Here is a 144,179-nt window from a genome sequence, read left to right as displayed (position 1 = left end):
GGTTGAGGGGTAATCCCGACTGCATGTCTGAATATCAACATAACCTAATGAATGGGCCACTAGCAAATGTAGAAAAATTGGTAAATCAAAGCCCATGAATGGAACCATACATCAGGATTAACACAGACATGTGAAAGCTGGATACTATGCAAACTCATGAACAACTCCGTATTCGGTAAAACAATGGAGAATTTACGAAAACGTGTCAGCGTGAAGCTAGTCGGGTCGAATGATGAAAACAAGCTCAGGAAACTGATAGCCAGTCCGCCGTACAATAGAAGTACTACATTCAATGATGACCTGGTGGTGATACATATGAAAAAGAGCCACATTAAACTTAATTGACCGGTCTATGTAAGCATGAGTATTCTAGACCTGTCTAAGCACCTGATGTATGACTTCTGCTACAATGAGCTCAAAAAACAATATGGCGACAAGTGTGATGTGTTGTACACGAATACTGACTCACCGCTGATAAAGATTCAAACCGAGGACGTGTACGAGGATATGAAAACCAATATACACCTGTATGACACCAGTGACTACCTGAGAGACCACCCCATGCACAGCCAAGCCAACAAAAAGACACTAGGAAAGATGAAAGACGAATGTGCAGGCACACCAATTGCTGAATACGTGGGGTTGAGACCTAAGATTTATTCTATCAAGAAAGCAGAGACCCGTGAAGGTCTTGGGGTAGAATAGGCCTTCAGGAACCCATGCTTGCCATAAAAGGTGACCATGCTTGTCGTAAGAGGCAACTAACGGGATCGGGTGGTCAGACTAGCTGACTTGGTTGACACATGTCATCGGTTCCCCATTGCGCAGTTCGATGCTCATATTGTTGATCACTGGATTGTCTGGTCCAGACTCGATTATTTACAGACCGTCGCCATATAGCTGGAATATTGCTAAGTGCGACGTAAAACTAAACTCACTCACTCACTCAAGAAAGCAGACAACTCTGAAATAAGAAAGGCTAAGGGTGTGAAAAAGAATGTGGTGAAAGCATATCCTAAACAAACAGGCCCTATTCGAGAAGAAAACATTCAAACACCAGATGAACATATTCCATAGTGATGGGCATAAGACATTCGGGTTGACATTAAACAAGAACACAAAATGCTGGATAAGCCGAAACCATTTTTTCATCCGCACTTGGTCTTTACATAAACGATAATGACTTTTAACCCCTATACCACACACCTGACACGTGAAGTTGATACTATCTTTACGGTGAGAAGAACAATAACCCTGGCTGTGGCTCATTTTACCACAAATGTTCGTTTTCCCAATAAGTACCCAGTTGCAAACGTGTCTCATTTTGTGATATATTAATTTGTAAAATTAGTCTAATTGTTTCGCAATTAGTGAGTGAGTGAGTTAATATTTAACGTCACATCGGCAATATCTCAGCCATATCGTGACGAGAACATTCAATACTAAAATGAAATATATGTCTATTATAAAATCTGTCAGCGAAGGACAGTAAAACAACTAGGATATCACAGATTATAATATAAAACTAGTAACTATGCCTAAAACAATTTATCTATACAGGACAATACAATGTAAAAGTGGGCTATAGATTGCTAACAACTGAAGGTAGATCACCATACTAGGGACCATGGGGACTTACAGTACCTTTGCTACCTGCATGGACCCTAGCTGGATTTACATCATTCCCTCAGCCGTCAGCAATTTGTGAAATCTAGCCATACAATAAAAAGACATTTATTCTACAATTAAAAACATGGAAATTTAGAATTTACTTTCACTGTTTGTGGACTTACGTACCCTCTCAGGAGGACAATAATTTTACAATACTTCAACCCCCTTTGAGGGTACAGCCACTAACAATTCTAGTTACAAGTCCAAACAACCAAGAATTAAAATACATCTATTTACAGAACATGTTGTTCAAAATTCAATCAAAAAATCAATTTCTTTTAAAAAACCTATAATTAAATGAGAATTAATGTTTGTAAAAAGATCCTTTACAGTTTTGACATTGAAATATTTATCCCTTGTGATGGAGAATTCAACACAGTCAAGCAGAATATGCTTGACCGTGACTCTCTCATCACAAGGGATACAAAAAGGAGGATCCTCACCTTTTAAAAGATATGACTGAGTATATCTAGTATGGCCAATACGACATCGTCGTAAAATAACCTCTTCAAATCTGGACTGACAGTCCAAGTGGGTATAACCAATGTAAGGTTTTATCTCATGTAATTTATTTATACCCACTTGGGTGTCCCACTTCTTCTGCATCAGATCACGGATATAAGATCTAATGCTCGCTTTGTAATCACTGTAAGGAATAAGCAATGCTGTCACAGATTTGTTGAGTGCTGACTTAGCAGCAAGGTCAGCCAATGTGTTACCAGAGATCCCTACATGGCTGGGTAACCAACAGAAGACGATGTCGTATTGGCCAGTAGCAAGATCATTATGCAATTCAATAATTTCTATTAAAAGTGGATGTTTGCAAGAAATATTTTTAATAGCCTGAAGGCAAGAAAGAGAGTCTGAATAGATTATATATTGTTTACGTTTAGGGTGTCTTTGAATATATTTAAGAGCCGTTAGTATGGCGTTTGCTTCAGCTGTGAAAATAGAACTGTTGTCTGGCAATCTAGAAGATATTGTTCGGGATCCAATGACAGTGGCACAAGCTACTGCGCCACCATCCTTGGACCCATCTGTAAATAAGGGTTTGTAATTGCTATATTTAGTTTTTAATTGGTTATATTCTTGTTTATACTGTAACTCATTAGTTTCTGATTTTTTAAATGTAGTTAATGTTAGGTCGACTTGAGGCCTAACCAACTGCCAGGGAGGAGAAGAAAGAAGACGAGAGGGAGCTATGTTTTTCAGCTCAATGCCGGCCGAAGAAAGAAAGGGTTTAATTCTGTGCCCTAGAGGTGGAACCAGAGAAGACTTCTTGTCATACAAATCCCCATAAAGTGGATTGAACACACAGTTATATGCAGGGTTAGATTCATTAGAGTATAATTTAGTAATGTATTGTAAGGATAATTTTATACGACGTTGTGTAAGAGATGGTTCATCAGCCTCAACGTAGAGACTGTCAATAGGTGAAGTGTTGAAGGACCCAAGACAAAGTCTTAGACCTAGGTGATGAACAGAATCTAATAGTTTCAGGTTGCTTTTGCAGGCTCCACCATATACAATGGAACCATAATCAAGTTTGGATCGCACCAATGATCTGTATAAATGAAGGAGGGTAGTTTGATCCCCTCCCCACTTAGAATTGGAAACAACCTTCAGCAAATCTAGTGCCTTCAGGCATTTAACTTTAAGAGATTTAATGTGTGGTAAGAAGGTTAAATGAGAATCGAAAATTACACCCAAGACTTTAGCCTCCTTTACAACTTTGATTGGAGTGCCATTTAAAGATAGTTCTGGGTCTTTATGCGGTTTATATTTTCTACAAAAGTGTATACAATTAGTTTTTGTTTGAGAAAATTTAAAGCCGTTTTCAAGGCACCATTTATTTATTTTATTTAAACACAACTGTAATTGCCGTTCAATGGTGCGCATATTTTTACCACGACAAGAAATATTAAAATCATCCACAAAAAGTGATCCATCGATTGAATCAGTTAAAACCTTTGAGAGACTGTTGATCTTAATACTAAACAGAGTGACAGACAAAATACTGCCTTGCGGGACACCCTGATCCTGAGTATAATGGTCAGACAGGGTTGAACCCACTCTGACTTGAAATTGCCTGTCATTTAAAAAGTTGGATATAAATTGAGGGAGGCGGCCTCGTAATCCAAAGTCATGTAAATCTTTTAAAATCCCATGTTTCCATGTCGTGTCGTATGCTTTTTCTAGATCGAAAAAGATTGACACAGCGTGTTGTTTATTAATTATGGCATTCTTAACAAAAGATTCTAAACGCACTAAATGATCGATGGTACTTCTATTTTTACGGAAACCACATTGTATATCTGTTATAAGGTTATTAGTCTCCAAGTACCAAACAAGTCGATTATTTATCATACGTTCCATGGTTTTGCAAACGCAGCTCGTTAGTGAAATTGGTCTATAATTCGATGGATCAGTATGATCACGTCCAGGTTTAGGGATGGGCACAATTATGGCATCTCGCCACGAGGGAGGAAATTTTGCGGTTGTCCAAATGTCATCAAATATATGTAAAAGTGTCTCTAAACAGGATTCTGGCAAGTGCTTCAGAAGTTGATAATGAATACCATCAGCTCCGGAAGCAGTATCGTGAGCTTGGTCAAGGGCAGTATGAAGTTCATGTATTGAAAAGGTTTCATTGTAGTCTTCCCCATTCTCTGAAGTAAAATTAATATATTGCTTTTCCTGCTGTTTTTGATATTTTTGGAATTCAGGTACATAATTTGATGAGGAAGAATGTTTCGCCAAAGTCTCACCAAGTTTATTCGCAATATCTGATTTATTAGTCAATAACTGATTCCCATCTTTAAGATGGTGAATACTAGGTTTAGAGCCCTTACCTTTTATTTTCTGGACCATGTTCCATACCTTTGAAATTGGCGTACGTGAATTTATTTTTGAAACGTAATTTTGCCATGACTGGCGTTTATTTTGTTTAAAAGTACGCCTTGCTTTAGCATTTAAAATTTTAAATTTGTTTAAATTATGGACCATAGGATGGCGACGGAAATACTGTTCAGCTTTCTTCCGGGCCTTCCTAGCTTGTTTGCAGTCAGCAGTAAACCATGGTTTACGTATGTGTGGATTTAAAGAGGACTTCGGGATACATTCATCAGCTATTTGAAGAAGTTCTTTAGAGAAGATTTTTATCGGATCAGAAACATCAACAAAAGCATCAGGTGTTAGTTTTGCAGAGCAGCGAATTTCATACAAATCCCAGTCAGCTTTAGCAAAATTCCATCGTGATAATGGAGGGACATCAGAAGGTGTCACAGATTTTAGAATGGTAGGAAAATGATCACTTCCACAGAGGTCATCGTGGACTGACCATTCGAATTCTGTAAGCAAATTAGAATCAACTAGTGATAAGTCAAGGCACGAATACGTGCCAGTGGCAGGATGTAAATACGTGTGAGAACCATCATTAAAAATGCACAAATCATTATTCAAGGAAAACTCTTCAAGTACTTTGCCCTTGGTATTTGTATCATGAGAACCCCAAATTGGGTTAGGACCATTTAAATCACCCATGATAACACATGGCTTAGGGAGCTGGTCATATAGAGCCTGGAGTTCAGACTGTTGAAGTGAATAGGAGGGTGGTACATACAAAGAACAAAGAGTAAACACTATGTTTAATGTAACTCGGACTGCAACAGCTTGAAGGGGCGTAGCTAGAGGAACAGGACTGTGAATCACACCCTGTCGCACTAGTACTGATGATCCACCAGTAGCTTTAACTCCCGCGGGAGAATAGTGATGATATGAATTGTAAAGCCGTAAATCAACTTTATCTGTTGTCTTAAGGAAAGTTTCTTGTAAACAAATTACCGACGGTTTGTAATCTTGAATTAATAACTGCAGATCATTGAAATTATTCTGAAGTCCCCTACAATTCCACTGTATAATGTGACTTGCACTCATGGTGGGTTAATGGGTGAACGAGAACGTGAAGGAAGAACATTCCTTTTGGTTTGAAACGGAGTAGTAACCTCCATTTCCAGCGGTTCAAAAGAATTTTGAACCTCTACAGGTGGTTGCGAAGAAGGTGGCGCCTCCAAGTGTTGAAGCACCTTCGTCTTTTTTTTCTTGTGTTTTTTTTCTTTCCTTGTTTGACGAAGAACATTGTTCTCAGTGTCAGAAAGTTCTGGAGATTCTGGCTCTGTGATCTTCAATGGTGGGCTTTCGGTTTGAGAGGCCGAAGTATTTGTCATTTGACTTGATAGGATACTTTCACTTACAGATATTTGTTTATCTTGAATCCATGAAATTTCAGTCTGGCACGATGTAGTCACTGTAGTAACTTTTTTCATAGGGGCAGGAGAAGATGCTACAGCTGAAAAGGATAATGTACTTGGAACTGAAAACGGATCTGGCACCAACTTTTTGGCTTCAAAATAAGAAAGATTGTTTGTGCATTTCACTTTCATAATTTTTGACTGATAAACGAAGACGGGACAGGACCTGGACGAGGCCAAATGCTCACCATCACAGTTTGCACACTTTATTGCATTGTTGCAATCAGAATTGGCATGAGTACCACCGCAGCGAGAACATATCTGAGTGCGAGTACAAGTTCTGGCACCATGACCAAATTTTTGGCAATGGTAACACCGGAGAGGATTTGGAACATAAACATCAACTCCGATGTTGAAGTATCCTGCTTTTATTGATTTTGGGATAGTTGGCAGGGCAAACGTGAAAAGATAAGTGTTGGTTTTTATCACAGTGTCATTTTGTTTCCTTGTAAATCGCTTAACAGCAATTACTCCTTGGTTTTGGAATTCGACCAGAAGCTCCTCCTCGCTCATGTCAGAAAGACAACGAGCACGATCTCGAATTATTCCACGGCAGGAATTAAGTGTATTGTGTGCTGAGACAACAACCGGGACATTTACAAACTGCTTTAATCCAAGCAGATTGACGGACTGTTGTCTTCGTATACATTCCACAAGAAGTGAGCCAGAGCGGAGTCGAGTGACGTTTTTAACTTCTCCACAGGCACCTTTGATGCCCAAGGATATGGCAAACGGATTCAACTTGATCGCATTACCATCGGAAGATGAAATGACAATAAATCTCGGCCAGTAATCATTAACTTCAGGTGTAACTTCCTCATCAGATGATACACAATCAACATGACGGCGTTTGTTCTTCGACGAACCAGAGCATTGGTTGAGAGACATGGTGAGAGAATTATATTCGGCAAACTTGCTCCCCACCCGCCATCGAGTGTCAACAAAGGACGATGTTGCAGAGGAATCCAGTCTGCGTCATCAGGGCTACAAGTCTGCTATACTCCAGCAAATGTAACACGAATAGCTATATTTGTCTACCAAAGTGACTGTCCAGCTGGTTCTGCACATGACAGAAATTTGGAGACCTACAGAATTCGGAGGTTGACATTAACCAGATTGGCCCATGAGCCACCGCCTTCTGACGTAGGACTCTAGGCAAAAACTGTAGATATTTTTTACAAATGTGAAGCCCAAACACAAATGAGTAGGATAGTAGACTCAAAACATGGTATGTCCAACACAGGGCTTGACATGACCAGCCGATTGGTAGAATCGGGCCCATTCTACCACCCGTCTAGGTGAAGTCAGGGCCAAAGTGGTGTGTTGAGCAGTAGGAACACGGTTCCAAGAACCCACTGCCCTCAACCACCAGGATCCCCTCCTCCACCGACACAGGGCCGCAACCCACGGCAAACGGGTTGGTGGACCAAATATCCCCCCGGGTCCACTACGGGGGTGTCGGCGAGCTCTTAGCGTTACCCAGCACCCACCACGAGGAGGTGGCTCGCCACGGGTGCCTGTTTCACAATTAACACTGTCGCCACTAAACCAAGTATGGCAAAGACCATTTCACGATCTTTCTGACCCCCTGAAGGAGGTTCTAGATGTTTACCCGTTAATACATAGTATTCTTTCATAGCTTCGTCGACGTCTGTGAAAGTTCTGACTGAATGATTATACCCTCACTTCCATTTTCGATGCGGTGCTCACTACAGTGTAGACTGTTATCATACATTGATCTCATATCCAACCATAACGCATACTTTCTGGTTAAGTAATCATCGATATTCACGGAGTATAGATCCAGGTCACTGACCACGTTGTTGACTATTGAGTTTCGTTTTATCGCCAGTAGTTTCAATATTTCTTGCCACTGGTGGTGTGCTCCCATTCCATGGCTAAATACCTGACTAGGCACTCCCTCTATGGTCACTTCTCCTTTGGTGATTTCTGGATTGAAAAATTTCTCGCTGTCTCTCTCGAATTGGACGAATTCCTCCACGTGTATGATTGATATTCCTTTCATCAATCGCGCTGGCACGTTCATGTTCATATTCCATACGGTGTCACACTTGTAATGTGCTATCATTCTGTGCCACAGTATCCTATCATATAATATTGTCATTTTCCACTGATTCGAATCTGCCTGGCAAGATCTGGACTAGTCACCATGTCGAACTCCAACGAGACGTTTTCTCTCTCATAACTACCCTTGTCACCGTCCGGCGTATGCACGACTTTGCTGTAATCACTGAACGTGAGTTTGTATTCCAGCCTGTCCCACAATGCGGCTTGGTAAAAGTAAAATGGCACGTGCCCAGTTAACTCAAAGTCAAGAGGGATACAAAACCTGTTCCCATATGCTTCAGTGATTTTTTTTATACTATTTGGTATCTTGGTTGTCTCATCTGGTGTGAAGGCGTACCCGACACATAGCTTATTTGATTTTCTGCCACCGAATCCCTGGTATACACTGTTGTAGCGTTCCCCTCACTTTTCCATAGGTCTGTGTAACAGTAATATACATCACTGTCGTCTATGCTAAGCACCTCATTGCCACTAATATTTATGGTTGTCCTCTTGAATATAGCATGACCCACATTATTCACGAGCTCACGTTTGGCATTGCCTGAAGTCAATGTGATATTAAATGCCAATCATGCCGTACCAGGTACTATGATGTCGTTCTCACACAAGTTTGGGAATCTAACCAACAGTGTTTGGTTCTGGTCTATCTTGGTGGGGTTGTTTTGATGCCTAGTGGTTCTCCTAGTCTTCGAAAAAGATTTAGCTTACTACCGTAAGATATTATATATATAAATATTTGATATAATATAATTTCAAAATATGGATGATTTTGAGATGGATGATTTTGGAGCTACTGCTGCTCCTGATGTTGATTTCGATGAAGATACTTCGTTTATTGGTTCACAAGCAAGAGCCTCAATGTTAGAAACAAGGGTGAATGATTATTATAATGCATTAAAAAGTGATAAAAACTACGTTAAGCCTACACGAAGTTTACCTTAGGTGATAATGGCACTCTGCATCTTAGGGATAACCCAGAGGTTAACCTCTTTAAAGAGCATACTAGAAAACCACTCGCCTGGTCAACTCTAGCCAGTCGCTACTGTGGTGCCCAATTTACATGTGAAAAACTAAACATGCATGATTAGTAGTGCAACGCCAAAAATTTCCCAAAAAGCTGCTCAAGAACTGCAAACCCTATGATCTGATCTGGTTAGGGTTGGGGTAGGGGGGTCTCTCGGTAACATTACACAGCATGCTACAGAAGTATCTGACGGTCTTGAGAAAGTGTTGATCACTTACTGGGACAAACCGTTGCCAGGGTTTGAATTTACAGTGAGGGAACTGCATGCCCTAGACGAAAACGTGAGACGCGTATGCAGAGAACTCGTGAACTTGACGAGCACATAGCTCATGATAAAGCCAAACTCAGGGTAGTAGAAGCGAGGATATGAAGGGTCATATCAATGAGAGAATAAAAATCTGGGAAGAAAAGAGACGCCTGCCATTTGAAGTTGCTTCATCAAATCATGAACAGATTCGAACTCAGATCAACTGCATTCGGGAAACAATCGATAGAATACTGAGTGAGGATACATTTTTAGCCGCCAGGATTCGAACATTGTTCCCTGAGCAAGGCATCACCACTGCCAGTGTTCTGACGGCATTGGGTTTCATCATATCGACTATTGTATTATCAGTTACTGGAGGGGGCTCCATTGGTGGTTCCGCCACACCCCCAAATCGTGGTGACATCAGAGACTGGATAAAAAACATCTGAAATCACTCGGGGAAGCCCTGGCTAAGTAAGGCTGCAGAAGCCCTCCCTGTTATCCTAGGAAGTATTGTATTGTGGCTGCTCAACACACTTGGTAAAACTGCCGTATGGCTTGGTCAAAATCTGCAGGCATTCATCGTCACTGTGACTGGACTGGTGTACGTTGCAGCTGAGGAATTTTTAACAAAATAAGGTGGGGGTATCCCCACACCCCCACTAGAAGAGTTTTAACCAAATAAGCCACAAACCGACCGCGACACCTCCGATGACCAGAGCTGTTCTATGATCAATATGTTGCTGGTTGACTGCCTACACTGTGGGGGAGACTGTGTGGGATTGTCTGTATGCTGGTTCTGGTGGTGGTTGCAGTATACCAGTTTCACCAGTATGGGGGTGTGGGGGTGTGGGGGTATGTAGGAGACGTTTATATCAGCATTAACACCTAATTTTTGGTCAGCTGTGGTGATGATTATTTCATTGTTGTAGCCCGTTATTTTATTGATTCTGAGATGCATGTTTCTCGGAGCCATGTACAAACCCACATCGAGTGAGTGAGTGAGTGAGTTAATACTTAACGTCACATCGGCAATATCTCAGCCATATCGTGACGAGAACATTCAACGATGAAAAAGAGCATATATAAATCATAAAAACCCGTCAACGAAGGACAGTAAAACAACTAGAATATCACAATTTCAATTAAAACTAGCATGGAAAGTTAAAACTAATAGCACTATTTAGACAATACAATATATAAACAGACTATAGATCGCCAACAACAGAAGGTAGATCACCACACTAGGAACCATGGGGACTTACAGTACCTTTGCTACCTGCATGGTCCCTAGTTGGATTTACACCATCCCTTCAGCTGCTGGCGATTGTATGAAAAGTTAGCCGAAATTAAAAGAACATGAATGCTACGATTAAAATCCTGGTAGACTTAAATTTACTGTGAATGTTTGTGGACTTACGTACCCTCTCAGGAGGACAATAATTTTACAATACTTCAACCCCCTTTGAGGGTACAGCCACCAACGATTCAAGTTACTAATTCAAACTACCAATCATTAAAATGCATCTATTTACACAACATAATTTTCAAAATTCCACCAAAAAATCAATTTCTTTTAAAAAGCCAATGATTAAATGACAACTAACAGTGCTAAAAAGGTCCTTGATAGTTTTGACATTGAAATATTTATCCCTTGTGATGGAGAATTCAACACAGTCAAGCAGAATATGCTTGACCGTGACTCTCTCATCACAAGGGATACAAAACGGAGGATCCTCACCTTTTAAAAGGTATGCATGAGTGTATCTTGTATGGCCAATACGACATCGTCGCAAAATGACTTCTTCAAATCTGCACTGACAACCCAAGTATGTATAACCAATGTAGGGTTTTATTTCATGTAGTTTATTTATACCTACTTGGGTGTCCCACTTCTTCTGCATCAGATCACGAGTGTAAGCTCTAATGCTAGCTTTGTAGTCAGAATAAGGAATACGAAGTGGTGTCACAGATTTGTTAAGTGCTGCCTTAGCAGCAAGATCAGCCATTGCGTTACCGGAAATGCCAACGTGGCTGGGTAACCAACAGAAGACGATGTCGTATTGGCCAGTAGCAAGATCATTATATAATTCAATAATTTCTATTAAAAGTGGATGTTTACAAGAAAGATTTTTAATAGCCTGAAGGCAAGAAAGAGAGTCGGAATAGATTATGTATTGTTTATGTTTATGGCGTCTTTGAATATATTTAAGAGCTGTTAATATGGCGTTAGCCTCAGCGGTAAAAATAGAACTGTTGTCTGGTAATCTAGAAGATATTGTTCTGGATCCAATGACAGTGGCACAAGCTACTGCACCACCGTCCTTGGACCCATCTGTAAATAAGGATTTATAACTGCTATATTTATGTTTCAATTCATTATATTCTTGTTTATACTGTAATTCATTAGTTTCTGATTTTTTAAATGTGGTCAGTGTTAGGTCCACTTGGGGCCTAACCATCTGCCAAGGAGGAGAAGAGAGAGTGAGTGAGTGAGTTAACATTTAACGTCACATCGGCAATATTGCAGCCATATCGTGACGAGAACAATATAAGTTATAGTAATGTTAGGATGAAAAAAGAGAAAAAGTAAAACCTGTCAGCGAAGGACAGTAAAAACACTAGAGTATCACAGAACATAAAACTAGCATTGAAAGATAAAACATTGGAATTAAAGAAGACAATACAACATAAAACCGGGGCTATAGATCGCCAACAACTGAAGGTAGATCACCATACTAAGGTCCATGGGGACTTACATTACTTCTGCTACCTGCATGAACCCTAGCTGGATTTACACCATCCCCTCAGCTATTGGCGATAATCCTAAAATTTAGCCATTACTTAAAACAACAAATATTCTACGATTAAAAACTTGTAGTAGATTTAAATTGACTATGAGTGTATTGGACTTACGTACCCTCTCAGGAGGACAATAATTTTACAATACTTCAACCCCCTTTGAGGGTACAGCCACTAACAATTCTAGTTACTAATTTAAACTACCAATCATTAAAATACAACTATCTACAGAACATATCAATTACAATTCAATAAGAAAATCAATTTCTTTTAAAAATCCAAGAATTAAATGAGTACTAACTGTGCTAAAAAGATCCTTCATTGTTTTGACATTGAAATAGTTATCCCTTATGATGGAGAATTCAACACAGTCAAGCAGGATATGCTTGACTGTGGTTCTCTCATCACAAGGGATGCAAAACGGAGGATCATCGCCATTCAGTAAATAACTGTGGGTGTAGCGCGTATGTCCAATGCGACATCGTCGCATAACGACCTCTTCAAATCTGGACTGACAACCCAAGTGAGTGTAACCAATATAAGGTTTTATGGCATGTAATTTATTTATTCCCACTTGGGTGTCCCACTTCTTTTGCATCAGATCACGAATGTACGTTCTAATGCCAGCTTTATGGTCACTGTATGGAATAAGAAGTGGTGTCACAGATTTGTTGAGTGCAGCCTTAGCAGCAAGATCGGCCATTGCATTCCCAGAAATACCTACATGGCTGGGTAACCAACAAAAGACGATGTCGCACTGGCCAGTTGCAAGATCATTATACAATTCAATTATGTCAATTACAAGTGGATGTTTACAAGACAAATTGTTAATAGCCTGAAGGCAAGAAAGAGAGTCAGAAAAAATTATATACTGTACATGATTAGGATGTCTTTGAATATATTGAAGAGCCGTTAATATTGCGTTTGCTTCTGCAGTGAAAATGGAGCTGTTATCAGGTAATCGAGAAGATATTGTTCTGGATCCAATGACAGTGGCACAAGCAACTGTGCCACCATCCTTGGACCCATCTGTAAATAAGGATTTGTATGTACTATAATTATTTTTTAATTGCATAAACTCTTGTTTATATTGTAATTCGTTTGTGTCTGATTTTTTTAACTTCGTTAATGTGAGGTCAACCTGTGGTCTCACTAATTGCCAAGGAGGAGAAGAAAGAAGACGAGAAGGCGCTATACTTTTCAGCTCAATGCCGGCAGCAGAAATGAATGGTTTAATTCTGTGCCCAAGAGGCGGAACAAGAGAAGGCTTTTTGTTGTATAAATGCTCATAAAGAGGATCGAAAACACAGTTAAAAGCAGGGTTGGATTCGTTAGAGTATAGTTTTGTAATATATTGTAAAGCTAATTTGATACGGCGCTGTGTAAGAGATGGTTCGTCGGCTTCGACATAGAGACTGTCAATAGGAGAAGTTCGAAATAACCCCAGACAAAGTCTCAGACCTTGGTGGTGGATAGAATCAAGGAGTTTTAGATTGCTGTTACAGGCTCCACCATAAATGATGGAGCCATAGTCAAGCTTCGAACGGACAAGTGAATGGTATAGGTGCAGGAGAGTAGCTTGATCCCCTCCCCATTTTGAGTTTGACACAACTTTCAATAGATCAAGTGCCTTCAAGCATTTTGTTTTCAAGGATTTGATATGCGGAAGAAAAGTTAAATGAGAGTCGAAAATCAAACCTAAGAACTTGGCCTCCTTAACGACTTTGATAGGAGTGCCATTTAAAAATAATTCTGGGTCCTTATGTGGTTTATACTTACGGCAGAAATGGATGCAATTAGTTTTTGTTTTAGAAAATTTAAAACCATTCTCACGACACCATTTATTTATTTTGTTTAAACATAATTGCATTTGCCGTTCAATAGTATGCATATTCTTACCGCGACAGGAAATATTAAAATCATCCACGAAAAGTGATCCATCTATTGAATCGTTTAAAACCTTGGATAAACTGTTGATCTTGATACTAAATAAGGTCACAGACAAAATGCTGCCTTGCGGAACACCCTGATCCTGATTGTAATGATCAGACAGGGTAGAACCTACTCGGACTTGAAATTGCCTGCCTTGTAAAAACTGCGATATAAAAAGAGGTAAACGACCCCTTAAACCGAAACCATGTAAATCCTTTAAAATGCCATGCTTCCAGGTGGTATCGTATGCTTTCTCAAGATCAAAAAAGATCGATACAGCATGTTGCTTATTGATAAATGCATTTTTTACAAAGGATTCTAAACGTACCAAATGATCAATGGTACTACGATTCTTCCTGAAACCACATTGAATATTTGTTATAAGGTGATTGGTTTCAAGATACCATGTTAATCTATTGTTTACCATTCGTTCCATGGTTTTGCAGACACAACTCGTCAAAGATCCCGGCCAGGCTTCGGTATAGGAACTACAATGGCATTACGCCATGAAGTTGGGAAATCTCCTGTAGTCCATATCTTATCAAATATATTTAGCAATGTTTCCAGGCATGTTTCAGGTAAATGTTTCAGGAGCTGATAGTGAATATCATCAGCCCCTGTTGCTGTATCATGAGCTTGTTCAAGTGCTGTATAGAGCTCATGTAGTGAAAATAATTCATTGTAATCTTCACCATTGTCTGAGGTAAAATTGATCATTTTCTTCTCCTGTTGTTTCTGGTATTTCTGAAACTCCGGGACATAGTTTGATGACGAAGAATGTTTGGCAAGAGTTTCACCAATTTTATTAGCTATGTCAGTTTTGTTAGTTAAGAGATTAGCACCATCCTTCAGATGGCATACAGTAGATTTAGAACCTTTGCCTTTTATTCTTTGGACCATGTTCCACACCTTAGACATTGGTGTACGTGAATTTATTCTGGAAACATAATTCTTCCAAGACTGACGCTTATTCTGTTTAAATGCGCGTCGAGCCTTGGCATTTAAAATTTTAAGTTTATCTAAATTATGGACTGTAGGGTGTTTCCGAAAATATTTTTCTGCTTTCTTCCTGCACTTTCTGGCCTTTTTACATTCATTATTAAACCATGGTTTACGAATGTGTGGAATTGCAGAGGAATGTGGAATTGCCCTGTCAGCAATGTCATTTAAAATATCTGAAAAAGACTGTATGGGATCTTCATTGTCCCTAAGAAGATCATGCGTCAAGTGTTCAACACACAGAGTCGTATATAATGACCAATCAGCCCTGGCAAAGTTCCTTCTTGACACAGGTGGATCATCACTAGGGTTAACTGTTTTGAGAATGGTGGGGAAGTGATCACTCCCACACAGGTCATCATGAACCATCCATTCGAATTCATTATATAAGGTTGAATCGGTGAGTGATAAATCCAGGGAAGAATATGTTCCCGTAGCTGGATGTAGGTAAGTGGCTGAGTCGTCATTAAAAATGCATAAGTTATTGTTGGAAATGAATTCCTCAAGGATTGCACCTTTAGTATTAGTGTGAGCACTTCCCCAAAGTGGGTTGTGTCCGTTAAGATCGCCCATGATGAGGCATGGTTTTGGAAGTTGATCATATAGGGTTTGAAGATCTGCCCGTTGAATGGTAGAAGAGGGAGGTATATACAAACTGCAGAGTGTTAACGCAATGCTCAAGGTGAGACGAACAGCAACCGCCTGGAGATTGGTACGGAGAGAAACAGGGCTATGGATAATACCCTGCCGTACCAAAATTGAAGCACCTCCAGTTGCTCTGTCTCCTTGGGGAGAGAAACAGTGATAACCATTATACTGCCGTAAATTATTATCGTCTGTAGATTTTATATACGTCTCCTGGAGACATAACGCTACCGGTCGAACATCCTGTATTAGTAAATGTATTTCATTGAAATTATTTTTCATACCTCTGCAATTCCACTGAATTAAAGAACTAGGACTCATGGTGATGGTGGAAGTACTGGGGATATACGTTTGCCAACCCGTGGCGACTTACTGTTGTCGCGTACACGTGGGTGAGGAGACACATCCATATCTTCAAGTGTCTCATATGAATTGTGAACCTCAAGAGAGGAAACTGGAGAAGATTCCACATTCTGGAGTGCTCTGATTTTTCTTAGTCTCTTTTTCTCTTTTGCAGATAACTTTACTGTATCAGGTTCAGTTTCTGGTTCAGTCTGAGATGAAGCTGTGGAAACTGATTGATTTCGCTGAGGTGAGACATCAAGGATAACCTGTTTATCCTTGACCCACGAGATGTCAGTCTGGCACGATATTGAAGAAGTAATAATTCTAGAGGTTGGAGGTGGGGAAGAAATTGTTGCCGAGTACGTTTTTACTGAAGAAGACGGAGCTGTTGTAGATTGCACAAGTTGTTTTGCTTCTGAGTAAGTGATGTTTTTGGTATGCTTTAGTTTCAAGATTTTTGACTCAAATTCAAAAGTTGGACAAACTTTGGAGGAAGCCATATGCCCCTCTTTGCAGTTGGCACATTTCAAATCATGTGTGCACTCAGAGCTGTTATGTGCTCCACTGCAACGGCAACATACTATCTGCTTGCTACGACAGAACTTCGCCCCATGACCAAATTTTTGGCAGTTGAAACATCGAAGTGGCTGTGGTACATAAACATCAACCCCGATATTGAAGTAACCTGCTTTGATACATTTTGGTATAACTGGGAGAGAAAAGGTAAACAGGTAAGTGTGCGTTTTAACAATATTGCCATCTTGAGTTTTCCTTGTGAAACGTTTAACATGTGTTACTCCTTGCTTTTTCAGTTCTGCAGCAATCTCTTCCTCGCTCATGTCAGACAGACAATGAGCTAAATCTCTTACAATGCCTCTGCTTGAGTTCAATGTCTTGTGAACTGACACAACAACCTGAGTGTTGACAAACTGATGTAAACCCAGCAGATTGATCGACTGCTGTCTCCTTACACATTCTACTAGAATGGAGCCATTTCGAAGACGTGTCACGTTTTTCACGTCACCACAGGCACTTTGAATGCCTTTGGAGATAGCAAATGGATTTAATTTTAGTGGCTGTCCATCCGAAGATGATATCACAATAAACCGAGGCCAAGCATCTGTAATTTCAGGAGAAACATCTTCATCCGATGAAGTAGAGTCTACATGTCGACGTTTAATTGTCTTGCCAGAACCAGAAGAAGAGACACAGGTAGCTACAATTGCCAAACAGAGAAAATGCAAGGCTGGTTCCGCCCTAAACACTTACCTGAAGACAAATAGAACCCGGAGGTCAATAATGCCAGATTGGCCCATGAGCCACCGCCTTTTGGCATAGGACTCTAGGCAGAATGATTACCAACAGAATACATCCGCTAGAACATTTCATGATAGAAACACATCATACATCAGTGGAAGTAATATAAAGATACTTGAAATAATAATATTTCCCATGCAAAGGGCATGGCGTGACCAGCCGATTGATAGAATCGGGCCGATTCTACCACCCGTCTAGGTGAAGTAAGGGCCAAAGTGGTGTGTTGAGCAGATAGGAACACGGTTCAGGCTCCTACTGCCCTCAACCACCAGGATCCCGTCCTCCACCGACACGGGACGCAACCCACGGCAAACGGGTTGCCCAATTCGACCGCTCCTTGCGGCCAGCAATGGGGTGCTATGGACATTGCTGACCCGGGTCCACACCGGGGTTGGCGAGCTCTTGGCGTTACCCAGCACCCACCACGAGGAGGTGGCTCGCCACGGGTGCCGGAGAAGAGAGAAGACGGGAAGGAGCTATATTTTCCTGCTCAATGCCGGCAGCAGCAAGAAATGGTTTAATTCTTAAACCAAGAGGCGGTACAAGGGAAGATTTCATATTGTATAAGTCCTCACACAGAGGACTGAAAACACAGTTATATGCAGGGTTTGACTCACTGGAATATAATTTTGTTACATACTGTAAAGCTAATTTGATACGTCGCTGCTCAAGAGATGGCTCATCAGCCTCAACGTACAGGCTGTCAACAGGTGAAGTTCGAAAGGAGCCAAGACAAAGTCTTAGACCTTGATGGTGAACAGAATCTAAAAGTTTCAGGTTGCCTTTACAGGCTCCACCATAGACAATGGAGCCATAATCAAGTTTTGACCGGATCAGTGATCGATAAAGTTGCAGGAGGGTAGCTTGGTCCCCTCCCCATTTAGAATTTGAAACGACTTTCAACAAGTCAAGTGCCTTCAGGCATTTAGTTTTGAGGGATTTGATATGTGGTAGAAACGTTAAATGTGAGTCAAAAATTAATCCCAAGAACTTTGCCTCCTTTACAACTTTGATGGGAGTGCCATCTAGAGATAGTTCAGGGTCCTTATGTGGCTTATATGTTCTGCAAAAATGTATACAATTAGTTTTGGACTTCGAAAATTTGAAGCCGTTTTCAAGACACCATTTATTTATTTTGTTGAAACACAACTGCAGTTGCCGTTCAATAGTATGCATATTTTTACCTCGGCAAGAAATATTAAAATCATCCACGAAAAGTGATCCATCAATTGAATCGTTTAAAACTTTTGATAAACTGTTGATCTTGATGCTAAAAAGAGTGACAGATAAAATACTGCCTTGTGGAACACCCTGATCCTGATTGTAATGATCAGACAGGGTAGAACCCACACGGACCTGGAATTGTCTGTCATTTAAAAAGTTGGCAATAAATTGAGGCAAACGACCTCGCAAACCAAAGTCATGTAAATCCCTCAAAATACCATGTTTCCAGGTTGTGTCATATGCTTTTTCAAGATCAAAAAAGATAGACACAGCATGTTGTTTATTAATTAGTGCGTTTTTAACAAATGATTCTAAACGCACTAAGTAATCGACAGTACTTCTGTTTTTACGGAAACCACACTGTATATCTGTGATAAGATTATTTGTTTCCAAGTACCAAACAAGTCGATTATTTATCAGGCGTTCCATGGTCTTGCAAACACAGCTAGTTAGTGAAATAGGTCGATAATTGGACGGATCCGTATGATCACGTCCAGGTTTAGGTATTGGTACTACTATGGCGTCACGCCATGACGGAGGAAAATTACCCGATGTCCAAATATCATCAAAAATATTGAGAAGAGTTTCTAGGCAGGATTCCGGTAAGTGCTTCAGGAGTTGATAATGTATGTTATCAGCTCCAGTAGCAGTGTCATGAGCTTGATCAAGAGCAGTATTGAGTTCATGAATAGAAAACGTTTCATTATAATCTTCACCATTATCAGAATTGAAATTAATACTTTTCTTTTCTTGTTGTTTTTTATATTGCTGAAATTTAAGTGTATAATTCGAAGAGGAAGAGTGTTTAGCGAGAGTTTCACCCAGTTTATTCGCAATATCTAATTTATCAGTAAGTAATTGATCTCCATGTTTAAGATGATGGACAGTAGATTTAGTACCTTTACCTTTGATTTTCTGGACCATGTTCCATACCTTGGACATGGGTGTCCGAGAATTTATTTTGGACACATAATTTTGCCAAGATTGGCGTTTGTTTTGTTTAAAAGTACGCCGTGCTTTAGCATTTAAAATTTTAAATTTATTTAAATTATGCACCATAGGATGGCAACGGAAATAATGTTCAGCTTTCTTCCTTGCCTTCCTAGCTTGTTTGCACTCATCGTTGAACCATGGTTTTCTTATGTGTGGAACTACAGAGGAATTTGGTATACACGCATCAGCTATGGAATTCAATTCATCAGAAAAAGATTTTATAGCATCGGGAACGTCAATAAAACGTTCGGGTTTAAGTTTTTCAGCACACAGCGTTTCATATAAAGCCCAGTTAGCCTTTTTAAAATTCCGCCTTGATGATGGAGGAACATCAGATGGAGCTTTTAATATAGTAGGAAAATGGTCACTTCCACACAGGTCATTGTGGACTGACCATTCGAATTCATTTAATAGTTCGGAATTTGTCAATGACAAGTCGAGAGCAGAATAGGTCCCTGTACCAGGGTGTAAATATGTGTTGGAACCATCATTATAAATACATAAATCATTGTCGGAACAAAAGTCCTCCAACAATTTACCTTTAGTGTTTGTAGTTACACTACCCCAGAGTGGGTTGTGCCCATTTAAATCTCCCATTATAATACAGGGCTTCGGGAGCTGGTCATATAGAGCTTGAAGATCGGTTTTGGCAAACGTTGAAGACGGCGAAATATAGAGAGAGCACAGCGTAAATGCTACATACAAAGTAATTCTCACTGCAACAGCCTGCATGTTAGTAATAAGTGATACAGGGCTTTGAATAACGTTTTGTCTGACTAGAATGGATGATCCGCCAGTGGCTCTATCACCCGGAGGTGAAAAACAATGATATGTATTAAAATGACGAAGGTCAAATGTATCTGTTTGTTTTAAATATGTCTCTTGGAGACATAACGCTGAAGGTGTAAAATCTTGGACTATTAGCTGTAATTCATGTAAATTAGTCCTCAGTCCTCTGCAGTTCCACTGTACAATATTATTGGAATAACCTATCTTTTGGGGGGATTTATTGGGGATCTACCCCGCACTCTTTTGGAGGGCGACAAGCTATGTGCCCTTGTTTGGATGTTTTCGGAAACATCCATATCTTCCAAGGATCCGAACTTATTAAAAAGTTGGATTTTGTTACTAGACCCCTTTGAGGCTCTTCCACTTTTACCCTTTTGTGAAGATTCACATCTAGATTTAAGCTTGTTTTTCTCAGTTTCTTTCACATTGGATTGAGACGTCCGTTTTGCATTTGTCTGAGATAATTTCTCCTGTGTACAAGGTACATCCTGAACACCCATGGGCTCCGGAAGTACGTCAGCAGTTTGAGTGGATGATTCAGGTAGCAAAGTCTGAGGAGTGTCAGTATTAATCCATGTTAAGTTGGTTTGACAGCAAACAGAAGACTTGATTACATTCACGGTTGGCGAAGTCGATGTTCGGGTAACAGAAGCATAAGTTTCTGTTAAGTCTGATCTTTGGACAAGTTTTTTTTGCATCTGCAAAGCTAATGTTTTGAGTATATTTGATTTTGTTGATTTCCATGTTCCGTTTCGAAACTGGACAGTCTTTTGAGAAAGACGAGTGACTTCCGGCGCAGTTAACGCATTTCTTAAAGTTGTTGGTACAATCTTCTGTTGTATGTGTCTGCTCACCACAGTGAGCACACGTGACAGACAATGTACAACTATTCACTCCATGTCCAAATTTTTGGCACTTAAAACACCTTAATGGGTTAGGAACATAGGTATCAACAGCGATGTTACAGTATCCAGCTTTCACAGATTTTGGAGCAGTTGGCGAGGAAAAAGAAAACAAGTATGTATTTGTTGGAACAGTTTCTTTATTTTTCCGGGTTGTAAACCTTTTCACATGCATCACACCTTGATCCTTCATCTCTGTCCCAATATCTAATTCCGTCATGTCCGCAAACAACTGATCACGATCTCGAATTATGCCTTTGCTAGTGTTGAGCGTCCTGTGAGCTGAGACCGATACAGGAATTCCTACCAACATTTCAGTTGTCATCAGGTTTGTAGCTTGCTGTCGTTTACTACATTCAATGAGAAGAGCTCCTGAACGCAAGCGTCTAACATTTTTGACATCACCCGCAATGCCTTGAATAGCCTTCGATACTGCAAACGGGTTCAACTTTAGTGGTGTCTTATCATGAGTCTCGATCACTATAAAGCGTGGCCAGTAGTCAATTGATTGGGTCGGTCTGTGTTCATTATCATCTTCATCAGGGTCCAGTGGACGTTTTGCTTTTTTAATGGGGGTTTCGTAAGCCATAGTTGGTTTTAAATGGTTCATCATCCGAGCTCCCCACCCACCACGGAGTATCACAAGGACAATGCTAAAGCAAGCGGGCCTCCAGCTTGCAGCACCAAGGATACCCGGATGATATACTCCAGTAGAAAAATCAAAAGATTAATATTTTCACCAGATTGGCCCATGAGCCACCGCCTTCTGGGCATACGACTCTAGGCAAAAACATATATAAAATGATGAATTTCAAATTACAATCTCCAAAGTGCCAAGCATGATAAATCAAATTACCAGTTTCATAAATTTTGAGCATGAAATAGTTGTAGCTCAGGGCTTGGCGTGACCAGCCGATTGATAGAACTGGGCCAGTTCTACCACCCGTCTAGGTGAAGTAAGGGCCAAAGTGGTGTGTTGAGCAATAGGAACATTGGTCCTGCTCCCATTGCCCTCAACCACCAGGATCCCCTCCTCCACCGACACAGGGCCGCAACCCACGGCAAACGGGTTGGTGGACCAAATATCCCCCCGGGTCCACTACGGGGGTGTCGGCGAGCTCTTGGCGTTACCCAGCACCCACCACGAGGAGGTGGCTCGCCACGGGTGCCACCCACATCGAACACGTAGTCTACATTTTATAGAACTAGGCAGATCTACCGGTGATGCTATTGCATCCTAATTATTAACCACGAACTGTTTCAGCGCGTCGTAGGTGGTTCCCTTACCTATGATGCTGGAGCGCGTCGTAGGCGGTTCCCTTACCTATGATGCTGGAGCGCGTCTGCAATCAAGCGCCAAGAGTGAGTGAGTGAGTGAGTTTAGTTTTACGCCGCACTCATCAATATTCCAGCTATATGGCGGCGGTCTGTAAATAATCGAGTCTGGACCAGACAATCCAGTAATCAACAACATGAGCATCGATCTGCGCAATTGGGAACCGATGACATGTGTCAACCAAGTCAGCGAGTCTGACCACCCGATCCCGTTAGTCGCCTCTTACGACAAGCTGAGTCGCCTTTTATGGCAAGCATGGGTTGCTGAAGGCCTATTCTACCCCGGGACCTTCACGGGTCTCAAGCGCCAAGAATAGTCCACACGTACGTTCTAATCAAATCGTTTAAACGAATAATACCAGAGTGAATGTATCCTTTCGATGTAGCCAGCATAAATTCCAATCATCACCTGGCCCCTGTTTAAACCTCCAAACGCGGTAATCCTTGCTGTCGTCAAAAGCTATGTAACGGTCGTCCCACTCGTTTGTCTTACAGTAGTGATACAACTTGTAAGCCCATTTCTTAACAACATCGTAGCTGGCTTCCGTGAGAGACTGATTGTGAACGATAGGAATTCCTAATCCATGATTCGGTCCTGGCAAATGCCAGTCAGTATTCGGAACAACACCGAATTCATTACAAACTCGCTCGTATGCCAGGCTACCACACAAATTGTTTATTGCATTCCATGTCTTATCCTGAGGTATTGGTGCACTTATTTCTTTGAGAATACGACTGATATGGTAGTACACGTGAAATATAAACACAGATTTACTGTGTTCATCCCACCTAGTGTCTGTCAACGTCAAGCCACATCCAGTAGTCGTGCACCACACAGCGAAATTGAATTGATTCTGCCAGAACTGCATCGGGTTGTTAAACCATGCGTGTGCCGTTTTCAAGTTCATGACAGAAAACCCATAATGTCCAAACGCATCCATGAATCGGGCTCTGAAATGGGGGAAACCACCAGCTGACTGTCCACAGAGGTGTGGGGCGTCCCGACAGGACACCACGATTTTCATGTGTGTGAAGTCAGGGGCGTTTATTGTGTTGTTTTTGGTGTAGCTTACTTCAGGTTTATACATATTATTATGCATAATTTATATGTATAATATGTACATTACTCTTCCGAATGTATCGAATGGTGAGACCATTCAACTTATGCACGCCACTCATAACACGTCTGGGCAACTCGAAAGAGCACTATGTGATATCACCTACTACCCGCGATGGATAAACATCAACCACTCAACTCATGAGTCGTTCCTGAGTTTGGGATACAAAACAAAATAACTGATGGTGACTATAGTGTGTTTTCTCTCAATGATGAAGTTTTCAAACCCATAGGAGCTAGGCTCAATATAATTGACTCAAGGGGAATAGTAAAGTTATACTGTGGGAACAACACAATAAGGTTCAGTGATAAGGTTTCTAATTTACTAGGGCTTCTTCCAGATGATGAATTATTACCTCATGAATCCGTCACTAGTCAATTTGTGACACATGCTATAAGATATGCGTTAATCTCAATCAGCTTAACACAATGGATAATATACAAAATCACCATCCTTCCACATTGTTGCGGGTTATCCCAGTTAAAACAGAAAAATACAACGAGGGCCTCACCGAGTCATTTTCATCGCGCCAGTATAAAAAATTAACAAGTGGTAATATTTTCAAATTAAAGGTATCAGTTTTAGATACAAAAAACAATACTTTAAATATAGGTTACCTAAGCTTAACACTGCATATAAAATAATGGCTAGTAATCAAGGGCCAGGAATACGAATAAAAGAATGTGTTAATACAAGTTTATCAGACCTAGGTGATACTCGAGGGCTTGATGACATAGGTATAGATGGGAAATATATACGCTGTTAAACTTATGAATAGCATTTATAAACGAGTTGAAGTTCCCACCAGTGGTAGTAAATGTAACCTTGATTCATCAGGATCTGACATCAACATACAAAATGATATAGTTCGCAACGATGTGGATGAATGGAGAATATACCCATCGTTTGGTGGTAAATTATTTGATTTATCAAAACAAACCATACTATCTAATACTCACTGACGACAACAGGTGGATGATGTTACCATCCCAAATCAACTGGCTTCTCAACATAAGACTCATTTCTCCGTACGTTTTCATGGAAAAGAAAGACCACTACCTAAACAAAGTCGTAAACAAGGGAATCCTGCTCACAGCTTATGTCCCATCACAAAGACGCAGTGGAACGAGTAGAGCAGAACACGTGCTGTCATGTAATACATTTGGTTACTGAATTCGATGGTGTGACTATCATCATGGAAAGCCTCTTGGGGAATTCCATGCTAGTCATTCAGCTCTACCTCTGTGAATCAACACAGAGACGATATTGAGATTGTTAAAGGAATCAAACTCCAGTGGGCTAAAAAACACCAAAGTCACGTTTGCTCACTTTACATGTGGTTGGGGGGTGATTCATGCACCAGTTTGCAAGGTGTAACAGTGTTTGTGGAAGACATCGTATCTCTAACCATGATTTTTCTAACAGAACACATCATTTTTATTAGTGTAAAGTTCACGCTTGAGACATTATCAGAAAAACAATTGGACACTGTTTTCTAACAGTTTTATAAACGATGGTAAACTGTAATGTAATACTCGGTGATCTAGGAGACACAAAGAGATTCAATTTACTTGGTGAGGAAGCCACCCGATACCTCATATACTTTAAAGATAATATATACAAACGAATGCTACCAGAAGGTTTTACAGAGCTTGAATGGTTAATTAAAATAATAATAACAAACCCTTACATCGTTTTTAATCAAAATGACCTCATTTCCAAAATTACTAACAATGGCATACTTCTCACATCCTTTAATCCCTTAAAAGATAATTCTATACAAGCGTTACGAGTACCAGGTGACACTGGCAACATGCTAGCACCAGTCAACTTGGATACCGGTTTAGTCATTAACAGGATATACGATTACCAACGTGATTTTTTTCTGGATTCATATGAAACCACACACAACACTAATTATAGACGTATAATCTCACAAAATGTCCGAGCAAAGAATACTTTTAGATGGTCTGAGAATATTTTGGTTTAAAAAGAATGAGAATCAATGTTGCCAAATTGTTATAAGGCAGGGATACCAACCGTCAATACGCCTCAATGGTGTTCGTATTATGGATGAAAACACACCTATTAATATCTCCCCCATTTACTTGTATGATAATTTAAACCCTATAAGCTTAAAATATATCAAACAAATATTACATGACAAATAATTAAAAACTAATTTATAAACTATATTATAGACAATCAGGATGGGGCTGTATCCGGCCGTAGATGATGACGGAAATATTAACAGAAGTGTAGACAGATTTCGACTGAAACAGATTTCGACTGAAACAGATATATGAAATAAAACGTCAGCTAGAACAAGAGCGTGATACTCATGCATCACTACATAAAAAATACAATATAGTTTTAAACTACATAGATGGTGTTGATGGTGTCGTAGCCACACCGGACGTGATAGGACTTGAATTAGTAGCTGTAGTGGCAGGAACAGTTGGGTCGGTGTTTAAATTTATATCCAGCAAATTGAATCGTAAAGCAAAGAAACACGATGAAAATAGAATACTTGCTATATGAACGTTAAACACAATAGAAGATCATGTTTCCACCGCGCTCAATGACAACAAAATCTCAGAAGATGACTTTCGTTTGATCATAAGCGAACTAGAAAATACAACAAAACTAAGAATGAAATTAGATCAAAGGTTCATAAAACATATTCTATAAGCGAGGACAAGAAAAAAAGTACATAAAACAAGTTATACAACAAGCCCAACAGACATTTATTACAAAAACCAACAACATAATAGAAGATACACATTAAACTGTTTCGCTGAAATCAATATAGTCAGTGAACCCCACACCCCAGTAGACAGCTGACTGCAAGCTTCTGCACCACCTGCTTATAGAGAGTAGTTCACACTATTAGAGATTTATTCACACCTATGTATAATAATAATGAATTTGTGGTGTGTTGAAAATATATCATTGACTGATGCCATGCCTCTGATTGTTAACAAACTCAAAGAATTAGAGCACGGCATCTATCAATTGACTAGTGTTTTTAATAAAGATATCTTCAAAGAGTATTTTATGACTGAATCCATTGCTGACAGTTTTCCATCCAGCTACCTGAACGACTGCTTCAACCATACCTGCAGATACTGATTCACTGACACTGCTTCAACTATGCATACAGATACTGATTTAGTTACTCTGAATATAGCAAGTGATTACTTATAAGGATGACCGCGCACTGCGTGACCCAGCCAGCCAGACAGTATTGATCGATTTCACATTTAGACATTTAATATGCCAGCCCACAGCACAGTCGGCTGTCTGCTGTGGGCTTGTGTGAAGTGAGACGGGTTGTGTCACTTTGGTTTTGGTGTTTTTGAAAGTGAGTCTAGATCTATGTTACTGATATTATATACTTATTTGTTTGAGTGAGTGAGTTAATATTTAACGTCACATCGGCAATATCTCAGCCATATCGTGACGAGAACATTTAATACTAAAATGAAATATATATCTATTATAAAATCTGTCAGCGAAGGACAGTAAAACAACTAGGATATCACAGATTATAATATAAAACTAGTAACTATACCTAAAACAATTTATCTATACAGGACAATACAATGTAAAAATGGGCTATATATTGCTAACAGCTGAAGGTAGATCACCATACTAGGGACCATGGGGACTTACAGTACTTTTGCTACCTGCATGGACCCTAGCTGGATTTACATCATTCCCTCAGCCATCAGCAATTTGTGAAATCTAGCCATACAATAAAAAGACATTTATTCTACGATTAAAAACCTGGAAATTTAGAATTTACTTTCACTGTTTGTGGACTTACGTACCCTCTCAGGAGGACAATAATTTTACAATACTTCAACCCCCTTTGAGGGTACAGCCACTAACAATTCTAGTTACAAATCTAAACAACCAATAATTAAAATACATCTATTTACAGAACATGTTATTCAAAATTCAACCAAAAAATCAAGTTCTTTTAAAAAACCTATAATTAAATGAGAATTAATGTTTGTAAAAAGATCCTTCATTGTTTTTACTGCAAAATACTTATCCCTTGTGATGGAGAATTCAACACAGTCAAGCAGAATATGTTTGACCGTGACTCTCTCATCACAAGGGATACAAAATGGAGGATCCTCACCTTTTAAAAGGTATGCATGAGTGTATCGTGTATGGCCAATACGACATCGTCGCAAAATGACTTCCTCAAATCTGGACTGACAACCCAAGTATGTATAACCAATGTAGGGTTTTACTTCATGTAGTTTATTTATACCTACTTGGGTGTCCCACTTCTTCTGCATCAGATTACGAGTGTAAGCTCTAATGCTAGCTTTGTGAGTGAGTGAGTTAATATTTAACGTCACATCGGCAATATCTCAGCCATATCGTGACGAGAACGTTAAATACTGAAATGAAATATATGGATACTATAAAAACCTGTCAACGACGGACTGTAAAACAACTAGAATATCACAGCTGGGATTAAAACTAGTGTGGAATGTTAAAACTAATATCACTATTCGGACAATACAACATAAAATCAGGCTATAGATTGCCAACAACTGAAGGTAGATCACCATACTAGGGGCCATGGGGACTTACAGTACCTTTGCTGCCTGCATGGACCCTAGTTGGATTTACATCATCCCCTCAGCTGTCAGCAATTGAGTCACATCTAGCCAAAAATTAAAAATACACATATACTACGATTAAGAACAGTGGAAAGTTTAAATTTACTGTGAATGCTTTTGGACTTACGTACCCTCTCAGGAGGACAATAATTTTACAATACTTCAACCCCCTTCGAGGGTACAGCCACCAACAATTCAAGTTACTAATCCAAACTTCCAGTAATTAAAATACATCTATTTACACAACATAACATTCAAAATTCAACCAAAAAATCAATCTCTTTTAAAAAACCAATAATTAAATATGAATTAACGCTAGTAAAAAGATCCTTCATTGTTTTAACTGTAAAATACTTATCCCTTGTGATGGAGAATTCAACACAGTCAAGCAGGATATGCTTGACCGTGGTTCTCTCATCACAAGGGATGCAAAACGGAGGATCCTCACCTTTCAACAGGTATGAATGGGTATATCTAGTGTGGCCAATACGACATCGTCTTAAAATAACCTCTTCAAATCTGGACTGACAACCCAAGTGGGTATAACCAATGTAAGGTTTAATCTCATGTAATTTATTTATACCCAATTGGGTGTCCCACTTCTTCTGCATCAGATCACGGATATAAGATCTAATGTTAGCTTTATAATCAGTGTATGGAATAAGAAGTGGCGTCACAGATTTGTTGAGTGCCGCCTTGGCAGCAAGATCGGCCATTGCGTTACCAGAAATGCCCACGTGGCTGGGTAACCAACAGAAGACGATGTCGTATTGGCCAGTAGCAAGAGTATTATACAGTTCAATAATTTCTATTAAAAGTGGATGTTTACAAGAATTATTTTTAATAGCCTGAAGGCAAGAAAGAGAATCGGAATAGATTATATATTGTTTACGTTTAGGGTGTCTTTGAATATATTTAAGAGCTGTTAATATGGCGTTAGCTTCTGCTGTAAAAATAGAACTATTCTCTGGTAATCTAGAAGATATTGTTCTGGATCCAATGACAGTGGCACAAGCCACTGCGCCACCGTCCTTGGATCCATCTGTAAATAAGGGTTTGTAATTGCTATATTTATGTTTTAATTGATGATATTCTTGTTTATATTGTAAGTCATTAGTTTCTGATTTTTTAAATGTCGTTAATGTTAGGTCAACTTGTGGCCTAACCAATTGCCAAGGAGGAGAAGAAAGAAGACGCGAAGGTGATATACCTTCCAGCTCAATACCGGCAGAAGAAATAAATGGTTTAATTCTGTGCCCAAGAGGTGGAACAAGAGAACATTTTTTGTTATACAAATCCTCATAAAGGGGATTGAAGACACAGTTAAAGGCAGGGTTAGATTCATTAGAATATAATTTAGTAATATATTGTAAAGACAGTTTTATACGACGTTGAGTAAGAGATGGTTCATCGGCCTCAACGTAGAGACTATCAATAGGTGACGTTCTGAAAGACCCAAGACAAAGTCTTAAGCCTTGATGGTGGACGGAGTCAAGAAGTTTAAGATTGCTTTTGCAGGCTCCACCATATACGATGGAGCCATAATCAAGTTTCGAACGTACGAGTGATCGATATAGATGTAAGAGGGTTGCTTGATCCCCTCCCCACTTTGAGTTGGAAACAACTTTCAACAAGTCAAGAGCCTTCAGGCATTTAGTTTTAAGAGACTTAATATGAGGCAGAAATGTTAAGTGGGAGTCAAAGATTAGGCCCAAGAACTTGGCCTCTTTTACAACTTTGATGGGAGTGTCATCTAGAGATAGTTCAGGGTCTTTATGTGGCTTATATTTTCTGCAAAAATGTATACAATTAGTTTTGGATTTAGAAAATTTAAAGCCGTTTTCAAGACACCATTTATTTATTTTGTTTAAACACAACTGCAGTTGCCGTTCAATAGTATGCATGTTTTTCCCACGACAAGAAATATTGAAATCATCCACAAATAACGATCCATCTATTGAATCGTTTAAAACTTTTGATAAACTATTTATCTTTATGCTAAAAAGTGTGACAGACAGAATACTGCCTTGTGGAACACCCTGATCCTGATTGTAATGATCAGACAGGGTAGAACCCACTCGAACTTGAAACTGTCTATCATTTAAAAAGTTGGCTATAAATTGAGGTAAACGACCTCGCAAGCCAAAGTCATGTAAATCTCTTAAAATACCATATTTCCAGGTTGTGTCATATGCTTTTTCGAGATCAAAAAAGATAGACACAGCATGTTGTTTATTAATTAGTGCATTTTTCACAAATGATTCTAAACGCACTAAGTGATCAACAGTACTTCTGTTTTTCCGGAAACCACACTGTATATCAGTTATAAGGCTATTAGTTTCCAAGTACCAAACAAGTCGATTATTTATCAGGCGTTCCATGGTCTTGCAAACACAGCTTCTTAATGAAATCGGACGATAATTGGATGGATCGGTATGATCACGTCCAGGTTTAGGTATTGGTACTACTATGGCGTCACGCCATGAAGGAGGAAAGTTACCCGATGTCCAAATACCATCAAAAATATTTAGGAGAGTTTCCTGACAGGATTCTGGTAAATGTTTCAGGAGTTGGTAATGTATGTTATCAGCTCCTGTAGCAGTATCATGAGCTTGATCAAGTGCAGTATGGAGTTCATGAATAGAAAACGTTTCATTATAATCTTCCCCATTATCAGAATTGAAATTAATAGTTTTCTTTTCTTCTTGTTTTTGATATTGCTGGAATTTTGGTACATAATTTGAAGAGGAAGAATGTTTACCAAGGGTTTCACCCAGTTTATTAGCAATATCTGATTTATCAGTAAGCAATTGATCTCCATGTTTAAGATGATGGACTGTAGATTTAGTACCTTTACCTTTAATTTTCTGGACCATGTTCCATACCTTGAACATGGGTGTCCGAGAATTTATTTTAGATACATAATTTTGCCAAGATTGGCGTTTGTTCTGTTTAAAAGTACGCCGTGCTTTAGCATTTAAAATTTTAAATTTATTTAAATTATGCACCATAGGATGGCGACGGAAATAATGTTCTGCCTTTTTCCTTGCCTTCCTAGCTTGTTTGCACTCATCGTTGAACCATGGTTTTCGAATATGTGGAACTGCAGAGGAATTTGGTATACACTCATCAGCTATAGAGTTCAATTCATCAGAAAAGCATTTAATAGCATCAGGAACGTCAATAAAACGTTCGGGTTTAAGTTTTTCAGCACACAGTGTTTCATATAAAGCCCAGTTAGCCTTTTTAAAATTTCGTCTTGATGATGGAGGAACATCGGATGGAGTTATAGCTTTTAATATAGTAGGAAAATGGTCACTTCCACAGAGGTCATCGTGGACTGACCATTCAAATTCATTTAGTAGTTCAGAATTTGTCAATGACAAGTCGAGAGCAGAATAAGTCCCTGTACCAGGATGTAAATATGTGCTGGAACCATCATTATAAATACATAAATCATTGTCAGAACAAAAGTCCTCCAACAATTTCCCTTTAGTGTTTATATTTACACTACCCCAGAGTGGGTTGTGCCCATTTAAATCTCCCATTATAATACAGGGTTTTGGGAGTTGGTCATAGAGAGCTTGCAGATCAGTTTTGGCAAACGTCGAAGACGGCGAAATATAGAGCGAACATAGTGTAAACGCTACATGTAAAGTAATTCTCACAGCAGCAGCCTGCATATTAGTATTTAGTGAAACAGGGCTTTGAATAACGTTTTGTCTGACTAGAACGGATGACCCACCAGTGGCTCTATCACCCGGAGGTGAAAAAGAATGATATGCATTAAAATGACGAAGGTCAAATGTTTCTGTTTGTTTTAAATATGTCTCTTGGAGACATATCGCTGAAGGTGTGAAATCTTGGACTAATAGCTGTAATTCATGTAAATTAGTCCTCAATCCTCTGCAGTTCCACTGTACAATATTATTAGAATAACCTATCTTTTGGGGGGATTTATTGGGGATCTACCCCGCACTCTTTTGGAGGGCGACAAGCTATGTGCCCTAGAATGGACGTTTTCAGAAACGTCCATGTCTTCAAGAGACCCATATTTGTTGAACAATTGAATTCTATTTTGTGACCCTTTAGGAGGTCTGCCACTTTGTTGTTTTGAGGCATCAGACTTAGGCTTAGATTTACTTTTAACAGTTTGCTGATTGTCAGCTGTCGATTTAGACTTCGAGAGTGACTGAGATGATGATGGTTTGTGATCAGAAGACGACTTTGAGGTACTAGGAAGTGATTCCTCAGTCTGAGATGATATAGCAGGGTACAAAAGCTGTGGAGAATCGCAATTCACCCATGTCAAGGTAGTTTGGCAGCCTGTGGATGATTTTGTTCTTTTTGAGCTTGACTCAGATGATGTTTTTGCTACTGTAGCATAACTTTCTGGAAGATCAGATCTCTTTACCAGTTTTTTTGCCTCGGAAAAGGAGATATTTTGAGTAAACTTTATTCTATTTATCTCCATTTGCTCTTTCCAAATTGGACACTGTTTAGAAAATGACGAATGATCGCCTGAGCAGTTGGTGCATTTTTTATAGTCACTGTCACAATCTTCTGTTGTGTGTGTTTTCTCACCACAGTGAGCACACACAACAGACAATGTGCAAGTATTTACACCGTGTCCATATTTCTGACACTTAAAACACCTAAGCGGGTTGGGGATGTAAGTGTCAACACTGATATTACAATATCCTGCTCTTACTGATTTTGGAATACTTGGAGAAGAGAAGTGGAAGAGATATGTGTTAGTAGGTTTTGTTTCTGAGTTTATCCGAGTTGTAAATCTTTTAACAAAAGTCACCCCTTGATCTTTCATTTCTGATACGATGTCAAACTCAGTCATATCTGCAAACAATTGATCTCGGTCTCTAACAATGCCTTTGCTCGTGTTCAGAGTCTTGTGTGGAGTAACTGAAACCGGGACTCCAACAAAGAGCTCAGTTGACAACAGGTTGGTTGATTGCTGTTTCCTGCTACATTCTACAAGTAGGGAACCTGAACGCAGTCGTCTGATATTTCGTACCTCACCTGCTATGCCATGTATACCTTTAGATACCGCAAATGGGTTTAATTTGAAAGGTGATTTGTCAAGAGTCTCGATCACTAGAAATCGTGGCCAGTATTCAACGGACGGAATAGACGGTCGTAGTTCATCATCATCATTGTCAAGTTGACGCTTGTTTCTTTTAATGGGGGTTGTGTAAGCCATAGTTACTTTAATATGGTTCATCATCTGAGCTCCCCACCCACCACGGAGTATCACAAGGACAATGCTAAAAACAAGTGGGCCTACGACTTGCAGCACCAAGGATACTCAGATGATATACTCCAGCAGAAGAATTATAAATAATTGATCTACCAGATTGGCCCATGAGCCACCGCCTTCGGGCATAAGACTCTAGGCAAAATTCATATTATCATGTTTCACAATCCAAAACGTTAGAGATCAATAGTAGTGCCAAGAAAATTCGAAGAATTCAAAATAATATTTGTGCAATGACACATACACAGTCCATGCACAGGGCTTGGCATGACCAGCCGATTGGTCGAACCGGGCCCATTCGACCACCCGTCTAGGCGAAGTCGATTATTTATCATGCGTTCCATGGTCTTGCAAACACAGCTAGTTAATGAAATCGGACGATAATTAGATGGATCGGTATGATTACGTCCAGGTTTAGGTATTGGTACTACTATGGCATCACGCCATGAAGAAGGAAATTTCCCGGAAGTCCAAATATCATCAAATATTGATAACAGCGTCTCTAAACAGGATTCTGGTAAGTGCTTCAGGAGTTGATAATGTATGTTATCAGCTCCTGTAGCAGTGTCATGAGCCTGATCAAGAGCGCTATGGAGTTCATGAATAGAAAAAGTTTCATTATAATCTTCCCCGTTATCAGAATTGAAATTAATAGTTTTCTTTTCTTGTTGTTTTTGATACTGCTGGAATTTAGGTAAATAATTAGAGGAGGAAGAGTGTTTAGCGAGGGTTTCGCCCAGTCTATTTGCAATATCTGATTTATCCGTAAGTAACTGATCTCCATGTTTAAGATGATGGACAGTAGATTTAGTACCTTTACCTTTAATTTTTTGGACCATGTTCCATACCTTGGACATGGGTGTCCGAGAATTTATTTTAGATACATAATTTTGCCAAGATTGGCGTTTGTTCTGTTTACACGTACGCCGCGCTTTAGCATTTAAAATTTTAAATTTATTTAAATTATGCACCATTGGATGGCGACGGAAATAATGTTCTGCTTTTTTCCTTGCCTTCCTAGCTTGTTTGCAGTCATCGTTGAACCATGGTTTTCGAATATGTGGAACTGCAGAGGACTTTGGTATACACTCATCAGCTATGGAGTTCAATTCATCAGAAAAACATTTAATAGCATCGGGAACGTCAATAAAACGTTCGGGTTTAAGTTTTTCAGAACACAGTGTTTCATATAAAGCCCAGTTAGCCTTTTTAAAATTCCGCCTTGATGATGGAGGAACATCAGATGGAGTTACAGCTTTTAATATAGTAGGAAAATGGTCACTTCCACAGAGATCATCGTGGACTGACCATTCGAATTCATTAAGTAGTTCTGAATTTGTGAGTGACAAGTCGAGAGCAGAATAAGTCCCTGTACCAGGGTGTAAATATGTGTTGGAACCATCATTATAAATACATAAATCATTGTCAGAACAAAAGTCCTCCAACAATTTACCTTTAGTGTTTGTAGTTACACTACCCCAGAGTGGGTTGTGCCCATTTAAATCTCCCATTATAATACAGGGCTCCGGGAGTTGATCATATAGAGCTTGAAGATCGGTTTTGGCAAACGCCGAAGACGGCGAAATATAAAGAGAGCAAAGTGTAAACGCTACATGTAAAGTAATTCTTACTGCAACAGCCTGCATATTAGTAACAAGAGAAACAGGGCTTTGAATAACATTTTGTCTGACAAGAATGGATGATCCGCCAGTGGCTCTATCACCCGGAGGTGCAAAACAATGATATGCATTAAACTGACGAAAATTAAATGTATCTGTTTGTTTTAAATATGTCTCTTGGAGACATATCGCTGAAGGTATAAAATCTTGGACTAATAGCTGTAGTTCATGTAAATTAGTCCTCAATCCTCTGCAGTTCCACTGTACAATATTATTGGTATAAACTATCTTTTGGGGGGATTTATTGGGGATCTACCCCGCACTCTTTTGGAGGGCGACAAGCTATGTGCCCTAGAATGGACGTTTTCAGAAACGTCCATATCTTCAAGAGACCCATATTTATTGTACAATTGAATTTTATTTTGTGAGTGAGTGAGTGAGTGAGTTAATATTTAACGTCACATCGGCAATATTTCAGCCATATCGTGACGAGAACAGATTGGAAATTGAAATGGGAAATGTGCATACTATATTAAAAAACTGTCTTCAAAGGACAGTAAAAGAACTAGAATATCACAGCTACGGATAAAACTAGTGTGGAACGGTAAAACTGATAGAACTATTTGGACAAGACAAGATAAAACACGGGCTATACACATCACCAGCAGCTGAAGGTAGATCACCATGCCAGGGTCCATGGGGACTTACAGTACCTTTGCTACCTGCATGGACCCTGGCTGGATTTACACCAGCGCTTCAGACACTGGCGATGATAGGACGATTTAGCCAGAATTTAAAACAACAAACACACTACGACTAAAAAGTATGGTTGAGCAAAATCGACTTTGAAAGTTTTGGGATTTACGTACCCTCTTGGGAGGACAATAATTTTACGCTACTTCAACCTCCCTCGAGGGCACAGCCACTAACGATCGCAGTTGCTAATTTACAATACCATGCATAAAAGATATATTATCTATGTACAAAACATATTCAGAATTTATGTAGCAATTCTATTTCCTTTAAAAATTCAAGTATTAAATGATGATTAACGTTATAAAAAAGATCCTTTACAGTTTTCTCATTGAAATATTTATCCCTTGTGATGGCAAAATCAACACAATCAAGCAGGATATGCTTAACAGTGATTCTCTCATCACAAGGGATACAAAACGGAGGATCCTCACCTTTTAACAAGTGTTCGTGAGTATATCGCGTATGGCCAATGCGACATCGTCGTATAACAACCTCTTCAAATCTGGACTGACAACCCAAGTGGGTATAACCGATATAGGGCTTTATTCCATGTAATTTATTGATACCTACTTGGGTGTCCCACTTCTTTTGCATTAGATCACGGATATATGATCTTATGACAGCCTTATAATCAGAATAGGGTATGAGAAGTGGTGTCACAGATTTGTTGAGTGCTACCTTGGCAGCACGATCGGCCATTGTGTTACCAGAGATTCCAACATGGCTGGGTAACCAACAGAAGACGATGTCATATTGGCCAGTAGCAAGTTCATTATACAATTCAAAAATGTCAGCTAAAAGTGGATGCTGAGAAGATACATTTTTAATAGCCTGGAGGCATGAAAGAGAGTCTGAATAAATGATATATTGTTTATATTTAGAGTGTTTTTTAATAAAGTTTAGGGCTGTTAATATGGCATGTGCTTCTGCTGTAAAAATGGAACTGCTATTTGGTAATCTAGAAGATATTGTTCTGGATCCAATGACAGTAGCACAAGCAACTGCGCCACCATCCTTGGACCCATCTGTAAATAAGGATTTATATGTACTATACTTACTTTTTAATTGATTATATTCCTGTTTGTATTGTAAGTCATTAGTTTCTGATTTTTTATATTTACTTAATGTAAGGTCAACTTGTGGTCTAACCAGTTGCCAAGGGGGAGAAGAAAACAAGCGAGAAGGAGCTATATTATCCAGCTCAATGCCAGCAGCAGAAAGAAAAGGTTTAACTCTCAGTCCAAGAGGCGGAACAAGAGAAGACATCTTATTGTACAAATCCCCATACGGGGGATTGAAGACACAGTTATATGCAGGATTGGACTTATTTGAATACAGTTTAGTGAGATACTGTAAAGATAATTTAATACGACGGTGGCCAAGAGAAGGTTCGTCTGCTTCAACGTATAGACTGTCAACAGGAGAAGTTCGGAATGATCCAAGACAAAGTCTTAGACCTTGGTGATGGATAGAATCAAGTATTTTGAGGTTACTTTTACAGGCTCCACCATAGACAATGGAGCCGTAATCCAGTTTAGATCTGATGAGTGACCTGTATAAATGTAGGAGGGTTGTTTGGTCTCCTCCCCACTTTGTATTTGAAACGACTTTCAACAAATCGAGCGCCTTCAGGCATTTGGTTTTTAGGTATTTTATATGTGGCAGAAAAGTTAGGTGTGAGTCAAAGATGAGACCAAGGAACTTAGCTTCCTTGACAACTTTGATGGGTACACCATTTAAAAATAAGTCAGGGTCTTTATGAGGTTTGTATTTTCTGCAGAAGTGAATGCAGTTGGTTTTAGATTGAGAAAATTTAAACCCGTTCTCAAGGCACCATTTATGAATTTTGTTGAGACAGATTTGTAACTGTCTCTCAATGGTTCGCATGTTTTTGCCACGACAAGAAATATTAAAGTCATCCACGAAAAGAGAACCATTGATTGAATCTGTTAAAACCTTTGAAAGACTATTTATTTTAATACTAAATAAAGTCACAGACAAAATACTGCCTTGTGGAACACCCTGGTCCTGTTGGTAATGATCAGAGAGGGTAGACCCTACTCGGACTTGAAACTGTCTGCCCGTTAAAAACTGTGATATGAAATGAGGCAAACGACCTCGTAAACCAAATTCATGTAAATCTTTTAAAATACCATGTTTCCATGTAGTATCATAAGCCTTTTCAAGGTCGAAAAATATAGATACAGCATGCTGGTTATTAACAATAGAATTCTTAATGAAAGATTCCAATCGAACCAAATGGTCAATAGTGCTTCTGTTTTTACGGAAACCACACTGAATGTTAGAAATCAGATTATTGGTCTCCAAATACCACACTAAACGATTATTTACCATTCGTTCCATAGTCTTGCAAACGCAGCTAGTTAATGATATAGGTCGATAATTAGATGCATCTGAATGGTCTTTACCAGGCTTAGGTATAGGAACCACAATAGCATTCCGCCAAGAGGGAGGGAATGTTCCTGAAGTCCAAATTTCATCAAATATGTCTAAAAGTACCTCAAGACATGAATCAGGCAAATGCTTCAAGAGCTGATAGTGAATATTATCAGCCCCTGTTGCTGTATCATGAGCTTGCACTAGAGCAGTTTGTAGTTCATGTAAGGAAAATACTTCGTTGTAGTCTTCACCATTGTCAGAGGTGAAATTAATGATTTTCTTTTCTTCTAACTTCTGGTACCTCTGGAATTCAGGAAGATAGTTTGATGAAGACGAATGTGTAGCTAATGTTTCACCAAGTTTGTTTGCAATATCTGAAGCATCTTCCAAAATGTGATCTCCGTCTTTAAGGTGTTTAACGCTTGTTTTGGAACCCTTGCCCTTGATCCTTTGTACCATATTCCACACCTTTGATATAGGTGTGCGGGAGTTAATCTTGGAGACATAGGCTCTCCATGACTTCCGTTTATTTTGCTTGAATGTACGTCGAGCTTTAGCTCTGGTTACTTTAACATTGTTCAAATTATGTACAGTTGGATGTTTGCGAAAATATTTTTCCGCCTTCTTCCTGTTTTTCCTAACCTGTTTGCAATCGCCATCAAACCATGGCTTACGAATATGTGGATGCACAGAGGACTTAGGAATTGTTTCGGTAGCTATAGTATGCAGTGTATCTGAAAACAATTGAATGGGGTCAGCAATATTTTGATGAGGGTGGAACATCAGACGGGTTATTGACTGAGAGAAGTGTTGGGAAATGGTCACTTCCACATAAATCATCATGAACTGACCATGAAAATTCATTCAGAAGATCTGCATCTGTGAGTGTAACGTCCAAGGCAGAGTAGCTACCTGTAGCAGGGTGTAAATATGTGTGTGTACCATCATTAAATATGCAGAGACTGTTGTCAGAAATAAAATCTTCTATTATTTTCCCCTTGGTATTGATAACATTACTCCCCCATAAAGGATTATGTCCATTCAAATCACCCATGAGTATGCAGGGATGAGGAAGCTGATCATACAGAGCTTGAAGGTCAGATTTCTGGAGGTTTGAAGATGGAGGGATATACAAAGAGCATAAAGTAAACGCAATGTGTAACGAAATCCGAACTGCAACAGCTTGAAGGTTAGTAGTGAGATCAACAGGGCTGTGTATTATACCCTGCCTCACCAAGATAGAGGAGCCTCCAGTGGCTTTGTCACCCGGAGGAGAAAAGGAATGGTGAGAGCTGTACTGACGTAAGTCAAATTTATCAGTCTGCTTAAGATATGTTTCCTGGAGACAGAAAACTGATGGTTGAACATCTTGTACTAATAATTGTATTTCATTTAAGTTGGTCCTAAGACCTCTGCAGTTCCACTGGATAAGTGTATTATTCATGTTACATTAGGTGGTAACACAGGCGATCTGTTCCTGGACCGTGGCGAATGACTTTTTTGGCGCACACGGTGATGAGGAGTGACATCCATATCTTCCAGAAGTTGATATCTATTAAATATTTGTACCGGATTCCGTTGACTCTTTGGAACCCGATCTGACTTTTTTGAATAGTTCACTGTCTTGCTAGCATTCACGATAACAGGTGATGGTGAACGAGATTGTGGACGGGATTGTGATGCTGTTTGCGTGGAAGCAACAGTTTGCATTTCACACGTAGAATACGTCTCAGTATTCACCCAAGTGATTTCAGTCTGGCATTCAACTGATTTAACAGTCTTAGTACGTTGACGGGTAACAGCTGCAGAGTATGACACAGTTGCAACTGGAGTGTTGTCTTGTGCAACCAAACGTTTAGCCTCTGCGAAAGTAATGTTTCTTTCATGTTTAAGTTTCACTATCTGATGTTGTTGTTGCCAGACAGGGCAAGATTTTGATGAGGCAGCATGATCGCCAGAGCAATTAACGCATTTAGGGTTGTTTGGACAATCTAACGTGTCATGAGCAAGTTCTCCACAGCGATGACATTTCTTGCTGTTGGTACAAGATTTAGCACCATGACCAAACTTTTGACATGAGTAACACCGAAGCGGGTTCGGTATGTACTTATCAACATTGATATTGCAGTACCCTGCTTTGATGGATGACGGTGGAACAGGAACAGAAAAGTTGAGCAGATACGTGTTTAAGTTTACAATCTGACCATTTTGCCGACTTGTAAAACGTTTTACACCTGTTACACCCTGGTCTTTTAGTTCAAACGCTATCTCATCTTCAGACATGTCTAGCAGACAACGTTCTCGGTCTCTGACAATGCCTTTAGAACTGTTGAGAGTTTTGTGTGGAGACACAGTAACAGGTACGGACACGAGATGCTTAACAGCTAAGAGTGTAGATGACTGAAACGCTGATTTGCATTCAAGTAATATAAGACCAGATCGCATCTTTTTCATTGACACAACGTCACCAGCAATGCCATAAATCGCTTTTGACAGGGCAAACGGATTCAGTTTCAACGGACCATCATCTGAAGAAGAAATCACTAAATAACGAGACCAATGGTCAGATTTGCCTTTGGAGACTGTGTCATCATCAGAAGATGAACTATCCTCTAAAGTACGTTTGAGTTGTTTTGGGGGTATCATGGTAAAGTCATAGAACTTCATCATCCCAGCTCCCCACCCACCACGGAGTATCATAAAGACAATGCTATATGCCAGTGGGTTTCCTACTGACAGCACCAAGGATACTGGGATGATATACTCCAGCAGAAGTATCAATTCAAGATCAATAAATCCACCAGATTGACCCATGAGCCATCGCCTTCTGGGCATTAGACTCTAGGTAATAACGGTTTGGTTAATGTGGCATCAATATATCAATAGATATTACTGGTCTACAAGCTATATGACAAAGGCCCATTTACAAAGATTTGAAAAAGTCAAATTTGAGCAAAAACAATGACAATGCTCAGGGCTTGGCATGACCAGCCGATTGGTTGAACCGGGCCTATTCAACCTCCCGTCTAGGTGAAGTCAGGGCCAAAGTGGTGTATTAGGCAACAGGAACACAGTTGCAGGGACCTATTGCCCTCAACCACCAGGATCCCTTCCTCCACCGACACGGGCCGCAACCCACGGCAAACGGGTTGGTGGACCAAATATCCCCCCGGGTCCACAACGGGGGTGTCGGCGAGCTCTTGGCGTTACCCAGCACCCACCACGAGGAGGTGGCTCGCCACGGGTGCCATTTTATTTTGTGACCCCTTAGGAGCTCTGCTACTGTGTTGTTTTAAAGCATCAGGCTTTGGCTTTGGTTTACTTTTCACCGTTTGCTGACTATCAGATGTTGATTGAGACCTTGAATGTGACTGAGATGATGATGATTTGTGATCAGAAGACGGCTTTGAGGTACTAGGGAGTGGTTCCTCAGTCTGTGATGATATAGCAGGGTACAAAAGCTGTGGAGAATCGCAGTTGACCCAAGTCAAAGTAGTTTGGCAGCCTGTGGATGATTTTGTTATTTTGGAGCGTGACTCCAATGTTGTTTTTGCCACCGCAGCATAACTTTCTGGAAGATCAGTTCTTTTTACTATATTTTTGGCCTCAGAAAAAGAGATATTTTGAGTGAATTTGATTTTATTTATTTCCATTTGTTCTTTCCAAACAGGACATTGTTTAGAAAATGAGGAATGGTCGCCTGAGCAGTTGGTGCATTTTTTGAAGTCACTGGTACAATCTTCTGTTGTGTGTGTCTTCTCACCACAGTGGGCACACACAACGGACAATGTACAAGTATTTACACCATGGCCGTACTTCTGACATTTAAAACATCTCAGTGGGTTCGGAATGTACACGTCAACCTTGATGTTGCAGTAACCAGCCTTCAATGATTTTGGAGCTGTCGGAGATGAAAAGGAGAACAGATACGTATTGGTTGGAACACTTTCATTGTTCTTACGGACTGAAAAGCGTTTGACGTCGAGCACACCTTGATCTTTCATTTCAGTCATGATGTCAAGTTCTGTCATGTCAGAAAACAACCGATCACGGTCTCTGATGATCCCTTTGCTCGTGTTTAACGTCTTATGAGCAGATACAGTAACCGGAATTCCAACAAACGATTCTATGCTCATCAAATTGACTGACTGCTGCCGTTTCCCACACTCAACCTGCAGTGCACCTGAACGTAACCGTTTAATGCTCTTAACTTCCCCGGCAATACCTTGAATACCTTTGGCAACTGCGAACGGGTTCAATTTTAGAGGCGTTTTATCAGCAGATTCAATAACAAGAAAGCGTGGCCAAAACTCAATTGATCTGGACGGTCGAAGGTCATTATCATCAACATCATTTTCAAGAGGACGTTTGGTTTTTTTTGTGGGGATTTCATAAGCCATATTTAGTGTTGAGATTTCATCATCCGAGCTCCCCACCCACCACGGAGTATCACAAGGACAATGCTAAAAACAAGCAGATCTCCAGCTTGCAGCACCAAGGATACCCGGATGATATACTCCAGCAGAAAAATTAAAAGATTAATAGTTCCACCAGATTGGCCCATGAGCCACCGCCTTCTGGCATAGGACTCTAGGCAAATTTCAGAACAACATATGTCAAAATCAAAAATGTTTTAGATAATATAGCCAAGTCTAAAGTTATAACAATTCTAAAGTGTGCATTGAAAAATATAACAATACTCCATGCACAGGGCTTGGCATGACCAGCCGATTGGTCGAACCGGGCCCATTCGACCACCCGTCTAGGCGAAGTCAGGGCCAAAGTGGTGTATTGAGCAACAGGAGCACGATTGCAGGCCCCTATTGCCCTCAACCACCAGGATCCCCTCCTCCGCCGACACAGGGCCGCAACCCACGGCAAACGGGTTGGTGGACCAAATATCCCCCCGGGTCCACGGGGTGTTGGCGAGCTCTTGGCGTTACCCAGCACCCACCACGAGGAGGTGGCTCGCCACGGGTGCCCTTATTTGTTTGAAGTAGTCTCGTGCAACCATTATGTATACTACTTAAGTGAGTTAAGATGTAAAGTCACATATGCAATACTTTAATCCCCGTTGAGAGTACAGTCACTGTCAATCTATGTTACTAATCTAAACTACCGATTACAGAAAAACATCTATCTATAGAACATATTAATTAGGTTGCTTCAATTAAACAAATTTCTTTTTAAATATCATTAAATGAGAAGCAATACTGGTAAAGAGATCCTTAACTGTTTTGACATTGATATTTTATACTTAGGATGGAGGATTCAAGCAGGACATGTCTCATCACATTGAGGCTGTAACAAAGACTTAATGTTACTATAATGACTCAAATAGTGCGACGATGATTCGATCTTTCCACTCTTATTTGAATTTAGTTGTAAACATGGTAGAATCACTTACGCCTTGTGATAACCAAACGTGGGTAAAACCTGTGTCAACTTTTCTGAGATTTAACACCACGTTTTGCTTACCATCATCATCTATTTCATTTTCAACATTATATAACACTGGTATTGACACCTAAAACAAGTCATATAGCATTTTCATGCGGTATTTTATAATACTTATCCATGTTGATTCATGCATCGCGTGGAGCTCTGTTTGACAAAACATAACCTTGATGAATGTGAATTTGCCAATCTTTTAAAAACACTTTAATTACAGAGTATGTACTATTTCTATGACTTCAAACTATCAGGAGGATACCGGAACAGTATGAGAGAAGAATTAAAAGTTCTGTTTTGTCATTGTCGTCGATAGCTTCACTCACTAATGTCGACTAAGAACATGAAGTCTCCAGTGACTTGAAGCCCAGGTGCATGTGTGTTTTGAAGCATATGCGTTCCTGATGTATTGTCACTAACTGCTAGCGATCAGAAAGAAAGGATTCAAACCATTCCAAAGCTGCACTACTGATTCCAATCCTGATTCAAGTAATTGAGTGATCCATTGTGTCTAAAGCAGGAGGTTGATCAAATGAGACCGGTATTGTAGCACCCTGTGAATCCATAGATTCACTGGCACTACCTCAGCCATACCTACAGAGACTGATTCACTGTCTCTGCCTGACCCATACCTACAGAGAATTATTCAATGGCACTGCTTCAACCATACCTGCAGATACTGATTCACTGACATTGCTTCAACTATGCATACAGATACTGATTCACTGACACTGCCTCAGCCATACCTATAGAGACTGATTCGCTGGCGCTGCATCTGCCATGCCTACAGAGACTGATTCACTGGCACTGCCTCAGTCATACCTACAGAGACTGATTCACTGGCACTGCCTCAGCCATGCCTACAGAGACTGATTCACTGGCACTGCATCAGCCATGCCTACAGAGACTGATTCGCTGGCACTGCCTCAGCCATGCCTACAGAAGTTTTCAGAAGCCAAGTGGGAAGTGGGAACAGGATTTTATGGATGAATTAAGGATAAAGTTGGCTATTTCATCTTTGCCCGTTAGGCTAAATATTACTAGAGGTTGTGTCACAATCTGGGATCCATTGTCACTGGGACAAATATGCACTGAAACTTTCCGCCAGTTCTGCAGGTGAATCGTGTGAAGGCAAATGATTTTTCTTCTTCTTGAAGAACATGGTGTTGCAGACCCTGTACGTGTCCTTCTGCGACTTTGCTTCACGTATTTCTTGTTTGAAAGGAGTTGCCAACTTGCAAGCGTGAATGGCTGAAGGTGCAGATCCAACGTCTTGACGGAATGCATTCACATTAATGTCCACTTTCTACACTTCACATCCATTTTGGACTATGCTGGTTTGGGAATATCCATGAGGATAACATACCAAACCAAATCATTAGAAGATACAGCGTTATCATACACAAACATGTTCAGATGATCTTGCAATGACTAAGTCCAGCATGACCTGGAAACAGAAGGTGCTGAAGAAAGTTCGTTGATTCTAACAAACAGACAGATCTTCCTCACCTAAACACATCGTTCCTACCTTGGCCAGGTCGTTTTGTTTTAAACATATTTTATTCAGTGAAGAAAGGGATTAGGAACAAGTTATCCAACTTAGGTAACCCTCTCCCGAGTATTTACAACATGATAGATATAATATACAACAACCAAGGAAGGAAAATGGAAAGAAATATGGTACAGAAGTAGTAGAGGTCTATGTACAAAGATAGTTATTTACTTATATGAAAATATTTACAGCATTCAATAAAAACGCTTGCTATTTGATATATACTGCTGAACTGCTTTAAATATTGCGTGGTTTTGATCATATGATAAGTCCCTGCTGCCATTTAGTAATAAATCTACATTTAAATCATCATCATGTACATGTAATTTTACAAGGTTTAACATCTTCGTTCTATGTTCATTATGTAGGAAACACTCAAGCAGGAAGTGATAAACATTTTCACAGAAATAGCCACACATACATTTTGAGTCCATCTTAATGCCAACATGAAATAGATCATAATTCAAGTCACTTACATGATATCCTAAACGAGTATGAATAATATTTTCTTTGCGGATACCTGTAAAAAAATATGATGGTGCCATGTCAATAGGTTTTTTCAAATATGACTTAAAGTTCTCTGTTGATGGTAACATTCGTTTTTCTAATGGAATATTATTCCATAACATTGCAGTTGATGGGATAAAAGACTGACATGAGTGTTTAACCCTATATGATGGTTTTACAAAATCTTCAGAGTTTCTGAGATCATACGTTGTAGAGTCGCGAACAGTTTGAGGAAGCAAATCTGTCAGATATGAAGGTGCATTACCACATCTCATTTTGTAATATAATGTTAACTTTCTTCTTTTTCTACGTATCGATAATTTTTCCCACCCAGTTTCAAAATAGAGATATTTATGCGGTGTATATTTTGGTAATCCAGTAACAATACGGGCTGCTTCTAGTTGTAGTTGTTCTAGCCTCAGTGACTGTACATGGTTACACCCATCCCAGACCTCGCAGGCATATTCAAAGTGTGGTCTGATAAGCATAGTATAAATCTTATTCAAAATTTGCCTACTGAGCAGAAATTTCTATTTACGCATGGAATTTATCATCTTAGAACTTGATTTTACTATTTTATCAATATGTTTATTCCAATTCCCATCTGCCGAGAACATTACACCTAAGTGTTTATGTTCATTTACATTACTAATTTCACAACCGTCAAAGTATAAAGTTACATTGTCACTTTGTTTCTTGAGAGTAAAAATGATAGCCTCTGTTTTATTTGGGTTATATTTAACAAGCCAATGTTTTCCCCAAGTGCTCAGTTTCTGTAGGTTGGAATTTAAAGTAGACTGAAGCAATCTATGATCGGTTGATGAAAACCCAAGTGATGTATCATGGTCATGGTCAGGCCAGGTCGTCTCTCCCATAAGCAGTATTTCTCTGCCAGCTAAGCTCTTCCCTATCCTGGACAGATCTTTCCTACCCTAGAAAATGTTCTGTGTGCTTATTACCATAGTTATTCATCAAACACACTCCCTGAACTACACGAACATCGCGCTACAATACATCGATTCATCTCGGCGAGTTGAACAATCCATAGTGACACCTGATATCCTGTCTAGGCCCGAGTTGTGGACGTGTCTCTGCAGGAGTAGTATAGGGAATGACAGTTCTGGACCACTTTCAAGAAATGTCTCTACAAAGCCTTATTTAGTAAATAAGGCTTTGGTTGGGCTCTTAGCTCTTGCTACTATTACCCTACTACAAAAAGGTTGGGTGCCTATGTCACGTTTATATCGATGAAACAGTTTAACGTGAACCGCCTACGATCTCTTTGGTGTTCATAATAAAGGCTTGCTGGGCTTTTTGTATCCCCTGTGCTATGTAGTTTTTTTTCTCGTCCTCGCTGATAGCAGACTTACGAGACTTGGATCGAATATCTTGTTTCATTCCGTTATATTTTTTGAGTTCAGAGAGGATTGAACGAAACTCCTCTTCTGAGATCTTACTATCAGAGAGTGCCGTGGAAATACGCTCACTCACTGTGTTCAGCTTTGCTTCGGCCAGAACCCTGATCTCGTCGTGTTTCAATGCCTTACGATGCAGTCTGCGTGATACCAACTTAAGCGCCAACCCTAACACCCCCGCTATCCCAGCTGTTATTTCAAAACCTAGCACTATAGGTGCAGCCACGATGGTGGTTAACAACCCAATGCCTGCCGCCCCTAGTCCCATGCTGGTTGCCATAAGGGCAGTGTCAGCCCCGTCCACGATATTGAAAGCTCTATTGTACTTCTTACATAGTGCTTTCCGCGTGTCACGGTCTTGTTCTAGTTGCCGTTTCACATCACATAACTGCCTCAAGCAGAACCCATCTACGGTTTCCAACGTCTTCGCTACTTCCTCTACAACTGGGTACAGACCCATCCTATAATATATATTATGAAAGATATTTTAATTGGGTTTCAGTTAATACTCTATCAATGTATTTGAAGTCTACAAGATTTAGACTATTAGTCAGGGTAATAGGTGAGAGGCTAATAGACTTTCCTGTTGTAACAAAAACCCCACTGAGGCTTATTAAGCGGTTTATAGGACCCGTGGTATCCTGTTGTATAACAATATGGCAATATTCGTATATGTGTTGTTGGTCATACCAGTGTATTGACACCCCGGGTAAAATTTGGTGTACTCTTGAGATGTTTTCATTTTCTACAGGCAAAAAGAAGACTTCTATGATGAGTGTGAAAGGGGGGGATATTCTATAAGTATTATAGCTAAATGTTAATTTATTTTTTGATTCAGACTTTAACCCTATTTTTGTCCTGTCCACAATAATTATCATGTGTAATTCCCTCTCCGGAATGAAATCCCCGGGCCAGATACCCACAGCAAAAATAAGCTGGTTTCCGGAACACTGAAACCAAGAAGAAACGCCATGGAAACCAACATTTCCAGTTGGTTTCCAGGGAGTTTCCTACAGTTTCATTGTGGTTTCCATGCAACTGAAACTGCACCATTTCAGGATGGTTTCCAGTTCGTTTCATTACCCACTCCTCCAAGCGGGATCCAGTTGGTTTCCATGTACGAGTTTATTGTAGGTTTCAACCTGGTTTCCATGTGTGAGTTTATTGTAGGTTTCAACCTGGTTTCCATGTGTGAGTTTATTGTAGGTTTCAACCTGGTTTCCATGTGTGAGTTTATTGTAGGTTTCAACCTGGTTTCCATGTATGAGTTTACTGTAGGTTTCAACCTGGTTTCCATGTATGAGTTTACTGTAGGTTTCAACCTGGTTTCCGTGTTGTAGTTTCCAACCTAGTTTAATACCTAGTTTCCATGAACTGAAACTTGCTCGTGTCGGCCCTTTACCCGGTCCTCCGGAAAACAGGTTGTCTCACATGTAGCAAATCAGGTATTTTATACAATTGCATAATGGTAAAAGGCTCCAGGATGGCAAATAACAGAATAAAACACAAATTCATTAAAAGTTTATTTATATTCAACAATTTGTTTGTACACAAATAATATTCGGAATATTCAAGTTAGTAAATGAAACAAAAGCAAGGGAATAATTAGCAGTGAGTACAGAATATTTTGCTTGAACACATCAATGTAGATCAGCCCATATCACTTGGCTTCCTAGTTTGAAAAATGTTAGCTCATTCCCCAAGAGAGGAAGAACTGTGTGCTTCTTCTCCTCCGGCCAATCAATCGTTTCATAGCCTTCCTGCTTTCCAGCTTCTGAAATCTGAAAAACAAACTATCAGTACAAACAATGATTCGTCAACGATATCCATGGCTAGAGAAAAGAAAACTGTCAAACATTGCTTGAGGTGAAATACACTGAACCCCATGTCCAAAAAGCGAAGAGCTCAAAAAGCATAAAATGAGCATTTGGCATCAAAAGTTTCAATCCCAGAACAGCCTATAGATATATGAGAGTGCAGAGACATGAAAAATTCTCCTTTGAAAGCCATAATTTATTTTCTGAATGTTACTTACAATGCACATTAGGTGTATAGAACTAGGACTTATCCGTTATTGTGAAAAGACATATTTTCTTAACCAATAATATGCAGTCATTCAGGCAGACAAGCTATGAATATGGGGTCACAAGCATACACTGCAACATAATATGTGCTATTTAAGACTTTTTAAGCTGTAACTTTCAAAGGATAAATTGCACTTTTTAAACAGTGTTCATTTTGAAATTCCTTGAATGTACATAGAAAGAATCCAAATTAACTTGATATTTTAAAGGATTCCTTTAAATTTTTAATCTGTGCAAGATGTACAATGACTAGAATACGTTTACTTACTCTGAACTTTTTGCCGTTCGTACAAGCCGTGGGCCTCTGCTTTCCCCACACCTTCTTAAGAGATCCATCTTGTTCATCCAAACCCATCCGAAAAGACACATGTGCATGATGCATAACTATAAGTGAAACATGTTTCCAGTTGGAGGTTACAACAATAGTGACTGTGCCAATCATTTTTACTGATTCCTAGGATTTACATTATTTGGTTATGTTGTATGTACATTATGTACTGGACGGTTCAGGTAATACATACCTTTTGTATGTCAAAATGAGTTGGTCATGGCTGCCTTCTTCAGAATTTCCAACACTGCCCTCCTTTAAGCTGGAAACGTAGAAATGCATCGATTAAAAAACAGGAACTTGTCATATTGCACTCTTGATAACAATAAAGTGTCGAATAAAAAGAATAAATATCAATTTGCAAAGTATAGATTATGCTAGATGAAAAGAATCCAGGTCAACAAATTCATATACTATTTTGGGTTGGCAATCCATCATTGCATACCCATATATTCTTTATATCAAAAACTCTTCGCAACCTTTTCTGTGGGCCTAACACAATCTACAATTCTTCATTCAGGGTTCGTTAAATCTTGATATGATAAGCATAACACTACTTACATCAGATGGCAAACCTAAATTATCTCATAAATCAATGATATAAACATATTCAACATTAGTTTGAAAACATTGTGAAATTTCATTTTTGAAATTTCACTCAAACAATGCACCAAATCTGGTCAGAGAATCACTAACCTATAAATGCAAAATGACACTCTATCCCCAACTACATTGTTTTCAAAGGTGCAAATATCAAAAGCAATATGAAAAGGATTTCTTAAATAAATATTCGTATTTATAAATACGTTTGAAGTTACTGTGAGTCGTAACAAGCACATTAGCAATAATAGACTAGAGATATTTGTGATTTTATTTTCTTCTTGCAACGATAATTTTTCATTCATTAACACAATGAACCATTTTAATCGTGTGTGAGCTGATCCAAATCACAGTAATATTGAGTTCTTGAATTAACTGTGTGAAGGAAGCCATCTCTCTTCCTAAGAATTCAACACGCATTTGTTTACAGAGGTTCATCAAGTCTAAACTTTCATATGTATTGTGGTAGTTACTTATTTACGTTAAACATTGCGAATAACATGTGCTATTGCTTATTTCAAGAAAATAACACTGTACCTGACCAGATCGTGGAATGTTCCTTTTCTCCCGCTGCGATCGACGACTGCTGCTGTTCTCAATTTTTCACGTAACCGAATCTCCAAAGCTTCTATTGTAAATCTCATTGCCAGTCTCTTGAATCAGATAACACGGGCAAACGTAGGAATACTGCATTGTGTTGACTTCCTTGTTGTCGTTACTGGACATACCGGTTGAGAACTGCTTTCAAAATAGTCGTCTCAAAACTAACTTGGGATCAAGTGACAAAATGGCGGCAAGTGTGCGTTGGGGCATTGTGGGTAATAACAAATACCTGAACCTTTTTCGATTGGCAGGCATGAAATCCTTCTCTGACCCAATTACGATGTGATTTTAAGACAAAGACTGAAAACGACCACTTCAGTACATTAAAATGTTGCTTTTATAAAATGTCACGACTTCGCGTGCCCATGGATTACCGAGTCATTACTTCCGGTTTCGTCTGTCAACACCTGACTCAGGTAAGTTCCATTGTTTTTACAGCTAGCTAATTTTGATAATAGAACCTGTTAAGTGGGGACTGCCCCAATGAAGCCGACACACGAACCCCGACACACTAATGACCTGACACTGATTAATTGTCAAGTATTTGAACTCAGTGTGAAAGTATTACAACTATAAATGCTTTTAATGCTAAACTTTACGCACTGCCTCAGTTTATTGTATAATTCACGTATATTCTGGATATTAAGAAATACCATCATGTAAGTACGGAACTGACAATTGTTTTAATGACTTATACTAATCTTCCTAAATGCTTATACTCTTTCACATTCCTAGGAGTTGGCAGTCTATAGCCTTTTTTTTATATATTGCATCATTTACCTTTTAATTAATAATATATATCTGAACTACTGCTATTGCTAAAGTGGTTTTAATTTTACTTATTTTTATACAATATATTTACTGAAAGGAATACAAGCCCGTACACAACTCAATGATCCAATAAATTATAATTAATATATAATAAAAGTTTAAGCAATGTTCCTATGCAGAGTCAACTCACCTTTTATTCTTGTATATAGATATCAGAGTTTTGTTATTTCTTTTCAGATAAAGAAAGCGTCTGATCCTTAATTGGAGAAAGCAGACAACCGAAACCTGGACTTGCCTCATTCATCCTAATCTAGAGAAACCAGACTAAGTGTGCCTCGCGCACATAGTTTGTGTGCATGGTAGTTGGAATATGATGCTTCATTACATCATGAATAAACAAGAATGTGAAGGAACAAAGTGTATCGTTTGTATCATTAGTTTGAAGCCACATTTAATATTGTGATATCCACCGAATCATGCGTCAACAATTTACTTTTGTTGTCAGGAATGGAAACCAACACATGACCATAGCTTCGTGTCAGTTTCCATCACCAGAGCTTAGAGTATCCATTATGGATTCTATTTGGAAACTAGGTCACCCAGTTTCACTGAATGGATACGAGCTGGATGTCAGGATGACAACCCATTTTATGTTACTTAGTTCAAAACATCCCAATGGAAACCAACATGAAACCACATTTTCTGCTTTTATGTTGGTTTCCATTTAGTGAGATGTGAGAATTGCAAATTCCAGATATGGAAACCAACAAGAAACCCCCGAACTTAGTTTCATTTTGGTTTCCATTTACAGAATTCCACAATCACAGATTCCAAAATGGAATCTAGTTGGAAACTCAGTTAGTGAGTTTCAGGGAATGGAAACCAACTGGATTCCGCAATTACCCACATTACGGATGGTTTCCAGAAACCTGGAAACCAAGTCATTTTTGCAGTGACCGTTGTTCCTAATCTTAGAGACCAACGTATTGTTTAATGTGATATAAGGTGAGGTGAGTGTTACGTTGATCAGCCATTTGGGCTCTTTAAAATCTGATAACGACACCCGTCTGTACACGTTGTCTTTGAAGTGCAGGATATATAAGGTGTCTTCCTCACCAGGCTGATCGAATCCCTCCGTATCTCCTAGGTCGTTAAGTGTAGTGTTGGGCCGATGACTGGTCATTATTATACTATTACGATATAATTTCCAACTGGTTTTTTGATAATAGTTCAGGGGTGAACTTCATACCCATGAAGTGTATGTTGGCAGGCAGGAAGATATTGGTTAGTGATATCTTGTTTTCCACGATCACGTTGACCCCCTGCAGACTGGTGTTGGAGTCGGAACCCACCCGCACGTAAACGTTACAAACTTGATACTGGTGTCGTTTCACCCACCCGAGTTTGATCCCCTTCACTATCTCAATATTATTCCCCGATGGTTCCCCTAGGTAGACTTTGATGATCAGTGTTGAGTTTGCCGGCAGACTCTCTAGTATACTGACCACGCCTTCGAATTCAGACACCAACTGCAATTTCACGTTTTGTATGGTTGGTTTACTCGATAGCATATGAGCTGCCATAGTGTCGAGTGGGCTTACGACTATGCTATGTCTCTGAGTTGGGACGTAAGCCACGAGTATGGTTCCATTGTTCACGACTTTGTTTAGGTGGTTGTCTTTGTTATCCGTGAACACGTAGGGAGAGACGAGTCTAATATTGAGAAACCAGTCGTCGTTATCGGGTAACAACACCCACTTGTCATCTTCGGTGAAGACGAGCATATATGGTTTGTTTTGGACGACGGTAGTGCTCTCAACATCGTCTAAGTCGAACAGTTTACCCCCGAACGATGGGTATATTATCCAGTTATTATCACCGGTGTTGACAAGGGAGTACTTAGTGTTTACTGTTGCTCTTGTGGTATCTATCATATCACTTAGGGCTCCACCGGAGGGGATTTCAACGCGTTTGTAAATGTTGTTTTTCAGTTGCAAGGCGTACGATGTACCATCTACTCCGGGAGCGTCGAAACCGCGCATGTCTCCGAGGTCGGAGATCCCGATATTGACGCATTTTTTCACTCCGGGTCCTTGTGCGCTGGTCATTTTACATGAAGCGTTAAGCTGAGGTATCCTATATTTACAGGATTATGATTTATATCTAACACCGATATTGTCAGCTCAGGTATGTTGCCCTGGGTTAATTTTTTATACTGCCGTGGTGAAAACGACTCGGTTCTACCGTCGTTGTATTTCTCAGTTTTCACCGGCACTGCTCTCAGTATAGTGGAAGGGTGACCTCCTTGAATGTTGTACGTTGTGCTCACCTGACTGAGATGAATGTACAGCTCTCGGTACGGTACTAGGTCGGGTAACTTCGTGCCTGTGACGGTTGTTGTTGGTTTTATCTCGTCAGGAGACATACCGAGTATCCTCGCTAATGGTCGGCCGAGCCTCAAGGGGTTTCTTCCGTTGTTGATTAACACCACTGTGCCGTTTGAGTCATTCATCTTGAGTTCGGCTCCCAGGGGTTTGAAGACCTCGTCGTTTAGAGAGCACACGCTGTAGTAGCCGTCAGTTATCTGACTGCGAGTTCCACTGACGAACAGCTTATTGTTGCTGATATTAATGTTAGTCCATTGCGGTAGGTAGGTGATATCGCAGAGTGCGACTTCGAGTTGACCTGACGTGTTATCGATCGCGTGCGTCAGCTGAACGGCCTCACCGCTCGTTATTCCTGGAAGTGTTATGTACATATTATAATATATAATTTATATATTATAATATGGACTTAGCACACTTGAAAATCGTGGTGAATGCAGATGGCACGGGGTTTAAAACAACTTTTATTAATATCTTTGAAAACTATGTCGTATCCGTTAATAACGCGCAGGCGGTGGTAAACTGGAATCAAAACCCAATGCAGTTTTGGCAGAACCAACTCAACTTTGCTGTGTGGTGTGCGACGACAGGGTCGGGTGTGACACCAGACTACGGTACAGACGAACTGAGTAAGGCGGTTATTTTGTTTCATATTTATTATCAAACGAGACGAATATTGAAGGAAATAAGTGCTCCTCTTCCCCAAGATAAAGCGTGGAGTATGACGAATAACCCCTATGATAAACGCGCTTATGAACGTGTTTGTGGGGAGTTTGAGATTCCAACGAATAAAGACTTTCGCCTTCCTGGTGTGAACCATGGTCTCGGTATAGTTCTCGTGTACTTCTACAGGTCCGGAACATATCAGGCCGGTTCTAAAGATGGTTCATACAACCCACACCGTCATACATTTACAGGCCCCACAACGAATGAACAGATCCATGTCAGCTGTATAAAGCAAACCAATCCTGATGCAGCCACAGCCTGGACTAAAATGATCTCAAAAACATCGAAAGAATTCACTCGTGCTGGTACAATACGCTTGAATGACTCGATTCGAACGTACGTGTGGGCGCTGTTGGGTGCGCAGTCTATGACGCGTTCCAACATCCTCGGTAAGGGAACTGCTTACGACGCTCAGAAACAGTTCGTTTCCAACGTTGAGGATGCTATCAATTCTCCAGTTGATCTCCCGCGGGCTATCGAACGCTACCAAAACGTGTTAGAATACGCCAGATCGAAAGTCAATTACGTGTTCGGCGTGGGGTTGTACATGGCTCCGAGTGATATGCAACTGAGAGTAAAAAAAGTGGTGGGTTATAACAACAAAATAGTCATAGCCACGAAGGATCAAAAGTTGGGTATCAACCCCGATATTAACACCGCCTATATCCCACACATCCCACCACGTGAAAAAGGTATAGTGGCGCCACCCCCGGAGCCTAAAGTTCATGTGCCTCCCACACACCCTCATATTCATGTGGGGGTACCCCCCTATCAGCAGCATATTGATAGTAAAACTGCCCTGGTGGTTGGTGGGGTAGCTTTGGGACTTATTTGGTTAAAGATTTTTTAGCCGCTACGTACACCAGACCCGCCACGGCGACGATGGCTGCCCACAGGTTTTGACTGAGCCACATGGCAGTTTTAGACAGAGTGCTCAACAACCATGAGACGATGCTACCCAGGATGCCGGGAAGGGCTTCGGCGGCTTTACCAGCCAGTTTAGCTAGGCCTTCCCCGAGTTTTTTTATCCAGTCTTTAACACCACCGCCTGTGGGAGTGGGAGTTCCCCCGCCGGCAGGTGTGGGGGTTCCCCCTGTCAGTGACACCACCAGGGTTGATATGATGAAACCAAATGCAGTCAGAATGCTGGTGATGGTGATCCCTTGCTCCCGGAACAATATCCGAATCCTGTCTGCTAACGTGGTGTCTCGGTAGAGGACTTGATTGATGGTTTCCCGCACACGGTTGACCTGGGATCGAAGCTTTTCTTTGTAGCCGGACGCTGTCTCCAACCAGACCTGCCTTTCATCTTCCAAATTACGTATTCGTTCCTCGATGGTGGCTTTCATAGACTCGTCCTCAGTTTCACCGAGTTTTTCCTTTTCACGGGCGATGTGGTCGTCTATCTCACTCACTTTGGCTGTGCTTTTCCAGAGCTGGCCACGAAGGGTTTGCATCAACAGGTCCAACCCCTTCAGTTCCCGAAAGGTAATTTCGAGGCCCGGGAAGGGCTTGTTCTCGTAGTCGGCCAACACCTTTTCAATATCATAAGTCATGTTTTGAACCGATGTGGCGTCCCTGATGACTTCCAGATCTTGACGGGCCTTCGGGGAAATCTTAGGTCGCGCGCCACCGTAATCTTCGAAGCCTAGTTTATCTTTGACTAAGTTAATATCATATTTAGTGACCAATGTTGATAAAGCAAGCGGTTTTCTAGTTTTTTGATTGAAGAGATCGATCCCCGGGTGATCCTTCAAAAACAGCTTACCCTCGTCATCAACGGTAAACTTGGTATAGTCTCGCCACAATGGTTTGATTTTGTCTCTTTCTTCAACTGCTTTATAATAAGAGTCGACGGCGCCCCTCACGAGTGTGGTCCTTGGTGAGAGCTCGACAGCCGGCTGTAGGCTGAATGAGGTCTCCTGGTCATCATTGAATGCCTGGGCACTATCGTCCCACATCTCATTCATAGGTATGTCTTCATCCATTATTTAGTATTAAAAATATATTTCCTTTATATAATAATGTACGGCAGAAAATTAGATCCTTTCAGAAGATTGAGAGAGCCATTAGGAGCCAGAGCCGTGCGTCAGTCGGTGACCATCACCAATAATCCCAGCAAGATAGATCAGAATCAAACTCTGCTGGTTAGATTTCCAAACCTTGGTGAGAATGACCTCATTGTACCAGGCACTGTTCGACTGGCGTTCAATATCACGTTGACCTCCGACAACGACAAACGCGAGCTAGTGCGGAACGTGGGGCGAGCCATCATCAAGAAAACGACCGTCAAGATCAGCGGTAACGAGGTGCTGAGCATCGACGACAGCGACGTGTTTCACTGCTACAGGGATCTCTGGAAAAGCGAGAGAGAACGAGTCAATGATGTGTACCAGGGTATCAGCAAATCAACCCGGGCTCGCATAGGGTACGTCTTCACGCAAGACCAGCAAGACAAGCTATCGGACGGTGAAAAAGCCATCGCTCTAGCATACGGGAATCGATTCTGCGTGCCGCTAGACTTCGAGTTGCTCACGGGACACGCGCCGTTTTACCAGGCCGCGCTGGGTGATAGGCTCGAATACGAGCTCACGTTTAACGACTATAGCAAAGTAGTGCGTACGCCGAACGGTGATGAGGCCAGTTATGCCATAGACAACATCTCTCTGGAGTTCGACATGGTCACTAGCCCGGAGCTGGCCAGGCAGGTTCGAAGCCAGTACTCTGGGAAGATGGCTATCCTGTATGATCGCGTACTGAGGCATAGATCAGTCGTGCGAGATAAGAGTGACACTGTGTGGAATATCAACCTGAACGTGCCGGCGCGATCGATGAAAGGTATCCTGGTCGTCCCCGTGGAGGATTACGATCCATTCCGGAGGGACAGCGAGAAGTTTTTCAACCCCGAGATTGAAAAGGTGGAAGTGACCATCGAGGGCGTGCCCAACCAGCTGTTCAGTCATGGCATGAGACCACACCAGCAGTGGGATGAGATAAAAAAGCTACCAGTGACAGTGGGTGGGACCCCACATTATATAACAAAGGACCTGGACCTCGGCTCCGTGCAGATCGGTGAATACCTGACCACCAAGTACGCCCTATGGTTGGACATGCGATCCACGGATGATGATAAACTGCACGGTAGCGGACGCCGTATAGATAACGGCAGCGAAGGGATAACCATCCAGATTACTAAGAAGGCTCAAACCGCTGGTAAGTTGAAATTATATCTGTACGTTATTATGGACGCGCAACTTAATATAGACAATGGGAGATTCGTGCAAGCCATCTACTGATGGGGGAGACCCCCACACCCCCCTGGGGTACCCACAACTACCCACTGACCCACACTGCGCCATAGTGTGCGGGCAGACTGGCTGTGGGAAGACCGTTTTCGTGTTGGATATGTTGGAGGGTTACTACAAGGATGTGTTCGATAACATCGTTATCATGTGCCCTACTCTGAGCATGAATAAAACGTACGCGCGACCTTGGGTGATGACGGACCCGGACGTACACAAAATCGACCCTGGAACACGCCTGCAGGACTGGTTGAAAGCTCTTCACGAGAAATTTAAAGGGGAACCGACGCTGTTCATACTGGACGACTGCAGCGCTAATCGCGAGATAACAAAAAAGAGAGACATGCTATCGTACCTGGCCTTCTCCGGCCGGCATGCAAATCACAGCGTCTGGGTGCTAACGCAGAAGTTCAACTCGGTGTTGAAAGACCTCAGGGAGCAGACGCGATGGGTGGCCTTATTTCACTGCAAGGACAGGGATTCGTTCGAGGAGTGTTTGAGAGAGAACGATGTGATGAGTAAATTAGAACGGGAACGGGTGAAGAAACAGCTCGCTGAAACTAAACACGCTAAGCTCGTGCTAAAAACCGACCAACCAGTAGCATATATAGTATGCTAAAGCTAAGCAAAGCTAAGCAAAGCTAAGCAAAGCTAAGCAAATGCTAAGCATATATAGCTATGATATTTGAAGTATTTGTCGTGTGCAACTTAACCTTCATTTCTCTGTGTTTTGTCTGCATCGGGTATTATATAGTTAAAACTAAATCTTACTTGTTATATTATAAGATGGAGTGTGAGGAATGGCTCGAACAGTTGGGGGTCTCCCCCACGCCGCCGGCAGGCCCCACTGTGGGGTGTACCCCCACTGATGATAAGCGAGAGAAACTGGTGGCGTTGGCTGTTGGCGGCAAAGCCAAACATTACTTTGGAGACTACACTCCGGATAAAATTCACAAAATGTCAGCCGAAGAAATCGATAAGCTGTACGCTAGATACGAGTCCCGGCTCGGAGCAGAAATGACAAAGACAATAGGATCGGCTATGACCCAGATATACACCGGTATTGTGTCATACTTCCTTCCCATTCCACCAGAGCGCCGACTTTACCTGTGGGAGGACCTAGATAAAGACCCTTTTATCGAACACGCCGTGAGCTCTATCAGCTGCGAGCTGTACCACAAATATGGTATGTTGTTGGCTCCAGTGACGGCGGCGATTATCACGGCAAAACATTGTCAATTTGAGAGAAAGAATAATAATAATAGTATAGATGGATGCTGCACAGGAACCAGTGGAAACAGTGAGTCCCGAGGTGACGGTGGAGACCCCACCCCCAACAGTGACGGTGGAAACCCCTTCAACAGTAACCAGGCAGAAGAATCCTAAGAGAGTAGCTGCCGGTAAAAAACGGTGGTGTAACCAACATAAAGTGACCAACCCAACCCGACTGTTGTTGGCTGTAGGCGTAACTGCTGCCTTGGCTATCTCGTGGTTATACGTGGGGGTACCCTCCCACAGTGAGCCACCACCCAACAGTGAGCCCCCCACCCACACGGTAGACCCGCATATCATGTTATAATTTTAATATTTTATATCATATACATAATGTCTGAGGGGAAAACGTTCGTCAACGACGCATACCACGCCACAGTGGTCGCCAGTCTAGCCGTAGGGTACGCTCGGTTGACTAAAATGGTGCTTAAACAACCAACTATCAAGCTAGATTTCAACCTGCAGGATATGGGTATGCTCATAATGAACCTTGGTATGGCGATGGCTACAAAAGACATCCTAGTAAAACAAGGAATAATACCTGATAATATAATGAAATAAATATAGGATGGCTACGATAGCTATGATGGTCGGTGGGGCGTTAGTGAATGCCCTGGCATTTTCCGGGAGTAATTTCCTCTTCTCGAAACTACGAGATGGTCACGCGGCTGAAATACAGGAAGAAAGGAAGCGGCACGATCTCGCTACTGAGAAATTACAAAGAGCACAGGCCGAGTACGCTAAAAAACGTATCCAGAGGATCGATTTTATTAACGAACAACTCACGCGTGAAAACCATGCCGTTCAAACATTCAACGATGTCGATGAAGCAATGAAAGAATACTACCTACTAACTGGTAAACAATTGGAACCGCTCAATAAACCCACACTCGCTCAGTACTACACACCATCCAAGGGACAAATGAATCGTGAACTGGTCTTCATAGTGTTGGGTATAGCAGCTACTGCGTTGGTTGCGAAGCAATTAAATTAAAATACCTATATAAGTAAACATGAGACCCGCTCCATACCGATGCGAATACATACTTATGGGGAAGACCGAGGCCTGTGGTAGGAAATGCAGGAATCAGGGGTTCTGTTGTTTCCATATGGGAAGTCCTAACTACACGTGTTCTGTGTGTGGTATCGGGGTTAAAGGGCACTACTGTTTATGTAAAGCTCACGGAGCGAACGTAGTCAGACATCAACTCATCTACGAGAATAAAAAAGGCTACATAAAAGAACGTAGGCGACTGCTCAAGATAGACTCCAATGCGTGAAATGGTTACCTCCCTTTACTGTGAACCAATTAGACATTGGTTCTCTTAGGTGTAAACACTATGTCTAATGTGCGCGAGCTAAAGCGGGTCGCAAAACAGAGAGGTGTGATCGGGTATTCTCGAATGCGGAAGTCAGCATTGTTGAGATTACTAGGTTTAGAAGCCCCTCCTACGGTAACACAATTAAAAGCTCAAGCAAAACAGCTTGGATACACGGGTTATTCAAACCTGGGGAGAGCCGGGTTAACCGCATTGTTATCACATGCCCCCGTAGCAAAACCTCCCACTGTAAAACAACTGAAAGCCGAGGCACACGATTTGGGTTTAGGCGGGTATTCCCGTATGAGAAAACCACAGCTTGTAGAATTATTACGACAGAATAGAGCTATTGACCTACAGTTCGTGCGCACTGAGCGCGCTGTAGGCAACTATTTGAGAGGTTGGCGCATGCACATTGATAGAAACATAGACATTACAGATATCAAGCCTCTGATAGCTGATAAGGTCAACCAGGAACTAAATAACCTAGGAAGTATCAAGTTTCAGATCACAGTGAAAATGTCGCTCGATAAGCAGGTTGGGAGTACCACTGAATATGTTCAGCCTTACTTCCAAGGTCAACAAGAGGTCGTCACACATACAGAGACCATTGACGCATCAATCGATACCAGTTTTCAGCAGATACGAGAATACCTAGAACGCTATACACACTTGGGGTCCGGGTGGGCTGTAGATAAAATCGATAATGTCTATCTAGACATAGCTAACTACGTGCCGTTCAGAGGCGGGTCATACCTAGCCTTGCCTCCCTACTATAGGAACAAACATGCCATAGTAAACGTTAAGAATAGAGGAAACGATTGCCTGAGGTTAGCTATCAGGTCAGCCTTATTTCCAGCTGGCACTCATTCAGATAGGCTTTCTAGCTATCCCCAAGACGATGGGCTCAACTGGGATGGTATAGATGAACCCACCCCCATATCCCAGATCACTAAAGTAGAAAAACAGAATAATCTGGCTATAAATGTCTTTGGGCACGAAGGTAACACAACAATAGTACACAGGGTCAGCCCGGTGAAGGATCGCCAAGTTATCAATATATTCATGATCCAACGAGGTGAAAAGTATCACTACACGTGGATAAAACATCTCAGCCGGTTGTTGCACGACCAGTCGAAACACGATGGGGAAAAACACTTTTGTGTACGATGCCTACACGGTTTCAGTCGGGCTGATTTATTAGAATCCCACCGGGATGATTGTCAAGGTGTGGGGCAGACGGCCATACGAGTCGACATGCCTAAGGAAGGTGATAATATCCTAAAATTCAGTAACCACAAGAACCAAATGTCTGTGCCTTATATCATATACGCCGACTTCGAAGCCTTAGTTGTGGGGGAATCCCCCACACCCCCTAGTGGTGGTGCCTTCACCCACAAGACACAAGAGCATAAAGCCTGTTCGTTTGGATACATTGTCGTCCGTTGTGACGGGGAAATGAAAGCTCCGGTAGTGTATAGGGGCCCTGACGCCGCTGAAAGGTTTCTAAAGTGTTTGCAGGAGGAAGAAAAAATTATTAGGAATGCATTGTATAGAATCGCTCCCATGCGTATGACCCGAGTCGACAGGCTAGCTCACGCTAGTAACACTAACTGTCACGTGTGCGACTCACCACTTAACGGTGATTCGGTGAGAGATCACTGCCACATAACTGGTAAGTATAGAGGCGCCGCTCACAGCGCGTGCAACCTCAAGCTTAAAATCAACCCTAGGACAATAAACATCCCCGTTGTCTTTCACAACTTGAGAGGGTACGACTCACACTTGATCATGCAGGCCATCGCGAAAATCGATGGTAATATAACGTGCATCCCCAACAACATGGAGAGATACATCTCCTTCAGCTTAAACGGACTTAGGTTCATTGACTCGTTTCAGTTCCTCCTGTCGTCACTCGACAGTCTGGTCAAGGCCAACAATACCTTCCCTATCACCGATCGATACACAGACGCCGAGACTAGACCCCTGCTTATGAGGAAGGGTGTGTACCCCTATGAGTACATGGATAGTTGGGCCAAGTTCACCGAGACCAGACTACCCCCTATTGACTGCTTTTATAGCAAGCTGAATGAGGCGTCCGTCTCACGAGATGATTACTCACACGCGACTAACGTATGGAATAAACTGGGTTGTAAGAACCTGGGTGATTATCACGACCTGTACTTGAGGACAGATGTACTGCTGTTAGCCGACGTGTTTGAGACGTTTAGGCGGACGTGTTTAAAGCAGTATAAACTCGACCCCGCATGGTATTACACCAGCCCAGGTCTGTCGTGGGACGCCTTGCTTAAAAAGACCGGAGTTAATTTGGAATTGCTCACAGATTACGACATGCACCTATTCATTGAGAAAGGCTTGCGAGGTGGGATTTCCATGGCATCCAAACGATACGCGAAAGCAAATAATCAATACGTGAAAGGTTACGATCCTAACAAACCAACCAATCACATTCTCTACCTCGACGCAAACAACCTGTACGGCTGGGCCATGAGCCAGTATCTACCTACAGGGGGATTCGAATGGGTACCCCACGTTGATGTTATGGAGGTTGCACCAGATTCGAACAAAGGGTATATCCTCGAGGTTGACTTAGAGTATCCCAAGGAATTACACACATCGCACAACAGCTACCCCCTGGCCCCCGAACGTATGAGGGTTAACCCAGACTGGATGTCTGAGTACCAACATAACTTGTCAGGTGGTCGTGTGACAGACGTTGAAAAACTCGTGCCTAACTTAATGAATAAGACCAAGTACATCGTTCACTATCGCAACCTACAGCTGTACCTGTCGTTGGGTATGAGGCTGACCAAAATACACAGGGTGCTCATGTTCGACCAGAGCCCATGGATGGAGCCCTACATCAGAATGAACACAGACCTACGAAAAAAAGCCACCAGTGATTTTGAGAAAAATCTCTACAAGCTCATGAACAACTCGGTGTTTGGTAAGACTATGGAGAACCTGAGGAAACGCGTGACCGTGAAGCTGGTTCGGTCGAGTGAGGAAGGCAAGCTCAGGAGATTGATAGCCAGTCCGGCATTCAACCGTAGTAAGATATTCACAGACAACCTGGTTGCCCTACACATAAAGAAAAGCCACATAAAATTCAACCGGCCTGTTTACGTGGGGATGAGCATCCTCGATTTATCCAAACACCTGATGTACGACTTTTACTACAACGAGCTCAAGAAACAGTACGGCGACAGGTGTGAAGTGCTGTACACTGACACGGATTCCCTGCTGATGGAGATTCGAACCGAGGACGTGTACGAGGACATGAAAAAACACCTCGGTTTATACGACACCAGCGACTACCCTAAGACCCATGCCCTACACAGTACGGTAAATAAAAAGGTCCTAGGTAAGATGAAGGACGAGTGTGCTGGCACGCCCATAGCCGAGTACATAGGTTTGAGACCTAAGATGTACTCCATACTGAAAGCCGACAATAGTGAGATCCGGAAGGCTAAGGGGGTTAAGAAGTATGTGGTGAAACAACACATCAAACACGTCAGATTCAAGGAAGCCCTGTTCAAGACCCGTACCTTTAGGCATAAAATGAACACACTTAGAAGTGATGGACATAAGATATACGGACTGACTATAAACAAGACGTCCCTGTCGCCTATGGACACGAAACGTTGGATAGCTATTGATGGGATAAACACATACGCGTATGGACATGAAAAAATTTGAGGCTATTTACTACAGCCCGCGTGGGTACTGGAAAGGAGCTAGCGCAGTAGATAAGCTAGCTAAAATAGCGCGAGTACCCCCCGGAGGAAGCCAAAGCGTGGCTTGAAAAACAAGCCCTGTGGCAGATCTATTTGCCGGCACCACGCTACGTGCCTAGAAGGAGGTTCGGTATTAACATACCTAATAGCGTTCACCAGGCAGACCTACTGTTCCTACCCCACGACAAGAGGTACAAGTATGCCTTAACCGTAGTGGACGTAGCCAGTCGTTACAAGGAAGCCGAACCCTTGACCACGAAAGATTCGGCCCAGGTAGCCAGAGGATTCGAACGCATATACAAACGCAGTCCGCTGACGTGGCCAACAGAGCTGCAAGTTGACCCCGGACGGGAGTTCATGGGTGCCGTGTCACAACTGCTAGCCAAACACGATACAAAGGTCAGGCGTGGCACGGCCGGAGCCCATCGCAGCCAAGCCATAGTTGAGAGATTTAATAGGACTTTGGCTGAGCGCTTGTTCGGCTATCAGTATGCTAGGGAGATGGCCACCCCTGGAAAACGATCGACTGAATGGGTCACGAGGTTACCCAAGGTGGTGTCGGCAATCAACCATGAAGTCACCCGTCTCACCGGTAAGAAACCGGCAGACGCTATCAAACTAAAATCAATAGTTGCAGAGTCGGCCGCTCCATTGCGTGGGAAGGAGAAACAGATACCAGATAGGGCCCTAGTGAGGTATCTATACCAGCCGGGGGAACACGAGGGTGATAGCCGTAAGCGGGCCACCGATCCTATATGGTCAGTCAAAACTTACAACATAGATAAAGTGGATATGAAAGCCGACGAACCTAACTTATACTACTTGAGGGATGGGCCGGGTAGGGGTTTTGTAAGAGAAGAATTATTGATCGTACCGTACGGCACAGTGTTACCTCCTACCAACACACGGTAATAGTCATCGATATAAACGTGACATAGGCACCCAACCTTTTTGTAGTAGGGTAATAGTAGCAAGAGCTAAGAGCCCAACCAAAGCCTTATTTACTAAATAAGGCTTTGTAGAGACATTTCTTGAAAGTGGTCCAGAACTGTCATTCCCTATACTACTGCAGGTCAGCTAACACTTTATACCTTCGAGTTTGATTGTTAAAACAAAAACACATTTGGTGAGATCTCCCCTAGCCTAGCCTTGTGTTTGTAATTCCCTACTGAAGTAAACGTACATCAAAACAAACCAGTCAGAAGGTAGATAATCATATTATGTTGAACACCAACTGGTTACGCTCTGATACATTCACAAGATCCGATAATGCCTTGCTATGCTTGTTGAAGTTATTGTGGATTTGTCGGGTGGCGGTGTAAGCTTTAGGTAATATTAACGGCATTCACAACATTCTATCGTGAGTGTTTGAATATCCCATTGTGCTGTGGCAACAGCCTTACGTGAATGTAGAAATACACATGTGAGTGTACCAGTCTCGAACTATGCCAGTGTTAAAGCAATGGCCAACTAGGTACGGAAGCAGTAGCTGTGTGTGTAGTTTGTGTTGTTGTTTTGTCTTTTTTAATCAAATGACTAGGACGAGGACAAAGCACCAGGGAGAGTTTTACATATAAACTTGTAAGGTCTTCAGGCCCACATAACACAACACAGATATAACACAAGACGTTTACTTGACGAAGAAAAAGACAAGACTGACAACAATCGAAAAACGATCTCGCATCACAGTTTATGAGTCCACGTGCAGGCGCACGCTACTGTTGATCATTGTTGCGTTTAGGCGATGCTGTCCAATTACCGGGAACAACCTCACAAACTCGATCACCAATGTTACGCATAGTGACAAACACCAACTTGATCTCAAAATAGACTATTATAAGTGAGCTCATTACAATGTGATAAAGCATTTTGGATGACGTACATGATAATGACACGGCATATGTCCAAACATGTTCTAGGGTGTGTACCTGTCAGCATGACTGACATTGCGAGTCCCTGATGGATACCTAACTTTCCAAATGTATCCCGTGTACTGCGAGATCTCCACGTGTTGTTAAGAGCACATTACCAAGGTATTCATATATTCTTTGATTTTGATGTTTATCGTTCCCGTGGATGTGAAGAACCATTGTCCGAAAAATCCTTTCAGATCGCTGATTAACTGTAAACTGGTTTCAGCACAGTGTTATTCAGAGATGTCTACCAACAAACGACTCATTCTCAAAAATGAATTATAAAGACTACAATGTATGTGCATTTTTAAAAGATAGAAACTATGATATATTTTACAGTTTCCAATGCTAAAAGAAGAGTGGAATCCGCAAATCGAATTTGGTCAGATAAAAACAATATGTTGATACCAGGAAATGATGTAGTCAAGCGTGTCAAAATGATCACAACCATTTACCAAGCCATACCAGACTACAGACAACCTCACATTCACCATGTCAAAAAGGCTAGTTAAAAGGCAGTGTTAAGTATCAGTGACTAAAGTTTCAAAATATTTTTTCAGAATATGCCGTCGCTGGTGATGGATCAAGTAACAAACATCTGCAGATCTCTTGCCGCCCTGATCAAGAAGGAACGGACTGAGAAGCGAGCAGTAGTGAAAACTCTTCATTCACTGGCTTCGGAAGTTGACAAGCAGGTTCTAAATGCTCGAATTGCTAAAAGCGGCTTTGCATCCACTGGCATAGTTGGCTCTGGATTGGCAATTGCTGGTGCTTCTCTGGGTCTGACTATAGCAGGCGCGGTTGTTGGGGTCTCCAGCGGCGTTGGGGGGTTGACCACGACAATCGTTGACACGATTTTGAACAGTAGCAAGACCAAGGAGGCCAATGCAGCAGCCACCAACTACATAGGCACTTTGGATCAAATTGTAAAACAGATCGAGGAAATTAAGAATGACTGGAATCCAAAAACAGAGCATTACTTCAAGCAAGCGATTCAAGATATACCTGACGTAGATGCAAGCAGGATCCTTGAAACAGTTATTCAGAGTATTAAAACTACAGCCGAGGTGGGTGGAGCTGCTGCCAGGGTTACCGCTGCTGCCGCTGCCATAGCTGCACGAACTACCGTGGCGGCTGCAGCAAGAACAGTAGCAGGTGTTTTGAAGGCAGGTCTATTTGCTGCCAAAATCGGAGGTGCAGTAGTTTCAGCGATACTGATACCTGACGACGTAGTTACCATCTATAAGAACAGTAAGGCGATACATAACAAGGAGGAATCAGATGCGGCCAAACATATTCGAAAATTAGCAAAGGAAATACAGGCTATCCAAGTATTTCCAGGTAATTCTTTGTAATATTTGTAAGAAAATCTTGAGTGTAAAGTTTTTTCTGACAAAGTATTCAATGTACTTCAAAATATCATTATCGATCATTGTTCTGAAGGGTTTGTGATTGTGTTCACGGGCGTTGTGGTTTGATGGCATAAACGCAGCCGTTTCGGAGCATGTCATTGATTTTTTCGTGCTGCACGGGATTTTGTGCACCGTTCATCTGGGCATATTGAACATGTGGCAGATTTTGAGTGTTGAGCGCTGGAGACAGGATAGACGAGTAGCTCTCCAGTAGTTTGTGTCACAAAACAGTAAAATAGAAATAGGAATAAGATTTAGAGAGACAGATAGATAGATAGATAGAGTAGGATTAACTAAATAGACAGGTTTGCATATTTAGTTTAATTTTCATTGCATATATTTTACATTTCATTACATTACAAGGGAATTTCACTTTTAGTTGATTACAAGGGGATTTCACGTTTAGTTGTTTAAAGGTGAGTTCATGTTTAGTTAGTTAAAAGATTTGATTTGAAAGGTAAGCCGAAATTTATATTTTAGTTTAATTTCCACTGCATTACAATCATAAATATACTTTTCCAGAAATCAACTCAATGGATCCATCAGATACTGGCTTGGGTGAGATTAGGGACTTGAGACAGCAGTTGGAGAATTTGCAAAACAAGGTGTCTAAAAATGCTGCTGAAAGAGAAGTAGCAGAAAGGGAAAGACAACGGATTGAATATAAACTGCGTAGGCAAAATTCAAACATTTCTGAAGCTGTGCTGACAGCCCTCGAGAAGATACCCCAAGAGCTGACACGTTTGTCCAATTCGTCCACAAAAACGATCTCATGTACAACACAACTAAAACTTGTGTGTTGTTTCCTGGAACTAGCTGGGTGTATAGGCCTAATATGTCATATAGTGGCTGTTGTTGCTGGAACTGGCTCGGCTACAGTAGAGAATGCGTCCCAGGTTGTGATCATCATTGGAGGGGTGATGGGACTAGTTGCAGAGTTATACAGTGAGATGTATCACGTTTACAGATGGAGGGAAGCTGTCTCAGTAGTAGACAAGTATTTGTTTGCAGCCATAACTCTTTGCAGAGTACGCACAGGAAAGCATGATGACGTGAAGCTGGATGAAATCAGGGAAAGGTTGGCAAGGAGTTCAGATGACATCAGCCAGCATAAGATCACCGTCCTTCGTATTTTGAAAACGCTCGTTGATATCATTTCTGCCTTGCTTCTTGGGAGAACAGAGCTGACGGAGGTGGGTCAGCAGTTTTTAGGAATAGAGGGAAGAGGTGCAGCTTATACTCTCTTGCACTGGGTGGCCCCATGACAACTGCTGTTGGTTTCCTGTTAGACCAACCCGATGCTGAGCACGTGATTGAATCCTTCAAGGAGATAGCTGTGGGGGGATCACTGCTGCTGTTGCTTACTTCCACAATAACATTGTACATAGGAAGCGTACACTGGCGTCAGCGGTGCAAGGACGAAGCAACAGGGTCTGCCACATTGTCGGATCAAATTCTCCTCCTGTCGTTTGCTGCTAACATGGAGGCTATGGAAATAGGGTTACTTGAAGTTGAAGAGGAAGAGCAGTTGTAGTTTCAATACAAAAACATTGAAAAACCTTCAGAGAATTCTACTGTGAAGATCATAATTACTATAACCCGTACAATAACTCAGTCTCTATTCTGTACTGAAAGGCCACTGGCCTAAAGTACTTTTATATACACATTTTCAACTGAGAAGCAGAAAAGCACGTGTGGAATATTTACAAATTACAAATTTAAAGTAGGTTTTCTTGGTGTAAATGCAAAACAGATATATATTGACAGGTTCTGTAATTCAATAGTGTTTTCACTTGTTAATAACATAGCCATTTTTATTTCATTTGGATGAGCACAATATTAGGACGCTAGATATTTCTTTCTAAGGTTTCCATAGACGGGACATATGAAAAGAAAATGGTATTCCTCTTACAGCGATTGTAAATTCTGTGTTTACCAGGAATATTAATATATGTTTCAACAAACAACTCGTGCGATGAGCAGCGAAAAAGAGATAAAGCCACACGGAAATTTTACAATGATTTTTGATAAATAATACTCGTTGCATAGTTCAGATTTCCAATGTTTATAATGCAGTTATTTCGAGGATAGATTGATTCAAGCCATTTTTGTTGATATATGTCTTTCATTCTTTGGATCAATGACGTTTTGATTATTCCAAACATAACCATATCCCATTTTGAATAAAAATTCCCTTACAATAGTCACCCAATTTCTTTTCCCATTTCTGTCATACATCATCATAATATTATAACATTTCTTAGGAAATCTATGACATGGCATTTTTAACAAAGGTAACCAGTACTTTATAACTTTGATAGTAGAATATATATGTATAACGGAAATCTGCCACACTGGCCGTACACCATAGTGCTAAATATGTTAGATTTCACGCCGAGGTATTTCTTGCATGCATATAAATGGACTTTTTCTGTAGCTTCATAATTACTATTATTCAGACCTCATATGTCTGTTCCATATAGCAGTTTGGGGCTGACTTTAGTAGCAAATGTTTAAAGAATGTTTTGTATGATATTTCCCCAAAAATGTTGAGATTTCTAATTATGTTTATCAAAACCTTAAGGGCTTGTACAGATGCCTGGTTTGTATGGCTATTCCAAGAATAGTGGTGAGAAAAATAGACGTTAAGATATCTTAATCTGTTTCTGTAGGCCAGAAAATAAGACAGTGTCATCAGCGAAGAGTATCAGGAATACTTTGATGAATGGGGATGTAACTGGATCGCGTTTGTACAGTTATCACATATTTGCACAGCTAATTCATTGATAATAATGTAAACAGAAAGGGGCTTAAAATACAGCCTTGTCTGACACATAAATGGCAAATAAAATTTTCTGAGGCTTCGTTATTGTTTCTTACACACACTTTGACATTTTCATATATTCTATATAGAAGTGTATTCGTTTTTCTGGCTCAGTCCATGAGTTTGCAAAAGGCTCCATAATTTATTTCTCTTGATAGAATGCCTTAGCAAAATCAACAAATAGGGCATAGACTTTTCCACCTCTCGAATTCAAATATTTTTTGACAATGAAGTGAAGTATGAATGTGTTATCAGTTGTGGTGTAGCCCTGCCTGAATCCAGCTTGGCCCTCATATACTGTACCCATACTGTCAGCCCACTTAATTAATCTTTTCTTCATGATATATGTAAAAAGTGGAAGAAGGGTAGCATTAGAAACATTATCAAATTATCAAAGTTTTAAGACAGTTGAGACTTATCATATTTTATCATATTTCATTGTCTTCATGTCATGGTGTTTTATGTATTTATGAAATTATGCTGATAATCGTCCCAAACATGTTTAAAGCTTTCATTGGTTAAGGGTTATGAAACAGGTATGATGGTTGTCAGCAATCAGGTTTACAAAGCTGATAAACAGTTTTGTTCAGGGTTCGTTGGTACGATTCTATATGGTTTAGGTGCTTCTGAATTTAGGAAGGGTTAGAATTGATGTTTTTTTGTTGTTGTTTTTTGTTTGTTTGTTTGTTTGTTTTATTTTTATTCATTCAAATCAGTAGACAGTTACACAAATAAATGATGCAACAGCACAAGTACACAATAAGACAAAAGTTCATATGGATAAAAATTATACATACTGGATATATGGCAGCAGTGGTGACCATTTTCTGTCAAATTGTAACATTTTATTATTCTTAGTAGCAATAAACTTTTCAGTTTTGAAAATATCACCCAGTATTTTTAGAAATGCGTCCAGTGATAACTTCGTGTTTTTAATACTTGATACATGAATGTATATTTTACCAGCAAGAAGTATATGGTTCATTAAGTCAGTATTATTTCCACCAATTAAGACTGTATATTTTGTCAGGGTACATGTTTTTGTTGTTTTATTGTGAATATATTCTTTCAGTTTCAACCAGAATGTTTTCACACATTCACATTTCCAATAAATATATATCAAACACTAAATTACAAAAAGAGCAAAGTTCATCATCAACTAATTTCATTTTTTAAGTAATTCTTTTTTATGTGTATATATTATGAATAAATTTAAATTGAAAGTCAATCAATTTTGTAACTTTTGTGCATCTATAATCTTTAAATGTGTTCCCATGGGATTACAGTGTCAAAGAGGTGTTGCCATTTTTCACACGTAGAAGGGAAATTTTCAGTACTTATAAGCTTATCATAGAAATATCTTGACTTCTTTGGTGCTGAAAGTAATCATATCAGTGATGTGCTGAGATAGTGATTATGAACAACCAATGGATTATTTCTAATAGTATCTTTCCATTTTCTTGGTATATTTGAAAGAACCTGGTAGTAATCAAGAACTGTGCCTTTGATTTTGTAAGTTTTCATTAAATGACAAAATACCTTGATCATTACATAAGTCTCTTATATAGTGAATATCCTTAAAATACCAATGTCTTACAATAAAATTACTATTTTGGAATTGATGGTTGAACCAAAGGGGTTCAGATAAGATTTGATTAATATGTGTAAAATCAGTTTTATGTGTTCTATAAAATATTCCCCATGCTGCCAACACATCTTTCCAATAGGGATTAATTATTTTCACATAATTTTCAATGTTGGCTCCAAGCAGAAATATATCCTTGAATGGAAAGGTACTAGGGCTAGTGTTTTTATTTTGGAGATATTTATTTAATACTGACAGTTTTAATGAGTTTAGGAATACCTCTACATTAACCATTCTGAGTCTCCCTTCTTCATATTTTCTAATACGTGTTGTTCGCTTTATCGTATCGCGCTTATCATTCCAGATGAATTTATAAAATATATCGTTTAATTTATCAATGAATTCCTTTGGAGGATTTGGGAGTGAAGTGAATATATGCACCAATGATGAGAGTGCTAAAGTTTCAACAACCGTTATTTTCCCTATTAATCTCAAATTTCTTTTCCTCCAATTCCCTAGAGGTCTATTAATAATTTCTAGTCTTTTTCTTGCATTAATTACCCAAAGGTTATTCAAGTTAGCATTAATCTTTATTGCTAGTACATCAAAATTGCCACTGTGCCTATTAAGCTTAAGATCCTGACATAACATCATGTTACTACCTGCCACTGAGCCTATCCATATTGCTTTAGTCTTCTCTACGTTTATTCTTACACCAGACATTTTGTAGAAATTATTTAGGGTGTCAATTGCTATGCTTAAGCTTTCTTCACATCCATCAAGAAATAATTCAGTATCATCTGCATATTGTCCAATTTTATGTCCAGTATTATTCAACGTCATTCCTTTTATTGCACTGTTGTTAAGGATCATTATTCCTAAAATTTCTGTCACTAAAAGGAATATGTAGGGAGAGACCGGCTTGTCTACAGCCCCTTTCATTGTGAAAAAAACTGAGATAAATGACCACTTCGTATAACACAAGATGTAGGATTATTGATTAATATTTTGATCCATTTTTCCATATTGGGTCCAAAGCCACATTTTCCTATTGTTAGAATTATAAATTCTTTAGAGACAATGTCAAAAGCTTTTTCAAAGTCAATAAGTAACAACAGTCCCTTTTTACCCTGTAATTTTGCTTCAAACATAATATCATATAACAGTCTAATGTTCTCACTAATACATCTTCCAGGGATAAACCCTGTCTGAGTTTCATGAGGGTTAGAATTGTTGGTCTTAAGCATCCCAGGTATACCAAGCAATGCAGGTACAAGCGAGGGCATGTTAAAGATTGTCCATAGGAAAACACCAACAACGGTCACATCTGCCACACAGGCAACTACTTGACTAACTCCTCAAGTCGCCGACACTGATAACCTAGAGAGACGTCACGATACCAGCTGTTTAAATGCTAAAACTGTACACTTCGTTGTGGGAGAGAGACATTTGTCATGTAATACATGGATGAAAACTTGGTGAGTTTTTGTGTCAGTATTTCAGTAATGGGGGTATTACGGTTTGCAGTCAGCATTAGGACCGTTTCAAAAACAGGGAGCCAACATTTGAAAGTAGGGCGCCAATACACGAGAGAAGGTCGCTAATATACGAAACTATGTCGCCAATAAACGAAAGATACAGGCTTCCCATTTCATCCTTACTGGAGTGATGTGTCGTGTAATGGAGGACACTTTAGTTTTAAATAAACGTGGCTGAATGTGTGCGTGTGTGTGTGTGTGTGTGTGTGTGTGTGTGTGTGTGTGTGAGAGAGAGAGAGAGAGAGAGAGAGAGAGAGAGAGATGAAACATACAGCTTTATGGGTTACAACTTCTTGGTCATTACGTTGAGCGACGTTTCAAGCTAAGTGTGAATACAACCAAACAGTGAGAAGCTTCTATACAAGGTATTTTGTGACAAACAGCGGATTAACATTAACAACAGCATGTCATAGAGTAAACAAGTCTTACATAATCAGAAGAGGCCAGTAGGGAGCTAAAACAACAAAGAGCAGTAGTGATGAAACCACTGACGAATGGGATTAAGTAGTAACAACAAACAGACACAATGCTTAGCTAGGCCGATGGTATGTAATATCCTTGGTCTCTGTTGATCAAAGATTTATGGTGGCGGAGGTGGATGTCGATGGCTTCCAACAGATGAGATCCACTGTCTCCCCATGGGAACCCCTCTTTCGCCAGTTCTCACAGAAATGTACATGACCTCTGGAAAGACCACGATCCTCAGTACTCTTGCACTGAACACCCAACACCCCGAATCAAGTTCACTATGGAGACAGAAAACGACAACAAACTCCCCGATGGTGTTACATCGTCTACCCAAACCGAGAAGAAGTGTTTTCTCTAACATATACCGTCAGTAGATGGTAATTACAATGTAGATGATCATTTAATGAAGCTACATGACAGTAACTGATGCGCGCGTAAAATCAATTTAATGACAGTAACTAAACGTAGATAATTTAACCCCTCCACCTTCGTTGGCCCGGTGGCCGTGCAGTAGAGCGTCTGCCTCCGAATCTGGGACTGACGGATCCAAACCTGCTTGGGAAAACATATGTACTTAGAACCTAATCTTGAACGATTTCAATTGACTTTAAACACCCATGTAACATCTGAATGTTGATGTTCACATATAGTTATGAAAAGTAAAATCTGGGGAGAGGTTTTTCTAGCGAAAAGTAAAACCTGTCCCTCCAAAACAAAAACCTCAAATGCGGTTATTCTGGGAAAACAAGATGTCACCTAATATATAGTGAACAGCATACATCAGGTTTATATAGACATGTCACATCAGTAGTAACCCACAAGAACTTTGAGATCGGCTGATGGTAAACTATTTCATGTTCCCAAAACTAAAGCAAAAATGGGAAAAGTGGGTCCATGCTTTGCAGCTCCAAAATTGTGGAATGCTCTACGACTACAAAAGACTAGATATGTCTTTTAAACCAGCTGAAGACATATCTTTGTTCCGCTTACTTCAACAAGTACCGATGATCAGTCATGTCCAATCTGGAAACCATTCGTTCGTTCGTTCGTTCGTTCGTTCGTTCGTTCGTTCGTTCGTTCGTTCAAACTTGGTCGCTAGTAAACGAAAGATACAAGCTTCCAATTTCCTCCTTGCTGGAGTGATGTCTCGTGTAATGGAGTACTTCGTTACGTAGAAGACTCGAGTTCCATCCCCTATAAGGGTACAATGTGTGAAGCCCATTTCTGGTGTCCCCCGCCGTGATATTGCTGGAATATTGCTAAAAGCGGCATAAAACCAAACTCACTCACTCAATCACAAAGTGTCTATATAAGACGAGTTGCGTTGTTTCCAGGATCAGCAGACAACACGTTGTCTTGTTGCTCAGTTTTACCACTCCGACCTATGGACACAATGCACGCACCCGTCACGTGTCTCACCTGACCCCCAGTCGTCGAATCTGTGCTAGTTGGCAGGTTGACATACTAAAGCTGGATACTATTACAAAACTACTCTGGCACCTCTCAAGAGTGAGCTGACGAAAAGCACCGGCCTTTTAATGTTTTTGAAAAAAGGTGTAAGCTTTATGTAGGTATATATATTTCACAGTAACACCACCAATCCGCGTCACACTCTCACAACTGAGGTCGCCTTGGTTTGACGAAGGGACATAACTCCAGCTATTATGGCGCCGCAACCTGGAGAGGCGGAGTTCCCACTAAAGGTAATACAACTCAGCATGGCATGTGTAGCTGAATGTATTCTTCAGGCTGTTGTTAGCTGGGAGTGACCATTCACAAAGGTTGATGACACTCACTGGATCTTATGGACCACCATTAACTGGGACGTTGGTTTTTCCTCCATACATTATGTACATAGCAACCTATCACTTCGGCTGACCTCCGAGGCCAGTACTGCATAGATACTGCAGGCACAATGCAGCTTTGTTTAACACGCAAGTCAGTCATATATCGTCACGCGCCTTTCATCTCACATTTCCTTTCACACCATGCTAGATGAAGTACATTATTATATTGTATATTGCGAAAATATTTGAACATAACCGCCTTTATTTACTTACTGTCTTATTTTGCACACAACCACCACATGATCCAGTCAAATGTTTAAACACAAAACGACTTTTGCCAGACTCCTGTCAACAGACAGGTTGACACTGACCTCGACTGCATGGTTTTAATAATCACGTGTAGTTGCGTGACAGGATTAAGGTTACGTGGCTGCGTGAGTAGAACTACAAACGAGGGGCGCTGTGCCCAATGATTATGTTCTAGGGTTCGCTCAAACGAACAGAAATTATTTACCAAGTACAACCTACACGTAATACAGGGTGCTGTCTACCGCGCCGGGTGAGCGAGCAGGTTTATTTGAAAATTTGCAATGCAAGAGCACACCAAACCGTATCTCAGACGACGGCATACGACAAACGCGAAAGCCTATATACATCCTCCGTCCAGCTGGATAGCCGTCAGTAGATAACAAAACCACAACTGTAAAGCCAGGTCCCCACACAATATATATCCTTGAAACTGCTAGAGATGAACGCCAGTTATGATACGATCCCGGAGGAGAATAGCGAGGAAGCATTGTCATCTCCACCTGGTAGATGTATCGGGTTATACCACGGCCTTGTACACATCCGGGATGAATCAATCCAGATCTGAACTGCTTCTGAAATAAGATGCACCAAAACAAATTATCATTGAAAACTTCATCAATAACGGTATTAGCTTTAAAGATGACAGACACACCCAAGTGAAAAAATAAACCCTTGATTTACTACGTATTCCGCAACATAGACAAACATGACCATAAACTTTTGCAAGTAGCAACAGACATTACAACGCGTTCGAGCCGACACAAGAATTGCCTGCCTGAACATGAAGTATACTTAACTTGGAACAGTGGTCGTTCCGCTCCTTAAGATTCATCGCCGTTGGATCCTTGACTGTATGCCTGTCAGCAGTCCTTTCTTTTGACCTCTGCTCATCCTCAATGAAACGGCACCATATGTCATATCACCCCCATAATGCACTGTCCATAGCTCTACATGTATAACACAGCCCAGTGGCCTACATTTGCAACACCGCCTAGTGGCTTAACACGACCCAGTGGCCTACATTACCAGTACAGCCCAGCGGCCTAACACAACCCAGTGGCCTACATTACCAATACAGCCCAGTGGCCTAACACAACCCAGTGGCCTACATTACCAATACAACCCAGTGGTTTAACACGGGCCAGTGGCCTACATTACCAATACAGCCCAGTGGCCTAACACAACCCAGTGGCCTACATTACCAATACAACCCAGTGGTTTAACACGGGCCAGTGGCCTACATTACCAATACAGCCCAGTGGTTTAACACGACCCAGTGGCCTACATTACCAATACAACCCAGTGACTTAACACGGGCCAGTGGCCTACATTACCAATACAACCCAGTGGTTTAACACGGGCCTGTGGCCTACATTACCAATACAGCCCAGTGGCTTAACACGACCCAGTGGCCTACATTACCAATACAACCCAGTGATTTAACACGGGCCAGTGGCCTACATTACCAATACAGCCCAGTGGCTTAACACGACCCAGTGGCCTACATTACCAATACAACCCAGTGACTTAACACGGGCCAGTGGTCTACATTACCAATACAACCCAGTGGTTTAACACGGGCCAGTGGCCTACATTACCAATACAGCCCAGTGGCTTAACACGACCCAGTGGCCTACATTACCAATACAACCCAGGGGTTTAACAAGGGCCAGTGGTCTACATTTGCACCGCAGCCCAGTGGCCTAACACGTGGCTCAATGCCCCTCAAAGAAAGTATGGAAACCTGAACTTTCAATTTGGATAGGAAGTGAAAAGGCACCACCGTTTCTCTCTATTACCACCCCTAAACACACCGCATGATATGCACGTGCACAACGCAGTAGCCCCATACACGTGCATTGGGTCCCATTCTTGATTTTGACGTTTTTTCAAGAAGGTCGAGAAATCACTTAGAACATTAATTTTGATATTCATCTTGCATCAAACGTTTGTTAGTGTTTGTTTCTGGTCGTTTGTTTTAAAATGAAAATCGTATACATGCAAATTAAATGCCATACACCAATCATCTTTAAAAAATACATCACACCATATGTCATCATTATGCCTTCATTACACATCATTTTGTCACCATATGCCATCACTATCCTATCGCAAGTCACAGTGGTCGTTCCGCTCCTTAAGATTCATCGCCGTTGGATCCTTGACTGTATGCCTGTCAGCAGTCCCTTCTTTTGACCTCTGCTCATCCTCAATGAAACGGCACCATATGTCATATCACCCCCATAATGCACTGTCCATAGCTCTACATGTATAACACAGCCCAGTGGCCTACATTTGCAACACCGCCTAGTGGCTTAACACGACCCAGTGGCCTACATTACCAGTACAGCCCAGCGGCCTAACACAACCCAGTGGCCTACATTACCAATACAGCCCAGTGGCCTAACACAACCCAGTGGCCTACATTACCAATACAACCCAGTGGTTTAACACGGGCCAGTGGCCTACATTACCAATACAGCCCAGTGGTTTAACACGACCCAGTGGCCTACATTACCAATACAACCCAGTGACTTAACACGGGCCAGTGGCCTACATTACCAATACAACCCAGTGGTTTAACACGGGCCTGTGGCCTACATTACCAATACAGCCCAGTGATTTAACACGGGCCAGTGGCCTACATTACCAATACAGCCCAGTGGTTTAACACGACCCAGTGGCCTACATTACCAATACAACCCAGTGACTTAACACGGGCCAGTGGCCTACATTACCAATACAACCCAGTGGTTTAACACGGGCCTGTGGCCTACATTACCAATACAGCCCAGTGGCTTAACACGACCCAGTGGCCTACATTACCAATACAACCCAGTGACTTAACACGGGCCAGTGGCCTACATTACCAATACAACCCAGTGGTTTAACACGGGCCAGTGGCCTACATTACCAATACAGCCCAGTGGCTTAACACGACCCAGTGGCCTACATTACCAATACAACCCAGGGGTTTAACAAGGGCCAGTGGTCTACATTTGCACCGCAGCCCAGTGGCCTAACACGTGGCTCAATGCCCCTCAAAGAAAGTATGGAAACCTGAACTTTCAATTTGGATAGGAAGTGAAAAGGCACCACCGTTTCTCTCTATTACCACCCCTAAACACACCGCATGATATGCACGTGCACAACGCAGTAGCCCCATACACGTGCATTGGGTCCCATTCTTGATTTTGACGTTTTTTCAAGAAGGTCGAGAAATCACTTAGAACATTAATTTTGATATTCATCTTGCATCAAACGTTTGTTAGTGTTTGTTTCTGGTCGTTTGTTTTAAAATGAAAATCGTATACATGCAAATTAAATGCCATACACCAATCATCTTTAAAAAATACATCACACCATATGTCATCATTATGCCTTCATTACACATCATTTTGTCACCATATGCCATCACTATCCTATCGCAAGTCACCATATGTTATTATTAGGCCATCAGATGTCCCTATATGTTCCGTCATTATGTCACCATGTGCCGTTATTATGCCATCATAAGCCACTATATGTCATCACTATGCATAATATGTCATCATTATGAATCATATCACATCTTTATGCCAACAACATATGCCATCATTGTTATCATGTGTCACCATTATTCCGGCATTTGGTATTGTGCCGTCTTTCTGTCATCATTATACCATCACTGTCATCACATGTGATCATTATGACATGCCATTATGTCATCACTATGTCACTATATGTTATAATGTTGTACCATCATTACGGCATCATATATAATCATATGTGATCATTAAGCCACCAAATATCATCATCATCCCATCATGTCGTCATATGTCATGATAATACCAGCACGAGTCATCATAACGCCATCATTTGGACATCAGTATACCAACAATACCATCATATGTCATGATAATACCAGCACGAGTCATCATAACGCCATCATTTGGACATCATTATACCAACAATACCATCATATGTCATGATAATACCAGCACGAGTCATCATAACGCCATCATTTGGACATCAGTATAGCAACACTACCATCATATGTCATGATAATACCATCACGAGTCATCATAACGCCATCATTTGGACATCAGTATACCAACAATACCATCATATGTCATGATAATACCAGCACGAGTCATCATAACGCCATCATTTGGACATCAGTATACCAACACTACCATCATATGTCATGATAATACCATCACGAGTCATCATAACGCCATCATTTGGACATCAGTATACCAACACTACCATCATATGTCATGATAATACCATCACGAGTCATCATAACGCCATCATTTGGACATCAGTATACCAACACTACCATCATATGTCATGATAATACCATCACGAGTCATCATAACGCCATCATTTGGACATCAGTATACCAACACTACCATCATATGTCATGATAATACCATCACGAGTCATCATAACGCCATCATTTGGACATCAGTATACCAACAATACCATCATATGTCATGATAATACCATCACGAGTCATCATAACGCCATCATTTGGACATCAGTATACCAACAATACCATCATATGTCATGATAATACCAGCACGAGTCATCATAACGCCATCATTTGGACATCAGTATACCAACAATACCATCATATGTCATGATAATACCAGCACGAGTCATCATAACGCCATCATTTGGACATCAGTATACCAACAATACCATCATATGTCATGATAATACCATCACGAGTCATCATAACGCCATCATTTGGACATCAGTATACCAACAATACCATGCCATCATATGTCATGATAATACCATCACGAGTCATCATAACGCCATCATTTGGACATCAGTATACCAACAATACCATCATATGTCATGATAATACCATCACGAGTCATCATAACGCCATCATTTGGACATCAGTATACCAACAATACCATCATATGTCATGATAATACCAGCACGAGTCATCATAACGCCATCATTTGGACATCAGTATACCAACAATACCATCATATGTCATGATAATACCAGCACGAGTCATCATAACGCCATCATTTGGACATCAGTATACCAACAATACCATCATATGTCATGATAATACCATCACGAGTCATCATAACGCCATCATTTGGACATCAGTATACCAACAATACCATCATATGTCATGATAATACCAGCACGAGTCATCATAACGCCATCATTTGGACATCAGTATACCAACAATACCATCATATGTCATGATAATACCATCACGAGTCATCATAACGCCATCATTTGGACATCAGTATACCAACAATACCATCATATGTCATGATAATACCATCACGAGTCATCATAACGCCATCATTTGGACATCAGTATACCAGCACTACCAAAATATGTCATGATAATACCATCACGAGTCATCATAACGCCATCATTTGGACATCAGTACACCAACAATACCATCATATGTCATGATAATACCATCACGAGTCATCATAACGCCATCATTTGGACATCAGTATACCAACACTACCATCATATGTCATGATAATACCATCACGAGTCATCATAACGCCATTATTTGGACATCATTATACCAACAATACCATCATATGTCATGATAATACCATCACGAGTCATCATAACGCCAGGCACCCGTGGCGAGCCACCTCCTCGTGGTGGGTGCTGGGTAACGCCAAGAGCTCGCCGACACCCCCGTTGTGGACCCGGGGGGATATTTGGTCCACCAACCCGTTTGCCGTGGGTTGCGGCCCGTGTCGGTGGAGGAAGGGATCCTGGTGGTTGAGGGCAATAGGTCCCTGCAACTGTGTTCCTGTTGCCTAATACACCACTTTGGCCCTGACTTCACCTAGACGGGAGGTTGAATAGGCCCGGTTCAACCAATCGGCTGGTCATGCCAAGCCCTGAGCATTGTCATTGTTTTTGCTCAAATTTGACTTTTTCAAATCTTTGTAAATGGGCCTTTGTCATATAGCTTGTAGACCAGTAATATCTATTGATATATTGATGCCACATTAACCAAACCGTTATTACCTAGAGTCTAATGCCCAGAAGGCGATGGCTCATGGGTCAATCTGGTGGATTTATTGATCTTGAATTGATACTTCTGCTGGAGTATATCATCCCAGTATCCTTGGTGCTGTCAGTAGGAAACCCACTGGCATATAGCATTGTCTTTATGATACTCCGTGGTGGGTGGGGAGCTGGGATGATGAAGTTCTATGACTTTACCATGATACCCCCAAAACAACTCAAACGTACTTTAGAGGATAGTTCATCTTCTGATGATGACACAGTCTCCAAAGGCAAATCTGACCATTGGTCTCGTTATTTAGTGATTTCTTCTTCAGATGATGGTCCGTTGAAACTGAATCCGTTTGCCCTGTCAAAAGCGATTTATGGCATTGCTGGTGACGTTGTGTCAATGAAAAAGATGCGATCTGGTCTTATATTACTTGAATGCAAATCAGCGTTTCAGTCATCTACACTCTTAGCTGTTAAGCATCTCGTGTCCGTACCTGTTACTGTGTCTCCACACAAAACTCTCAACAGTTCTAAAGGCATTGTCAGAGACCGAGAACGTTGTCTGCTAGACATGTCTGAAGATGAGATAGCGTTTGAACTAAAAGACCAGGGTGTAACAGGTGTAAAACGTTTTACAAGTCGGCAAAATGGTCAGATTGTAAACTTAAACACGTATCTGCTCAACTTTTCTGTTCCTGTTCCACCGTCATCCATCAAAGCAGGGTACTGCAATATCAATGTTGATAAGTACATACCGAACCCGCTTCGGTGTTACTCATGTCAAAAGTTTGGTCATGGTGCTAAATCTTGTACCAACAGCAAGAAATGTCATCGCTGTGGAGAACTTGCTCATGACACGTTAGATTGTCCAAACAACCCGAAATGCGTTAATTGCTCTGGCGATCATGCTGCCTCATCAAAATCTTGCCCTGTCTGGCAACAACAACATCAGATAGTGAAACTTAAACATGAAAGAAACATTACTTTCGCAGAGGCTAAACGTTTGGTTGCACAAGATAACACTCCAGTTGCAACTGTGTCATACTCTGCAGCTGTTACCCGTCAACGTACTAAGACTGTTAAATCAGTTGAATGCCAGACTGAAATCACTTGGGTGAATACTGAGACGTATTCTACGTGTGAAATGCAAACTGTTGCTTCCACGCAAACAGCATCACAATCCCGTCCACAATCTCGTTCACCATCACCTGTTATCGTGAATGCTAGCAAGACAGTGAACTATTCAAAAAAGTCAGATCGGGTTCCAAAGAGTCAACGGAATCCGGTACAAATATTTAATAGATATCAACTTCTGGAAGATATGGATGTCACTCCTCATCACCGTGTGCGCCAAAAAAGTCATTCGCCACGGTCCAGGAACAGATCGCCTGTGTTACCACCTAATGTAACATGAATAATACACTTATCCAGTGGAACTGCAGAGGCCTTAGGACCAACTTAAATGAAATACAATTATTAGTACAAGATGTTCAACCATCAGTTTTCTGTCTCCAGGAAACATATCTTAAGCAGACTGATAAATTTGACTTACGTCAGTACAGCTCTCACCATTCCTTTTCTCCTCCGGGTGACAAAGCCACTGGAGGCTCCTCTATCCTGGTGAGGCAGGGTATAATACACAGCCCTGTTGATCTCACTACTAACCTTCAAGCTGTTGCAGTTCGGATTTCGTTACACATTGCGTTTACTTTATGCTCTTTGTATATCTTCAAACCTCCAGAAATCTGACCTTCAAGCTCTGTATGATCAGCTTCCTCATCCCTGCATACTCATGGGTGATTTGAATGGACATAATCCTTTATGGGGGAGTAATGTTATCAATACCAAGGGGAAAATAATAGAAGATTTTATTTCTGACAACAGTCTCTGCATATTTAATGATGGTACACACACATATTTACACCCTGCTACAGGTAGCTACTCTGCCTTGGACGTTACACTCACAGATGCAGATCTTCTGAATGAATTTTCATGGTCAGTTCATGATGATTTATGTGGAAGTGACCATTTCCCAATACTTCTCTCAGTCAATAACCCGTCTGATGTTCCACCCTCATCAAGGTGGAATTTTTCAAAGGCTAACTGGTCTAAATTCACATCATTGTGTACTGAGAAACTCAAACATGAAACGTTCCAAAATATTGCTGACCCCATTCAATTGTTTTCAGATACACTGCATACTATAGCTACCGAAACAATTCCTAAGTCCTCTGTGCATCCACATATTCGTAAGCCATGGTTTGATGGCGATTGCAAACAGGTTAGGAAAAACAGGAAGAAGGCGGAAAAATATTTTCGCAAACATCCAACTGTACATAATTTGAACAATGTTAAAGTAACCAGAGCTAAAGCTCGACGTACATTCAAGCAAAATAAACGGAAGTCATGGAGAGCCTATGTCTCCAAGATTAACTCCCGCACACCTATATCAAAGGTGTGGAATATGGTACAAAGGATCAAGGGCAAGGGTTCCAAAACAAGCGTTAAACACCTTAAAGACGGAGATCACATTTTGGAAGATGCTTCAGATATTGCAAACAAACTTGGTGAAACATTAGCTACACATTCGTCTTCATCAAACTATCTTCCTGAATTCCAGAGGTACCAGAAGTTAGAAGAAAAGAAAATCATTAATTTCACTTCTGACAATGGTGAAGACTACAACGAAGTATTTTCCTTACATGAACTACAAACTGCTCTAGTGCAAGCTCATGATACAGCAACAGGGGCTGATAATATTCACTATCAGCTCTTGAAGCATTTGCCTGATTCATGTCTTGAGGTACTTTTAGACATATTTGATGAAATTTGGACTTCAGGAACATTCCCTCCCTCTTGGCGGAATGCTATTGTGGTTCCTATACCTAAGCCTGGTAAAGACCATTCAGATGCATCTAATTATCGACCTATATCATTAACTAGCTGCGTTTGCAAGACTATGGAACGAATGGTAAATAATCGTTTAGTGTGGTATTTGGAGACCAATAATCTGATTTCTAACATTCAGTGTGGTTTCCGTAAAAACAGAAGCACTATTGACCATTTGGTTCGATTGGAATCTTTCATTAAGAATTCTATTGTTAATAACCAGCATGCTGTATCTATATTTTTCGACCTTGAAAAGGCTTATGATACTACATGGAAACATGGTATTTTAAAAGATTTACATGAATTTGGTTTACGAGGTCGTTTGCCTCATTTCATATCACAGTTTTTAACGGGCAGACAGTTTCAAGTCCGAGTAGGGTCTACCCTCTCTGATCATTACCAACAGGACCAGGGTGTTCCACAAGGCAGTATTTTGTCTGTGACTTTATTTAGTATTAAAATAAATAGTCTTTCAAAGGTTTTAACAGATTCAATCAATGGTTCTCTTTTCGTGGATGACTTTAATATTTCTTGTCGTGGCAAAAACATGCGAACCATTGAGAGACAGTTACAAATCTGTCTCAACAAAATTCATAAATGGTGCCTTGAGAACGGGTTTAAATTTTCTCAATCTAAAACCAACTGCATTCACTTCTGCAGAAAATACAAACCTCATAAAGACCCTGACTTATTTTTAAATGGTGTACCCATCAAAGTTGTCAAGGAAGCTAAGTTCCTTGGTCTCATCTTTGACTCACACCTAACTTTTCTGCCACATATAAAATACCTAAAAACCAAATGCCTGAAGGCGCTCGATTTGTTGAAAGTCGTTTCAAATACAAAGTGGGGAGGAGACCAAACAACCCTCCTACATTTATACAGGTCACTCATCAGATCTAAACTGGATTACGGCTCCATTGTCTATGGTGGAGCCTGTAAAAGTAACCTCAAAATACTTGATTCTATCCATCACCAAGGTCTAAGACTTTGTCTTGGATCATTCCGAACTTCTCCTGTTGACAGTCTATACGTTGAAGCAGACGAACCTTCTCTTGGCCACCGTCGTATTAAATTATCTTTACAGTATCTCACTAAACTGTATTCAAATAAGTCCAATCCTGCATATAACTGTGTCTTCAATCCCCCGTATGGGGATTTGTACAATAAGATGTCTTCTCTTGTTCCGCCTCTTGGACTGAGAGTTAAACCTTTTCTTTCTGCTGCTGGCATTGAGCTGGATAATATAGCTCCTTCTCGCTTGTTTTCTTCTCCCCCTTGGCAACTGGTTAGACCACAAGTTGACCTTACATTAAGTAAATATAAAAACTCAGAAACTAATGACTTGCAATACAAACAGGAATATAATCAATTAAAAAGTAAGTATAGTACATATAAATCCTTATTTACAGATGGGTCCAAGGATGGTGGCGCAGTTGCTTGTGCTACTGTCATTGGATCCAGAACAATATCTTCTAGATTACCAAATAGCAGTTCCATTTTTACAGCAGAAGCACATGCCATATTAACAGCCTTAAACTATATTAAAAAACACTCTAAATATAAACAATATATCATTTATTCAGACTCTCTTTCATGCCTCCAGGCTATTAAAAATGTATCTTCTCAGCATCCACTTTTAGCTGACATTGTTGAATTGTATAATGAACTTGCTACTGGCCAATATGACATCGTCTTCTGTTGGTTACCCAGCCATGTTGGAATCTCTGGTAACACAATGGCCGATCGTGCTGCCAAGGTAGCACTCAACAAATCTGTGACACCACTTCTCATACCCTATTCTGATTATAAGGCTGTCATAAGATCATATATCCGTGATCTAATGCAAAAGAAGTGGGACACCCAAGTAGGTATCAATAAATTACATGGAATAAAGCCCTATATCGGTTATACCCACTTGGGTTGTCAGTCCAGATTTGAAGAGGTTGTTATACGACGATGTCGCATTGGCCATACGCGATATACTCACGAACACTTGTTAAAAGGTGAGGATCCTCCGTTTTGTATCCCTTGTGATGAGAGAATCACTGTTAAGCATATCCTGCTTGATTGTGTTGATTTTGCCATCACAAGGAATAAATATTTCAATGAGAAAACTGTAAAGGATCTTTTTTATAACGTTAATCATCATTTAATACTTGAATTTTTAAAGGAAATAGAATTGCTACATAAATTCTGAATATGTTTTGTACATAGATAATATATCTTTTATGCATGGTATTGTAAATTAGCAACTGCGATCGTTAGTGGCTGTGCCCTCGAGGGAGGTTGAAGTAGCGTAAAATTATTGTCCTCCCAAGAGGGTACGTAAGTCCCAAAAACTTTCAAAGTCGATTTTGCTCAACCATACTTTTTAGTCGTAGTGTGTTTGTTGTTTTAAATTCTGGCTAAATCGTCCTATCATCGCCAGTGTCTGAAGCGCTGGTGTAAATCCAGCCAGGGTCCATGCAGGTAGCAAAGGTACTGTAAGTCCCCATGGACCCTGGCATGGTGATCTACCTTCAGCTGCTGGTGATGTGTATAGCCCGTGTTTTATCTTGTCTTGTCCAAATAGTTCTATCAGTTTTACCGTTCCACACTAGTTTTATCCGTAGCTGTGATATTCTAGTTCTTTTACTGTCCTTTGAAGACAGTTTTTTTATATAGTATGCACATTTCCCATTTCAATTTCCAATCTGTTCTCGTCACGATATGGCTGAAATATTGCCGATGTGACGTTAAATATTAACTCACTCACTCACTCACTCATCATAACGCCATCATTTGGACATCAGTATACCAACACTACCATCATATGTCATGATAATACCATCACGAGTCATCATAACGCCATCATTTGGACATCGTTATACCAACACTACCATCATATGTCATGATAATACCACCACGAGTCATCATAACGCCATCATTTGGACATCAGTACACCAACAATACCATCATATGTCATGATAATACCATCACGAGTCATCATAACGCCATCATTTGGACATCAGTATACCAACAATACCATCATATGTCATGATAATACCATCACGAGTCATCATAACGCCATCATTTGGACATCATTATACCAACAATACCATCATATGTCATGATAATACCATCACGAGTCATCATAACGCCATCAATTGGACATCATTATACCAACAATACCATCATATGTCATGATAATACCATCACGAGTCATCATAACGCCATCATTTGGACATCAGTATACCAACAATACCATCATATGTCATGATAATACCAGCACGAGTCATCATAACGCCATCATTTGGACATCATTATACCAACAATACCATCATATGTCATGATAATACCAGCACGAGTCATCATAACGCCATCATTTGGACATCAGTATAGCAACACTACCATCATATGTCATGATAATACCATCACGAGTCATCATAACGCCATCATTTGGACATCAGTATACCAACAATACCATCATATGTCATGATAATACCAGCACGAGTCATCATAACGCCATCATTTGGACATCAGTATACCAACACTACCATCATATGTCATGATAATACCATCACGAGTCATCATAACGCCATCATTTGGACATCAGTATACCAACAATACCATCATATGTCATGATAATACCATCACGAGTCATCATAACGCCATCATTTGGACATCAGTATACCAACAATACCATCATATGTCATGATAATACCATCACGAGTCATCATAACGCCATCATTTGGACATCAGTATACCAACACTACCATCATATGTCATGATAATACCATCACGAGTCATCATAACGCCATCATTTGGACATCAGTATACCAGCACTACCAAAATATGTCATGATAATACCATCACGAGTCATCATAACGCCATCATTTGGACATCAGTATACCAACAATACCATCATATGTCATGATAATACCATCACGAGTCATCATAACGCCATCATTTGGACATCAGTATACCAACACTACCATCATATGTCATGATAATACCATCACGAGTCATCATAACGCCATCATTTGGACATCATTATACCAACACTACCATCATATGTCATGATAATACCATCACGAGTCATCATAACGCCATCATTTGGACATCATTATACCAACACTACCATCATATGTCATGATAATACCATCACGAGTCATCATAACGCCATCATTTGGACATCAGTATAGCAACACTACCATCATATGTCATGATAATACCATCACGAGTCATCATAACGCCATCATTTGGACATCAATATACCAACAATACCATCATATGTCATGATAATACCATCACGAGTCATCATAACGCCATCAATTGGACATCATTATACCAACAATACCATCATATGTCATGATAATACCATCACGAGTCATCATAACGCCATCATTTGGACATCAGTATACCAACACTACCATCATATGTCATGATAATACCATCACGAGTCATCATAACGCCATCATTTGGACATCAGTATACCAGCACTACCAAAATATGTCATGATAATACCATCACGAGTCATCATAACGCCATCATTTGGACATCAGTATACCAACAATACCATCATATGTCATGATAATACCATCACGAGTCATCATAACGCCATCATTTGGACATCAGTATACCAACACTACCATCATATGTCATGATAATACCATCACGAGTCATCATAACGCCATCATTTGGACATCATTATACCAACACTACCATCATATGTCATGATAATACCATCACGAGTCATCATAACGCCATCATTTGGACATCAGTATAGCAACACTACCATCATATGTCATGATAATACCATCACGAGTCATCATAACGCCATCATTTGGACATCAGTATACCAACACTACCATCATATGTCATGATAATACCAGCACGAGTCATCATAACGCCATCATTTGGACATCAGTATACCAACAATACCATCATATGTCATGATAATACCATCACGAGTCATCATAACGCCATCATTTGGACATCATTATACCAACAATACCATCATATGTCATGATAATACCATCACGAGTCATCATAACGCCATCATTTGGACATCATTATACCAACAATACCATCATATGTCATGATAATACCATCACGAGTCATCATAACGCCATCATTTGGACATCAGTATACCAACACTACCATCATATGTCATGATAATACCAGCACGAGTCATCATAACGCCATCATTTGGACATCATTATACCAACACTACCATCATATGTCATGATAATACCATCACGAGTCATCATAACGCCATCATTTGGACATCAGTATACCAACAATACCATCATATGTCATGATAATACCATCACGAGTCATCATAACGCCATCATTTGGACATCATTATACCAACACTACCATCATATGTCATGATAATACCAGCACGAGTCATCATAACGCCATCATTTGGACATCAGTATACCAACAATACCATCATATGTCATGATAATACCATCACGAGTCATCATAACGCCATCATTTGGACATCATTATACCAACAATACCATCATATGTCATGATAATACCATCACGAGTCATCATAACGCCATCATTTGGACATCAGTATACCAACAATACCATCATATGTCATGATAATACCATCACGAGTCATCATAACGCCATCATTTGGACATCAGTATACCAACACTACCATCATATGTCATGATAATACCATCACGAGTCATCATAACGCCATCATTTGGACATCATTATACCAACACTACCATCATATGTCATGATAATACCAGCACGAGTCATCATAACGCCATCATTTGGACATCAGTATACCAACAATACCATCATATGTCATGATAATACCAGCACTAGTCATCATAACGCCATCATTTGGACATCAGTATACCAACAATACCATCATATGTCATGATAATACCATCACGAGTCATCATAACGCCATCATTTGGACATCATTATACCAACAATACCATCATATGTCATGATAATACCATCACGAGTCATCATAACGCCATCATTTGGACATCAGTATACCAACAATACCATCATATGTCATGATAATACCATCACGAGTCATCATAACGCCATCATTTGGACATCAGTATACCAACAATACCATCATATGTCATCATAATACCAGCACGAGTCATCATAACGCCATCATTTGGACATCAGTATACCAACACTACCATCATATGTCATGATAATACCATCACGAGTCATCATAACGCCATCATTTGGACATCAGTATACCAACACTACCATCATTTGTCATGATAATACCATCACGAGTCATCATAACGCCATCATTTGGACATCAGTATACCAACAATACCATCATATGTCATGATAATACCATCACGAGTCATCATAACGCCATCATTTGGACATCAGTATACCAACACTACCATCATATGTCATGATAATACCATCACGAGTCATCATAACGCCATCATTTGGACATCAGTATACCAACAATACCATCATATGTCATGATAATACCATCACGAGTCATCATAACGCCATCATTTGGACATCAGTATACCAACAATACCATCATATGTCATGATAATACCATCACGAGTCATCATAACGCCATCATTTGGACATCAGTATACCAACAATACCATCATATGTCATGATAATACCATCACGAGTCATCATAACGCCATCATTTGGACATCAGTATACCAACACTACCATCATATGTCATGATAATACCAGCACGAGTCATCATAACGCCATCATTTGGACATCAGTATACCAACAATACCATCATATGTCATGATAATACCATCACGAGTCATCATAACGCCATCATTTGGACATCAGTATACCAACACTACCATCATATGTCATGATAATACCATCACGAGTCATCATAACGCCATCATTTGGACATCAGTATACCAACAATACCATCATATGTCATGATAATACCATCACGAGTCATCATAACGCCATCATTTGGACATCAGTATACCAACACTACCATCATATGTCATGATAATACCAGCACGAGTCATCATAACGCCATCATTTGGACATCAGTATACCAACAATACCATCATATGTCATGATAATACCATCACGAGTCATCATAACGCCATCATTTGGACATCAGTATACCAACAATACCATGCCATCATATGTCATGATAATACCATCACGAGTCATCATAACGCCATCATTTGGACATCAGTATACCAACACTACCATCATATGTCATCGCATATCATAAGGTCCCGGGGTAGAATAAGCCTTCAGCAACCCATGCTTGCCATAAAAGGCGACTAACGGTGTCGGGTGGTCAGACTCGCTGAATTTGTTGACACATATCATCGGTTCCCAATTGCGCAGATCGATGCTCATGTTGTTGATCACTGGATTGTCTGGTCCAGACTCGATTATTTACAGACCGCCGCCACATAGCTGTAATATTACTGAGTGCGGCGTAAAACTAAACTCACTCACTAATTGTCTACATCTCTATGTCATCATTATGTCAATATTTCGTCAACATTACGTAATCGTTATGTCGTCATATGTAATCAGTATGTCGATGATTTATGGTTTATATATTCCGTGATGCCCATGAATATTCCTGTCGAGTAATCAGTAATGCGTATAAGGCAATTAAGCGCCATGTCCTATCTATCCCGCTCCAGTCTGGGTTTTTAATCAGCCGTTTGAGAGGTGTTGTCACTATCTTGGTGTACAGTACAGGCAAACTGCACTCATCATTGTAGTCGACCCTTGGTGTATAGTACAGGTACATTGTACTCATCAGTTGTAGTCGACCATGGTGTATAGTACAGGTACATTGTACTCATCAGTTGTAGTCGACCATAGTGTATAGTACAGGTACATTGTACTCATCAGTTGTAGTCGACCATGGTGTATAGTACAGGTACATTGTACTCATCAGTTGTAGTCGACCATAGTGTATAGTACAGGCACATTGTACTCATCAGTTGTAGTCGACCACGGTGTATAGTACAGGTACACTGTATCCATCAGTTGTAGTCGACCATAGTGTATAGTGCAGGTTCACTGTACCCATCAGTTGTAGTCGACCATGGTGTATAGTACTGGTACACTGTACCCATCAGTTGTAGATGACAATGGGTGTACAGTACAGGTACATTGTACTCATATCAGCTGTAGAATACGAGCTGAGGAAACACAGATGTTATGTATAATTGACGGTCTTCCTTTGAGCGCAACCGGCTGTTTTCTGCCAGTATAATGTTATAGTTTTAGAGCGATCGATGTATCCAACTGAGGTAAATACACATTAGCTATATGTGATCATTACATAAGTAGACAAACAGAAGTTGTGACGAGGCATGCTACAACATGTGTGGGGTCAGATGCAGTTTTATCACTTGATGCTTTAGGTGGAGCTCCATGTGCACATGGATGGTGCTGCGAGGCACCAGACCATCCTGGACGTCGCTGCCACCCGGGGACTGATCCCGCACTGCAAAACCATCCAGGATCTGAAACAGGAGATCGTTGTGTCCAAACCCAGCACCTTGGATCGACTCTTGCATAGCTTTGCAACCTTCGTTCCAGTATTTGCGTAAGATCACCCCTAGTCACACATGGGTAACGTTCTGGTGGTGAACAAGTCACGTATGGGGTCGTCCTGCTTGCATGTAGATTTGTGTTGCAGGCCTACTTATGTTGTACTTGGTGCTTTTAACTTCCGTCGCTCAAATACACGTGCCCAAATACAAAGACACACTTAGACAAATACACGGACACACTTAGGCAAATACACGGACACACTAAGACAAATACAAGGATACACTAAGACAAATACACGGTTACACTAAGACAAATACACGGACACACTAAGACAAATACAAGGATACACTTAGACAAATACACGGACACACTTAGACAAATACACGGACACACTTAGACAAATACAAGGATACACTTAGACAAATACAATGATACACTTAGACAAATACACGGACACACTAAGACAAATACACGGACACACTTAGACAAATACAAGGATACACTTAGACAAATACACAGACACACTTAGACAAATACAAGGATACACTTAGACAAATACACAGACACACTAAGACAAATACACGGACACACTTAGACAAACACAAGGATACACTTAGACAAATACACAGACACACTTAGACAAATACAAGGATACACTTAGACAAATACACGGACACACTAAGACAAATACACGGACACACTTAGACAAATACAAGGATACACTTAGACAAATACAAGGATACACTTAGACAAATACACGGACACTAAGACAAATGCACGGACACACTTAGACAAATACAAGGATACACTTAGACAAATACACAGACACACTAAGACAAATACACGGACACACTTAGACAAATACAAGGATACACTTAGACAAATACAAGGATACACTTAGACAAATACACAGACACACTTAGACAAATACAAGGATACACTTAGACAAATACATGGACACACTAAGACAAATACACGGACACACTTAGACAAATACACAGACACACTTAGACAAATACAAGGATACACTTAGACAAATACACGGACACACTTAGACAAATACACGGACACACTTAGACAAATACAAGGATACACTTAGACAAATACACAGACACACTTAGACAAATACAAGGATACACTTAGACAAATACACAGACACACTAAGACAAATACACAGACACACTTAGACAAACACAAGGATACACTTAGACAAATACACAGACACACTTAGACAAATACAAGGATACACTTAGACAAATACACGGAGACACTAAGACAAATACACGGACACACTTAGACAAATACAAGGATACACTTAGACAAATACACAGACACACTTAGACAAATACACGGACACACTAAGACAAATACACGGACACACTTAGACAAATACAAGGATACACTTAGACAAATACACAGACACACTTAGACAAATACACGGACACACTAAGACAAATACACGGACACACTTAGACAAATACAAGGATACACTTAGACAAATACACAGACACACTTAGACAAATACAAGGATACACTTAGACAAATACACAGACACACTAAGACAAATACACGGACACACTTAGACAAACACAAGGATACACTTAGACAAATACACAGACACACTTAGACAAATACAAGGATACACTTAGACAAATACACAGACACACTTAGACAAATACAAGGATACACTTAGACAAATACACGGACACACTAAGACAAATACACGGACACACTTAGACAAATACAAGGATACACTTAGACAAATACACAGACACACTAAGACAAATACACGGACACACTTAGACAAATACAAGGATACACTTAGACAAATACAAGGATACACTTAGACAAATACACAGACACACTTAGACAAATACATGGACACACTAAGACAAATACAAGGATACACTTAGACAAATACACAGACACACTTAGACAAATACAAGGATACACTTAGACAAATACACGGACACACTTAGACAAATACACGGACACACTTAGACAAATACAAGGATACACTTAGACAAATACACAGACACACTTAGACAAATACAAGGATACACTTAGACAAATACACAGACACACTAAGACAAATACACGGACACACTTAGACAAACACAAGGATACACTTAGACAAATACACAGACACACTTAGACAAATACAAGGATACACTTAGACAAATACACGGAGACACTAAGACAAATACACGGACACACTTAGACAAATACAAGGATACACTTAGACAAATACACAGACACACTTAGACAAATACACGGACACACTAAGACAAATACACGGACACACTTAGACAAATACAAGGATACACTTAGACAAATACACAGACACACTTAGACAAATACACGGACACACTAAGACAAATACACGGACACACTTAGACAAATACAAGGATACACTTAGACAAATACACAGACACACTTAGACAAATACAAGGATACACTTAGACAAATACACAGACACACTAAGACAAATACACGGACACACTTAGACAAACACAAGGATACACTTAGACAAATACACAGACACACTTAGACAAATACAAGGATACACTTAGACAAATACACAGACACACTTAGACAAATACAAGGATACACTTAGACAAATACACGGAGACACTAAGACAAATACACGGACACACTTAGACAAATACAAGGATACACTTAGACAAATACACAGACACACTTAGACAAATACAAGGATACACTTAGACAAATACACAGACACACTAAGACAAATACACGGACACACTTAGACAAACACAAGGATACACTTAGACAAATACACAGACACACTTAGACAAATACAAGGATACACTTAGACAAATACACGGAGACACTAAGACAAATACACGGACACACTTAGACAAATACAAGGATACACTTAGACAAATACACAGACACACTTAGACAAATACACGGACACACTAAGACAAATACACGGACACACTTAGACAAATACAAGGATACACTTAGACAAATACACAGACACACTTAGACAAATACACGGACACACTAAGACAAATACACAGACACACTTAGACAAATACAAGGATACACTTAGACAAATACACAGACACACTTAGACAAACACAAGGATACACTTAGACAAATACACAGACACACTAAGACAAATACACGGACACACTTAGACAAACACAAGGATACACTTAGACAAATACACAGACACACTTAGACAAATACAAGGATACACTTAGACAAATACACAGACACACTTAGACAAATACAAGGATACACTTAGACAAATACACGGACACACTAAGACAAATACACGGACACACTTAGTCAAATACACGGATACACTTAGACAAATACACAGACACACTTAGACAAATACAAGGATACACTTAGACAAATACACGGAGACACTAAGACAAATACACGGACACACTTAGACAAATACAAGGATACACTTAGACAAATACACAGACACACTTAGACAAACACAAGGATACACTTAGACAAATACACAGACACACTAAGACAAATACACGGACACACTTAGACAAATACAGGGATACACTTAGACAAATACACAGACACACTAAGACAAATACAAGGATACACTTAGACAAATACAAGGACAAACTTAGACCAATACACGGAAACACTTAGACAAATAACGGACACACTAAGACAAATACAAGGACACAAAAGAACGACCCCTCCATCCATTTTCAGTTGGAGGAAAAGAAAATTGACGGAGGCCTTTTTGATTAACTGCTCCAAATCTGATATAAGCAGGGTGTTAGGGTTAGGGTTAGTTAGGGTTAGGGTTAACCCTGAATCTGATATAAGCAGGGTGTTTCCTACCGATTGCGTGCTGCATATAATAATATGCTATCAATGTATATTTTTCTTGTGTTTTCCCTATCATAAGTGGTTTCAAAACAATCATATCACGTATGTCCAACCCACCTTGTTGCATAAATTACTAGTATATCTACATACATTGCATAAACCTACAACTCTGTATATCAAAACATGTCGCATCATTCCCTTGATCTCTGTACATCTCAGTCTGCTACACTTTACCACTGGCTTATGTCTCTCCTGAGTGTTACAGTGGTAATCGGGATGCAGTGTACCAACAGGCTTATGTCTCTCCTGAGTGTTACTGTGGTAATTGGGATGCAGTGTACCAACTGGCTTATGTCTCTCTTGTGTATTACAGTAGTAATCGGGATGCAGTGTACCCAATGGCTTATGTCTCTCTTGTGTGTTGTAGTGGTAATCGAGACGCAGTCCACCCATTGGCTTATGTCTCTCCTGAGTGTTACAGTGGTAATTAGGATGCAGTGTACCAACTGGCTTATGTCTCTCTTGTGTATTACAGTGGTAATCGGGATGCAGTGTACCTAATGGCTTATGTCTCTCTTGTGGGTTGTAGTGGTAATCGAGACGCAGTCCACCCATTGGCTTATGTCTCTCCTGAGTGTTACAGTGGTAACTGGGATGCAGTGGCTTATGTCTCTCTTGTGTATTACAGTAGTAATCAGGATGCAGTGTACCCAATGGCTTATGTCTCTCTTGTGTATTACAGTGGTAATTGGGATGCAGTGTACCCAATGGCTTATGTCTCTCTTGTGTGTTGTAGTGGTACTCGAGACGCAGTGCACACATTGGCTTATGTCTCTCTTGTGTATTACAGTGGTAATCGGGATGCAGTGTACCGGCTAGCCTACGAGTTTTGTGAGGATTGTGCCCTGCAAGGCATCACGTATGCCGAGGCTAGGTTCTCGCCCCATCTGCTTGCCAACACATTTGAGAAGCCAGTGTACGCGCCCGAGCCCGGCAACTTCTCACCGCGCGACGTTGTGACGACCGTCAGTGAAGCGCTCAAGCAAGGAGCCCTGGACTTCAACATCAAGGTGAAGGAAATCCTCTGCTGTATACGAAACTTTCCAGGTGAGATATGAGTGTCGCTTTCAACAGAATTTTGATTTCTTCATTGGAAGTCAGTCTGAAGTGGATGGCAAACAGCAGATGATGCTTGCCATGGACTTCAACCACAAACCTAGACACAGTTTCAGGTGCATTCTGTAGGATTGAAAAACATAATCACCCGTTCCTGACACCAGCGGATCCATATTTACATCAATGGACATCAATGACCAGTCGCATCAATGACCAGTCGCATTGTTCTTCAGTCATAATAAACAACAGGTTATCATCGACAAGGCAGACGGGTGATACACTATTGTTGAATATTATGTTACATCAATCTTTCGGTCAGGACAGCATACTTGCTGTGATCAACAGTGATCACGATAGGTACGGGGATGCAATGCTTGAGGTGATCACCAGTGATGAAGGGGTGTATAGTGATGTACTACCTAGGTACACTTATCAGAGGGGTACACAAAGTACGCAGTCTAGACTACCAGTTCTCCGACTTCCATTTCTTGGAAGGGGAGCACAGTGATGCACTGCTCAGAGTAATCAACCGCGATGAAGGGGCGAGCAATGATCCACTGCCTAGTGTGATCAAGGGTGATGAATTTGAGCACAGCGATGCACTATCTAGTGTGATCAAGGATGATGAATTTAAGCACAGTGATGCCCTGTCTAGTGTGATCAACAATGATGAAGGAGGTACATTGATCGACAGTGATCAATATTGAAGTGGACTGATCAATATCAGAATGTCAAATCCGTTTCCTTTGCGTTGAGGTCCTCTTTGGTGGATCATTCATTAATATCAATAAATTTATTGGCTTTATCAAACAGTAAAAGATCATGTCTGTTGGCAGGAATTTGTCTGAGACTGTATCTGAGCCTATTCCAGAGAAGGCTGAAAGCGTCACTTTTCATGACCCCCTGGACATGTTCAGGGTCATACCATGGATGGACCTCGGGGTGCAAGCCACAGACATGGCGGAGACGGCAGTAAAAGGTGCGGCTCATATCATTATGTCGTTTAAGATATGCTGTTTGTGCGATAGGAGGGCATCCACTGACAAGGTGCTGGACAGCCACTGTAAATTCATCACTCATTCAACATTTCATATTAAGATTTTGTTTAAGAATCACATTTACGCGACTGCAAGTGGGAAGTGACTAGCCTTGGCAAGCAAAGGGTGGCCCTCAAAAGGTAGCATTTGACATTTGAGACCAGCCAACTTCATCCAGGCGAAGGAGTCGGTTGGATTGCTGTTCTGTTCCGCACACTGCATGTGCACACGATGCAATGGCTTCTCAGAAATCGTCTCCACAAAGGACCGACTCACAGATAACTACACCTGGTTTACTCCCATTGCTGTACAGTCCAGAAGTACAACAAAATCAACCTCAAATTTCAGATTGTTATCCATCAACCTTGACAAGCTTAAAATAGCTGTGGAATTCCTTGGTTTCATCATGAGTCTTGATTTGCATTAGCAGAGGATCATTCGATAAATAAATATGTGCAAAAGTACACAATAAATTTATATCATGAAGAGGCTCCACGTTAATCAAACCCCGACCTCCAGAATTGATTGGCATATATAAACGATTAAGAGAGGAACGAGGGTGGTGTGCTCTGTTAACGGACATGATCCTTCTGGTCAGGCGGTCAAGACACTGGATATCTTGTTTTGGTCAATCAACTACTCCAAATGAATAGGAGAGGACTGGCACAGCAAAACTATTGCTGGATTTGACCTTGTTTCGAGCTGGGGCATTCTGGAGCGCAATCTTCCACAAGATGCTCAACAAGTCCTCCCCTTTTAACGTAACTGATCCACCATTAGTTATCATACCATGTTTCAAATGATGAGTATTACATTTGTCGAGTCCAAAAGTCATGCCAATATCATCAGAAAAAGATTCGACAAGGAGAATCTGGTCTTTAATATTCGTATCTCCTTTGGCAAGGATCTCAATGTCATCCATGTAAAGAAAATTAGCAAGAGGTGTAAGGGATCTGTGCTGAGAAGTCCTTGATGGTAAACCTCCTCTTTATTGAGCATAAAACTCAAAGGATTTAAATACAGACAAAAATTTCAGAAGTCTGTAACTGCCCTTGCAAGTACGTCTCAACTTGGGTCTACCAGAAACTCATTCAAGGCTTGAGTAAGTCATGTAGTATCTCAAGGAGATCAATACACTGAAACGACTTCAAATCCACTCGTTAGGGACAAAGTCGTATGGGGTTTTTTTTGTATAGTCAATCTAGCGCATGGAGAGGTTGCGGTGGTGTGTTGTTGCCTCTTCCAAAATCTTTCTGTACAAGAAGTTGATCCTTGCATCCCCCAAATCCCTTTCTTGCCCCCTCCTGCTCTCTGTATATATCATTAGAGGAGCAGTACGGACACACAATATTATTATTCCTCCTTACAGATTAAAATAAATATCCATCAGGGAGGGTTCGGGTGATCCGGGCATAGCCAAGATGGTAATGCTCATCATCAGCTCAGGGACCCTGCCCCCTCTACACGCAGCCCAGACAGCGAACATGACTTCTTCCAAGAATCGCTGCCTAGTCGAACCCACCAAGAACTTTCCGGAGAATATGTAGACTCCCCAACACTGTAGCCTTCTGTGTTACCCAGGGTATGAGAGGAGCTGTGCTCCCGGTGGAGAGCACACTCCTGATAGGGGCCAAGAAATCAAGAAGTACCAAACCAAGGGCACCGAGAACAATGTTGAATCTTACAACAGTGTAATTGGGATGCAAGCGCGGCATTTCAAAGGCGAGGTCCGCATGTTTAGACTGCTTTTCCTGAATCTTGCCAATCACTTTACTGTCAAACGGGACAGACAATTTAATTATATAAATAATTTCATTGGCTTTATCAAACAGGACAAGATCAGTTCTGTTAGGATTTCGTCTGCGGCTGTATATAGACCTACTCCGGTTGGATGCATCATTTTCCAGGACGGCCTGGACATGTTCAGGGTCGAACCATGGATGGACCTCTAAGCCACATGCATGGCGGAGACGGCAGTAAATGCAGCGAGCCATGCCATCATGTCGGCAGTCATATTCTTATTATTACCCCGGAAATTTCAATGGACAGTGAGTTAACCCCAGCTAATTAAGGATTAGTTATGCAACTAAATCTTGTGAACAGAACAGAACACACGGTGTGTTCTCAGGAATCACACGTAAAGTGCACAGAAAACATACAGCATATTGATACGTAATAATACATTAAACAAAGTTCAGTTTTGATTAGCTGGAGAGTTAAATTGTGAGTAATCACATTTTATGAGATAAACAATTGCTGTACCGATGTCGGCCTGGCTGCTCTATATTTGTAATAATTTGTTTCGCTTTTTTCTGTATCTATTAAGACCATGCACGAACACAGCCTAGGTAGGGCCAGGATAACTATTAAACATTTGGCCGGCTAAAGGGACGCCGGCGATGCTTGCAAAATGACATAAAATTTGCTTGTTCAGTGATTGGGTCTTGTATGGCACTCCACAGCATTTGTGAAAGTATCAGAGAGGTCTGTAGAGATGAATGAATCAGGATGAAAGAGATGATACGGGTAATACAGACGATGACCTACATGATAGTGTAGGAGAGCCTGTCTGGTGTGTGATGAAGACGATGACCTACGTGAATAGTGTAGGAGAGCCTGTCTGGTTTGTTGTCAGGACGATGACCTACATGATAGTGTAGGAGAGCCTGTCTGGTGTGTGATGAAGACGATGACCTACATGGTAGTGTAGGAGAGCCTGTCTGGTTTGTTGTCAAGACGATGACCTACATGATAGTGTAGGAGAGCCTGCCTGGTGTGTGATGAAGACGATGACCTACATGGTAGTGTAGGAGAGCCTGTCTGGTGTGTGATGAAGACGACGACCTACATGATAGTGTACGACAGCCTGCTTGGTGTGTGATGAAGACGATGACCTACGGTAGTGTAGGAGAGCCTGTCTGGTTTGTTGTCAAGACGATGACCTACATGGTAGTGTAGGAGAGCCTGTCCGGTTTGTTGTCAAGACGATGACCTACATGATAGTGTAGGAGAGCCTGTCTGGTGTGTGATGAAGACGATGACCTACATGATAGTGTAGGAGAGCCTGTCTGGTGTGTGAACAACCTTCGAAAAAGACCTGCTGTTGCTTTTCTGAACATTGAACGTTCAATAATATACTTAGTGATAACATACAGAGTGATGTAGGCGAGCATATTCAATAAATGCGAGCATCTCTGGAAACAGATTTGCAGAGATGTTATCTGAATAAAGAAGTTGGACGTATTTATTACAGATTCGTGTATCAGTTGATTTTAAAATGTGATAAAATTGTTGTATTTCTGTCTTGTAATGACCTTATTGTCAGTATGTTTTTCATATAACCAACAGATCATAATAAATTATTCAAATTTGGCACAAATCATAGCCACTGACCGAGGCTCACAATGACACTCATGGAACAATGTAATGTCAAGGTGAAGGTTATATGTTCATACTATTTGTATGGCCAACGTAAGAGTATAGAACTATCCGTTATTGTCGCCACATGGAACCTATCTCATTAGGCGTCTTCCTGTAGGACTGTAGCTGCTGCGGACTTGACCATAGACATTGATCTCTCCACCTGGCGAATGCAGTTCGGCTCAGGACGTTCATGTCAACGTCGACAAACATGTTGTCTTCCATCCCGTTGTTGCAGGAGGAAACAACATTCATAGCTGAACGCGGTTCCATGCCTTTACCCTATGGCACCATTGGCCACGTCGTGGTGGTTGTGTCAGGACTGGTCCACCTATTGGTCGAAGTACTCGAATTTACACCGCTCTCAGACGATTTTTGATGGTTTAGTTGGACATCCACCAAAGATCAGACGCCTAATCTGCAGTGTAATTTGCTGTAATGAATCAGTGACGTTGATGAAACACCCGGATGAATCAGTCCTGAGTAGTCACTCGTGGACTTCTGCTTTAAGACGATGCCATAATATGGAGCTGTGGTGGACGTTGAAGTGTCTTGCAACGGCAGACTGGGACTGCTCTGCTGTCAAACGTCCAATGACAATATTTCGGTCAGTAGCATTCGTATTCAGCCTTGGCATCTTTTTTGGTTTGGCCTGTCAGTCGATGTCTCTACTCATGTTTCCGACACATTGCACGTGAAAATATCCTTTTCATGGATGGATTTCAGTTTTGTTTGACAAATTTTACAAACACATTTTGAGATGTGTTTGCGCGCAACACACAATAACCACAAGATGATTAACGTGATTCAAACACAGGAATTGTCTTAATGTCGAATGCTGCAAAAATTATGTACTGCTGAAAACTCCTGTGAGTTTCTAACCTTGAGAGTGAATATTCCCAATTTTTCTACCTTTGCTTGTGTTTCTGTTTGCAGAGTAAAGTTTAGACAATTATGTTCCTTTCAGAATGGTCGCTGGAGGTGGCAGGCTTGTGTCGGGAGTTCCGTGACAGCGTGGTGGCTATCGATGTAGCTGGACCCGAGTTCCTTAGCGGGATGGATCCTACACAGTGCCCCCACAAACTGGCCTTTAAGGTTCCTCGTACACTCTCTACAACGTTAAACCAACAAACTAGCCTATTGTTTCAACAATGTATGTATTCAGCATTTATTGGTCAACTGATCGAGCCTTTCAATGTAAACATATCAGATGTAGTATACATAGAAACGAAGCTTTTTGTATGTTGTTGTATGTATGTTGTATGACCCCTAACCCCTCCCCAGGAACACGAGACGTCAACAAACACGCCTTCTTAATGACATAGTTTTGTAACTCACCTTACTACATATTTCAGGAAGTTGAGATTGCCGGTCTACATCGAACAGCGCACGCATCTGAAGTCACATCGTCTGAGATGATATACGAGGTCAGTACACACAAACGTGGCGGTACAAGGCACCATCAGACATTCTACACCGACAAATGACATAAAACACACACACACACACATCTCACACACACACATCTCGGAAGTCACATCGTCTGAGATGATATACGAGGTCAGTACACACAAACGTGGCGGTACAAGGCACCATCAGACATTCTACACCGACAAATGACATAAAACACACACACACACACACACACACACATCTCACACACACACATCTCACACACACACACATCTCGGAAGTCACATCGTCTGAGATGATATACGAGGTCAGTACACGCAAACGTGGCGGTACAAGGCACCATCAGACATTCTACACCAACAAATGACATAACACACACACACACACACACACACACACACACATCTCACACACACACACACATCTCACACACACACACACACACATCTCACACACACACATCTCTCTCACACACACATCTCTCACATACACACATCTCTCTCTCACACACACACACATCATACACATCTCACACACACATCTGGAATATTGCTGAGTGCTGCGTAAAACTAAACTCACCCACTCACTACTGACTGTTATAGTGTGGTATACTGTCTGTGGTATTGTGGTATACTGTCTGTTGTATTGCGGTTTATATCCTTTTTGTCGGACAAACAACACAACACAAGGAACAGTGACAAAGTGTATTTTTTTCGCTTCAATAGTTTTTCTCGATGGGCGTGGCACTATGTTCCTAAGTGGTGAGGAGTTGAGTTGAGTTTTAGCCATCTAGTTATGAGATCAAGTCGTCAATCATAAGCATTTTGAGTACAAAGTCCATGTTAAGAAACGTATATATTCATTATATTATTATTTAAAACCGGAAAATGTCATAGAACCAAGTCCAGAAACAAGCTGTTCGTCATGTTCATCACACAGTTACAATTTATGAAACAGATCAACTTCCCTCAAGTAGCTAACAGTGAGACGACTGCCCTTGCGGGAAAACCGATTTTTCAAATTCCTCGCATCATAACGTGAATCCTTTGAGGCAGCGTCAGAAATAATCGCAGGCCCTTGTGACCATCAGTAAATTATCTGTCTCTCTTACAGCTGGAATCTTTCCCTTGTTTTTCCCTTTGTTAACGTTTGGGAATCAGCCATGATTCATCATGTTACGTTAACTTAGTTTCACTTCCTGATGTTTTTGCACATAGGAATGTCAGCACCAGTCGTTAACAAATTAAAATGTCTCTCTCGTAGGGTTCTGTAGCTGATTTTATAGAAACAGTGTGGGACTGTGACCAGTGTAGTCTATTATGCCTTTTGTTGGTTTGAGCCTGCAGATTTCAATCAGGCCCCGGTGGCCAACGTGCAAATTAAAGTATTGTGAACACTGCTTTGCAGTCGAAAAGTCCACACAGTCAAGCAGGATACGCTTTTTGGTGAAGACTTTATCGCAAGAGACACACATTGGAGGTCCATCCCTATCCGTTTTCAGTAAATAGACATGAATAAACCGACTCTGGCCAAAAAGACATCGTGGTATCACCTCATCGCATCTTGACTGACAACCCAAGCTGGTATAGCGAATTGTTGGCTTCAATTCATAAAGTTCATTTCATTAACACAGCATCAGATTTTGACATACCGTAGATGTTGTTCTATTCGATAAATAACATATTGTACCATATCTGTTTGTTTGTTTGTTTGTTTGTTTGTTTGTTTGTTTGTTTGTTTGTTTGTTAACGCATCCATGCAGGTATATACCCCATGGCATACTGGAATGACAGGCAGGGTACACTGTAAATCAAACACAGACAAATTGATTCAATTGATTGCCCCAAACTGGCATCGAAATACTCCTCCCATTTTCTTCAAGCTTGCTTATGGTATGAAATCATTGTTACAATGATAAACATATTTCATTTAATCACTAGAAAAGTCTCTACTGGCTGTTCTTCTGTCGATAGTACATGCACTAACGTCACCAAACAATGGACATCCAAGTTTGGGAAGTCGTCGTCTTACCTGTTGAATAAACTGTCTGCCCGTCTGTCTGCCCGTCTGTCTGTCCGTCTGTCTGCCCGTCTGTCGTTTGGTAAACTGTCTGCCCGTCTGTCTGTCTGCCCGTCTGTCTGCCCGTCTGTCGTTTGGTAAACTGTCTGCCCGTCTGTCGTTTGGTAAATTGTCTGCCCGTCTGTCGTTTGGTAAATTGTTTGTCTGTCTGTCTTTTGGTAAACTCTCTGTCTGACTGTCTTTTGGTCAGCTGTCCACACTTACGTGATGGTGTACTGTCGGCTGTATTATTGTTACCCGTCCATATCTGAAGTTGTATTGTTGTTTCCTGACGATAACACTGGAAGAAATCAATTTGAAGACACACCTGAGTAAAGCAGAGCACAGAGGAGAGAACGCCAGTTCCAGCAGCTCACTTTGAAACAAGCATGGCGGTGGATCAGGACAATGACTGGCAATACAAAGCAGCATGAGGATATTGTTACAACTCACAACAACGTCTTTTCCAGAAGATTTTAATTCATTCGATTGTTGCTTTGGCTGTCATGATTTCAATCAAGAGAGAGAGGGGACATAGGCCATAACATCGAACATTCGGACACTTCCGTAAACATCACCGAAGTTGACTTCAGATCTTCGCACGTATCATCATAAGAAAGGCTCCAAGACCAGACAAACTGGTGAAGACTCAAGAAGTGAATACTACAACTTACTTCAGTATTCACACGCCTATACCAACATTCACTGTGCGTGGAGTTTGTGACACCCTGTGGAAAGTCTATTTTTTTCGTATCAGGGTTGAAATAATAACAAAACAAACGTTTTTATAAATCTCCATGAAAGATTATAGATGGACGAAACTGTTGTTCGCAAGTGCAGAAGAGAAGTTACGCCCATGGGATAATCACTCCATTCCAAATAAACTACTCAAAATAGAAACGCGTAGGTAGTATTTTTCCATGTAACTTTTCGAATTTGAATCACAGGTGTCTATGTAATCAGTATATCTATGGTAAACGATATCTGCAAAGATTTCCGAGTTTGAATCCATTGTCATTGAGAACAACTCGCCAGAACGCACCAAAATCTGTTTTCGTCAATAAATGCAAAAAACATTGTGAACGAGAAGAATTTCCTTCTGCACGCACATTCCATGCATCATTTCCAAGGAGGAGGGGTGAAGGTTCAATGCTCTTGCGACAGTTGACAACCTTACATTTGGTGTTAAAGTCATACCTCGACTTACTGAGGGTCAGCGCAACAATGCGAATGGTCATTTGGAGGCTGGGGAGCCTCAGTCTGCGATTGGAAGGCAACTGAATGTGTCACAGAGTACCATAGCAAGACTTTGGCATCGCTGCCAGCAGCAAGGGTCAACACGTGATCGCCGTAGGTCAGGTCAATCCTGTGTGGCCATGCCCGCTCAGGGCAGTTTTTTCGGCTTCGACGTTTGCGGAACAGGTTCACCACAGCATCCTCCACAACATCGGTAGTGCCAGGACTCAGAACAATTTCTGATCAGACTGTGAGGAACCGCTTACGTGAGGCTGGTATTTGTTCCTGAAGACCTTTGCGAGGACCTGTCCTTACACGTCAGCATCGGCAACAACGCCAACAGTGCTGTCGCCAACATCTCCCATGGCCATTGCAAAGGCTACGCTGCTAATTATGTACAGGAAGTGGACAGATTAGGTGATGACAGTGTCACGGTTTAGGCTGGCATCTCACACAGTGGCAGGACAGATCCCATGCAAGTCCGGGGCAATTTGACAGTTTGACGGTACCGTGATGCAAATCAGGCCTCATGTCCTTTCTTTCATAAACCGCCAGAACGTCATTTGTCAGCATGATAACGCTCGGTCGCATACAATATGAATAACCAGGGATTTCCTTGCCCAGAACAACGTTCAGGTTCTTGACTGGTCCACACGATCACCGGATCGTAACCCTGTTGAACATTTGTGGGACGAATTGGATCGTCTTGTGCGACAGTGTGACCCTCAGCCACAGACGTTACCTGCTCTGTGTGTGACCTTGAGGCAAGAGTGCCAACTCATTCCCAGGCACCTCATGCGGAATCTGGTCCAGTCTATAGGACGCCGATGCCAAGCAGCCATTGGTACTAATGGTGGTCACACAAGATACTGACTGCATTTCGACCTTGACTTTGGAACACTTGTCATTTGTGACGTACAGTTTCTTGCAGCATTGGACCGTTAATGTTCATTCAGGTTTTCCTCATGACTGCCCTGTATTACTGAACCTTATGTGTATACACTGGTAACAATTTTCAGCTATGTGTTTCTTTTTCAGTAGCATATTTGGAAAACGTCAGAGATGATACCCATTCCGAAGAAGAAGAAGTCACAAGAACTACATGATTATCTACCAGTCGCATTAACCTCCGCTGCTAGGAAGTGTCTCTATCACATCATTTGGAAGTATCTAAAGACAGAAGTAAACTATCTTCTAGACTCACTAAGGTTTGCACACTCTCTCTTCTCAACAACGTATACAAGCATCTGGAGACCCACAAGTCATACGTTAGAATACTGCTCGTCTCTTCAGTCTGCAATACGATCCAACCCCACGTCATAGTGATAAACTTCCAAGCTGTGGGAGTGACTTAAAAACTGAGTATATGGATCGAAGCTTTCTCCAGTGTGGGGAAGTTAACTGCAGTATATCGGCCATGAAGGTTATCACCACGCTACGCCCGCGGGGTTGTGATATGTCGCCAGCACTGTTCACTCTATAAACCGATGACAGCACTTCCGTAGAAAAAACTGTATAAATCACACTCCATCGCAGAAATGACTTAGTATGACATCACTGCCACATGCTAATTTGCATATCACATGACCGCACTTTTCTTTGTTTGTAAACAAATGAGCGCATTCATTAAAATGCTAAGACTGGCATAAGGCACGTGATTCGACGAGGTTTTTATAATGTTTTACACTGTAACGTAAATACTTTTCTACAACTGCGTCAGTAAGGTTTATGACAATACATATACAATATATTTCAAACCGGCTGCATCGTTTGCTATCCATTAGGATTCGATGACAGCACGTGGAGCCGTACAACCCATGTAAACAAAGGGTCGTTACGCAAATCTAAATAGTGTGACAAGTTTTAGGATGTTTCTCAGTGAAACTGAACCACTTTAACAAAGATGTTTAATTAGATGTGTATCCTCATCTAAAATGAAACACTTATGAAATTTGTACATTATATTGGCTGAACTGTGACGAATCATCACACCTTTCTGGCCTATAGCAGAGATACTATGCAGCTCGCCGCATGGAACTCTTGGTAGGAGAGTGTGTATAAAATTAATGTAAAGTTTGCTGATGATGTAGCTTTTGTTGGTCAGATGTATGAGTACGAATCAGAGCGATAATACAGAGAATTTCACATCATGGTGTACAGAGAATCGTGTAAGTTATGTGTATTGATTTCAGAACTAACACCCCAACAGTACCACCTTTGTTCATTAATTATTAACCAACTGAGACAGTCACTGAATGCAAGTACCATGGAACTGTTGGTAACAGCGTGAAAACCAACACAGATGCCCTGTATACAATATGCCAATGCCACTATGTAAACCGCAAACTGCGATCTTTTAATGTTTCCCAATTTGTTATGATTTTTCTATACCAACTTCATTCAGAGTATACTCATCTTTTCTTCTCAGTGCTAGTTCGAATCTCTTTCAACCAAAACCAAATCAAAATTCAGCTAAAATAGCCATGGTCACCTTCTCTATGAGTTGCAAGTACTTCCGCGTCTGAAAAATGTCGTTCATGACTCAAAACAACTTGCAAATCAGGAGTATCAGTCCCCGCTACACAGTGCCAATCACCAAGCCGAAACAAACTCTAAAGTCATTTGTATCTCAAAGAACTGAGGTAAACAAATAGTGATTGTCCAGTTATTATGATATTCATTTAATTATTTTAAGTACATATTAATCTCTTTTAATGCTTCGGTAATTTCTTTTTTTGTTGTTGCTATTCATTTGTATTTTTCTCAAACTCTCAGATACAAACTGAAATCATTTTAAGGTAATAAAGTATTGTCTATACATTGTTTCCTGTCTTTGTTGTAGATTCCTATACATGTCCTACGTTGTATTGTTGTCTCACGTCCATACCCTACGTTGTATTGTTGTCTCACGTCCATACCCTAACTTGTATTGTTGTCTCACGTCCACACCCTAACTTGTATTGTTGTCTCATTAAATAACTTAAGTTGTATTGTTGTCTCACGTCCATACCCAAAGTTGTATTGTTGTCTCACGTCCATACCCTAAGTTGTATTGTTGTCTCACGTCCATACCCTAACTTGTATTGTTGTCTCACGTCCATACCCTAACTTGTATTGTTGTCTCATTCCATAACTTAAGTTGTATTCTTGTCTCACGTCCATACCCTAAGTTGTATTGTTGTCTCACGTCCATACCCTACGTTGTATTGTTGTCTCACGTCCATACCCTAACTTGTATTGCTGTCTCACGTCCATACCCTAAGTTATATTGTTGTCTCACGTCCATACCCTAACTTGTATTCTTGTCTCACGTCCATACTCTAAGTTGTATTGTTGTCTCACGTCCATACCCTAACTTGTATTGTTGTCTCATGTCCATACCCTAACTTGTATTGTTGTCTCATTCCATACCCTAAGTTGTATTGTTGTCTCATGTCAATACCCTAAGTTGTATTGTTGTCTCACGTCCATACCCTAACTTGTATTGTTGTCTCACGTCCATACCCTAAGTTATATGGCACCCGTGGCGAGCCACCTCCTCGTGGTGGGTGCTGGGTAACGCCAAGAGCTCGCCGACACCCCGTTGTGGACCCGGGGGTATATTTGGTCCACCAACCTGTTGGCCGTGGGTTGCGGCCCTGTGTCGGTGGAGGAGGGGTTCCTGGTGGTTGAGGGCAATAGGGGCCTGGAACCGTGTTCCTATTGCCTAACACACCACTTTGGCCCTGACTTCGCCTAGACGGGTGGTAGAACGGGCCCGGTTCTATCAATCGGCTGGTCACGCCAAGCCCTGTGCATGGTGACTATTTTTGCACATTGTATTTGTTATTGGGTATTGGCACTTTTGACATCTATTGCATAAATTATAGTTTATATTATACTGCCTAGAGTCTTATGCCAGAAGGCGGTGGCTCATGGGCCAATCTGGTGATGTTGACCACTGAATAATGTATGTCTTCAATTTCTTGTCAAGGTCCGGACCAGTCTGGCATCAAATTGGTTGACAAAATACAGCTATTCAAGTCATATTCTCCGGAGTATAACACCCCTGTATCCCTGGTGTCAGCACCTTGGATACCCGGTGCTTATTGACACCGTCCTTGTTGACGCTCCATGGCGGGTGGGGAGCAGGGGTGCCGAACCAATCCTTTTCACTATGTCTCAAAAACTCGCTGGTTCCAAGAGACGTCACTCAGATGCAAGTTCCTCAGATGATGACCATAACTCTACTGTAGATTCATGGGCTCGATTTATTGTAATTGAAGCTGCGGACCATACTCCCTTAAAATTGAACCCGTTCGCCATTTCTAAGGCTATTAATGGATGTTGTGGTGAGGTTAACAATGTTACTCGCCTCCGTTCTGGATCTTTGCTTGTTGAATGTTCTAGAAAGCAGCAATCTGTGAACCTTTTATCCATCAAACAATTTGCCAATGTTCCAGTGGTGGTTACTGTACACAAAACACTGAATTCCTGTCGTGGAATCGTCCGTGATCGCGCTCGTTGTCTCTCCGACATGAGTGAAGACGAGATTGTCACTGAAATGAAACATCAAGGGGTCACGGCTGTGAAACGTTTCACTAGAAAACAAAATGATTCTATCATTAAGACCCACACTTATCTTTTTACGTTTTCTCTTTCCAAACTCCCTACATGTGTTAAAGCTGGATACTTCAATATCGGAGTGGACGTATATGTCCCAAACCCACTCCGATGTTATAACTGCCAAAAGTTCGGTCATGGAGCCAAGAACTGTCATCTCAATGTTACATGTTCTCGATGCAGTGGAGCTCATGAGAGTTCAGTGTGCACGAATGAGTCTCTGAAGTGTGCTAACTGCAGTGGTGACCATCTTGCTTCCTCAAAATCATGTCCCCGTTTCGTACATGAAGCCCAAATTCTTAAATACAAGTGTACTAACAATGTGTCCTATAATGAAGCCAAAAAACTAGTGTCATCACAGTCTCCCTGTTCAGTCAGAACATATTCAGCCGCAGTCTCGACCCCAACTTCAACTAAAGTTTCAGTATCATGTCAAACCGACATTTCATGGGTTAAAGGACATCTTACCCTTGAGGACTCTGATCTTCTTAATCACAGTGATTCACAAACATCAACATCAGCCTCTCAGACAGAAGTCCATCAGTCAAAAGCTTCGTCATCCAATGTTCAAAAGGACAATGATACAGTTCTGTGCACTGCGCATACAGGAAAAATTAAAAAACAATCAAAGAAGAAACACAGGTCCCTCCAACACTTGGAGGTTCCACCGTCCCACAAACCTACTGAGGTTCATAACAGCTTTGAACTTCTTCAGATGGAAACCACTCCTACATTGCCTAACCTGGCGAGTGGAACTCCATCTCGATCTCGATCTCCCATTGAACCGCCATGAGTAGCTCAAATCATATCATTCAGTGGAACTGCAGAGGACTTCAGCATAATTTCCATGAACTCCAGTTATTAGCACAAGATCAACATCCATCAGCAGTTTGTTTACAAGAGACATACCTTAAACATACAGATAAGTGTGATATAAGACGTTATAGTCCTTTTCATTCTTTTTCACCACCGGGCGATAAAGCTACCGGTGGCGCACCTGTTCTTGTGCGACGGGACGTCATTCACAGTCCTGTTCCTCTTAACACTAACTTGCAAGCTGTAGCAGTCCGTCTCACACTACACATTACCTTCACACTCTGTTCCGTGTACCTTCCCCCGTCTTCCAATATTCAGAAGCCTGATCTTCAAAACTTGTGTGACCAGCTTCCAAAGCCCTTTATCATCATGGGCGATTTCAATGGACATAATCCTTTATGGGGAAGTTCAAGTATAAATCAGAAAGGCAGAATGATTGAGGATTTCATAGCTGACAATGACCTGTGCATCTTTAATGATGATTCAGTAACATACCTGCATCCTGGTACAGGTACTTATTCATCCCTAGATCTGTCTCTTGCAGATTCAACTATGTTGAGTGAATTCACATGGTCAGTTCACGATGACCTCTGTGGAAGTGACCACTTTCCTACAATTCTGAAACCTGTGTCACCATCTGATGTTCCCCCGTCATCACGATGGAATTTCAAAAAAGCTGACTGGCTTTTATATGAAACCCTGTGTCTTAACAAATTAAAACCTGCAATTTTCGTGGACAGTCCTGATCCCATAAAATGTTTCTCTGAAGAATTAAATATAATAGCTGATGAATGTATCCCTAAGTCCTCTGCTGTTCCTCATATACGCAAACCATGGTTTAATGACAACTGCAAGCAAGCTAGGAAGGCAAGGAAAAAGGCTGAACGATATTTCCGTCGCCATCCTATGGTACATAATTTAAATAAATTTAAAATTTTAAATGCTAAAGCACGGCGTACTTTTAAACAGAACAAACGCCAATCTTGGCAAAATTATGTATCTAAAATAAATTCTCGGACACCCATGTCCAAGGTATGGAACATGGTCCAAAAAATTAAAGGTAAAGGTACTAAATCTAGTGTCCATCATCTTAAACATGGAGATCAGTTACTTACTGATAAATCAGATATCGCAAATAAACTGGGCGAAATACTCGCTAAACACTCTTCCTGTTCTAATTATTTACCTAAATTCCAGCAGTATCAAGAACAACAAGAAATGAGAAATATTAATTTCAGCTCAGATAATGGCGAAGATTATAATGAAACTTTTTCTATTCATGAGCTCCATACTGCTCTTGAACAAGCTCATGATACTGCTACGGGAGCTGATAACATACATTATCAACTCCTGAAGCACTTACCAGAATCATGTTTAGAGACGCTCTTAACAATTTTTGATGATATTTGGACTTCCGGGAAATTTCCTTCTTCATGGCGTGAAACCATAGTAGTACCAATACCTAAACCTGGACGTGATCATACGGATCCATCTAATTATCGTCCGATTTCATTAACTAGCTGTGTTTGTAAGACCATGGAACGCATGATAAATAATCGACTTGTTTGGTACTTGGAAACAAATAACATCATAACAGATATCCAATGTGGTTTCCGTAAAAACAGAAGTACTGTCGATCACTTAGTGCGTTTAGAATCATTTGTTAAAAACGCGCTGATTAATAAACAACACGCTGTGTCTATCTTTTTTGATCTCGAGAAGGCATATGACACAACCTGGAAATATGGCATTTTACGAGACTTACATGATTTCGGTTTGCGAGGTCGTTTACCTGAATTCATAGGCAATTTTTTAAATAACAGACAATTTCAAGTCCGCGTGGGTTCTACCCTGTCTGATCATTACACTCAGGATCAGGGTGTTCCACAAGGCAGTATTTTGTCTGTCACACTTTTTAGTATAAAGATAAATAGTTTATCAAAAGTTTTAAACGATTCAATTGATGGATCTTTATTTGTGGATGATTTTAATATTTCTTGTCGAGGGAAAAATATGCATACTATTGAACGGCAACTGGAGCTGTGTTTGAACAAAATAAATAAATGGTGTCTTGAAAATGGCTTTAAATTTTCTAAATCCAAAACAAGTTGTATACATTTTTGCAGAAAATATAAACCACATAAGGACCCTGAACTATCTCTAGATGGCACTCCCATCAAAGTTGTAAAGGAGGCCAAGTTCTTGGGACTTGTTTTTGATTCACATTTGACCTTTTTGCCCCATATTAAATCCCTTAAAACCAAATGCTTGAAGGCACTCGATTTATTAAAGGTTGTTTCTAATTCAAAGTGGGGAGGGGATCAGACTACCCTCCTTCACTTGTATAGATCACTCATCCGCTCAAAACTTGATTATGGCTCAATCGTTTATGGTGGAGCCTGTAAAAGCAACCTGAAACTATTAGATTCTGTCCATCACCAAGGTCTAAGACTTTGTCTTGGTTCCTTCAGAACTTCACCTATTGACAGTCTCTACGTTGAGGCCGATGAACTATCTCTTGAGCAGCGCCGTATTAAGTTAGCTTTACAATACATTACTAAATTATGCTCTAATGAATCTAACCCTGCATATAACTGTGTTTTCAATCCCCTTTACGAGGATTTATACAATAAAAAATCTTCTGTTGTTCCACCTCTAGGACACAGAATTAAACCATTTCTTGCTGCTGCCGGCATTGAGCTGGAAAATATAGCTCCTTCCCGTCTTCTCTCTTCTCCTCCTTGGCAGTTGGTTAGGCCCCAAGTGGACCTAACACTGACCACATTTAAAAAATCAGAAACCAATGAATTACAGTATAAACAAGAATATAATGAATTGAAACATAAATATAGCAGTTATAAATCCTTATTTACAGATGGGTCCAAGGACGGTGGCGCAGTGGCTTGTGCCACTGTCATTGGATCCAGAACAATATCTTCTAGATTACCAGACAACAGTTCTATTTTTACCGCTGAGGCTAACGCCATATTAACAGCTCTCAAATATATTCAAAGACGCCATAAACATAAACAATATATAATCTATTCCGACTCTCTTTCTTGCCTTCAGGCTATTAAAAATATCTCTTGTAAACATCCACTTTTAATAGAAATTATTGAATTATATAATGATCTTGCTACTGGCCAATACGACATCGTCTTCTGTTGGTTACCCAGCCACGTTGGCATTTCCGGTAACGCAATGGTCGATCTTGCTGCTAAGGCAGCACTTAACAAATCTGTGCAACCACTTCGTATTCCTTATTCTGACTACAAAGCTAGCATTAGAGCTTACACTCGTGATCTGATGCAGAAGAAGTGGGACACCCAAGTAGGTATAAATAAACTACATGAAATAAAACCCTACATTGGTTATACATACTTGGGTTGTCAGTCCAGATTTGAAGAAGTCATTTTGCGACGATGTCGTATTGGCCATACAAGATACACTCATGCATACCTTTTAAAAGGTGAGGATCCTCCGTTTTGTATCCCTTGTGATGAGAGAGTCACGGTCAAGCATATTCTGCTTGACTGTGTTGAATTCTCCATCACAAGGGATAAATTTTTCAATGTCAAAACTATCAAGGACCTTTTTAGCACTGTTAGTTGTCATTTAATCATTGGTTTTTTAAAAGAAATTGATTTTTTGGTAGAATTTTGAAAATTATGTTGTGTAAATAGATGCATTTTAATGATTGGTAGTTTGAATTAGTAACTTGAATCGTTGGTGGCTGTACCCTCAAAGGGGGTTGAAGTATTGTAAAATTATTGTCCTCCTGAGAGGGTACGTAAGTCCACAAACATTCACAGTAAATTTAAATCTACCAGGATTTTAATCGTAGCATTCATGTTCTTTTAATTTCGGCTAACTTTTCATACAATCGCCAGCAGCTGAAAGGATGGTGTAAATCCAACTAGGGACCATGCAGGTAGCAAAGGTACTGTAAGTCCCCATGGTTCCTAGTGTGGTGATCTACCTTCTGTTGTTGGCGATCTATAGTCTGTTTTTATATTGTATTGTCTAAATAGTGCTATTAGTTTTAACTTTCCATGCTAGTTTTAATTGAAGTTGTGATATTCTAGTTGTTTTACTGTCCTTCGTTGACGGGTTTTTATGATTTATATATGCTCTTTTTTATTGTTGAATGTTCTCGTCACGATATGGCTGAGATATTGCCGATGTGACGTTAAGTATTAACTCACTCACTCACTCACTCACCCTAAGTTATATTGTTGTCTCACGTCCATACCCTAACTTGTATTGTTGTCTCACGTCCATACTCTAAGTTGTATTGTTGTCTCACGTCCATACCCTCACTTGTATTGTTGTCTCACGTCCATACCCTAACTTGTATTGTTGTCTCACGTCCATACCCTAAGTTATATTGTTGTCTCACGTCCATACCCTAACTTGTATTGTTGTCTCACGTCCATACTCTAAGTTGTATTGTTGTCTCACGTCCATACCCTACGTTGTATTGTTGTCTCATGTCCATAACTTAAGTTGTATTGTTGTCTCATGTCAATACCCTAAGTTGTATTGTTGTCTCAAATCCATACCTTAAGTTGTATTGTTGTCTCATATCCATACCTTAAGTTGTATTGTTGCATCCTGTCCATACCCTAAGTTGTATTGTTGTATCCTGTCCATACCCTAAGTTGTATTGTTGTATCCTGTCCATACCCTAACTTGTATTGTTGTCTCACGTCCATACCCTAACTTGTATTGTTGTCTCATTCCATAACTTAAGTTGTATTGTTGTCTCATATCCATACCTTAAGTTGTATTGTTGTATCCTGTCCATACCCTAAGTTGTATTGTTGTATCCTGTCCATAACTTAAGTTGTATTGTTGTCTCATATCCATACCTTAAGTTGTATTGTTGTATCCTGTCCATACCCTAAAGTGTATTGTTGTCTCACGTCCAAACCCTAACTTGTATTGTTGTCTCACGTCCATACTCTAAGTTGTATTGTTGTCTCACGTCCATACCCTAACTTGTATTGTTGTCTCACGTCCATACCCTAACTTGTATTGTTGTATCACGTCCATACCCTAAGTTGTATTGTTGTCTCATATCCATAACTTAAGTTGTATTGTTGTCTCATATCCATACCTTAAGTTGTATTGTTGTATCCTGTCCATACCCTAACTTGTGTTGTTGTCTCATGTCAATACCCTAAGTTGTATTGTTGTCTCATATCCATAACTTAAGTTGTATTGTTGTCTCATATCCATACCTTAAGTTGTATTGTTGTATCCTGTCCATACCCTAACTTGTATTGTTGAAACATAAATATAGCAGTTATAAATCCTTATTTACAGATGGGTCCAAGGACGGTGGCGCAGTGGCTTGTGCCACTGTCATTGGATCCAGAACAATATCTTCTAGATTACCAGACAACAGTTCTATTTTTACCGCTGAGGCTAACGCCATATTAACAGCTCTCAAATATATTCAAAGACGCCATAAACATAAACAATATATAATCTATTCCGACTCTCTTTCTTGCCTTCAGGCTATTAAAAATATCTCTTGTAAACATCCACTTTTAATAGAAATTATTGAATTATATAATGATCTTGCTACTGGCCAATACGACATCGTCTTCTGTTGGTTACCCAGCCACGTTGGCATTTCCGGTAACGCAATGGTCGATCTTGCTGCTAAGGCAGCACTTAACAAATCTGTGCAACCACTTCGTATTCCTTATTCTGACTACAAAGCTAGCATTAGAGCTTACACTCGTGATCTGATGCAGAAGAAGTGGGACACCCAAGTAGGTATAAATAAACTACATGAAATAAAACCCTACATTGGTTATACATACTTGGGTTGTCAGTCCAGATTTGAAGAAGTCATTTTGCGACGATGTCGTATTGGCCATACAAGATACACTCATGCATACCTTTTAAAAGGTGAGGATCCTCCGTTTTGTATCCCTTGTGATGAGAGAGTCACGGTCAAGCATATTCTGCTTGACTGTGTTGAATTCTCCATCACAAGGGATAAATTTTTCAATGTCAAAACTATCAAGGACCTTTTTAGCACTGTTAGTTGTCATTTAATCATTGGTTTTTTAAAAGAAATTGATTTTTTGGTAGAATTTTGAAAATTATGTTGTGTAAATAGATGCATTTTAATGATTGGTAGTTTGAATTAGTAACTTGAATCGTTGGTGGCTGTACCCTCAAAGGGGGTTGAAGTATTGTAAAATTATTGTCCTCCTGAGAGGGTACGTAAGTCCACAAACATTCACAGTAAATTTAAATCTACCAGGATTTTAATCGTAGCATTCATGTTCTTTTAATTTCGGCTAACTTTTCATACAATCGCCAGCAGCTGAAAGGATGGTGTAAATCCAACTAGGGACCATGCAGGTAGCAAAGGTACTGTAAGTCCCCATGGTTCCTAGTGTGGTGATCTACCTTCTGTTGTTGGCGATCTATAGTCTGTTTTTATATTGTATTGTCTAAATAGTGCTATTAGTTTTAACTTTCCATGCTAGTTTTAATTGAAGTTGTGATATTCTAGTTGTTTTACTGTCCTTCGTTGACGGGTTTTTATGATTTATATATGCTCTTTTTTATTGTTGAATGTTCTCGTCACGATATGGCTGAGATATTGCCGATGTGACGTTAAGTATTAACTCACTCACTCACTCACTCACCCTAAGTTATATTGTTGTCTCACGTCCATACCCTAACTTGTATTGTTGTCTCACGTCCATACTCTAAGTTGTATTGTTGTCTCACGTCCATACCCTCACTTGTATTGTTGTCTCACGTCCATACCCTAACTTGTATTGTTGTCTCACGTCCATACCCTAAGTTATATTGTTGTCTCACGTCCATACCCTAACTTGTATTGTTGTCTCACGTCCATACTCTAAGTTGTATTGTTGTCTCACGTCCATACCCTACGTTGTATTGTTGTCTCATGTCCATAACTTAAGTTGTATTGTTGTCTCATGTCAATACCCTAAGTTGTATTGTTGTCTCAAATCCATACCTTAAGTTGTATTGTTGTCTCATATCCATACCTTAAGTTGTATTGTTGCATCCTGTCCATACCCTAAGTTGTATTGTTGTATCCTGTCCATACCCTAAGTTGTATTGTTGTATCCTGTCCATACCCTAACTTGTATTGTTGTCTCACGTCCATACCCTAACTTGTATTGTTGTCTCATTCCATAACTTAAGTTGTATTGTTGTCTCATATCCATACCTTAAGTTGTATTGTTGTATCCTGTCCATACCCTAAGTTGTATTGTTGTATCCTGTCCATAACTTAAGTTGTATTGTTGTCTCATATCCATACCTTAAGTTGTATTGTTGTATCCTGTCCATACCCTAAAGTGTATTGTTGTCTCACGTCCAAACCCTAACTTGTATTGTTGTCTCACGTCCATACTCTAAGTTGTATTGTTGTCTCACGTCCATACCCTAACTTGTATTGTTGTCTCACGTCCATACCCTAACTTGTATTGTTGTATCACGTCCATACCCTAACTTGTATTGTTGTCTCATATCCATAACTTAAGTTGTATTGTTGTCTCATATCCATACCTTAAGTTGTATTGTTGTATCCTGTCCATACCCTAACTTGTGTTGTTGTCTCATGTCAATACCCTAAGTTGTATTGTTGTCTCATATCCATAACTTAAGTTGTATTGTTGTCTCATATCCATACCTTAAGTTGTATTGTTGTATCCTGTCCATACCCTAACTTGTATTGTTGTCTCATATCCATACCTTAAGTTGTATTGTTGTCTCATATCCATACCCTAAGTTGCATTGTTGTCTCACGTCCATAACTTAAGTTGTGGTGTTGTCTCATGTCAATACCCTAAGTTGTATTGTTGTCTCATATCCATAACTTAAGTTGTATTGTTGTCTCATATCCATACCTTAAGTTGTATTGTTGTATCCTGTCCATACCCTAAGTTGTATTGTTGTCTCACGTCCATAACCTAAGTTGTATTGTTGTCTCATATCCATACCTTACGTTGTGTTGTTGCATCCTGTCCATAACTTAAGTTGTATTGTTGTCTCACGTCCATACCCTAACTTGTATTGTTGTCTCATTCCATGACTTAAGTTGCATTGTTGTCTCATATCCATACCCTAAGTTGTATTGTTGTCTCACGTCCATAACTTAAGTTGTGTTGTTGTCTCATGTCAATACCCTAAGTTGTATTGTTGTCTCATATCCATAACTTAAGTTGTATTGTTGTCTCATATCCATACCTTAAGTTGTATTGTTGTATCCTGTCCATACCCTAACTTGTATTGTTGTCTCATATCCATACCTTAAGTTGTATTTTTGTCTCATATCCATATCCATACCTTAAGTTGTATTGTTGTATCCTGTCCATACCTTAAGTTGTATTGTTGTATCCTGTCCATACCCTAAGTTGTATTGTTGTATCCTGTCCATACCCTAACTTGTGTTGTTGTCTCATATCCATACCCTAACTTGTGTTGTTGTCTCATATCCATAACTTAAGTTGTATTGTTGTCTCGTATCCATACCTTAAGTTGTATTGTTTTATCTTGTCCATACCTTAAGTTGTATTGTTGTATCCTGTCCATACCTAAGTTGTATTGTTGTCTCATGTTCATACATTAAGGTGTGTTGTTGTTTCCTGTCCATACCTTAAGTTGTATTGTTGTATCCTATCCATACCTTAAGTTGTTTTGTTGTATCCAGTCCATACCCTAAGTTGTATTGTTGTTTCATGTCCTTACCCTAAGTTGTGTAATTGTTTCCTGTCCATACCTTAGGCTATGTTGCTGTTTCCTGTCCATAATGAGTGCCTGTATTGTTGTCTCGTGTTCATACCTTAAGTTGTATCTTTGTTTCCTGTCCATACCTAAGTTGTATTGTTGTCTCATGTTCATACATTAAGGTGTGTTGTTGTTTCCTGTCCATATCTGAAGCTGTCTTGTTGTGTCATGTCCATACATGTTTTGATTTTTCGTTCTAGGCTCTTGATGAGTATCACGTTGAAAGAATCGGCCACGGCTACCGAAGTCTCGATTGTGAAAAGGTGTACCAGAGACTGCTGAAAGAGGGGATTCATCTTGAAACATGCCCAATATCTTCAGTCTTCACCGGAGGTGCTCCTAATGGAAAGGTCATCCACCCTATATTGAGGTAAACTGAACAAAGAGTGAAGGTGAAACTATTTTTTATCATGGTTTTCTCGTCAGGTCTGTTGGTATACCTTTGTTATGCTTTCCTTGTCAGATGTGTTGGTCACCTCCTTTTATCTGTTACTCATGAGGCGTGTTGGTCACGTAATGTTATGTTTTACTTGTCAGATCCATTGGTCTCCTTCTGTTATGCTTTAGTCGTCAGGTGTGTTGGGCAACCTTTGTTATGCTTAGTTGTCAGCTGTGTTGGCCACCATCTGTCTGGCTACCATCGGGTACCAAATTTACAGCTGGATGAACTTGGTCTATGTAGACGTAAATATCTTGTTCAAGGATACTACGCAAATGTGCCCACCTCGGGACCCGAACCAAGATGTCTCCACTAGGGATCGAACCAGTATGTTTCGCATGATAGACAGACGCTTCACCACTACCTTAAATATTGCCTGGTTAGTGTGTGTTTTCACTGGTCATCTCCCCAGTACGTGTGTTGTGACTTGTTATCTCCCTAGTATGTGATGTCACTGACTATCTCATGACGACTGTGTGTTTTCACCGGTTAATTCCCAAATGTGAGTTATCACTTCTTATCTCCCCAGTGTATCTTGTCACTGGGTATCTCCGAAGTGTGTGTTGTCACTGGGTATCTACGAAGTGTGTGTTGTGACTGGGTATTTTCCGAGTGTATATTGTCACTGGTTATGCTTCCAGTGTGTCTTCTGGCAGTGTTGAGTGTGACTGTCATCTCACCAGTGTGTGTTGTCACTGGTTATGTCCCCAGTGTGTGATGTCACTGGTTAACTACTGAGTGTGTGCTGTGACTGGTTATCTCCTCTGTGTGTGTGATGACTGGTTATTTCCCAGCGTGCGTTATGACTGATTATCTCCCAAGTGTGTGTTCATACTGCTTGTCTCGACAGAGTGTGTCGTCATTGGTTATCTTTCAAGTGTGCATCGTGATTGGTTGTCTTCAAGTGTGTGTTTTGATTGTCTTCAAGTGTCTGGTTATCTTACGAGAGTGTGGTGTGACTGTCATCTCCCGAACGTGAGTTGTCACTGATTACCTCCACAGTGAGCGTTTTCAGTTGTTATCTTCCAGTGTGTGTTGTGATTGGTTATCTCCCTAGTGTTTGTTGTGACTGTGACCGGAAATCATGAAATTAATGCGTCACGATATTAATGCGAGCTCTGGAATCTGTTTTGACAGAATGTGACACCCTGAATCTTTTATGTTTAATTTCTTTCCACATTTGTTATCTATCAAATAACCTGAATAGAGCTTGTTAAGCAATGAATGGAAACGAGCTGACGGTATTTTGATTTCACTGCCATATGTGAGCATGTGGTTGCTTGCTACTACTTGTCTTATGACAACATTTATAAACCTAATCTGACTTCAAAAAATTCAAAGGTGAGCAACATCGCAAAATGATCATCTGTGGTTGAAGAATGACCAGTGATTAACCAATGATAATTGCATGTGACTTGAAATACTTTCATTGAGGAAGTGACCTGTATTGGTGTAGTGTAGTGGTATCACTTCCGCTATTGTTACATACTAGTAATTTAACCATGAAAAGATTCAGTGGATGTCAGTTACTGTCATGGAAATTATCGCTCATTACCCAATTAATATCATGAGAGATGTCTCAGAAATGCGTCATTATAGTAATGCCAGTAGAGAGCAGACGCATTTGCATCAATGAAATGCTTGCATCAATTTCATGATTACCCAGTAAGTGTTGTCACTGGTCATCTCCCAAGAGTGTGTATTGTCACTTGTTACCTTCCAGTGTCTGTTGTGACTCTTTACTTCACAACTGTATATTGCAACTGGCTATCTCCCGAGTGTGTATTGTCACTGGCTATCTCCCCAGTGTGTATTGTCACTGGTTATCTCCCCAGTGTGTATTGTCACTGGTTCTCTCCCCAGTGTGTATTGTCACTGCTTATATCCATAGTGCGTATTGTCACTGGATATCTCCCCAGTGTGTATTGTCACTGATTATCTCCCCAGTGTACACGGTAACTGGCTATCTCCTCAGTGTCTATTGTCACTGGTTATCTCCATAGTGTGTATTCTCACTGGATATTTCCATAGTGTGTATTGTCAATGCTTATATCCATAGTGTGTATTGTCACTGGATATCTCCCAATTGTGTATTCTTACTGGTTGTCTCCATAGTGTGTATTGTAACTGCTTATCTCCATAGTGTGTATTGTAACTGGCTATCTCCATAGTGTTCATTTCCACTGCTTATCTCCCCAGTGTGTATTGTAACTGGCTATCTCCATAGTGTGTATTGTCACTGGTTATCTCCATAGTGTATATTGTCACTGGATATCTCCCCAGTGAGTATTCTCACTGGACATCTTCTCAGTGTGTATTGTCACTGGCTATCTCCATAGTGTGTATTCCCACTGGCTATCTCCCCAGTGTGTATTGCCACTGGAAATCTCCTCAGTGTGTATTATCATTGGTTATCTCCATAGTGTGTATTGTCACTGGATATCTCCCCATTGTGTATTGTAACTGGATATCTCCCCAGTGTGTATTGTCACTGGTTATCTCCTCAGTGTGTATTGTCACTGGTTATCTCCCCAGTGAGTATTGTCACTGGATATCTCCCCATTGTGCATTGTAACTGGATATCTCCCCAGTGTGTATTGTCACTGGTTATCTCATCAGTGTGTATTGACACTGGATATCTCCCCAGTGTGTATTGTCACTGGATATCTATCCAGTGTATATTGCCACTGGATATCTCCCCATTGTGCATTGTCACTAGATATCTCCCCATCGTGCATTGTCACTGGATATCTATCCAGTGTGTATTGTCAGTGGTTATCTCCATAGTGTGTATTGTCACTGGAGATCTCCCCAGTGTGCATTGTCACCTGCTAGCTCCCCATTGTGTATTGTCACTGGATATCTATCCAGTGTGTATTGTCAGTGGTTATCTCCATAGTGTGTATTGTCACTGGATATCTCCCCAGTGTGCATTGTCACCTGCTAGCTCCCCATTGTGTATTGTCACTGGATATCTCCTCAGTGTGTATTGTCCCTTGCTATCTCCATAGTTTGTATTGTCACTGGCTATCTCCATAGTGTGCATTGGCACTGGTTATTTCCTCAGTGTGTATTGTCATTGGTTATCTCCCCAGTGAGTATTGTCACTGGATATCTCCCAAGTGTGTATTGTCACTGGTTCTCTCCCCAGTGTGTATTGTCACTGGTTATCTCCCCAGTGTGTATTGTCAATGGATATCTCCACAGTGTGTATTGTCACTGGTTATCTCCCCAGTGTGTATTGTCACTGGTTATCTCCCCAGTGTGTATTGTCACTGGATATCTCCCCAGTGTGTATTGTTACTGGTTATCTCCCCAGTGTGCATTTTCAGTGGTTATCTCCCCAGTGTGTGTTGTCACTCGCTGTCTCCCAAGTTTGTGTTGTCACAAGTTCCTCCCCACTGTGTGTTGTGACTGGTTGTGTCCACAGTGTGTGTTTTGACTGGTTGTCTCACCAGTGTGTGTTTTGACTGGTTGTCTCCCCAGTTTGTGTTTTTGACTGGTTGTCTCCCCAGTGTGTGTTGTGAATGCTTATCGGTTATCTCCCCAGTGTGTATTGTCACTGGTTATCTCCAAAGTGTGCATTGAAACTTCTTATCTCCTCAGTGTGTGTTCTCACTGGTTATCTCCCCAGTGTGTATTGTCACTGAATATCAAGCCAGTGTGTATTCTCACTGGATATCTCCCCAGTGTGTATTGTCACTGGCTATCTCCATAGTGAGTATTGTCAGTGCTTATCTCCATGGTGTGTATTGTCACTGGATATCTCGCCAGTGTGCATTGTCACTAGCTATCTCCCTATTGTGTATTGTCACTGGTTATCTCCCCAGTGTGTGTTGTCACTGGATATCTCAACAGTGTGTATTGTCACTGGTTATCTTCTCAGTGTGTATTGTCACTGGATATCTCCCCAGTGTGTATTGTCACTGGATATCTATCCAGTGTGTGTTGTCACTCGTTGTCTCCCATGTTTGTGTTGTCACAGGTTTTTCCTCACTGTGTGCTGTGACTGTTTGTGACCCCAGTGTGTGTTTTGACTGGTTGTCTCCCCAGTGTGTGTTTTCACTGGTTATCTCCCCAGTAAGTATTGTCACTGAATATCTCCTCAGTGTGTATTGCCACTGATTATCTCCCCAGTGTATATTGTAACTGACTATCTCCCCAGTATGTGTTGTGACTGGTAATCTCCATAGTGTGTATTGTCACTGGATATCTCCCCAGTGTGAATTGTCACTGAAAATCTCCTCAGTGTGTACTGTCACTGGCTATCTCCATCGTGTGTATTGTCAGTGAATATCTCCCCAGTATGTATCGCCACTGGCTATCTCCATAGTGTGTATTGTCACTGGATATCTCCCCAGTGAAAATTGTCACTGGATATCTCCTCAGTGTGTATTGTCACTGGCTATCTCCATAGTGTGTTTTTCCACTGGCTATCTCCATAGTGTGCATTGGCACTGGTTCTTTCCTCAGTGTGTATTGTCACTGGTTACCTCCCCAGTGAGTATTGTCACTGGTAATCTCCCCAGTGGATTTTGTCACTGGATATCTCCTAGTGTGTATTGTTACTGGTTATCTCCGCAGTGAGTACTGTCACTGGTTCTCACCCCAGTGTGTCTTATCACTGGATATCTCCCCAGTTTGTATAATCACTGGTTATCTCCATAGTGTTCATTGCCACTGGTTATCTCACCAGTGTGTATTGTCACTGGATATCTCGCCAGCGTGTATTGTCACTTGTTATCTCCATAGTGTGTATTGCCACTGGTCATCTCCCCTGTGTGTATTGTCACTGAATATCTAGTCAGTGTGTATTGCCACTTGATATCTCCCCAGTGTGTATTGTCACTGGCTATCTCCATAGTGTCTATTGCCACTGAATATCTCCCCAGTGTATATTGTAACTGACTATCTCCCCAGTATGTGTTGTGACTGGTTATCTCCATAGTGTGTATTGTCACTGGATATCTCCCCAGTGTCTATTGTCACTGAATATCTCCTCAGTGTGTATTGTCACTGGCTATCTCCATAGTGTGTATTGTCACTAGATATCTCCCAGTGTGTATTGCCACTTGCTATGTCCATAGTGTGTTTTGCCACTGGCTATCTTCATAGTGTATATTATCACTGGCTATCTTCCCAGTGTGTATTGTCAATCAATATCACCCCAGTGTGTATTCTCACTGGATATCTCCCCAGTGTTTATTGTCACTGGATATCTCAACAGTGTGTATTGTCACTGATTATCTCCTCAGTGTGTATTGTCACTGGATATCTCCCCAATGTGTATTGTCACTGGTTATATCCCCAGGATGTGTTGTCACTGGATATCTCCCCAGTGTATGTTGTCATTGGTTTTCTCCTCAGTGTGTCTTGTCACTGGATATCTCCCCAGTATGTATTGTCACTGGATATTTATCCAGTTTGTATTGCCACTGGATATCTCCCCATTGCGTATTGTCACTGAATATCTAACCATTGTGTACTGTCCCTGGATATCTATCCAATGTGTATTGTCACCGACTATCTCCATAGTGTGTTTTGTCAGTGGTTATCTCCATAGTGTGTATTGTCACTGGTTATCTGCATAGTGTTCATTGCCACTGGTTATCTCCTCAGTGTGTATTGTCACTGGTTTTCTCCCCAGTGTGTCTCGTCACTGGTTATCTCCCCAGTGTGTATTGTCACTGGTTATCTCCCCAGTCTGTCTCGTTAATGGTCATCTCCATAGAATGTGTTGCCACTTGTTATCTCCCCAGTGTGCATTTTCAGTGGTTATCTCCCCAGTGTGTGTTGTCACTCGCTATCTCCCAAGTTTGTGTTGTCACAGGTTTTTCCTCACTGTGTGTTGTGACTGGCTGTGTCCCCAGTGTGTATTGTCACTGGCTATCTCCATTGTGTATTGTCACTGATTATCTCCCCAGTGTATATTGTAACTGACTATCTCCCCAGTATGTGTTGTCACTGGTTATCTCCATAGTGTGTATTGTCACTGGATATCTTGCCAGTGTGTATTGTCACTGAATATCTCCTCAGTGTGTATTGTCACTGGCTATCTCCATAGTGCGTATTGTCACTGGCCATCTCCCCAGTGTGTATTGCCACTGGCTATCTCCATAGTGTGTATTGTGACTGGCTATCTCCATAGTGTGTATTTCCACTGGCTATCTCCAAAGTGTCCATTGGCACTGGTTATTTCCTCAGTGTGTATTCTCACTGGTTATCTCCCCAGTGAGTATTGTCACTGGTTATCTCCCCAGTGTGTATTCTCACTGGATATCCCCCCAGTGTGTGTTGTCACTGGTTTTCTCCTTAGTGTCTATTGTCACTGGTTATATCCCCAGTGTCTATTGTCAGTGTATATCTATCCAGTGTGTATTGCCACTGAATATATCCCCATTGTGTGTTGTCGCTGGATATCTCCCCATCGTGCATTGTCACTGGATATATCCCCATTGTGTATTGTCACTGGATATTTCCCCAGTGTGTATTGTCACTGAATATCTCCTCAGTGTGTATTGCCACTGGATATCTCCCCAGTGTATATTGTAGCTGACTATCTCCCCAGTGTGTTTTGTGACTGGAAATATCCATAGTTTGTATTGTCACTGGATATCTCCCCAGTGTGTATTGTCACTGAACATCTCCTCAGTGTGTATTGTAACTGGCTATCTCCATAGTGTGTATTGTCACTGGATATCTCCCCAGTGTGTATTGCCACTGCCTATCTCCATAGTGTGTATTGTCACTGAATATCTCCCCATTGCGAATTGTCACTGGATATCTCCTCAGGGTGTATTGTCACTGGCTATCTCCATAGTGTGTATTTCCACTGCCTATCTCCATTCTGTGCATTAGCACTGGTTATTTCCTCAGTGTGTATTGTCACAGGTTCCCTCCCCAGTTAGTATTGTCACTGGTTATCTCCCCAGTGAGTATTGTCACTGGATATCTCTTGAGTGTGTATTGTAACTGGTTATCTCCGCAGTGAGTACTGACACTGGTTATCATCCCAGTGTGTCTCATCACTGAATATCTTCCCAGTTTGTATAATCACTGGCTATCTCCATAGTGTTCATTGCCACTGGATATCTCCCCAGCGTGTATTGTCACTGGATATCTCACCAGCGTGTATTCTCACTTGTTATCTCCATAGTGTGTATTGCCACTGGTTATCTCCCCAGTGTGTATTGTCACTGAACATCTCCTCAGTGTGTATTGCCACTGCATATCTCCCCGGTGTGTATTGTCACTGGCTATCTCCATAGTGTCTGTTGTCACTGATTATCTCCCCAGTGTATATTGTAGATGACTATCTCCCCAGTATGTGTTGTGACTGGTTATCACCATAGTGTGTATTGTCACTGGATATCTCACCAGTGTGTATTGTCACTGAATATCTCCTCAGTGTGTATTGTCACTGGCTATCTCCATAGTGTGTATTGTCACTAGATATCTCCCAAGTGTGTATTGCCACTGTCTATCTCCATAGTGTGTATTGTCACTGGATATCTCCCCAGTGTGTATTGTCACTGCCTATCTCCATAGTGTGTATTGCCACTGGCTATCTCCATAGTGTGTATTATCACTGGCTATCTTCCCAGTGTGTGTTATCACTGGATATCTCCCTAGTGGGTATTATCACTGGATATCTCCCAAGCGTGTATTGTCAGTGGTTGTCTCCATAGTGTGCATTGCCACTGGTTATCTCCTCAGTGTGTATTGTCACTGGTTATCTCCCCAGTGAGTACTGTCACTGGTTATCTCCCCAGTGTGTCTTGTCACTAGATATCTTCCCAGTTTGTATAATCACTGGTTATCTCCATAGTGTTCATTGCCACTGGCTATCTCCGCAGTGTATATTCTCACTGGATATCTCCCCAGCGTGTATTCTCACTGGTTATCTCCATAGTGTGTATTGCCACTGGTTATCTCCTCAGTGTGTATTCTCACTGGTTATCTCCCAAGTGAGTATTCTCAATTTTTATCTGGTTATCTCAATTGTCTTTATTGTCACTGAATGTCTCCCCAGTGAGTATTGTCACTGGATAACTCCTCACTGTGTATTGTCACTGCCTATCTCCATAGTGTGTATTATCACTGGATATCTTCTCACTGTGTGTTGCCACTGGATATCTCCCTAATGAGTATTCTCGCTGGACATATCCTCACTGTGTATTGTCACTGACTATGTCCATAGTGTGTTTTGCAACTGGCTATCTCCATACTGTGTATTATTACTGCCTATCTCCCCAGTGTGTATTGTCACTGATTATCTCGTCAGTGTGTATTTTCACTGGATATCTCCCCATTGTGTATTCTCACTGGTTATCTTCACAGTGTGCATTGTCAATGGTTATTTCCTCAGTGTGTATTGTCACTGGATATCTCCCCAGTGAGTATTCCACTGGATATCTCCTCAGTGTGTATTCTCACTGGCTATCTCCATAGTGTGTAGCATCACTGGCTATCTCCCCAGTGTGTATTGTCACTGGCTATCTCCATAGTGCATATTGTCAGTGGCTATCTCCCCAGTGTGTGTTGCCACTGGCTATCTCCATACTGTGTCTTGTCACTGAATATCTCCCCAGTCAGTATTCTTACTGGACATCTCCTCAGTGTTTATTGTCACTGGTTCTCTCCATAGTGTGTATTTCCAATGGCTATCTCCATAGTGTCCATTGGCACTGGTTCTTTCCTCAGTGTGCATTGTCACTGGTTATCTCCCCAGTGTGTATTGTCACTGGATATCTCCCCAGTGTGTTTTGTCACTGGTTATCTCCTCAGTGTGTATTGTCACTGGATATCTCCAAAGTGTGTATTGTCACTGGATCTCTCCCCAGTGTGTATTGTCACTGGTTATCTCCTCAGTGTGTACTGTCACTGGATATCTCCCCATTGTACATTGTCACTGGCTATCTCCCCATTGTGTATTGTCATTGGTTATCTCCTCAGTGTGTATTCTCACTGGACATCTCCCCAATGTGTATTGTCACTGGTTACATCCAAAGTATGTATTGTCACTGGATATCTCCCCAGTGTATATTGTCACTGGTTATCTTCTCAGTGTGTCTTGTCACTGGATATCTCCCCAGTATGTATTGTCACTGGTTATCTCCTCAGTGTGTCTTGTCACTGGATATCTCCCCATTGCGTATTGTCACTGAATATCTCCCCATTGTGTACTGTCCCTGGATATCTATCCAGTGTGTATTGTCACTGGATATCTCGCCAGTGTGCATTGTCACCTGCTATCTCCCCAGTGTGTATTGTCACTGGTTATCTCCATAGTGTTCATTGCCACTGGTTATCTCCTCAGTGTGTATTGTAACTGGTTTTCTCCCCAGTGTGTCTCGTCACTGGTTTTCTCCCCAGTGTGTATTGTCACTGGTTATCTCAATTGTCTTTATTGTCACTGAATGTCTCCCCAGTGAGTATTGTCACTGGATAACTCCTCACTGTGTATTGTCACTGCCTATCTCCATAGTGTGTATTATCACTGGATATCTTCTCACTGTGTGTTCCCACTGGATATCTCCCTAATGAGTATTCTCGCTGGACATATCCTCACTGTGTATTGTCACTGGCTATGTCCATAGTGTGTTTTGCAACTGGCTATCTCCATACTGTGTATTATTACTGCCTATCTCCCCAGTGTGTATTGTCACTGATTATCTCCTCAGTGTGTATTTTCACTGGATATCTCCCCATTGTGTATTCTCACTGGTTATCTTCATAGTGTGCATTGTCAATGGTTATTTCCTCAGTGTGTATTGTCACTGGATATCTCCCAAGTGAGTATTCCAATGGATATCTCCTCAGTGTGTATTCTCACTGGCTATCTCCATAGTGTGTAGCATCACTGGCTATCTCCCCAGTGTGTATTGTCACTGGCTATCTCCATAGTGCATATTGTCACTGGCTATCTCAGCAGTGTGTGTTGCCACTGGCTATCTCCATACTGTGTCTTGCCACTGGCTATCTCCATACTGTGTCTTGTCACTGGATATCTCCCCAGTCAGTGTTCTTACTGGATATCTCCTCAGTGTGTATTGTCACTGGCTCTCTCCATAGTGTGTATTTCCAATGGCTATCTCCATAGTGTCCATTGGCACTGGTTATTTCCTCAGTGTGCATTGTCACTGGTTATCTCCCCAGTGTGTATTGTCACTGGATGTCTCCCCAGTGTGTTTTGTCACTGGTTATCTCCTCATTGTGTATTGTCACTGGATATCTCCAAAGTGTGTATTGTCACTGGATATCTCCCCAGTGTGTATTGTCACTGGTTATCTCCTCAGTGTGTACTGTCACTGGACATCTCCCCATTGTACATTGTCACTGGCTATCTCCCCATTGTGTATTGTCATTGGTTATCTCCTCAGTGTGTATTCTCACTGGATATCTCCCCAATGTGTATTGTCACTGGTTACATCCAAAACATGTATTGTCACTGGATATGTCCCCAGTGTATATTGTCACTGGTTATCTCCTCAGTGTGTCTTCTCACTGGATATCTCCCCAGTATGTATTGTCACTGTTTATCTCCTCAGTGTGTCTTGTCACTGGATATCTCCCCATTGCGTATTGTCACTGAATATCTCCCCATTGTGTACTGTCCCTGGATATCTATCCAGTGTGTATTGTCACTGGATATCTCCCCAGTGTGCATTGTCACCTGCTATCTCCCCAGTGTGTATTGTCACTGGTTACCTCCATAGTGTTCATTGCCACTGGTTATCTCCTCAGTGTGTATCGTCACTGGTTTTCACCCCAGTGTGTCGCGTCACTGGTTTTCTCCCCAGTGTGTATTGTCACTGGTTATCTCCATAGTGTATTGTCACTGATTGTCTCCCCAGTGTACATTGTAACTGACTATCTCCCCAGTATGTGTTGTCACTGGTTATCTCCATAGTGTGTATTGTCACTGGATATCTTGCCAGTGTGTATTGTCACTGAATATCTCCTCAGTGTGTATTGTCACTGGCTATCTCCATAGTGCGTATTGTCACTGGCCATCTCCCCAGTGTGTATTGCCACTGGCTATCTCCATAGTGTGTATTGTCACTGGATATCTCCCCAGTGAGTATCGTTACTGGATATCTCCTCAGTGTGTATTGTGCCTGCCTATCTCCATAGTGTGTATTTCCACTGGCTATCTCCAAAGTGTCCATTGGCACTGGTTGTTTCCTCAGTGTGTATTCTCACTGGTTTTCTCCCCAGAGAGTATTGTCACTGGTTATCTCCCCAGTGTGTATTCTCACTGGATATCCCCCCATTGTGTGTTGTCACTGGTTATCTCCTTAGTGTGTATTGTCACTGGATATCTCCCCAGTGTCTATTCTCACTGTATATCTATCCAGTGTGCATTGTCACTGGATATATCCCCATTGTGTGTTGTCGCTGGATATCTCCCCATCGTGTATTGTCACTGGATATCTCCCCATTGTGTATTGTCACTGGATGTCTCCCCAGTGTGTATTGTCACTGAATATCTCCTCAGTGTGTATTGCCACTGGATATCTCCCCAGTGTATATTGTAACTGACTATCTCCCCAGTATGTGTTGTGACTGGTTATCTCCATAGTGTGTATTGTCACTGGATATCTCCCCAATGTGTGTTGTCACTGGTTATATCCCCAGTATGTATTGTCACTGGCTATCTCCCCAGTGTATATTGTCACTGGTTATCTCCTCAGTGTGTCTTGTCACTGGATAGTGGCAGTGTGTATTGCCACTGGATATCTCCCCATTGCGTATTGTCACTGAATATCTCCCCATTGTGTACTGTCCCTGGATATCTATCCAGTGCGTGTTGTCACTGGATATCTCCCCAGTGTGCATTGTCACCTGCTATCTCCCCAGTGTGTATTGTCACTGGTTATCTCCATAGTGTTCATTGCCACTGGTTATCTCCTCAGTGTGTATTGTCACTGGTTTTCTCCCCAGTGTGTCTCGTCACTGGTTTTCTCCCCAGTGTGTATTGTCACTGGTTTTCTCCCCAGTGTGTCTCGTTAATGGTCATCTCCATAGAATGTGTTGCCACTGGTTATCTCCCCAGTGTGCATTTTCAGTGGTTATCTCCCCAGTGTGTGTTGTCACTCGCTGTCTCCCAAGTTTGTCTTGTCACAGGTTTTTCCTCACTGTGTGTTGTGACTGGCTGTGTCCCCAGTGTGTATTGTCACTGGCTATCTCCATTGTGTATTGTCACTGATTATCTCCCCAGTGTATATTGTAACTGACTATCTCCCCAGTATGTGTTGTCACTGGTTTTCTCCATAGTGTGTATTGTCACTGGATATCTTGCCAGTGTGTATTGTCACTGAATATCTCCTCAGTGTGTATTGTCACTGGCTATCTCCATAGTGTGTATTGCCACTGGCTATCTCCATAGTGTGTATTGTCACTGGATATCTTCCCAGTGAGTATCGTTTCTGGATATCTCCTCAGTGTGTATTGTGACTGGCTATCTCCATAGTGTGTATTTCCACTGGCTATCTCCAAAGTGTCCATTGGCACTGGTTATTTCCTCAGTGTGTATTCTCACTGGTTGTCTCCCCAGAGAGTATTGTCACTGGTTATCTCCCCAGTGTGTATTGTCACTGGCTATCTCCATAGTGCATATTGTCACTGGCTATCTCCCCATTGTGTGTTGCCACTGCCTATCTCCATAGTGTGTCTTCTCACTGGATATCTCCCCAGTTAGTATTCTTACTGGATATCTCCTCAGTGTGTATTGTCACTGGCTCTCTCCATAGTGTGTATTTCCAATGGCTATCTCCATAGTGTCCATTGGCACTGGTTATTTCCTCAGTGTGCATTGTCACTGGTTATCTCCCCAGTGTGTATTGTCACTAGATATCTCCCCAGTGTGTTTTGTCACTGGTTATCTCCTCAGTGTGTATTGTCACTGGATATCTCCAAAGTGTGTACTGTCACTGGATGTCTCCCCAGTGTGTATTGTCACTGGTTATCTCCTCAGTGTGTACTGTCACTGGATATCTCCCCATTGTACATTGTCACTGGCTATCTCCCCATTGTGGATTGTCACTGGTTATCTCCTCAGTGTGTATTGTCACTGGATATCTCCCCAATGTGTATTGTCACTGGTTATATCCCCAGTATGTATTGTCACTGGATGTCTCCCCAGTGTATGTTGTCACTGATTATCTCCTCAGTGTGTCTTCTCACTGGATATCTCCCCAGTATGTATTGTCACTGGTTATCTCCTCAGTGTGTCTTGTCACTGGATATCTCCCCATTGCGTATTGTCACTGAATATCTCCCCATTGTGTACTGTCCCTGGATATCTATCCAGTGTGTATTGTCACATGCTATCTCCCCAGTGTGTATTGTCACTGGTTATCTCCATAGTGTTCATTGCCACTGGTTATCTCCTCAGTGTGTGTTGTCACTGGTTTTCTCCCCAGTGTGTCTCGTCACTGGTTGTCTCCCCAGTGTGTATTGTCACTGGTTATCTCCCCAGTGTGTCTCGTTAATGGTCATCTCCATAGAATGTGTTGCCACTGGTTATCTCCCCAGTGTGCATTTTCAGTGGTTTTCTCCCCAGTGTGTGTTGTCACTCGCTGTCTCCCAAGTATGTCTTGTCACAGGTTTTTCCTCACTGTGTGTTGTGACTGGCTGTGTCCCCAGTGTGTATTGTCACTGGCTATCTCCATAGTGCATATTGTCACTGGCTATCTTCCCAGTGTGTGTTGCCACTGGCTATCTCCATACTGTGTCTTGTCACTGGATATCTCCCCAGTGTGTATTGTCACTGGATATCTCCTCAGTGTGTATTGTCACTGGCTCTCTCCATAGTGTGTATTTCCAATGGCTATCTCCATAGTGTCCATTGGCACTGGTTATTTCCTCAGTGTGCATTGTCACTGGTTATCTCCCCAGTGTGTATTGTCACTGGATATCTCCCCAGTGTGTTTTGTCACTGGTTATCTCCTCAGTGTGTATTGTCACTGGATATCTCCAAAGTGTGTACTGTCACTGGTTATCTCCCCAGAGAGTATTGTCACTGGCTATCTCCATAGTGCATATTGTCACTGGCTATCTCCCCAGTGTGTGTTGCCACTGCCTATCTCCATAGTGTGTCTTCTCACTGGATATCTCCCCAGTTAGTATTCTTACTGGATATCTCCTCAGTGTTTATTGTCACTGGCTCTCTCCATAGTGTATATTTCCAATGGCTATCTCCATTGTGTGCATTGGTACTGGTTATTTCCTCAGTGTGTCTTATCACTGGATATCTCCCCAGTGTATGTTGTCACTGGTTATTTTCTCAGTGTGTATTGTCACTGGATATCTCCCCAGTGTGGATGGTCACTGGATGTCTATCCAGTGTGTGTTGCCACTGGATATCTCCCCAATGTGTATTGTCACTGGATATCTCCCCATTGTGTATTGTCAATGGATGTCTATCCAGTGTGTATTGTCAGTTTATATCTATCCAGTGCGTTTTGCCACTGCCTATCTCCATACTGTGTATTGTCACTGGATATCTCCCCAGTGTCCATTGTCACCTCCTACACCCTTTTGTCTATTCTCACAGGTTATCTCCATTTTGTGTATTCTCACTGAATATCTCCTCAGTGTGTATTGTCACCGGCTATCTCCATAGTGTGTATTGCCACTGGCTATCTCCATAGTGTGCATTGCCGCTGGTTCTTTCCTCAGTGTCTATTGTCACTGGATATCTCCCCAGTGTGTATTGTCACTGGATATCTATCCAGTGTGTATTGCCACTGGATATCTCCCCGTTGTGTTTTATCACTGGATGTCTCCCCATTGTGTATTGTCACTGGATATCTATCCAGTGTGTATTGTCAGTGGTTATCTCATCAGTGTGTATTGTCACTGGCTATCTCCATAGTGTGTATTGCCACTGGCTATCTCCATAGTGTGCATTGCCGCTGGTTATTTCCTCAGTGTGAATTGTCACTGGTTATCTCCCCTGTGAGTATTGTCACTGGTCATCTCCCAAGTGTGTCTCGTTAATGGTCATCTCCATAGTGTGTGTTGCCACTGGCTATCTCCCTAGTGTGCATTTTCAGTGGTTATCTCCCCAGTGTGTGTTGTCACTCGCTGTCTCCCAAGTTTGTGTTGTCACAGGTTTTTCCTCAGTGTGTGTTGTGACTGGTTGTGTCCCCAGTGTGTGTTTTGACTGGTTCTCTCCCCACTGTGAGTTTTCACTGGTTCTCTCCCCAGTTTGCGTTTTTGACTTGTTGTCCCTCCAGTGTGTGTTGTCAATGCTTATAAGTTATCTCCTCAGTGTGTGTTGTCACTGGTTATCTCCAAAGTGTGCATTGCCACTGGTTATCTCCTCAGTGTGTATTGTCACTGGTTGTGTCCCCAGTGTGTGTTGTGACTGGTTGTCTCAGCAGTCTGTGTTTTGACTGGTTATCTCCCCAGTTAGTGTTTTTGACTGGTTCTCTCCCAGTGTGTGTTCTGAATGCTTATCGGTTATCTCCCCAGTGTGTATTGTCGCTGCTTATCTCCTCAGTGTGTATTGTCACTGGCTATCTCCAAAGTGTGTATTGTCACTGGTTATCTCCTTAGTGTGCATTGCCACTGGTTATCTCCTCAGTGTGTATTGTCACTGGTTATCTCCCCGGTGAGTATTATCACTGGTTATCTCCCCAGTCTGTATTGTCACTGGATATCTCCTCAGTGTGTGTTGTCACTGGTTATCTCCCCAGTGTGTATTGTCACTGAATATCTCCCCAGTGTGTATTGTCACTGGATATCTCCCCAGTGTGTATTGTCACTGGCTTTCTTCATAGTATGTATTGTCACTGGTTATCTCAATAGTGTGTATTGTCACTGGATATCTCGCCAGTGTGTATAGTCACTGAATGTCTCCTCAGAGTGTATTTTCACTGACTATCTCCATAGTGGGTATTGTCACTGGATATCTCCCCAGTGTGTATTGCCACTGGCTATCTCCATAGTGTGTATTGTCACTGGATTTCTTCATAGTATGTATTGTCACTGGTTATCTCAATAGTGTGTTTTGTCACTGGATTTCTCCCAAGTGAGTTTTGTCACTTTACATCTCCTCAGTGTGCATTGGCACTGGATAATTCCCCAGTGTGTATTGTCACTGGATGTCTATCCAGTGTGTATTGCCACTGCCTATCTCCATAGTGTGTATTGTCACTGGATATCTCCCCAGTGTGCATTGTCACCTGCTACACCCCATTGTGTATTATCACTGGTTATCTCCATATTGTGCATTCTCACTGGACATCTCCTCAGTGTGTATTGTCACTGGCTACCTCCATAGTGTGTATTGCGACTGGCTATCTCCATAGTGTGCATTGCCGCTGGTTATTTCCTCAGTGTGTATTGTCACTGGATATCTCCCCAGTGTGTATTGTCACTGGACATCTACCCATTGTGTATTATCACTGGATATCTATCCAGTGTGTATTGTCAGTGGTTATCTCCTCAGTGTGTATTGTCACTGGCTATCTCCATACTGTGCATTGCCTCTGGTTATTTCCTCAGTGTGTATTGTCACTGGTTATCTCCTCAGTGTGTATTCTCACTCGATATCTCCCCAGTGTGTATTGTCACTGGATATCTCCCCAGTGTGTATTGTCACTGGTAATCTCCTCAGTGTGTATTGCCACTGGATATCTGCCCAGTGTGTATTGTCACTGGATATCTATCCAGTGTGTATTGCCACTGGATATCTCCTTATTGTGTATTATCACTGGATGTCTATCCAGTGTGTATTGTCACTGACTATATCCATAGTGTGTATTGTCAGTGGTTGTCTCCATAGTGTGCATTGCCGGTGGTTATCTCCTCAGTGTGTATTGTCACTGGTTATCTCCCCAGTGTGTATTGTCACTGGTTATCTCCCCAGTGTGTCTCGTTAATGGTCATCTCCATAGTGTGTGTTGCCACTGGTTATCTCCCTAGTGTGCATTTTCAGTGGTTATCTCCCCAGTGTGTGTTGTCACTCGCTGTCTCCCAAGTTTGTGTTGTCACAGGTTTTTCCTCACTGTGTGTTTTGACTGGTTGTGTCCCCAGTCTGTGTTTTGACTGGTCCTCTCCCCAGTGTGAGTTTTCACTGGTTCTCTCCCCAGTTTGTGTTTTTGACTGGTTGTCCCTCCAGTGTGTGTTGTCAATGCTTGTCGGTTATCTCCTCAGTGTGTGTTGTCACTGGTTATCTCCAAAGTGTGCATTGCCACTGGTTATGTCCTCAGTGTGTATTGTCACTGGATATCTCCTTAGTGTGTGTTGTCACTGGTTATCTCCATAGTGTGTATTGTCACTGAATATCTCCCCAGTGTGTATTGTCACTGGCTATCTCCATAGTGTGTATTGCCACTGGCTATCTCCATAGTGTGCATTGCCTCTGGTTATTTCCTCAGTGTGAATTGTCACTGGTTATCTTCCCAGTGTTTATTGCCACTGGTTATCTCCCCAGTGTGTCTCGTTAATGGTCATCTCCATAGTGTGTGTTGCCACTGGCTATCTCCCCAGTGTGCATTTTCAGTGGTTATCTCCCCAGTGTGTGTTGTCACTCGCTGTCTCCCAAGTTTGTGTTGTCACAGGTTTTTCCTCAGTGTGTGTTGTGACTGGTTGTCTCCCCAGTGTGTGTTTTGACTGGTTGTCTCCCCAGTGTGTGTTTTGACTGGTTGTCTCCCCAGTGTGTGTTGTGAATGGTTATCGCTTATCTCCCCAGTGTGGGTTGTCACTGGTTATCTCCCGAGTTTGGGTTGTCACTGGTTATCTCCCGAGTGTGGGTTGTGACTGGTTACCTGGTGACAGAGAACCACTCTCTCTTTCTGTCTCCTGCTCCAGGTTTGCCGAGGACAAGGCCAACTTTTCCCTGAACACCGACGACCCCACTGTCCTGGACAACACACTCACTGACGACTACCTCACTGCCAAGGAGTTTGGCTTGTCTGATGATCAGATCACACAGTCGGTAATTATATATCAAATGTCACCGACATTACTTTGTTATAGGAGCATTTATGTGTAGACTCACATGATACTTATTTGGATTAGGTGATACATGTGTAGTAGTGTCCATGGTACACATATTTACTCATCGTGCCTATGGTGCATGTTCTTACTTACTGCGAGCCATAATGCATCTATGTATTGGGAAGGTGTTTCAACAGTGCCATCATCACCTTTGCTTATCAGTATTCATGGCAAGAGGACAAGCTGGAACGGTGACACAGTAAAACGGTGACACAGAATTTGGCTGTAACGGCAACACAGTAAAACGGTGACACAGAATTTGGCTGTAACGGCGACACATATTTTTTCAACATGAAAATAATCACTAAGTTTTGTGTTTGTATATGATGTAGTAGCTTCGCTGGTTTATTGTTCTGACTGTACACACACGTTAGCAAATTAAGACTTCTTCCTTTCACATGCAATATATAAACGTCCTATTTTGTACACTTCACTCGACAGTACCGTGGATCTGTGCGCATGTTGTCAGGAGAGGCACAAGACTGAGATCGCCGTCTCGGTACTCCTTCCAGGCTGCAAAGATGTGCTTCTGTTCTATGTTGCTTTCGTTCATAGTGTAAAAACCTTGAAGTATACTTTGTGTACAGACTCTTTCCGTGTTGCCACAACCTCTAGTGTGCTGTACACAACACTGTGCACTTAAAAGAACCCACGAATCCATTGGTATATGGTCAGATGGTGGCCACATGAACACCTGCATACACCTAGTTGCAGGTACAGCAGCATGCAGTAAATATGGACAAAGCACCGTGACTATGTGTCCCAGACCACCCAGCTATAAATTGGGTACCTCGTTAGGATGAGAGAGCCATATTAAAACTCGGTGTGACTAGTGGCAGCAAGAGTTGTATACTCCCCAGGGAGTTGAGATTGATAATACGACGTGACGCTGAAACGGACATGCAGTGATCGAGGGAAGCAAATACCAGCACCTTGAGCAAGCAATAATTGCATGGGTATGTGCGCTATGTAGATCCCGTGCCGAGGTTGTTGGGGAGCCTTCACATCCACCGGAAAGTTCTTGGTGGGTTTGACTGGGCAGTATTTTCTGAGAAAAATCCCATTCGCTGACTGGGCTGCGTGTAGAGGGGGCGAGGGCCCTTAGCTGATGATGAACCTTATCGGCCTGACTGTGCCAGGATCACCCTCTCCCTCTCTCATCTATCTTAATCTGTAAAACATAATAACAAAAACAAGTAAAATCACCCACTCTTCTTCTGTGTCGTTGTCTTCGCCATTTCGGGATGGCTCTGGCTCTGTAACGTTGGCAACATCGAGACAACTTGCCTCTGTGGTGACAGTACTGGTTAAACTGATCTCAGTGGTGACAGTACTGGTTAAACTGATCTCTGTGGTGACAGTACAGGTTAAACTGATCTCTGTGGTGACAGTACTGGTTAAACTGATCTCTGTGGTGACAGTACCGGTTAAACTGATCTCTGTGGTGCACGTGAAGGTGGAATCTACAGGCTACACATGTTAGATATGTCCATCTTCGCATGTGTCCAACTGATAGTACATTGATTGTCTCCAACTGTTCTACAAACAACACACTTAGTTCTGGTGATGTTGAAATGTGCTCAACAACGTCTAGTTCAGTTGTGACACTGAGCGCTGAGCAGTCATTTGGACTTTTTATGTCAGCTTCTCAGACTGAGGTCATTGTTCATTCACGACGAGCTCATCATGTTCTTTTCTGTGGTCGACACATTCAGATGTGTAATTCTTTCATTGACAATTACTGCCTTGTAATATTTCCGTACATACACGTTTTTTTCTATATTCAAATGTCATACCCGACTGTTAAAACACCACCAAAATGCAAAATGTAGACATTGAAAAATCATTTTAACTGTAATCACATTAGAAGTGTCGTTATTTTCTTTTAAAGATTTATTGGAAATATGTCTTTATTGTGTTGATATCTAAAATATACAGTCGCCGTTCCGACCAGCGCTTGTCGGGCGCCGTTCTGGTTTGTGACCGTCATAGCTGGCCTCCATGAAACACACCTTTCCTTCCCATTCAGATATTCAACGCAGCGAGATCGTCCTTCCTGCCTGATGAGGAGAAGAGACTGCTTGTGTCGGAGCTGGTGACCGTGTACGGTGACCAGTGGTGACTGCAGCCACCAGCTTGTGGAAGAAGGAGACATGGGTAACAGGTCTGGGGCGTTATCTGGAGAAGATATCCCTAGAGGTGTTGGATGAGAAACTGAGATGGGTGATCGATACTCACACACGTGACACGGTGAACCAATCAGAGCTGCATGTTTACATCACCATTGTCTTCTGTCTTATGTAGTGAAGGAGAATAAATAATCTGTAAACCAGTCCGTAGGAGGTCTTCGGAGGTTTCGTGTTTGAGGGGACAGCTGGAGGAGGATTCTTGTGAAATGGGCCAGCTGGAATAGGATACGTGCCAACGGGAAGAGATGTCGTGGCCAATCTATATAAACCTAAAGTGTGATTCTCACTATACATTAGGTCATCTCTTGTTTTCCAGAATAACCGCATTTGAGGTTTTTGTTTTGGAGTAAGACCGCTTCCCAGGTTTTACTTTTCGTTAGTAGATCGCTTCCCAGGGATTACTTTTCCTAACTTTATATGAACATCAAGATTCAAATGATACATGAGTGTTTGAAATCAATTGAAAATTATCGTTCAAGATTATAGTCAGAATACAAAGCTTTTCCGACGCGGGATTGGAACCGCAATTCTCTCATCCGTTGGCAGACGCTCTACCCCACAGCCACCGGGCCAACGAAGGTGGAGGAGTTGAATTATCTAATTATAGTTACTGTCATTACATTGATTTTACGCGCTTCAGTTACTGTTATGTAGCTTCATTAAATGATCATCTACATTGTAACTAAGCATCATTGACGGTATATATGTTAGAGAAAACACTTCTCGGTTTTGGTAGACACTGTAAAACCATCGGGGTCGGGAAATCCCCCCCAACAGACAAACAGAATTGTGGACGGTAAGCTGTTTATTACACAGTCCAAAACTACAGACACGTTTGTTTGAGAGGTGTATAGAATATGGAGTACTCTTCAACTGCTTGATAACGTCAACAGTATATGAGTGTACACAGATGCGTCGCCCCTTGCTCTGGATAAACATCCTGTCTTACAGACGCGCTGTACAGTAAATACACGAAGTTGTGGAAAATACAACCTCAAAAGTTACAGTACATATCGCAACTAAATCAAGCAGGGACTAAACACCTAGAGACCAAGCCAAACTGAAGTCTCGCTTGTTATACACAGCTGTCCAAGTATATTGAGTCCCATTTAGTTACTTCAGACTGTACTGGTGTAAATCTAAATTATTCTGGCGACGGAAATTTGGTGATATTTGCACAGTTGTTAATTTTATTATATGCAGATGATACAATAATATTTGATTAATCGCCAATGGGACCACAAGATGCTTTGAACTCATTTAAGGACTATTGCAATTTATGGAAGCTAGAAGTGAATATAATCAAAACTAAAATATTAATATTTGGGGAAGAACCATCAAAAAGCACCAAAAATACATTTCATTTGGATGGTAAATTACTTGAAATAGGTCATAGTTATCCCTACCTCGGTATAACGCTCCTCAGAAATAGAAAACTCGTATCACGTATTTAAACTGTAACTAAT

The 144,179-nt window shown here is 41.1% G+C and overlaps 1 protein-coding gene across 1 annotated transcript; it reads left to right on the top strand.

The window, feature by feature from the left end:
* Positions 1-75,604: 75,604 nt before the first annotated feature.
* LOC137277188 (adenosine deaminase-like) lies at positions 75,605-142,861 on the top strand. The gene is made up of 8 exons (XM_067808863.1): positions 75,605-75,946; positions 93,610-93,794; positions 98,430-98,686; positions 104,120-104,247; positions 104,508-104,579; positions 122,271-122,440; positions 140,336-140,462; positions 142,554-142,861. Exons 1-8 carry the CDS (start codon positions 75,908-75,910, stop codon positions 142,644-142,646), a joined length of 1,071 nt encoding a protein of 356 aa, XP_067664964.1. The 5' UTR covers positions 75,605-75,907; the 3' UTR covers positions 142,647-142,861.
* The last annotated feature ends 1,318 nt before the right edge of the window (positions 142,862-144,179 follow it).

This window comes from Haliotis asinina, chromosome 3, assembly GCF_037392515.1.
Source record: "Haliotis asinina isolate JCU_RB_2024 chromosome 3, JCU_Hal_asi_v2, whole genome shotgun sequence".
Lineage (NCBI taxonomy): Eukaryota > Metazoa > Mollusca > Gastropoda > Lepetellida > Haliotidae > Haliotis > Haliotis asinina.
This window is presented reverse-complemented; position numbering and strand designations above follow the sequence as displayed.

Bases quoted from the DNA above. Each gene is read 5' to 3' on its own strand.
- LOC137277188 (XM_067808863.1), top strand. From the start codon at position 75,908: ATGGCGCCGCAACCTGGAGAGGCGGAGTTCCCACTAAAG. The intron at 104,248-104,507 runs GTTCCTCGTACA...TACATATTTCAG, and splicing joins CCCACAAACTGGCCTTTAAG to GAAGTTGAGATTGCCGGTCT. The intron at 122,441-140,335 runs GTAAACTGAACA...CTCCTGCTCCAG, and splicing joins GTCATCCACCCTATATTGAG to GTTTGCCGAGGACAAGGCCA.